The following is a 144,179-nucleotide window of genomic DNA, read 5'->3' as shown; positions in this document are numbered from 1 at the left end:
AGGGCCAGCCAACCAGAGCGTACAGGTCGCAGTGGTGGGTAGTATATGGGGCTTTGGTGACAAAACGGATGGCACTGTGATAAACTGAATCCAGTTTATTGAGTAGGGTATTGGAGGCTATTTTGTAAATGACATCGCCGAAGTCGAAGATCGGTAGGATGGTCAGTTTTACGAGGGTATGTTTGGCAGCATGAGTGAAGGATGTTTTGTTGTGAAATAGGAGGCCAATTCTAGATTTAACTTTGGATTGGAGATGTTTGATGTGAGTCTGGAAGGAGAGTTTACAGTCTAACCAGACAGCTAGGTATTTGTAGTTGACCACATATTCTAAGTCAGAACCGTCCAGAGTAGTAATGCTGGACGGGTGGGCAGGTGCGGGCAGCGATCGGTTGAAGAGCATGCATTTAGTTTTACTTGTATTTAAGAGCAGTTGGAGGCCACGGAAGGAGAGTTGTATGGCATTGAAACTCGTCTGGAGGGTTGTTAACACAGTGTCCAAAGAAGGGACAGAAGTATACAGAATGGTGTCGTCTCTGGTTGTGTGAGTCTCTGGTTGTCCCGTGTGGCTCAGTTGGTAGAGCATGGTGTTTGTTTGAAACGCCAGGGTTGTGGGTTTGATTCCCACGGGGGACCAGTACGGAGAAAACATTTTTATGAAATGTATGCATTCACTACTGTAAGTCGCTCTGGATAAGTGTCTGCTAAATGACTAAAATGTAATGTAAAAAAATGGTTGTCCACCAGAGGTCACTATGTCCTTTGTAGTCGTAGCTTGTTCAGTGACTCTGTTCCTTAGAATAGAGTGGTGAGAAGGAATTGTTCTTTGTCTTCGGTCGAGTTTCCTGGACTATTTTACATATATAGCTGCAGACTGTGAATGTGTAGTCTTTAGTTTTGTAGATTTCTTAACCATTTGTAACATATTCGGCTGGCGCTGCACATAGCTGGTCTAGAGAGTCTAACCATTCTAACTGCTCGGTCTTGTAGAGATTTTCTTCTCTGTTGAATGTTTCAGAGTTTCTAGCCATTCTGTACATTTCAGCTCACACTGCCGGTCTCATTGGCCTATAGAGTGGTAGCCATTTCAACGTGGGGACTCCCGTCCTTCTGTTTTCTGGACAAATGTTAATTTAGTCAGAAGTGGGTTTTATGCACTCTGGGAAAAGGGGGCGTTCCATGACGCTGACGTAATGTCTGTGCTGACTGACTGGTTAAGACCATATGAAAAACAATTCTCTCATTTATAAGGCTAACATCACATTTCATCTTCTCACAAATAGTTAATCATATAAGTCCCACTGTGGAGAGAGAGCAAGGGGGGGGATCTGGGATCCTCACCCAACAGGGCAAGTCGTGACAAGGGCTTGTAAGTAAGCATTTGTGGTGGCTAATTTCTGCATTACCAAATGAGGAGAGTTACAAACTTCACACACCAGTCAGAGTTATACTTAAAACTACATCTTTAATAATTAAGATGCTTTTGCAAAAGCTCTTTGACTTTCAATGATGCACTATCTCTAATGAATCATTGAAAAAAAAAGTACACAAAGTACAAAAAAGTACAAAGATCTTTTATAGCCAAGATACACCCCTCTCAACGTACATGACGAACCACAGATACATAGAATGGGTCACAAGGTAAAGTTTTGTATGAAAGATATCTATAAAACATATCAGACAGCAACTGCTGTATCAACAGTGTTCATTGTATAGACCAGTGTCTGGTCCTCCTACTCCAAACTGGAACCGTCTCTCCCTGGTACGGTATAGAACAAAACCATTAGCTCATGTCCTCTGGAATGCTCTTTAGGCGTTATTATCAAAAGACATCATAAATCTCCTCTGTCAGTGCTATCTCATAGAGGCCCATCCTCAGTAAAACACACACACATACACACACACATATGTAGACAATGTTCCATTTTGTCCTCTTGCCTTTCTGATATTCTGCATAGCACCAGAGACATGTAAAAGACAAGCCTGACCTCTCCCCTCTCTGGGCCCCAAGTGACTGAGCCCCAGCTGAGGGAAAAGTGCAACTGAAAGACACCAGAGTCCAAAGGGATACATTCTAATGACAATTATCTCACATAAGCATATTATGCAAATAAAACATCTTAATTATCTATGTTACCCAACTAATTCTGATTCATCCGCCACACATTTCACTGTAAGGACTACACCTGTTGTAGTCAGTGCATTTTATTTACACGTCTGTAACACACCTGGACAAGAGGAACACCTATGTGAGAATGCTATTCATTGACTACAGTTCAGTATTCAACAATATTCTTCCTTCCAATCTCGACACCAAGCTCAGAGCCCTGGGTCTGAACATCACCCTCTGCAACTGGATCCTGGACCTCCTGACGGGCAGACCACAGGCTGTGAGGATTGGCAACAACACCTCCTCCACACAGGGGTGTGTCCTCAGCCCTCCCAGGGGTGTGTCCTCAGCCCTCTGCTGTACTCCCTGTTCACCCACGACTGCGTGTCTTTGAACGACAACAACTACAAAATCAAGGTTGCTGACGTCACCACGGTTGTAGGTCTGATAACCAACAACAACGAGTCAGCCTATAGGGAGGAGTGGTCATTGGGTTTTTGGTCACCTCCCTGACCAAGGTCCTTCTTGCCCGGTTGCTCAGTTTGCTTGGATGGCCAGCGCTAGGCAGAGTCTGGGTAGTTCCATATTTTTTCAATTTCCCAATGATGGAGACCACTGTGCTCTTGGAAACTTTCAACACTCTAAAAATGGTTTTATGCCCTTCCCCAGATATGTGCTTCATCACAATTATATCTGGGAGATCTTCAGACTTCATGATATAGTTTCTGCTCTGACATGCATTGTCAACTGTGGGACCTTGTATAGACCGGTATTTATTTCTAAATCATGTCCAAACATTTGAATTGGCCACAGGATGACTCCAATCAAGTTGTTGTGACATTGCAAGGATGATCAAAGGAAATTGGATGCACCTGAGCTCAATTTGGAATGTCATTGCAAAGGGGTGTGAACACTTATGTCAAATAGATTTCTGTATTGCACTTTCAATACATTTACAAAAATGTCTAAAAACATGTTTTCACTTTGTCATTATGGGGTATTGTGTGTAGAAAAAAATTAATGTAATTAATTTTGTATTCAGGCTGTAACACAATAAAATGTGGAATACGTCAAGGGATATGAATACGTTCTGAAGGCACTGTACAACATAAGTCTCATGGCAAAACTATCACTATTTGGTTTATTACATAATGATGATTTTCTCTGAATAAAAATATTTAAAATCATGAAATGAAATGTGTTTCTAAAGTCTTCTCTTTCTGTCAAACGTTAGTTTTTGTAGTGAGCTTGTGATATCATATTAATGAAATAAACAAATACAAATATTACGTTTCAAAGATAACTAACCTACAGTAGCAAGGACGTTGGTGTAGAACAAATGTCCGATACACATTTTGATTTGATTGTTTTCTGTGCTATACAACACTTAGCAGAAGTATTTATCCAAAATAACTTACAGTACAGTATACCCATGGTATATAGAATGTGGTGAGGATTTCAAGAAGACGACTGTAGAATGAATAATTGCTGAATTTGAGCGGTAGTGGAAATGTGGTCATAATGTGTGCTCAAGGGGTAGTCCTACAGATTCCCATCTTTCAATGAGAAGTTCATTCGAATTAGATCAGTAAGGGGTCTTGTAACTGTTGCCAAGTAATGACATAACACATACAGTATTACTAAGAATGTGAGAGTAGTGTGACTCCCCTACCTGGTCTCGAACCCAGGTCACCAGCACCAATGATGAACACCCTAATCATTGTCCCAATAAGGGATACCCTTAAGACATGTGCTTAATGGGCCAGTATAGTTACGCCCTGTCCAGAAGCAAACCTTAAGGGACAGATCACAATTTACTGGGGGGAATGGTGGTCCAAAATAGGGAAGGGTTTTCAAACTTTGTTTTGCTTTTGGGGGGGTTGTTTGATTTTTTTATTGGGCACAGGGGAGATTAGTGAATTTCTTTCTCCCCTGGTTTACATTTGCTCTTTTGCAGGTTTTACTATGTAATTTCTTCCATCCTAGCCAAATTCCTCATCTGCTTACATGCGCCAGACCTATATTGGAGGTGTTTTGGTACTTCCCTTATGCACTACACTTTTCTGTGTGCTCATTTTTTACTTTTGTTTCATTCTGTTGAGATATCTTCATTGGCTAAATTGAAATCTGATCTATCTTTTTAATTGTGGGCTCCATATTTGGTTTAAGATAGGTTATAAGTAGGTCTGTTGTAAAATAAATAACATTAACCTATTTCTGTAATTTGCTGGGTATGGTAGGCATATGGTATTACCCTAATAAAGTTTAGAAACGTTTGTGAAGGTTTGATATGGCTATTATTAAACTTTAGCTACTGAAAGCCTATGATATGAAGGTAGTGTGCACCGGCGCTCCAACTGACTCAGACAGTTGAACTTGAGGTGAGGAAGAATGTTTCAGGCCTACCAGAGTTACTCCTATAATCTAACAATATAAATCGGCATCAAAATCCAAGTCTGGTGCTACCTGAGCCTGATGAACCATACATTAAAAACATTTTATGAGCCCAAGCCCAGAAAGACCAAACGATTATGCCGTTATCCAATATGCCTATGATATAGGCTACCGCACATTACGCACAACAGAAAAACATAAAAAAACTCATAGATGTAGCTATGTTAAAAAATAAGGTAACCCCCGAAAGCCAGACAGAGATGTGTAAATTAGCTGTGCATTCGGTCCTTATAATACTGTAGCAAATGCTGCAGCAAATGTAAGTGCCACAATGGAAATAAGTCCCTGACTTTATTGTCCAATCCCAGTCACTTTTGCAATTATTTGTGTATATATGTATTTTTTTTATTAACTGACAAATAAAATCAATCAATCAATCCAAACAGTGCAGAAACAATTTGATGAATGGAAAGAGACATCTGTTACAAAACATTAAAAAGTTCAATGGCATTCAGAGATTGTCAAGCCAAGCCTTCGATACTGGGTAAGCCTACAAGGTATGGAGAGGTGTGTTTTCTGTTTGTTCGAGATTGACATAGCCTATTTATCGTTGTGTTGAAAACGCAAACCATGATGGTATGTTTTGTTTGTTGGTTGTGTGGTTCATTGGCACAGAAACCTGGTGGTGGACAATTTGTTGCATATATTTTATATAATTATAGATATGGCATCAAAATCTGATTCCCGTAGCTGATCATTGTCTGCAACCGGCTCTGATCGTGAAGTAATAAAACAGGCAGAGAGAGTGAGCTCCTCTGTGGTGGTCAGCGAACCGTCAACCTTCTGGCCCGCAGCCCTGCGTGGCATCGACTGTGCCACAAAAGCAAAGGGTCACTACAGTTATTGTTATTTGTGGTCATGAACCTTATTTTGCGTTAATTCTATGAGGGAGGAGGGTGTTCAATTTATTTTACAGTACAAGGGGAGGGTCATGTGAAAATATGTTTTATGTTGGGGACCAGAGTAATGACACCTTGAGTTGGAACAGATGTGTGATATAACCATTGAACATTAATATCTTATATTCTGAGAACATGGCAACCATGTTCTTTATATGTTTGATGGGACGTTGGTGGAATATTGTCCGAACCCTCACAAAACTGGATACAGGAATGTTCTTGCGTTCCAATGAAATATTGGATATTCTGAGAACATGGCAACCACATTCTGGGTAAATTGTGTTTGACATTAGGGAATGTTCTCATAAATTTAACACCAAAACATGCTAAAAAGGTTCTCTGGAGGTTTTTGCAAACATACATAGAATGTTCCCCTAACTAACGGAGAACTGGACAGTCAAAAAACTAGGGAATATTACAGGTGACATTACAAAAACGTTCTCTCTCCCAAGAATTGTTAGCTGGGTTGAGTTGTCAACTAATGTGAATTGAATGTGAAATCAACAAAATATTTAACCATGTCATTTTGATTAAAGTTACAAACATTCCCCAAATTCCTTTACATTAATGATTTTTTTGAAAATGCAATCCCTTTTCCACGTTGATTCAATATCATCACATTGAATGTTTTGTTTTTTAAAGGACATGGAAACAACATTGATTCAACCAGTTTGTGCCCAGTGGAATGTGATCCCGTAGGTAATTGAACCCATAACATTGGCGTTGCCAGCATCATGCTCTTAACAAGTGACCCACAGAGGACTGATCCAATATATCTGTCACGTCCTGACCCTTGTAAGAGATCATTTGCCATAGTAGAGCGGTCAGGGCGTGACAGGTGGTTGGGTTGGGTGGTTTTGGGTTTTCTGTTTATAGGTGGGGTTTTTCTAGTATTCTATTTCTATGTTTTGATTTCCAGGTTTTGGCCGGGTATGGTTTCCAATCGGAGGCAGGTGTCTTTCGTTGTCTCTGATTGGAAGCCATACTTAGGCAGCCTGTTTTCCTTTGGAGTTTGTGGGTAGTTGTTTTCTGTTTTGTATACGTACCTGACGGAACTGTTGGCTGTCGTTTTGTTATTTTGTTGAAGTTTTATCATAAATAAAAGAAATATGAGCACTTTACACGCTGCGCCTTGGTCCCCTTTCAACGACCCCTGTGACAATATCTTGCTTGTTTGAAAATGAATACAATTTTCAGCATTAAAGCTACAATCCTTGATTCTTAAAAAAATATTACCAAACAGCAGCCCTCCCACTTGACTTATGTCTGTCTGCCTTATTAGTGTTACGAAAATATGTAATGTTTTATCATCTCACGCCACTCCATTGTCAGTGCTCAGTGAGGAGGGTATCCATAGAATATTGCACTGCAAATAGCCAAATGGAGAGATGAGCCAAATGGAAAAAAGCCTCTGATGCATCTGTTATGAGATTTTCCATTTCTGTTTTTTGTCTTTCTCCCATTGCCTTGAGGCGTGTCAGAAGATGAATTGACACTAAGTACCATCTCAAACATATTAGAGTCCATAGATTATAGCCATTATAGGTAAAGCTCCTGGCTAAAAGATTAGTCGTCTAATTAGAACTTTGCTCATCTTTGGTTGTACATTATTTGTGATGGATTGCCTCTGATGCTTGAGTAGCAAGCGGAATGCCACTTTAATAGTGTTTTCCATCTTCCAATCTGTTTACTCTCATTGCCATAATGGTTGCTGAAATGCTCAAATGGCTCTTGCCACACGTTATGAATGATGTCCTCCTGCTAAATATTTGTTTTGCACCCAAATGAGAATGGTATAGGCGACGGAACATTGAAGAAAGAAGTCAAGCTCACATGCTGACATTGACACCCTCAACTTTGAGGACATCTTCCATCACTCACTTCGAGTTTTTCCCCCCAAAGATTGATTCCATGCTTCCCATCTCTCACTGCTAAAATAAGCCTAGACAGATGCATGACAAATGTTTCGATATCTATCGGAGGCCCATGACCTAGCCTTGTTTTTTGTCTGTGGATCCGCTGCCGATCCATCAGTGCGTTTAATCCCAACTGTCCCCACTGTCTGCTAAATGTCACATAAGTTTCCAGACAGCCTGGCTGTCACAGTGGAGTGTGTGGTTGTGTGTGTGTGTGTGTGTGTGCGTGTGCGACTGCGTGCGTGTCTGCCTTTCTGTGTGCGTGTCTGCCTTTTAGCGTGTGTGAGTGTGCATGTGTGTTTGTGTCTGTGTGTCAGAGTAAGGAGGGAGCCTTATCCAGAGCAGGGTAAATCCAATCGGTTACCTGGCGAGGCTCAGAGCAGCTCGATCGATGACATTTTCCGTTGTTGCTGATGAACTTCCCTCTCTGAAAAGGTGTATCAATCAGACCTGTCGTCAACCAGGGCTCTGTCTTGCATTTAAAATACATATCCAGCATATGGGACCAGACAGTGTCTTTTCCAATCCTGGTCCTATGAAGTAGGGACGTACAGAATGTTCAGGGTTTTGTTCCAGCCTAGTACCAACACACATTATAGGTCACTTAATGTACATAATCAAGTGCTTGATGATTAGTTGATGTGTGTCAGTACTGGACTGGAACAAAATATGGTGCATCCACAGGGTTGAAGAACACTACACTCTTAGAAAAAAAGGTGCTCTCTAGAACTGAAAAGGGTTCATCAGTTGTCCCAATAAGATAACCCTTTGAAGCACCCTTTTGCTTCCAGGTAGAACTCTTTTGGGTTCTACCTGGAACCAAAAAGGGTTCTCCTATAGACGGTTTGGTTGCTTAGCAACAAAATCAACGCGTGCGTAACTATGGGGCAAAACAGACGGGGTTGGCTTAGATCAGGGTTTCCCAAACTCAGTCCTGCCCCCCGGGTGCACATTTTGGTTTTTGCCCTAGCACTACACAGCTGATTCAAATAATCAAAGCTTGATGATGAGTTGGTTACTTGAATCAGCTGTGTAGTGCTAGGGCAAAAACCAAAACGTGCACACAGGGGGGCCCCAGGACCGAGTTTGGGAAACCCTGGCTTAGATTGTTGACAAAATGTAAACTATATTTTGTCTCCAAATGTTTATTGAAAACATAAATACATTTGCACAATGACCACTTGTCTCTCATACATCGTTACAGTTGTTGGTTAGCTAGCAAGCCATTTTTTGCCATAGTAGCATAGACATGACATGAGTCAAATCACCTCAAAACATGACATGGTATCAATAACAAGATACAACAAGCTGACGAGCCACCTACAATGAGCCACCTACGAATCCCCACATGGCAGCTTCTTGTCATTTTTGCTAGCCAGTGTTGGGGAGTAGTGAACTACATGTACCGTAAAACTTAACTGAGCAAGGGCACACATTTCAGCAAATAAATGCTTGATACAAATAAACAGTGTGTGTAAATTAATTGTTTGAGGTTACCATGAATTACCATGAATTGTTTGAGGTTTAATGTTTGATTTGTTACATTAAATAATTCAGTAATGAATCAAAAAAATGATGGCAATCATCCGTTTTTATTGGCAGTAAGAAACTGCTAGCTATTGGCTGCTAACAGCTTGAGAACTGATAGCTAACTGACATGCACAAAAATGGTCAACAACTTCGGGAGTAGAGACTAAAGGTCTTCACGGATCCACCTGAACCTGAATACACGAGACCCGATCTGGGATCCGAACGTGTCTGGATCCAGAATTCTAAATAATGTCATGGGTCTAGGTCGGTTCTGATAAGATTGTCACGGTTTTGGGTATGTCTAATTTTAACTGACTTGTCCGTAAGGGCCTGTAGACATCTGAATGTGACTGCTGCTATAGAGAGATAGAAATGTTATCATTTATGCTGCTGCTCTTGCTTTTCATGAGAGTAGAGAGTGCTTGTTGTTGTTGGCCAATCAGAAGTCATCAAAGCGGCAATAGGCTACAGTCATAGAGCCTCTGTTTGTGGCAAAAGTTATAAGCTATGTAATCAATGGAAGATGGAATCAAAATGGCAGAATTCAAAGTTAAAGGAGAAGGATTGGCTACAACGACCAAGAGCCACCAGGTAGGCGGCTACATAATATTCTGAATGGAGTTGCTGTTATTTGTAACTGTAGGATAAGATGCCTACACACTCCAAAAAGCAAGTTCTGCAGCCTCTAGTTTTGTCTAATCTTGATTATTGTCCAGTCGTGTGCTCCAGTGCTGCAAGGAAAGACCTAGTTAAGCTGCAGCTGGGCCAGAACAGAGCGGCACATTTTGCTCTTAATTGTAATCAGAGGGCTGATATAAATACTATGAATGCCAGTCTCTCTTGGCTAAGAGTTGAGGAGAGACTGACTGCATCACTTCTTTTTATAAGAAACAATGATGTGTTGAAAATCCCAAATTGTTTGCATAGTCAACTTACACACAGCTCTGACACACACACATATCCACCAGACATGCCACCAGGGGTCTTTTCACAGTCCCCAAATCCAGAACAAATTCGAGAAAGCTTACAGTATTATATAGAGCCCGTATTGCATGGAACTTCATTCCATCTCGTATTGCTCAAATAAACAGCAAACCTGGTTTCAAAAAACAGATAAAGCAACACCTCATGGCACAACGCCTCTCCCCTATTTGACCTAGATAGTTTGTGTGTATGCATTGATATGTAGGCTACATGTGCCTTTTTAAAAATGTATGTAGTTCTTTCCTTGAGCTGTTCTTGTCTATTGATGTTCTGTATTATGTCATTCTGTATTATGTTTCATGTTTTGTGTGGACCGCAGGAAGAGTAGCTGCTGCTTTTGCAACAGCTAATGGGGATCCTAATAAAATACCAAAATACCACTGCAGCCTCAATTAGCCTAGCTAGCTAACGTTAGCTAGCTTAACTAGTTTCTCCCAGTTTGATGCAGTCAAGACAGGTACTACGTAATCATATTTATTCCTAGGTACGACAGCTATTAGTCTACTATAGCGCGAGTCGCCTTGGTTGATTTCTGTCTCTCATCTCTCCCTCCCTCCTCCCTGCTCCCCTTCCTGTGTCACTCACAGTACGGCCACTTCCCCACTTGCTAGAGTGGCACCTCTCACTCCCTCCTCTAACTCGAACTTTATCAGCTCCGGTTAATATAGTAGCTTAAAATATTACTTTTCTGGATGCCTACACCTCCGATGTTACTACAGTAGGTGGCAGCATAGGCCTCTCCAACCCAGCTCCTCTTTTTAAATGTTCAATTTCTATTTTTTTTAGGTAACTCTTGCAAAAAAAAACACATCTGCTGACAATCTCTTTAAGTGTTGGAGAACCATCTGCTTTTTTCCTCCATCATGGAGACGGTGCACATTCCATGTGATAAGTTGGATTTTGTTGGTCTTTACTTGTATAGAATCAAAGTTTACCTTATTTGTTCCATCTATCATTGAAGAACCAAGTAAAACATTTTAGGAGACAGGACATATGATGGCGGTTGTCACGGTTGTCGTCGGTGAAGGAGGACCAAAACGCAGCAGGTATGTGCAGGCTCATCTTGACTTTTATTAACTATCAAAATGAACACCCAAAATAACAAACAGAATTACGATCGACAAAAAACAGTCTGGTAAGGCACAAGGCTAAACACAGAACAATCTCCCACAAAATACAAGACAAACACACACAACTAATATAGGACTTCCAATCAAAGGCAACACCAAACAGCTGCCTTCAATTGGAAGTCCAACCCCAATTAACTCAACATAGAACCACACACACTAGACTAAACATAGAAATACATGAAAACCAAACAGTGCCCAAAAACCCCGGAATACTTATTCAAACACCCTTTTAACAAACACACCACCCTGAACCACATAAAACAAATACCCTCTGCCACGTCCTGACCAAACTACAATACTAATTAACCCTTATACTGGCCAGGACGTGACAGTACCCCCCCACCCTTAAAGGTGCTAACCCCGGAAGCACCTTAAAAACAAAAAACAAAAAAAACAACAACCCCAAACAACAAAATTAATTTCCCCTCTACTAAAAGGGAGGGAAGGGAGGGTGGCTGCCATCAACGACGGCACTGTGCTACACCCCCCCTCCCCAACCCACCTATATCAGGAGGTGGCTTCGGTTCTGGCCGTTCCGGGCAGTCGGGCCACTCTGGCAGCTCGGGGCAGTGTGGCCAGTCTGGCAGCTCGGGGCAGTCTGGCAGCTCGGGGCAGTCTGGCAGCTCGGGGCAGTCTGGCAGCTCGGGGCAGTCGGGACAGTCTGGGCAGTTCGGGACAGTCTGGGCAGTTCGGGACAGTCTGGGCAGTTCGGGACAGTCTGGGCAGTTCGGGACAGTCTGGCAGTTCGGGACAGTCTGGCAGTTCGGGACAGTCTGGCCACTCCGGCAGTTCAGGGCAGTCTGGCCACTCCGGCAGTTCAGGGCAGTCTGGCCACTCCGGCAGTTCAGGGCAGTCTGGCCACTCCGGCAGTTCAGGGCAGTCTGGCCACTCTGGCAGTTCAGGGCAGTCTGGTCACTCCGGCAGTTCAGGGCAGTCTGGCCACTCCGGCAGTTCAGCGCAGTCTGGCCACTCCGGCAGTTCAGCGCAGTCTGGCCACTCCGGCAGTTCAGCGCAGTCTGGCCACTCCGGCGACTGTTGACTGGCGGGCAGCCCTGACGACTGTTGACTGGCGGGCAGCTCCGACGACTGTTGACTGGCGGGCAGCTCCGACGACTGTTGACTGGCGGGCAGCTCCGACGACTGTTGACTGGCGGGCAGCACTGACGACTGTTGACTGGCGGGCAGATCTGGTGACTGTTGACTGGCGGGCAGCTCTGGTGACTGTTGACTGGCGGGCTGACGCACTATAATCCTGGTGCGTGGTGCTGGTACCGGATATGCCAGCTTGGGAACACGCACCTCTAGGCTAGTGCGTGGAGCGGGAACAGGACATATAGGACCATGGAGGCTTACTGGCGGTCTCGAGCTTAAACCTGGCATCGCCCTTTCTGGCTGAATGCCTACTACCCCCTGGTAACTGCGGGGCGCTGGTATCGCGCGTACTGGCCTAAAAACACTTGGCCTCGCCATAACACCCATTACCCCGAAGCATAAGACCTGTCCATTAACTGGCCTCCGAGAAACAGTCCGGGGATTTGGCCTGGGGCTCCAAACTTGCCCCGCCAAACTACCCATATGCCCCCCCAAAAAATGTCTTGGGGTTGCCTCTCGGGTTTAATCGCCAGTCGTGTTCCTCGGTAGCATTCCCGGTCTTTGCTCCATTTCCTCCATGTATCCAATCCAAATTCCCTCTGCTCCTTCCTCTGCTGCTTGGTCCTTTGGTGGTGGGAGATTCTGTCACGGTTGTCGTCAGTGAAGGAGGACCAAAACGCAGCAGGTATGTGCAGGCTCATCTTGACTTTTATTAACTATCAAAATGAACACCCAAAATAACAAACAGAATTACGATCGACAAAAAACAGTCTGGTAAGGCACAAGGCTAAACACAGAACAATCTCCCACAAAATACAAGACAAACACACCCAACTAATATAGGACTTTCAATCAAAGGCAACACCAAACAGCTGCCTTCAATTGGAAGTCCAACCCCAATTAACTCAACATAGAACCACACACACTAGACTAAACATAGAAATACATGAAAACCAAACAGGGCCCAAAACCCCGGAATACTTATTCAAACACCCTTTTAACAAACACACCACCCTGAACCACATAAAACAAATACCCTCTGCCACGTCCTGACCAAACTACAATACTAATTAACCCTTATACTGGCCAGGACGTGACAGCGGTGGGCATTCCATAGAATGGGAGGATCATAGTATAAATACATAGTTATTGTATACATTACATACACTACCGTTCAAAAGTTTGAAGTCACTGAGAAATGTCCTTGTTTTTGAAAGATAAGCAAAAAATGTTTGTCCATTAAAATAACATCAAATTGATCAGAAATACAGTGTAGCCATCTTTAATGTTCTAAATGACTGTTGTAGCTGGAACCATCAGATTTTTCATGGAATATCTACATAGGCGCACAGAGGCCCATTATCAGCAACCATCACTCTTGTGTTCCAATGGCATGTTGTGTTAGCTTTTTAAAATTATAAACTTGGATTAGCTAAATGATCATTAGAAAACCCTTTTGCAACTATGTTAGCACAGCTGAAAACTGGTGTACTGATTAAAGAAGCAATAAAGCTAGAAGCAATAAAGCTGGCCTTCTTTAGACTAGTTGAGTATCTGGAGCATCAGCATTTGTGGGTTTGATTACAGGCTCAAAATGGCCAGAAACAAAGAACTTTCTTCTGAAACTTGTCAGTCTATTCTTGTTCTGAGAAATGAAGGCTATTTCATGCGAGAAATTGCCAAGAAACTGAAGATTTCATACAACGCTGAAACTTGTCAATCTATTCTTGTTCTGAGAAATGAAGGCTATTTCATGCGAGAAATTGCCAAGAAACTGAAGATTTCATACAACGCTGAAACTTGTCAATCTATTCTTGTTCTGAGAAATGAAGGCTATTTCATGCGAGAAATTGCCAAGAAACTGAAGATCTCATACAACGCTGTGTACTACTCCCTTCAAAGAACAGCACAAACTGGCTCTAATCAGAATAGAAAGAGGAGTGGGAGGCCCCGGTGCACAACTGAGCAAGAGGAGAAGTACATTAGCGTGTCTAGTTTGAGAAACAGACGCCTCACAAGTCCTCAACTGGCAGCTTCATTAAATAGTACCCGCAAACCACCAGTCTCAACGTCAACAGTGAAGAGGTGACTCCGTGATGCTGGCCTTCTAGGCAGAGTTGAAAAGAAAAGGCCATATCTCAGACTGGCCAATAAAAAGAAAAGATTAAGTTGGGCAAAAGAACACAGATACTGGACAGAGGAACTCTGCCTAGAAGGCCAGCATCCCGGAGTCGCCTCTTCACTGTTGACGTTGCAACCCACTCCTCTTTCTATTCTGGTTAGAGCCAGTTTGCGCTGTTCTGTGAAGGGAGTAGTACACAGCATTGCACGAGATCTTCAGTTTCTTGGCAATTTCTCGCATGGAATAGCCTTCCTTTCTCAGAACAAGAATAGACTGACGAGTTCAGAAGAAAAATATATTCATGCATATCTGGCCCAGGTGTGAAAGCCACAGGTCAATTTCAGAACGGGTCCAACAGATTCCCAGAAATCGGCCGATCACCCTCTAGTGGAGAAAGTAAGAACAGTCAAAGAGGAGAATAATTATTCTGTCAATGACGTTTTTTTTCTTCTCCAAAATAGACATACTAAGACAAAAGAAGCGTGACACGGTGTGTAAATGATAACACATTCTAGCAGGAAATGAATAAATGTATTTAAATGCTGTAAATGAAGGCTGGAATTAAACAATTAACTATGCAAATGAGTGTGCATGAAGGAAATAGACACATGGCTCAAATAGAAACCTGTTTCTAATAAGCATCTCTTGTTTTCAGTGATTTCAGCAAATAAATGCCCAGGCTATTAATTGAAGTTTTACAGTTGTTCAACTACTAATTAATCTAAATTCAGTGTTTTCAGTAGTTAATTACTTTGTTTGCCATGTAGTGGTGTAGCTAACAACTGGAATTACACAATACTCTTTTTTTTTCAAAAAGAAAATCAAAAATGGGTGAAGTAGGCAATCATTTTTTTTCTTTTTCGGCATAAGACCTGCCTAATTCTCACTTGAAACATTGTTTTTGTGTTTAATAGGCTAAATTACAGATTCTATTAACGTGTATGACACCAAATTGATCTGTTATTTCAATTTGTTGTCCATGGCATTTCAGATGATCATTTTTCACTAAGTAGTTTGGCTGTAGTGAAGTATTTTTTTCAAAGTAACTTTAGTTCAGTAAACTATACTTTTCTTTAGGGTAGCCTTAGTGTAGCTGAACTTCTTTCAGTGTGAAGTAATTGGTAGCTTGGTAAGCTTTATTTTCTGAGTAGGTTCCCTAACACTGTTGCTGGCTATCTGACTGTTCAGAATCATAACACCACACTGTCTTCTGCCAAATCGATGATTGCACATCATTTTCATGACGTCGTCAGCCAACCAGTCCATGGGGACAGCTAAAGAACCCTTTAGGAACACTTTTTTCTTAGAGTGTAGGTGGAGAGGTTTTTGGTGATGTCTGTAAGTTGGTGACGCCACATGCACGTATTGTCCTCATAATACCCTAAAGCGAGCACCCGTAGCAAATGTGTTGCCATTATTCTTTTGCATAGAACAAAAGTGAGGAAAGAAGGGTTAATGATGCTTGATGATTTTCAGTGTAGCGGACACACTGCAACGTGTTCACGTTATTTCTTATAAACAGATGACTTATTGACGTTGTACAATCAGTTAATGCATGTATTAATCACAATAACTTGTGAGAGCAGCAAATGTATGTGCTGGTCAAAACATGTTAGCTGCCATTTCACCTCAAAGAGAGAAAAGAAAGGAAGATCGAAGGATAGGATCGGATGGAGAGTCAGTCTGTGTGAAGGAAGAGATCAAGCGTCGGAGAAGTTATGAGATGGGTGTCTGATGCCTTTTCAGACGTGCTGTTTTGGCCGCTGCGCCAGTCAATCACAATTATAATGGCAATGGGAGACGAGAGCAGCGGCGCAGAAGGAGCAGGAGTGATAATTACAATGCAAGGGACAAGATAATGGGAACGCGCCTTGCTCTCCCAACCATTTCCTGTATTAACTGCTGACTGACATCCGACAACTGGCAATCACAGGTAATATTTGTGAAATCCAAAATGAATGAATTTGACGGTGGTGGTGCTGTGTGTGTGTGTGTGTGTGTGTGTGTGTGTGTGTGTGTGTGTGTGTGTGTGTGTGTGTGTGTGTGTGATAGAGAGAGAGAGAGGGTGTTGGTTCATTTATGTGTGTGTTTGCGTGTATCGGCACACATGTGATTGTGAGTGCATGTGTGAGAACATGTGTCCGCACAAGCTGATGTGAGCATGTGCATTATGTACAGTGCATTCAGAAAGTATACAGACCCCTTGACTTTTCCACATTTTGTTATGTTACATTCTTATTCTAAAATTGGTTAAATAAAACATTTTCCTCATCAATCTACATAATACCCCATCATGACAAAGCGAAAACAAGTTTTTAGAAATTGTTGTAAATGTATAAAAAAGAAATTCAAAAAGGTATTTACATAAGTATTCAGAGGCTTTGATATGAGACTGGAAATTGAGCTCAGGCGCATCGTGTTTCCATTGATCATCCTTCAGATGTTTCTACAACTTGATTATAGTCCACCTGTGGTAAATTCAATATATTGGACCTGATTTAGAAAGGCACACACCTGTCTATATGAAGTCCCACAGTTGACAGTGCATGTTAGAGCAAAAACTAAGCCATGAGGTTGAAGGAATTGTCCGTAGAGCTCTGAAACAGGATTGTGTCGAAGCACAAATCTGGGGAAGGGTAGCAAAAAAAAAAAGTGCAAAATTGAAGCTCCTTAATAAGAACACAGTGGCCTCCATCATTCTTAAGTGGAATAAGTTTGGAACCACCAAGACTCTTCCTAGCGCTCGTCACCCGGCAAAACTGACAAATCAAGGGAGAAGGGCCTTGGTCAGGGAGGTGACCAAGAACCTGATGGTCACTCTGACAGAGGTCCAGCATTTCTCTATGGTGATGGGAGAACCTTCCAGAAGGACAACCATTTCTGCAGCACTCCACCAATCAGGCCTTTATGGTAGAGTGGCCAGACAGAATCCACTCCTCAGTTAATGGTCCGACAGCCCTCTTGGAGTTTGCCAAAGGGAACATAAAGAACTCTTAGATTATGAGAAACAAGATTCTCTGGTCTGATGAAAACAAGATTGAACTCTTTGGCCTGAATGCCAAGCGTCAAATCTTTAGGAAACCTGGCACCATTCCTACGGTGAAGCATAGTGGTGGCAGCATCATGCTGTGGGGATGTAAACAAGTTTGTTCACAAAATTTGAGAGTAATAAGCATTTTGTGTGTATGGAACATTTCTGGGATCTTTTATTTCAGCTCATGAAACATGGGACCAACACTTTACATGTTGTGTTTATATTTTTGTTCAGTATAGTAGACATTAAACATCTATAACCAAACTGGCTAATACTCTGTTGTTGATCGATGGTAGCTATAGCATGCCAGATGCTAATCTGAGTGCTACTACTAGCAGCAGTAAATCCAAATAATGGCTAACACAAACATTGGCCACCATGATATCCTGCAAGTTATATCACCCAATAAAGATCATGCAGTTTCGCAAAAATAAAGACATACCAAACAATTACATTTATCCTATTGGTTTTTATTTGCCCATTCATTTCTGCAAAACTTGCATTATTCTGTTGGAGTTGTTGTAGCTAGATCTGTATGAGTGGGCCAGTTCGTTTTGCATGGCCCGGTGCACTTATATAGCTGGCTATCTTAATTTTTTATCATCAACGAGCAACATAACATGACCAAACTCCAGGCCCCGTCACTGAAGCCGTCCACCGTGGCACAGTAACACCGGTGGTGTCAGTTGACTTGGAGCCTACAGAACTGGTTTTAGCTTCAGCTTCATGGCAAATCCACTCTTCCACTGTTGGAGAGCCATCGTAATCATTTGGGACAAAGTGAGGCCCGCATATGACTGAAGTGCCAGGGGCTCCCCAGACCCAGTCTGCCTGAAGCCAGTACAACTTTTTTCACATCTTTACCAAACATGCATGCCGGTAAACAGTGCATTGCCACCACCACCAAGCGGTTCCTCTCTTGGCGTCAAAGCTGCAATGTATTGTTGGTATAGGAGTTTTTGATGAATGTAATTCCAATTGCGAAAATACAAATGTATATTTATTTGTTTAATACACTTTTGCATACAGACTGTTTAGATGTAATATCAGCAATCTACGTTGTTAGAGTTGTGGAAATATAAAGTGCAACCTGTCCTTTAATAAAAATAAAAAACATAATCCCCAGCATCCCTCTCAAGTGTAGCAAGCTGCAGGCATTTATCTGTGTAGACTAATGAAAATGTGTCGTTATTGGGCTTAATGAAAATTAAGTTGTTTATGAAGTGCTTGATTACGAGGGTTTAATGTTTAATGTACATACTTGAGATGAGCAATGGGGTACACACATAATCGTACACACCGCAGATGCCCAAACAGCACTCAAGCAATATTATGCATATTGATTTTGATTAGAACAAAACATATACCCCGATGATAAATAGATACAGTATATACACTACCGTTCAAAAGATTGGGGTCACTTAGAAATGTCCTTTTTGTCCATTAAAATAACATCAAATTGATCAGAAATACAGTGTAGACATTGTTAATGTTGTAAATGACTATTGTAGCTGGAAAAGAAATATCTACATAGGCGTACAGAAGCCCATTATCAGCAACCATCACTCCAGTGTTCCAATGGCACGTTGTGTTAGCTAATCCAAGTTTATCATTTCAAAAGGCTAATTAATCATTAGAAAACTGTTTTGCAATTATCTTAGCATGGCTGAAAACTTTTGTCCTGATTAAAGAAGCAATAAAACTGGCCTTCTTTAGACTAGTTGAGTATTTGGAGCGTCAGAATTTGTGGGTGTGATTACAGGCTCAAAATGGCCAGAAACAAATAACTTTCTTCTGAAACTCATCAGTCTATTCTTGTTCTGAGAAATGAAGGCTATTCCATGCCAAAAAATGCCAAGAAACTGAAGATCTCCTACAACACTGTGTACTACTCCCTTCACAGAGCAGCGCAAACTGGCTCTAACCAGAATAGAAAGAGAAGTGGGAGGCACCGGTGCACAACTGACACTGGACAGAGGAACTCTGCCTAGAAGGCCAGCATCCCAGAGTCGCCTCTTCACTGTTGACGTTGAGACTGGTGGTTTGCAGGTACTATTTAATGAAGCTGCCAGATGAGGACTTGCGAGGCATCTGTTTCTCAAACTGGATACGCTAATGTTGTGCACCGGGGCCTCCCACTCCTCTTTCTATTCTGGTTAGAGCCAGTTTGTGCTGTTCTGTGAAGGGAGACTCTTCTCTGCTGTAATGTTAAGATTTCAATTCACTGGAACTAAGAGCCTAGCCCGGACCATTACAAACAGCCCCAGACCATTATTCCTCCTCCACCAAACTTTACAGTTGGCACAGAGTCCAATGGCGGCGAGCTTTAGATCACTCCAGCTGACACTTTGCATTGTGCATGGTGATCTTTGGCTTGTGTGCAGCTGCTTGGCCATGGAACCCCATTTCATGAAGCTTCGGACGAACGGTTCTTGTGCTGACGTTGCTTCCAGAGGCCGTTTGGAACTTGATAGTGAGTGTTGCAACCAAGGACAGACAATTTTTACCCACTACGTGCTTCAGCACTTGGTGGTCCAGTTCTGTGAGCTTGTGTAGCCTACCACTTTGCAGCTGAGCCGTTGTTGCTCCTAGACGTTTCCACTTTACAATAACAGCACTTACAGTTGACCAAGGCAAATCAAATCAAATCTTATTTGTCACATGCGCCGAATACAACCGGTGTAGACCTTACAGTGAAATGCTTACTTACAATTCCTTAACCAACAATGCCGTTTTAAGAAAATACCTAAAAAAGAGTCAATGTCAATGTGCGGGGCACTGGTGTTGAGGTAATTGAGGTAATATGATCATGTAGGTAGAGTTATTAAAGTGACTATGCATAGACAATTACAGAGAGTTGCAGCATAGATAATTAAGACGTAATTAAAGAGGAGCAGTAATATAACAATAGCGAGACTATGTGTGGGGGCACCGGTTAGTTGAGGTAATTGAGGTAATATGTACAAGTAGGTAGAGTTATTAAAGTGACTATGCATAGACAATTACAGAGAGTTGCAGCAGCGTAGAGGGGGGGGCAATGCAAATAGTCTGGGTAGCCATTTGATTAGCTGTTCAGGAGTCTTATGGCTTGGGGCTAGAAGTTGTTTAGAAGCCTATTGGACCTAGAATTGGCGCTCAGGTACCGCTTGCCGTGCGGTAGCAGAGATAACAGTCTATGACTAGGGCGGATGGAGTCTTAGACAATTTTTAGGACCTTCCTCTGACACCGACTGGTATAGCGGTCCTGGATGACAGGAAGCTTGGCCCCGGTGATGTACTGGGCCGTACGCACTACCCTCTGTAGCGCCATGCGGTCGGAAGCCAAGCAGTTGCCAAACCAGGCAGTGATGTAACCCATCAGGATGCTCTCGATGGTGCAGCTGTAAAACTTTTTGAGGATCTGAGGACCCATGCCAAATCTTTTCAGTCTCCTGAGGGGGAATAGGTTTTGTCGTGCCCTCTTCCCGACTGCCTTGGTGTGCTTGAACTATATTAGTTTGTTGGTGATGTGGACGCCAAGGTCTTGAAGCTCTCAACCTGCTCTCACTACAGCCCCGTCGATGAGAATGGGGGCGTGCTCGGTCCTTCGTTTCCTGTAGTCCACAATCATCTTGTTTGTCTTGATCACTTTGAGGGAGAGGTTGTTGTCCTTGCACCACACGGTCAGGTCTCTGACCTCCTCCCTATAGGCTGTCTCATCATTGTCGGTGATCAGGCCTACCACTGTTGTGTCATCAGCAAACTTAATGATGGTGTTGGAGTCGTGCCTCGCCGTGCAGTCATGACTGAACAGGGAGTACAGGATGGGGCTGAGCACACACCCCTGAGGGACCCCTGTGTTGAGGATGTGTTGTTACCTACCCTTACCACCGTCAGGAAGTCCAGGTTCCAGTTGCAGAGGGTGGTGTTCAGTCCCAGGGTCCTTAGTTTAGTGATGAGCTTCAACGGCACTATGGTGTTGAATGCTAAGCTGTAGTCAATGAATAGCATTCCCACATAGGTGTTCCTTTTCTCCAGGTGTGAAAGGACAGTGTGGAGTGCAATAGAGATTGCATCATCTGTGGATCTGTTGGTGTGGTATGCAAATTGGAGTGGGTCTAGGGTTTCGGGGTTAATGATTTTGATGTGAGCCATGATCAGCCTTTCAATGCATTTCATGGCTACAGACTTGAGTGCTACCTGTCGGTAGTCATTTAGGCAGGTTACCTTAGTATTCTTGGGCACAGGGACTATGGTGGTCTGCTTGAAACATGTTGGTATTACAGACTCGGACAGTGAGAGGTTGAAAATGTCAGTTAAGACACTTGCAAGTTGGTCAGCGCATGCTCGGAGTACACGTCCTGGTAATCCGTCTGGCCCTGCTGCCTTGTGAATGTTGACCTGTTTGACGGTCTTACTTACATCGGCTGCGGAGAGCGTGATCCTACAGTCGTCCAGAACAGCTGATGCTCTCATTCATGTTTCAGTGTTACTTGCCTCAAAGCAAGCATAGAAGTTATTTAGCTCGTCTGGTAGGCTCGTGTCACTGGGCACCACTTGTCTGTGCTTCCCTTTGTAGTCTGTAATAGTTTGCAAGCCCTGCCACATCTGACAAGCGTCGGTGCCGGTGTAGTATGATTCGATCTTAGTCCTGTATTGACACTTTGCCTGTTTAATGGTTCGTTGGAGGGCATAACAGGATTTCTTATAAGCTTCTGGGTTGGAGTCCCGCTCCTTGAAAGCGGCTCTACCCTTTAGCTCAGTGCGAATGTTGCCTGTAATCCATGGCTTCTGGTTGGGGTATGTACGTACAGTCACTGTGAGGATGACATCCTCAATGCACTTATTTATAAAGCCAGTGACTGATGTGGTGTACTCCTCAATGCCCTCGGAAGAATCCTGGAACATATTCCAGTCTGTGCTAGCAAAGCAGTGCTGTAGTTTAGCATCTGCTTCATCAGACTACTTTTTTATAGACCGAGTCACTGGTGCTTCCTGCTTTAATTTTAGCTTGTAAGCAGGAATCAGGATGATAGAATTATGGTCAGATTTGCCAAATGGTGGGCAAGAGAGAGCTTTGTACGCATCTCTGTGTGTGGAGTACAGGTGGTCTAGATTTTCCTCTGGTTGCACAGTTTCCCTAAAGTCCCCCGCCAAAAGGAGCGCCACATCTGGATGAGTGTTTTCCTTTTTGCTTATGGTGGTACACAGCTCATTGAGTGTGGTTTTAGTGCCAGCATCGGTCTGTGGTGGTATGTAGACAGCTACAAAAAATAAAGATGAAACCTCTCTAGGTAGATAGTGTGGTCTACAGCTTATCATGAGATACTCTACCTCAGGCGAGCAAAACCTCGCGACTTCCTTAGATATCGTGCATCAGCTGTTGTTCACATACATGCATAGTCCCCCGCCTTACCAGAGCCTGCCGTTATGTCCTGCCAATGGAGTGTATGTTCTTTATGTCGTTGTTCAGCAACGACTCGGTGAAATATAAGATATTGCAGCTTTTAATGTCCCGTTGGTAGGATATACGTGCTTTCAGCTAGTCCCATTTCTTTTCCAGCCATTGAACATTAGCTAGCAGGACGGAAGGCAAGGGCAGATTAGTCACTCATCGTCTGATCCTCGCAAAAATTCTCGCAGTTCTAGCTGGGCAGAAATTTGACGAACTGACTTGTTGGAAAGGTGTCATTCTATGACGGTACCACTTTGAAATCACTGAGCTCTTCAGTGAAGCCATTCTACTACCAATCTTTGTCTATGGAGAATTTCTATACACCTGTCAACAACGTGTGTGGCTGAAATATCCGAATCCACTCATTTGAAGGGGTTGTCAACATACTTTTGAAAATATAGTGTATACTGTGCCTTGCAAAAGTATCCAGACCCCTTGGACTTCTTCACATTTTATTGTGTTATAAAGTGAAATTAAAATGGATTAAATAGATTTTTTGGGCCAATAATGTACACAAAATAACCTGTCAGTGGAAGTAAAATTTGATAAAAAATGTATAACTAAAATAGACGTTGCATAAGTATGCAGCCACTTTGTTTTGGCCAGCCTAAATTAGTTCAGGAGTAAAATGTGGCTTAACAAATCACATAAGTTACATGGACTCACTTTGTGTGAAATAATAGGGGTTAACCCTTTCTTTGTCCCCCATACAGTGAGGAAAAAAAGTATTTGATCCCCTGCTGATTTTGTACGTTTGCCCACTGACAAAGAAATGATCAGTCTATAATTTTAATGGTAGGTTTATTTGAACAGTGAGACAGAATAGCAACAAAAAAATCCAGAAAACGCATGTAAAAAATGTTACAAAATGATTTGCATTTTAATGAGGGAAATAAGTATTTGACCCCCTCTCAATCAGAAAGATTTCTGGCTCCCAGGTGTCTTTTATACAGGTAACGAGCTGAGATTAGGAGCACACTCTTAAAGGGAGTGCTCCAAATCTCAGCTTGTTACCTGTATAAAAGACACCTGTCCACAGAAGCAATCAATCAATCAGATTCCAAACTCTCCACCATGGCCAAGACCAAAGAGCTCTCCAAGGATGTCAGGGACAAGATTGTAGACCTACACAAGGCTGGAATGGGCTACAAGACCATCGCCAAGCAGCTTGGTGAGAAGGTGACAACAGTTGGTGTGATTATTCGCAAATGGAAGAAACACAAAAGAACTGTCAATCTCCCTCGGCCTGGGGCTCCATGCAAGATCTCACCTCGTGGAGTTGCAATGATCATGAGAACGGTGAGGAATCAGCCCAGAACTACACGGGAGGATCTTGTCAATTATCTCAAGGCAGCTGGGACCATAGTCACCAAAAAAACAATTGGTAACACACTATGCCGTGAAGGACTGAAATCCTGCAGCGCCCGCAAGGTCCCCCTGCTCAAGAAAGCACATATACATGCCCGTCTGAAGTTTGCCAATGAACATCTGAATGATTCAGAGGACAACTGGTGAGTGTTGTGGTCAGATGAGACCAAAATGGAGCTATTTGGCATCAACTCAACTCTACGTGTTTGGAGGAGGAGGAATGCTGCCTATGACCCCAAGAACACCATCCCCACCGTCAAACATGGAGGTGGAAACATTATGCTTTGGGGGTGTTTTTCTGCTAAGGGTCAGGACAACTTCACCGCATCAAAGGGATGATGGACGGGGCCATGTACCATCAAATCTTGGGTGAGAACCTCCTTCCCTCAGCCAGGGCATTGAAAATGGGTCGTGGATGGGTATTCCAGCATGACAATGACCCAAAACACACGGCCAAGGCAACAAAGGAGTGGCTCAAGAAGAAGCACATTAAGGTCCTGGAGTGGCCTAGCCAGTCTCCAGACCTTAATCCCATAGAAAGTCTGTGGAGGGAGCTGAAGGTTCGAGTTGCCAAACGTCAGCCTCGAAACCTTAATGACTTGGAGAAGATCTGCAAAGAGGAGTGGGACAAAAACCCTTCTGAGATGTGTGCAAACCTGGTGGCCAACTACAAGAAACGTCTGACCTCTGTGATTGCCAACAAGGGTTTTGCCACCAAGTACTAAGTCATGTTTTGCAGAGGGGTCAAATACTTATTTCCGTCATTAAAATGCAAATCAATTTATAACATTTTTGACATGCGTTTTTCTGGATTTTGTTGTTGTTATTCTGTCTCTCACTGTTCAAATAAACCTACCATTAAAATTATAGACTGATAATTTCTTTGTCAGTGGGCATACGTATAAAATAAGCAGGGGATCAAATACTTTTTTCCCTCACTGTACATACACTACTGTTCAAAAGTTTGGGGTCACTTAGAAATGTCCATGTTTTTGAAAGAAAAGCACATTTTTGTCCATTAAAATAACATCAAATTGATCAGAAATACAGTGTGTTTGTATTTATTATGGATCCCCATTAGCTGCCAAGGCAGCAGCTACTCCACTTTCAGCCAGGAGAGATTGACATGCATATTATTAATATTAGCTCTCCGTGCCGCCCTGTTCTGAGCCAATTGCAATTTTCCTAAGTCCATTTTTTGTGGCACCTGACCACACGACTGAACAGTAGTCAAGGTGCGACAAAACTAGGGCCTGTAGGACCTGCCTTGTTGATAGTGTTGTTAAGAAGGCAGAGCATCGAATTATTATAGACAGACTTCTCCCCATCTTAGCTACTATTGCATCAATATGTTTTGACCATGACAGTTTACAATCTAGGGTTACTCCAAGTAGTTTAGTCATCTCTACTTGCACAATTTCTATAAGGGCACAAGGCGAGACCCAAATGCACACAGGAGGCAGATGGTTGAGCTCCGATATTTATTATACCAAAAGTGCTAGGCAAAAGGCAGGTCGGGGTTCAGGCAAGAGTTCATAAACCAGGTCAGAGTCCAAACAGTACAAGGGGATAGGCAGGCTCGAGGTCAGACCAGGTAGAGTGCTCAGGCAGGCGGATTCGGTGTCAGGACAGGCAAGAGTCAAAACCAGGTCTAGGAAAAAAAAGAGACTGGGAAAAATAGGAGCAAGTAGAAACACTAGTTGACTTGGCAAAACAAGATGAACTGGCACAGAGAGACAGGAAACACAGGGATAAATACACCGGGGACTAATGGGGAAAACAGGAGACACCTGGAGGGGGGTGGAGACGATCACAAAGAAACAGATCAGGGCGTGACTGTATCCCCCCCCCCCTCTAGGGATGCCTACATGGGCGCATACCTGGCTGGCCGGGATGTCGGCGGTGAAAGTTGGGTCCAGGATGTCTCTCGCGGGAACCCAGCACCACTCCTCCGGCCGTAACTCTCCCAGTCAACCAGATACTGGAAACCCCTGCCCCGTGGTCGAACACCCAGGATGCGTTTCACAGTGTATGCCAGATGGCTATCGTTTACATGGGGGGGGGGGGGAATGGGCCTGGAGACAGAAGACAAAGGGCTGTGAGACACGGGCTTAACCCTAGACACATGGAAAGTCGGGTGAATACGGATGGTACAGGGTAGCACAAGACGGACAGCAGTGGAACTAAGGACCCTAGAGATGGAAAAGGGACCAATGAAACGGGGGAACAGTTTGCGGGACTCCACCCAAAATGGCAGGTCCCAAGTGGAAAGCCATACCCTCTGCCCAATGTGGTAGCGAGGAGCTGGAGTCCAGTGGCGGTCCGCTTGTCGACGATACTTGGAGTTGGTCTTGAGAAGTGCTGACCGAGCTCTTCTCCAGGTACATTGACAGCGGCGGACAAACATCTGGGCCGAGGGTACGTTGACCTCCTGCTCTTGTTCTGGGAAGAGTGGAGGTTGATACCCCATAGAGCACTCAAAAGGGGAGAGTCCCGTGGCTGAACAGGGAAGGGTGTTCCGGGCATGCTCCACCCAGACCCGTTGTCGGCTCCAGGTGGTGGGGTTGGTTGAGACCATGCATCTTAGGGTAGTTTCTAGGTCCTGGTTAGCTCGCTCCGACTGGCCGTTGGATTGGGGATGGAACCCGGAGGACAGGCTGGCCAATAACCCAATAAGGGTGTAGAACGCCTTCTAGAACTGAGACGAGAACGGAAGACCCCGGTCGGAGACCATGTCCACCGGGAGTCCATGCTGACGTGCTGGACCATAAGCTGGGCCGTCTCCTTGGCAGAGGGTAGTTTGGGGAGAGGGATGAAATAGGCGGCCTTGGAGAACCGGTCCACTACCATCAGAATGACAGTGTTGCCATCAGACGCAGGTAGCCCAGTGACAAAGTCCAGAGAGATATGGGTCCAGGGATGATGAGGGACAGGTAGTGGTTGAAGGAGGCCAGAAGGAGCTTGCCATGGAGTCTTGTTCTGAGCACACACTGTACACGTGGCGACGAAGGCAGAGATGTCAGAAACCATTGTGGGCCACCAGAAATGTTGTCGGAGGAAGGCTAGGGTACGACGGGAACCTGGATGACAGGTCAGCCTGGAGGAATGAGCCTATTCCAGGACGTGGGGACTGGACTGAGTTAGGGACAACAACAAAAAAAACGGTTAGCCGGGTCCTCTTCAGGTTCAGGCTGGAAACGTTGTGCCTTGCGGACCAATGTTTCAATACCCCAATCCACTGAAGCCGCAAGACATGAGGTAGGGAGAATGGTTTCGGAGACCAAGGGTGTGGCAGAGGAACTGTATAGGCGGGAGAAGGCATCAGGCTTCACATTTTTGGACCCTGGGCGGTAGAAAATGGTGAAGTTGAATCTTGTAAACAATAAAGTCCACAGGGCCTGCCTGGAGTTAAGGCGCTTGGCTGTACGGAGATATTACAAATGTTTATGGTCGGTCCAAACCAAGAATGGCTGTTCTGCTCCTTCCAGCCAGTGCCTCCACTCTTCCAGCGCCATCTTGACCGCCAGGAGTTCTAGGTTGCCTATGTTGTAGTTCCTCTCTGCAGTATTGCAGAGCTTCTGGTCCTTGGCAGATCACTGGGACAGCATGGCCCCCACTCCAACATCAGAAGCATCAACCTTACCACAAATTGACGGGACGGATCTGGATGGACGAGGATAGGTGCTGTGGTGAACCGATGCTTCAGGTCCACGAAGGCTCTGTCGGCCGCTGGAGACCATGTGAACGGTACCTTCGGAGAAGTGAGTGCAGAGATGGGGGCCGACAGGGTGCTGTAGCCCCTTACTTCTGCCATGAATTCTTCCACACAGCTGTTGCCCAGGAGAGCGCCCTTCCGGACATTAGCGTGATTAAATACTCTATCTTCGATCAGTCCGACGGGAACGAAGAGGGCTGGAGTTCGAAAATGAGGGAGCACTGGGAAAGGAACGCCCGGCAGGTACCAGGATTGCCTGCATAAAGCTTCGGAGGAGGTAAGCGGGGTTCTCGAGGAGCCGGGGAAGGGTGAACAAATCCACTAGTAGTAGAAAGGTTACTGGGTGGTTGGGAGGTCTCAGAGGTGGCGGGCTGCCTATGAGCTAACTCACTAATTTGCTCAATTATAGCTTTGAACCCTTAGTCGTGGTGTTCCGTCAGGGAACGACGCCCTTCCAAAAGGTCCAGCAGTAGCTCCTCATGCCTCCCAATGGTGGCTCCCCACAGGGAGACAGCGTGACGGAGCTGGTCCCAGTCTGCTGGGTCTGTCATGGCCAGTTCGTACTATAAGGGCACAAGGTGAGACCCAAATGCAGACACAGGAGGCTCCTGCATTTCTCCTTGCTCCTATACAACCAGCGTTTCTCCTTGCTCCTATTTTTCCTAGTCTCTGTTTTTTCCTGGCCCTCCTGGTTTTGACCCTTGCCTGTCCTGACGCCGAATCCGCCTGCCTGACCACTCTGCCTGTTCTGACCTTGAGCTTGCCTATCCCCTTGTACTGTTTGGAGTCGGACCTGTTCACTGAACCCCTGTCTGTCGTGACCTCGAGCCTGCCTATCCCCTGGTACTGTTTGGACTCTGACCTGGTTTATGAACTCTCGTCTGTCCCCGACCTGCCTTTTGCCTACCCTTTCTGGTATAATAAATATCGGCGCTCAACCTTCAAGGCAGAGTTCCTCTGTCCAGTGTCTGTGTTCTTTTGATATGGCAACTCTGGCTAGAAGGTCAGCATCCCAGAGTTGCCTCTTCACTGTTGACGTTGAGACTGGTGGTTTGAGGGTACTATTTAATGAAGCTGCCAGTTGAGGATTTGTGAGGTGTCTGTTTCTCAAACTAGACACTCTTGCTCAGTCCTCCCACTCCTCTTTCTATTCTGGTTAGGGCCAGTTTGCGCTGCTCTGTGAAGGGAATAGTACACAATTTCTTGGCATTTTCTTGGCAATTTCTTGGTATTTTCTCGCATGGAATAGCCTTCATTTCTCAGAACAAGAACAGACTGATGAGTTTCAGAAGAAAGGTCTTTGTGTATGGCCGTTTTGAGCCTGTAATCGAATCCACAAATGCTGATGCTCCAGATACTCAACTAGTCTAAAGAAGGCCAGTTTAATCAGAACAACGGTTTTCAGCTGTGCTAACATAATTGCAAAAGGGTTTTCTAATGATTAATTCACCTTTTAAAATAATAAACTTGGATTAGCGAACACAACATGCCATTGGAACACAGGAGTGATGGTTGCTGATAATGGGCTTCTACACGCCTATGTAGATATTCCATTAAAAATCAGCCTTTTCCAGCTACAATAGTCATTTACAACATTAACAATGTCTACACTGTATATCTGATCAATTTGATGTTATTTTAATGGACAAAAAAATGTGACCCCAAACATGTGACCCCAAACTTTTGAACGGTCAAGTATTGAATTTCAAGCACAGATTTAACTACAAAGACCAGGGAGCTTTTCGAAAGCCTCATAAAGAAGGGCAGTGATTGGTTGATGGGTAACAATAACAAATCAGACATTGAATATCTCTTTAAGCATGGTCAAGTTAATAATGATGATGTGGAGTGAATATAAAACCACCCAGACACATCAAAGATTCAGCCGTCCTTCTGAACCATTGGGGATTTTAAAACAGCTAACAGTTCAATGTCTGTGATGGTAGAAAATTGAGGATGGATCAACAACATTGTAGTTACTCCACAATAATGACTTAAATGACAGAGTGAAAAGAAGAATACAAACAAAAAAAACTTGCATCTTGGATGCAACAAGACACTAAACTAATACTTCAAAAAAAATACAGTAAAGGAATATACTTTTTGGCCTAAATGCAAAGCCTTGTGTTTGGGACAAATCCAACACAACACGTCACTGCCGCTCACTGAGTGACTGTCTCTTTATTTTCAAGCATGGTGGTGGCCGCATCATGGTATGGGTATGCTTGACATTGGCAAATTCTGTGGTTTTCAGGATGAAAAGAAACGGGATGGAGCTAAGCACAGTCAAAATCCTAGAGGAGAACCTGCTTCAGTGTGCTTTACACCAGCGACTGTGAGAGGAATTCACCTTTCAGCAGGACAATAACCTACAATACAAGGCCAAATCTACGCTGGAGTTGCTTACCAAGAAGACAGTGAATGTTCCTGAGTGGCCAAGTTAGTTGTGACTTAAATTAGCTTGAAAATCTATGGCAAGAGCTTGAAGAATTTTGAAAAGATAAATGGGCAAATATTGCACAATCCAGGTGTGCAAAACTCTTACAGACCCAAGAAGACACACAGCTATAATCGATGCCAAAGGTGTTTCTAACATGTATTGACTCAGGGAGCTGAGTATACTTATATTTTAGTTATTTAATTTCTATTAATAAAAAATAAAAATACATTTTTGCAAAATGTTCACCAAAAAAAAAATCACAATTAAATCCATTTTAATCCCACTTTATGGCTAGTATATTAGACATTTTTAAAGACTATCACAATGTCTGAAAGACACTGTTTGGAAAGATTAGTGTGATGTAAGCCTGATCAATTGACTAAGAAACAAGTCATGGCTACTCGTAATCAAATGTAAAATAATCACAAAAGTTATTCATTCTTGTTGTTACCATTCCAGAGGAGAATACAGTAACCTACATTTTGGAGGGAAACAGTAGAATACTCACAACCGTCCCGTTAAGAAGTCTCCTTGCCTTTCTACTGCTCACAACACATCACTCAACAGTCATCTAGCGAAAAAATGAAGGAAGCTGCTAAAAGCTGTTTACACGCAAGCAGGCAGTGTGTGGGGGGATTACGCCAGTCCCTAGCATACAAGCTCACTGCCATGGTCTTTTTATACAAGTGTCAAAGATAAGGTTACATTCTTTGCACGCGTATCAAATGTCACCGCTGGAAAAAGTTGAGCCCACTCGAGGATGATTGAAGGGTGGATTATTAGAGTGACGATTCTGCATGTTCCAGAAGATAACCTCCTTTTGTTGTGCTGTTGCTGCAAATTATGCAAATTAATGCTGAATGAAGGAGGACGCAGAAGGAGAGCTGTGTGTCATTGCGCTTTTCCCTCATACTCACTTGCTCATGCTTAAAACAAACACACACACACACGACTCACATGCATGCACATGCACGTCTCACATGTGTGTGCACATGGACACACAGATACACAGACACACACAAACACACTCACAGACCACACACAAAGCACAAAGCAAAGTTACTTGAGGGGGAAGACTGGAAAAGTTCATCCCTGGTTATTAAGTCTTTAAAGCTTGCAGCCTTCAGAGCCATTTGCAAAAACTTGTACTTTATTTTTTCTTTATATGTTACTTTTCCTTCATGTACCCCTGTGTTTCACCTAGTGACAGAGTGACAGAGTGGCTGCAAGTGGCAGCAGCCGGGGAATGGTTTCCTAGGAGATGGCGAAAGCAGCACTTGTGGATGTACTAGTGGTTCAATGCATTATGCCCCATTTCTAAACCGAAGTGTCAGCCACCGACTTCTCAGCTCGGCTCTATGTCGACTGCATGATGACAGTGTAACACACTGTAATGATTTAAATGGCATTCTAGCATGGTAAGGTAAAGAGTTTGATGTAAAATTTTGACTTGTGCGTTGCAAAGTGGTAATCATCCAGCACTTGTTACCACAAGATCCCCAATTAATGAGTAATGATGACTCTATAGGGAAATTAATGCACACGTAAGCTAGTCTGAGATATCATCAGACTCCTTTTGTGGTAGACTGCAGTTCAACGGAAAATATCATCAGATCTCATTGAATCCCATCTAACTCACCAGTCAACAATATTGTGTGGTGGAAGTCTGAACGAAGCTATATTTTCCTGAAGAGTTGTGAAATTCTCAAAGAGAATCCTAGTGGTCAGGTGATTTTGATATGGATGTGATATTTACTGTAACTGTTAGGTCAGTGTCACGTCTACTCCCGCTCCTCCCCTCCGCCGTTTGACGTCGCCGGTATAATAACCACCGGTCCTGGGATCCATCATTACGCACACCTGGCATCCATCATTATGCACACCTGCAGATCATTAGGATACTCACCTGGACTCCATTACCTTCCTGATTACCTCCGCTTTATTTGTCACTCCCTTAGGTTCCTTCCTCAATTGGTTTTGTTCCTGTGTTCATGCCTTATCGCCACTGTTATGCTGTCTCATTTCATTTTTGTTGTTTTATTAAACGTTTCACCTGCTTCTCGACTCACAGTGTCTCCATTACAGAATACCAACTCAAACTATTTGAATATCTTTGACGGTCGACGAACAGGGTTACCTTCTACGTCAACACCATGACCAGCTGGCACAACTTCGCAGATTGCAACATCTCGAACACACCCAGGAGGCGTTGCCTTCAACCAGCGGAGAATACTCTACAACCAGTCGAGCCAGCACAACAGCCCATTCAGCAACCCGCTCAGGTCAGCGATACCCGTTTATCCCTCCCGGATAAATATGACGGTACTCCATCCAAATGCCATGGCTTCCTACTTCAGTGGTCCCTCTACTTTACACACCAACAACCTCACCTTGGACGCACTCATTGCGATGGCCATCCTTCCCGATAACCTAGTTTGGGAGCGCCGGTACTCTCATCGCTTTTCTCCTTCCCTCAGTGAACACTCGGAATCAGAGCCTGAAACGTAGAGGTAGGGGGTCACGCCTCCCCGTGGCGGAGCGTCACAGAAGGATACAGCTGGGGCTCTGTCTGTACTGTGGACAAAGAGGGCACAAGCTCCAGAGATGTCTGAATCCGGGATCCACAAGAGCCAAGGGATGGTCGTGATCTTTCACTCCCTGGGACAGGAGTGAGTATTCCATCTTCATCACTGTCTGCTAGGCTCTTTTTGGTTTCCATCACACTAGCTGACTGTCTCTCATGCACTGTGGATTCCGGTGCCGCGGGGATCTTTATTGACCAGACCCTTGCCTCCTCCCTTAACATCATCTCATACCCACTCTCCTCTCCTTTTCCGGTTCAAGCCCTTGATAGTCAGCACTTAGGATCCGAAAGCATCACCCACATCACTCAACCACTCACCCTCACCGTGTAGTCCATTCATCAGTAGAACATCCCCTTCTTCATTACCAGTCCACAAGATCATCCTCAGCCTCCCTTGGCTTCAACGCCATAACCCTACCATCTCATGGTCAAGGATGAGAATTACAGATTGGTCACCCGAAAGCCAGAGGACCTGCTTCCCTGTCCCCTGTGGTTCCACGTCGGTTGAGAGTCCTGTGGTTGCCCTTCAGCCCAACATCCCGGAGGTATACCAGGATCTCCGGTAGGTATTCTCCAAGACTCGCGCCACCTGTCATCCTCCTCATCGCCCCTGGGACTGTGCAATTGACCTGCTTGCAGGTTCAGCGCCTCTGTGCAGATTCATCTACCCTCTGTCGGTGGCTGAGAAACAGGCCATGTACAGTGGGGGGAAAAAAGTATTTGATCCTCTGCTGATTTTGTACGTTTGCCCACTTACAAAGAAATGATCAGTCTATAATTTTAATAGTCGGTTTATTTAAACAGTGAGAGACAGAATAACAACAAAAAAATCCAGAAAAACGCAAGTCAAAAATGTTATAAAATGATTTGCATTTTAACCTGTATAGGATAGGGGGCAGTATTTTCATGGCCGGATAAAAAACGTACCCGATTTAATCTGGTTATTACTCCTGCCCAGAAACTAGAATATGCATATAATTATTTGATTTGGATAGAAAACACCCTAAAGTTTCTAAAACTGTTTGAATGGTGTCTGTGAGTATAACAGAACTCATATGGCAGGCCAAAACCTGAGAAGATTCGATATGGGAAGTGCCCTGTCTGACCATTTCTTGTCCTTCTATAGCCTCTTTATCAAAAATAGAGGATCTCTGCTGTAACGTGACATTTTCTAAGGCTCCCATAGGCTCTCAGAAGGCGCCAGAACGGGGAATGATGACTCTGCATTCCCTGGGCGAAAAACGGTAGAGGTTTTGGAAAGTGGTCATTCTGAGAACAATGACACTGGCGCGCGTGCATGTGAAGACTCCATTTTCTATTTTCAGTGTTTGAACGAAAACGAGGTCTCCCGGTTGGAATATTATCGCTATTTTACAAGAAAAATCGCATAAAAATTGATTTTAAACAGCGTTTGACATGCTTCGAAGTACGGTAATCGAATATTTTGAAATTTTTTGTCACGATACGCGCCGGCGCGTCACCCTTCGGATAGTGTCTTGAACGCAAGAACAACACGCAGCTATTTGGATATAACTATGGATTATTTGGAACCAAAACAACATTGGGTGTTGAAGGAGAAGTCCTGGGAGTGCATTCTGACGAAGAACAGCAAAGGTAATCCAATTTTTTTGGTGAGTGCCAAACTTGGTGGGTGTCAAAATAGCTAGCCATGATGGCCGGGCTATCTACTCAGAATATTGCAAAATGTGCTTTCACCGAAAAGCTATTTTAAAATCAGACACCGCGATTGCATAAAGGAGTTCTGTACCTATAATTCTTAAAATAATTGTTATGTTTTTTGTGAACGTTTATCGTGAGTAATTTAGTAAATTCACCGGAAGTTTTCGGTGGGTATGCTAGTTCTGAATGTCACATGCTAATGTAAAAAGCTGGTTTTGGATATAAATATGAACTTGATTGAACAAAACATGCATGTATTGTATAACATAATGTCCTAGGAATGTCATCTGATGAAGATCATCAAAGGTTAGTGCTGCATTTAGCTGTGGTTTTGGTTTTTGTGACATTATATGCTAGCTTGAAAAATGGGTGTGTGATTATTTCTGGCTGGGTACTCTCCTGACATAATCTAATGTTTTGCTTTCGTTGTAAAGCCTTTTTGAAATCGGACAATGTGGTTAGATTAACGAGAGTCTTGTCTTTAACCTGTCTGGGCTAGGGGGCAGTATTGAGAATTTTGGAAAAAATATGTTCCCATTTTTAACTGCCTCCTACACCAACTCAGAAGCTAGAATATGCATATTATTGTTCAGGTTTGGATAGAAAACACTCTGAATTTTCTAAAACTGTTTGAATGGTGTCTGTGAGTATAACAGAACTCCTATGGCAGGCAAAAACCTGACAAGGTTTCAAGCAGGAAGTACCCTGTCTGACAAGGAGTCGTGCGTCTTACATCTTTTTATTGAAAAGTAAGGATCTTAGCTGTAACGTGACAATTCCCAGGGCTCCGATAGGCTCTCAGAGCCCGGGAAATAACTGAAGGTTTACGAGGGAGTCTCAGGCTGAAACACATTATCACCTTTTGTAAGTGGCTGCTCCGAGGACCTTTGAATGAGGCGCGTGCATGAGTCGCTCCTGAGGAGAAATTTTATTCGGCTGTTTAGGCTCAATGCATACTCCCGGTCGGAATATTATCACTTATCTACGAGATAACTGGCATAAAAATTGGTTTTAAACAGCGGTTGACATGCTTCGAAGTACGGTAATGGAATATTTAGACATTTTTGACACGCCAATGCGCCATGCGCGGGACCCTGAAGAAGCATTCTGATAGTGTCTAGAACTCACGAACAAAACGTCGCTGTTTGGATATAACGATGGATTATTTGGGACCAAACCAACATTTGTTATTGAAGTAGAAGTCCTGGCAGTGTATTCTGATGAAGAACAAGCAAGGTAAGAACATTTTTCTTATAGGAAATGTGATTTTGGTGGAGGCTGACCTGGGTGGGTATCTAAATAGCTAGCCCTGTAATGCCGGGCTATGTACTTAGATTATTGCAAAATGTGCTTCATCCGAAAAGCTATTTTAAAATCGGACATATCGAGTGCATAGAGGAGTAATGTATCTATAATTCTTAAAATAATTGTTATGCTTTTTGTGAACGTTTATCGTGAGTAATTTAGCAAACTGTTAGTAAATTCCCCGGAAGTTTGCGGGGGTTATGCTTTTTCTGAACGTCACATGCTAATGCAAAAAGCTGTTTTTTGATATAAATATGAACTTGATTGAACAGACATGCATGTATTGTATAACACAATGTCCTAGGTGTGTCATCTGATGAAGATCATCAAAGGTTAGTGCTGCATTTAGCTGTGGTTTGGGTTTATGTGACATGATATGCTAGCTTGAAAAATGGGTGTCTGATTATTTCTGGCTGGGTACTCTGCTGACATAATCTAATGTTTTGCTTTCGTTGTAAAGCCTTTTTGAAATCGGACAGTGGGGTTAGATTAACGAGATTCTTGTCTTTACATAGCTGTAAAATAGTCATATGTTTGAGAAATTGAAGTAATAGTATTTCTAACGATTCAAAAATCGCGCCACTGGAATTTCAGTAGCTGTTACGTAGGTGGGACGAAATCGTCCCACATACCCGAGAGAGGTTAAAATGGTGTAAAATAGTCATATGTTTGAAAAATTGAAGTTTTTGGATTTCTGAGGTGTTTGTAATTCGCGCCACGCTCTATCATTGGATATTGGCGAGGCGTTCCGCTAGCGGCACATCTAGATGTAAGAGGTTTTAATGAGGGAAATAAGTATTTGACCCCTCTGCAAAACATGACTTTGTACTTGGTGGCAAAACCCTTGTTGGCAATCAGAGGTCAGACGTTTCTTGTTGTTAGCCACCAGGTTTGCACACATCTCAGGAGGGATTTTGTCCCACTCCTCTTTGCAGATCTTCTCCAAGTCATTAAGGTTTCGAGGCTGACGTTTGGCAACTCGTACCTTCAGCTCCCTCCACAGATTTTCTATGGGATTAAGGTCTGGAGACTGGCTAGGCCACTCCAGGACCTTAATGTGCTTCTTCTTGAGCCACTCCTTTGTTGCCTTGGCCGTGTTTGGGTCATTGTCATGCTGGAATACCCATCCACGACCCATTTTCAATGCCCTGGCTGAGGAAGGAGGTTCTCACCCAATATTTGAGCTCCATTTTGGTCTCATCTGACCACAACACTTTCACCCAGTTGTCCTCTGAGTCAGTCAGATGTTCATTGGCAACCTTCAAATGGGCATGTATATGTATTCTTGAGCAGGGGGACCTTGCAGGCGCTGCAGGATTTCAGTCCTTCACGGCTAGTGTTTTACCAATTGTTTTCTTGGTGACTATGGTCCCAGCTGCCTTGAGATCATTGACAAGATCCTCCTGTGTAGTTCTGGGCTGATTCCTCACCGTTCTCATGCTCATTGCAACTCCACGAGGTGAGATCTTGCGTGGAGCCCCAGGCCGAGGGATATTGACAGTTCTTTTGTGTTTCTTCCATTTGCGAATAATCGCACCAAATGTTGTCACCTTCTCACCAAGCCGCTTGGCGATGGTCTTGTAGCCCATTCCAGCCTTGTGTAGGTCTACAATCTTGTCCCTGACATCCTTGGAGAGCTCTTTGGTCTTGGCCATGGTGGAAGTTTGGAATCTGATTGATTGCTTCTGTGGACAGGTGTCTTTTATACAGGTAACAAGCTGCGGTTAGGAGCACTCCCTTTAAGAGTGTGCTCCTAATCTCAGCTCATTACCTGTATAAAAGACACCTGGGATCCAGAAATCTTTCTGATTGAGAGGGGGTCAAATACTTATTTCCCTCATTAAAATGCAAATCAATTTATAACATTTCTGACATGCGTTTTTCTGGATATTTTTGTTGTTATTCTGTCTCTCACTGTTCAAATAAACCTACCATTAAAATTAGACTGATCCTTTCTTTGTCAGTGGGCAAACGTACAAAATCAGCAGGGGATCAAATACTTTTTTCCCCCACTGTAGGATTACATCCAAGAGGCACTCCAACGGGGTTTCATCCGCACGTCCACGTCCCCTGTGTTGGCTGGTCTTTTCTTTGTGGCCAAGAAGGATGGAGGGTTATGTCCCTTCATTGACTACAGAGGACTCAACTAAATCACCACAAAATATCGGTACCCACTCCCATTGGTGCCATCGAACAGCTCCGCAAGGCCTGGTTCTTTACCAAACTGGACCTGCGGGGTTCGTACAGTCTCATCCGCATCCGGGAGGAGGATGAGTGGAATACAGCATTTAGCACAATGTCTGGTCACTACGAGTACTTGGTGATGCCAAGTGATGCGGCGGCGGGTAGCCTTGTGGTTAGAGCGTTGGGCCAGTAACCGAAAGGTTGCTAGATCGAATGCCCGAGCTGACAAGGTAAAAATCTGCCGTTCTGGCCCTGAACAAGGCAGTTAACCCACTGTTCCTAGGCCGTCATTGTAAATAAGAATTTGTTCTTAACTGACTTGCCTACTTAACTTCTAAGGGTTACGTGGGACGCTAGCGTCCCACCTGCGGGACACAGCCAGTGAAATATCAGGGCGGCAAATTCATAAACAACAAAATGTCATAATTCAACTTTCTCAAACATACAACTCTTTTACACCATTTTAAAGATACACCTCTCCTTGATGTAACCACATTGTCCAATTTCAAAAAGGCTTTACAGCGAAAGCAAAACATTAGATTATGTCAGGAGAGTACCCAGCCCAAAATAATCACACAGCCATTTTCAAAGCAAGCATATATGTCACAAAAACCCAAACCACAGCTAAATGCAGCACTAACCTTTGATGATCTTCATCAGATGACACTCCTAGGACATTATGTTATACAATACATGCATCTTTTGTTCAATCAAGTTCATATTTATATCAAAAAACAGCTTTTTACATTAGCATGTGATGTTCAGAACTAGCATACCCACCGAAAACCTCCGGTGAATTTACTAAATTACTCATGATAAACGTTGACAAAATACATAAATTATTTTAAGAATTATAGATACAGAACTCCTTTATGCAAACGCTATGTCAGATTTTAAAATAGCTTTTCGGCCAAAGCACATTTTGCAATATTCTGAGTACATAGCTTAGCCATCACGGCTAGCTAATTTGACACCCACCAAGTTTGGGGCAACCTAAACTCAGAATTACTATTAGAAAAATTGGATTACCTTTGCTGTTCTTCGTCAGAATGCACTCCCAGGACTTCTACTTCAACAACATAAAAATTGTTTTGGTTCCAAATAATCCATAGTTATATCCAAATACCTCCGTTTTGTTCGTGCGTTCAGGTCACTATCCGTAGGGTAACGCGCGAGCGCATTTCGTGACAATAAAATTCAAAATATTCCATTACCGTACTTAGAAGCATGTCAAACGCTGTTTAAAATACATTTTTATGCTATTTTTCTCGTAACATAGCGATAATATTCCAACCGGGCAACGTTGTATTCATTCAAAGAGTGAAAGAAAAAAAATGGTGAGGTCTCGTGAACGCGCACTGTCCCCAGGCAGTCCACTTACAAACTCTGCTGCTGTACTTTGCCCAGAGACAGGAGACGCGTCATTCCGCTTTCTAAAGGCTTTAGAGAGCCAATGGAGGCCTTAGAAAGTGTCACGTAACAGCACAGATGCTGTAATTTTGATAGAGATGCAACAGAAGGACCACAAATTGTCAGACAGGGCACTTCCTGCTTGGAATCTTCTCAGGGTTTTGCCTGCCATATGAGTTCTGTTATACTCAGACACCATTCAAACAGTTTTAGAAACTTTAGACTGTTTTCTATCCAAATATATATGCATATTCTAGTTTCTGGGCAAGAGTAGTAACCAGATTAAATCGGGTACGTTTTTTATCCAGCCGTGAAAATACTGCCCCCATCCCAAACAGGTTAAAATAAATAAAAAATGCCATTTGGCTTAGCCACTGCTCCATCAGTGTTCCAGGCGTTCATTAACGAGGTGTTCAGGGACATGCTCGGATGCCAGGTGGTCGTGTATGTTGATGACATCCTGATCTACTCCGCTACCCTGGAGGATTACACCACTCACATTCGCGCAGTCCTGGAACGCCTCCTGACTAACCACCTGTTCGTCAAGGCTGAGAAGTGCCAATTTCACCAGAGGGCTGTTACCTTAGGTTACCAAATCTGGCCGCAGGGTGTAAGGATGGATGACAAAAAGGTAGATGCAGTCAGGTCATGGCCAGTCCCAACCACCATAAAGGGGTTTCAACGGTTTTTGGGGTTTGCCAAATTCTACCTTCACTTCATCAGGAACTTCAGCTCTGTCTCCGCTCCTCTCACCTCTCTCCTAAAGGCAGGGCACCGTAGGTTGGTATGGAGCCCAAAAGCCAAAGAGGCCTTCAATCTCCTTAAGGGACGTTTCACCTCTGCCCCATCACTCAAACATCCAGATCCCACAACATACTTTGTGGTGGAGGTGTACGCTTCAGAGGTAGGCATGGGGGCAGTTTGTCTCAACGACAGGGTAATCCGCTGAAATTGTACCCCTTTGCTTTTTACTCTAAAACTGTCCCCTTCAGAGAGGAATTACGATGTCGGGGATCGTAAGCTCCTGGCGGTGAAGTTGGCATTAGAGTAGTGGAGACACTGGCGGAAGGGCGCCAAGGAGCCATTCGTCATTCTCACCAACCATCGGAACCTGGAGTACATACTGACAGCGAGGAGGCTAAATCCGCGCCAAGCGAGGTGGTCCCTTTTCTTCACAAGGTTTGACTTCACACTGACCTATTGCCCAGGTTCAAAGAACACCAAGGCCGATGTCCCGTCTCTAAGATTCGGGAGAAGGTCCCGTCCAGAATGCGCCTATAATCCCATCCTGCTGAGCTGTAGCTCCTGTGGTCTGGAACATAGATGCGGACATCTGCCAGGCTCTAGAGAGGGAGCCCACCCCCACTGTCCTCCCGAGCGCATTTACGTTCCCACAGGGATAAGGGACCGGCTGCTGACCTGGTTGCACACAGCTGTCGTCGCTGGACATCCAGGTATTTCTCGCACTACCCAATCCATCTCTGGGAAATACTGGTGGCCCACCTTAGCGCAGGATGTCACTCGCTACGTCAACTCCTGTTCCGTATGTGCCCAAACCAAATCCCCCCCAGAATGCTCCAGCAGGGAAGCTCCTCCCCATTCCCGTGCTTCAGCGACCCTAGTCACATCTATCCATTGACTTTGTAACTGATCTCCCCTCCTCTGATAGTTTCACCACCATTTTGGTGGTTGTGATTGGATTTACAAAGTCATGTCGATTAATCCCTCTTTCTGATCTCCTTAACTCAAGGTTTTCAGGCGGCCCTGGCCCTGTGGACTCCGGGCCAGACTGATGCTCCTGCAGTGGATAAGTGGTTCCGGTGCACAGAAGAGGTGTGGAGCAACGCTCACGTGAGACTCCAGCACGCCATCCACTGGCAAAAGGAGCAGGCAGACCGCAACTGCAGTGCGACCCCCTGTGTTCCACCCGGGGATCGTATCTGGCTTTCTATCAGGAACCTCCCTCTCCGCCTGCCCTGCAAGAAACTGAGCCCCCGTTTGTGGAGCCATTCAAGGTTCTCCGGAGGGTCAACGAGGTGACGTAGGTTGCAGCTTCCTAGTCACTATCGTATCTCACCTTCTTTTCATGTCTCCCTTCTCAGGCCAGTGGTTCCTGGTCCCCTAGCTGATGCTGTCCCCCACAACAGCCCCCCTCCCCCCAGATATCGAGGGGAGTCCGGCATATGCTGTCAGATCCTTACTGGACTCTCGGCATTGTGGGGGTCAGCTCCAGTACCTGGTGGCCTGGGAGGGGTATGGCCCAGAGGAGCGGTGTTGGGTTCCGGTGGAGGATATTCTGGATCCCAACATCATCCGTAATTTCCACCTTCGAGGACCGGCCCACTCCTCGTCCTTGGGGTTGACCCTTTGGTTGGTGTTGTCATGCGGCGGGAGCCGCACATCAGAGGGGGGTTACCTTCAAGTCTACTCCCCTCCGGCGTTCGATGTTGCCAGTATACTAACCACCGGTCCTGGGACTCATCATTACGCACACCTGCAGGGTCATTAGGATACTCACCTGTACTCCATTACCATCCTGATTACCTCCCCTTTACCTGTCACTCCCTTCGGTTCCTTCCTCAGTTGGTATTGTCCATGCCTTATTGCCACTATTATACTGTCTCGTTTCAGGTTTGTTGTTTTATGAAATGTTTCACCTCCACCTGCTTCTCTTTTACAATCAGATATGCTAGAGGAAGCAAGCAAATAGAAATTCAAGCCTTGACTACAAGGACAGGGTAGATGGTAAACACAATTAAACCTGAAGCCACACCAAATAAGATAGAACCTTGGAATAGCACAACACAGAATGTACTTTAAGGGCAACCTGTGGTAGGAATATAATCCGTGCAATATCCAGCTAATCTGACACTTTGCATCTAGAAATATATTTGAAATGTGTTCCTCTCTTTCTCTTTCAGATGAATGGTGGATAAGGGTGGGGCAGTCAATGTCCCTTCTATTGGGACTCAAAGATACAGAGCTATGTAGGTTAAAGCGTGAATTATCAGAGTGCTGGGCTGCGCAATGTCAACAGAGCTCAGTCGTGAACATTTTTGCAAGTGGTTTTTCAAAAGACTGTCTACCAGGGTCAAAGTGCTAATACGCAAACACTGTCTGACCTCTTTGAGAGAAAAGGGGGGGAAATGATTAACAGTCGAGAGAGAATCAAACATTGCTCCACCAGACCCAGCGAGAAAAAGTTAAAGGAAAGAGTCAGCCATTTTGAGTGTTATATTGTTTTTGGGCATCTCTGAGCAACGTTCTATCGATTCCCGGGTTTAAAGTTGTGTATCTGAGCTATTGTTGTTCAAGCTGGCAGAAATTCATCCATATGACGCAGCATTGCGATAAAGCCACTCTTCCTACACTAGAAGTTAATAGGAATACAACTTTTAGCACGCAAAATTGTCTATCATACATGTCAGATTTGAATACTGGCCGATATCTAAGTCAGAGTTTGCCTTCTCTAGAATGAGCTATTGATCATATTTTTGCAATATTTCTACCTCAAGAAATGTGTATTTTAACTTCTTTGGGATAGGGGGCAGTATTTTCACGGCCGATAAAAAACGTACCCGATTTAACCTGTTGGGGGTAGGGGGCAGTATTTACACGGCCGGATAAAAAACGTACCGATTTAATCTGGTTATTACTACTGCCCAGAAACTAGAATATGCATATAATTATTGGCTTTGGATAGAAAACACTCTAAAGTTTCTAAAACTGTTTGAATGGTGTCTGTGAGTATAACAGAACTCATATGGCAGGCCAAAACCTGAGAAGATTCCATACAGGAAGTGCCCTGTCTGACAATTTGTTGTCCTTCTGTTGGATCTCTATCAACATTACAGTATCTGTGCTGTAACGTGACACTTTCTAAGGCTTCTATTGGCTCTCTAAAGCCGCCAGAAAGTGAAATGGGGTGTCTGCTGTCTCTGGGCAAAGTACAGCAGCTCTGTTTGTGAGTCTTCAGCCTGGGGACAGTGAGTCTGGAGATGCGAGGTCACGAGACTTCTCAATTTTTTTCTTTCAGCCTTTGAATGAATACAACGTTGCCCCGTTGGAATATTATCACTATTTTACGAGAAAAATAGCATAAAAATTTATTTTAAACAGTGTTTGACATGCTTCTAAGTACGGTAATGGAATATTTCCATTTTTTTTGTCACGAAATGCGCTTGCACCCTTCGGAGAGTGCCCTGAACGCATGAACAAACGGTGGTATTTGGATATAACTATGGATTATTTGGAACCAAAACAACATTTGTTGTTGAAGTAGAAGTCCTGGGAGTGCATTCTGACGAAGAACAGCCAAGGTAATCCAATTTTTCTAATAGTAATTCTGAGTTTAGTGAGCCCCAAACTTTTTGGGTGTCAAATTAGCTAGCCTGTGATGGCCGAGCTATGTACTCAGAATATTGCAAAATGTGCTTTCGCCGAAAAGCTATTTTAAAATCGGACATAGCGATTGCATAAAGGAGTTCTGTATCTATAATTCTTAAAATAATTATGTTTTTTGTGAACGTTTATCGTGAGTAATTTAGTAAATTCACCGGAAGTTTTCAGTGGGTATGCTAGTTCTGAACATCACATGCTAATGTAAAAAGCTGTTTTTTGATACAAATATGAACTTGATTAAACAAAAGATGCATGTATTGTATAACATAATGTCCTAGGAGTGTCATCTGATGAAGATCATCAAAGGTTAGTGCTGCATTTAGCTGTGGTTTGGGTTTATGTGACATATATGCTTGCTTGGAAAATGGCTGTGTGATTATTTGTGTCTATGTACTCTCCTAACATAATCTAAATGTTTTGCTTTCGCTGTAAAGCCTTTTTGAAATCGGACAATGTGGTTAGATTAACGAGAATCTTATCTTTAAAATGGTGTAAAATAGTTGATTGTTTGAGAAAATTGAATTGTGGTATTTTAGTTGGTTTTGTATTTCGCGCCGTGCGATGCCATTGGCTGTCGGCTAGGGGTTCCGCAGGCGGAACGTCTGTCCTCAACAGGTTAACCTCTTGGCGTTCCCCTAGGATAGGGGGCGCTACAGCGATTTTTGAAAAAAAATCGTGCCCATTTTAAACGGCCTCCTACTCAAACTCAGAAGCTAGGATATGCATATAATTAATACTTTTGGATAGAAAACACCCTAAAGTTTCTAAAACTGTTTCAATGGTGTCTGTGAGTATAACAGAACTCATATGGCAGTCAAAACCCCGAGACAGATCAAAACAGGAAGTGGAATTCTGAATTGCGAACTCAACTTCATCACGTTGCCTATTAATCACACCGTGAGCTATGGTTCATTGAGCACTTCCTATTGCTTCCACTAGATGTCCCCAGTCTTTACAAAGTGATTTGAGTCTCCTACTGTGAAAACTGACACAATGACACGCTGTGGAACGTGGTCACACTGAGAGGGCCATCACCATTATGATGCCGGCGCCCCTGGTTACCTTCCCCTTTCGAAACGTTTTGAAACACAATGCAATCGTCCCCCTCGAATCTTATTGGAGATCTCGTTGAAAAAGGCCCTACAGATTTATGTTATACAACGTTTGACATGTTTGAACGAACCTAAATAAGAAAAAAATTTGTTTTGTTGAAAGAGTAGCCCCGCGCACGTCGGAACTTTTGGTTCAGCCTTCAGAACGCGCTAACAACAACAAGCTAATGGAACATAAAGGATGAACTTTTTCGAACGAAAATACATTTGTTGTGGACCTGGGATTCCTGGAAGTGCCTCAGGATGAAGATAATCAAAGGTAAGGGATTATTGACAATAGTATACAAGACTAGATTTGATATGTATTGTTCTGAGTATCGCATCCCCTTTTATCGCAAAGTGTGATTACCCAGTAAAGTTATTTTTAAATCTGGCATTACAGGTGCTTTCAAGAGATATTCATCTATAAATCTTAGAATGACAATATTACATTTTAAAAATGTTTTCGAATAGTAATTTAGTAAATTGTAGCACTGTTTCACCGGATGCATTTGGAAAAATAGTTAGTCAACGTTACGTGCCGATGTAAAATGCTGTTTTTATATATAAATATGAACTTTATCGAACAAAAGAATGCATGCATTGTGTAACATGATGTCATAGGTGTGTCATCTGATGAAGTTTGTAAAAGGTTAGTGCTGCATTTAGCTGTTTTTTGGTTATTTGTGATGCATGTGGATGGTCGGAAAATGGCTATGTGGCTACTTTTACAATATACTCCTCTAACATAATCTGTTTTGCTTTTGCTGTAAAGCATTTTTGAAATCGGACAACGTGGTTCGATTCAGGAGAGGTGTATCTATAAAACAATATAATTTGGAAAAAAAATGGAGAAAAAAAAAATTATTACATTTTGTTATGCTAATGGCGATAGGATTTTTTGCTGGATGTCGCACAGGGGTTAACAGAGGGTCCAACAAATGTATCCTATTTGTCTGCCTCTTCAGTCCAGGGTGCATTGCATGGCCGTTGCGCATGTCAGAGTCCACTCTGCGAGGCACATTGATCTGCAGGTTAAACATGCTGAGATTGAAGACTCCTAAATTGATAGTTCAGTTTGTTTAGGCGATTGTAAAGCTAAATAGGTACTTAACATGCTGATATTGAATTTGGTATTATGGTGTGAAGCTATGGGCTTGCTAGCCAGCCAGTCTATAGAGGGAGCATTACATTGTGGGTTTTGTAGTCGATTTAAACTGCAACCAATTTCCACGCCTTTCACGTTGTTACCAACCGTACTATAAAGACAAAATTAAACATTGGTTCACAAATAATAACTAACACTGTAAATTATAGGAATTTGTGGTTTTGGGTGGAACATTCCTTTAAAAGCAAGATTTGCTTGATTTGTCTTCTCTGTTGCTTCCTTCCTTTCTCTCTCTAATCTGCGTATTTTCCCTAAAGGTCCGCTAGCGTCTGAGCTTTGAACTTCTTTTGCCCTGCAAAATGTCAATTAACCTGCCAATGGAAATCGGGGTGGCCTGACCGGAGGTTTGCCATCACCTTCAGGAAATTTCACTGCAAGGCATTAGTGTTTTACTGCGACTAATCTGAAAGTGGACCTGGCAGCTTGGCTTTATGGGAAAAGCCAACATGTTGCCACCATGATTGTAATTTTCTTCTCTCTCCCTCGGAGAGACTTTTACTTGCCAATGTGTCTGTGTCACATATTCATTACATTGGTCTCGTTTCATGCAGCAAGTGGGAGAGGTACTTGTGTCTTCTCTGCCAGATAGCCTTAGGATAGAAGGGACATGTGAAATCCCACTGGCCCCTAGTGTTGAACTACACCAAGGACTTTGTCTTGACATGCCCTAACATAATACAGGGAGCTTCCGCTTTATTGAGACTTGAAAGTGATTTCCTATGGTAAAATAAATACTGATCTTATTCCATATCGTAATATGGTACGATATCAGCCAACTCAAATTTCAGAGGGCAAGTAACAAGATAAAGATCTGACCCAAATCAGATATAAACAACAAATAAAACAAACATGTATCAGAATCTACAGCATCTCATCATACAACCTGGGGAAGGTTGCTTGCGAGAGCTTCTTCTTCTTTAGCCTAGCCTCCAGTCTACTCTCTCTGGGTACTTCATTAAGCCACCCTGTCAAATCTCAACATTTGGCAAATACCCAGAACGAACTACACCCCTACCGCTTTACTTCCCCAGCCAGCTCGTATTTAGGTTTCCACACAACTCTCAGGCTCCCAGTTTTTTAAATCTTCCAAAGCAATCAGATTTCACACTTTCAACTGACCCAAATTAGTGGCTTCTTCCTATCATCTACTAGCCCAAGTTAGAGACTTTTTCTTATAATTCGGTTCCTACAACTTGTCAGGATGAAGGTGAACAGAGGCCTGGGGGCTTGAGTGTGCATGTGTGTCTCCACACAAGTTCATATGAGGGAGTGTGGTCTAACCAGGGGAGAACGACTTCCCCCTCGCATTGAGGATTTCAAGTTGAAAGCTGTCTGCGCTACTGCAGGTATTGTTTCCAGAAAACAGGATCCCCCATTATAGTGAATGGGGAAATGGCCATCTTCGTGTTCAATATTCTTGGATAACAAAAACATTTCCCCAACACAATCATGGTACCAATAATTGCTTTTATTTCACCAGATGAATGTCATTGAACCGATACTTTAAAATCACACACAGGCAAAGTTATCCCGATAATTAAGTTGCTAATGGCAACTTGAGATACTCCATGAGAGTGGGCAGCACTCTGCTAGCCTGCAACTTCACTTTGTAGAATATAGCTCAAACTGCGCATGCAATGTTTCCAAAAACTCCTACATGTACCAAGATGGCAACACGCTGAAATGACACTTCCTGAACATCGAATGCACCACTGAGCATTCTCATAGGAAATAACGGGTTGACGTCATCGATGGCTTCGTCCATCTTTTTTTACAGTCTATGGGTCTAACAGATTAAGGAAAAGACAAAAAAAACGGAGAGAAATACAGAAAGGGAGGGAATGGAAAGGATATAGACAGAAACGGATATGGTTCAGAAAGAGAGTTCTGGAGGGGAAGAGAAATTGAGACACAGAAAGAGGAGGAATAACACCAGGAGAAACAACAAGGTTGGAAAGGAAAGTTAAAAAAAATAGAGGAGAGATTATCTAGAGGAGGAGGATGTGATGGAAGGATGAGGACAAGAGGGAGAAGGAGGCAGAGTGAGGGAAGGGGTAAATTTAGCAAGGGGAAAGAGATTGAGGGAGGTTGACAGAGTAAAAAATCACATGGAGATGGAGTGTAGCGAGAGAGAGAGAGGGGAAAAGAGAGAGAAAAGTGAGAGAGAGGGGGAAATGAAAAAGCAGAAGCCTGCCTCTGACAGCGTGCTCAGCCTGGCTGATGGCTCCTAATGAAGTAAGTCAGCTGCAGAGGAGGAGCCGCCTGACAGGCAGCGAGTCAGAAGAGGAAACACACACATACACAACTCTCTGAGTCAGCCAAGACTTAAACACCCAAACTCTGTCTTTGACAGACAACCCATGCAATCAGGAGGAGACTTCTACCCAAATGGCAGGAAAGATAGAGATGGACACCTTACTTCCTTTTAGTTTTCTATGTTACGTCATCAATAGGGGTTTCGTGATCATCTAGGTGAGTTTACTCACCCTTGGAGTTAAAGAAAATAGTAACCCCTCAATTAATCACAAGCCTGACACCTAATCAATGAATTGTGGCGTCTAGTACACTGGTCTACCTCGATTGCAACCATACCGTTGACAGACTTGATATAATTGATGACAACGAATCACTAGTCTCATAGGAACTTTACAAATGCATGATCACATCTCTATCACTCTTTCATTATTTCCTTCCCCTCTTCTCCTTCTCAAATGAAAAGTAGTCAGCTGGCAGGTCAGTTTGTTTTCAGTCAAAACACGGTCGACTGCCTCACAACGCCAACCTGAAAATAGGAAGAAATATTGGAGAAGACGTGAGCCGTGCAGTTTCCATTCAGCCTGGTTCTCTCCTAGACGCGAATGGAGACAGTCCTGAGATCAATACACTATTTGTGCATAGAAATTGTGCAGGGAGGGTAGGCCAATTAGCTATGATTAGCAAAATGGGCTGCGGTCGAGACATCGCAATTACTACAACAAATAACAAACTATAAATACATTTCTAGGCTGATTGCATGCAGGGATTATTGAGATTAGGGGTCCTTATCTTGTAGATGAAATGTATTTTTGTGAGAAATATCTTTAACCTGCTTATTATGGATTCTGTTATAATTTTGGAGACAGGCAACTGTTTAAGAGATGTGCAAGGGCGTTAGTTGCTGCCCTCTAGGGGACGAGGAGGTGAATAAAGTAGTTTCTTCTTCTAAATCAAATCCAATTTTATTTGTCACATACACGTGTTTAGCAGATGTTATTGCGGGTGTAGCGAAATGCTTGTGTTTCTAGCTCCAACAGTGTGGTAATACCTAACAAGTAATATCTAACAATACACATAATCTAAAGTAATGGAATGAAATTAAGAATATATAAATATTTGGATGAGCAATGTCAGAGCAGCATAGACTAAGATACAGTAGAATAGGATACAATACAGTATATATGTATGAGATGAGAAATGCAAAATATGTAAACATTATTAAAGTGACTAGTGTTCCATTATTAAAGTGGCCAGTGATTTCAAGTATATGTACACTACTGTTCAAAAGTTTGGGGGCACTTAGAAATGTCCTTGTTTTTGAAAGAAAAGCAAATTTTTTGTCCATTAAAATAACATCAAATTCATCGGAAATACAGTGTAGACATTGTTAATGTTGTAAATGACTATTGTAGCTGGAAACGGCTGATTGTTAATGGAATAGCTACATAGGCGTACAAAGACCTATTATCAGCAACCATCACTCCTGTGTTCCAATGGCACGTTGTGTCAGCTAATCTAAGTTTATCATTTTAAAAGGCTAATTGATCATTAGAAAATCCTTTTGCAATTATGTTAGCACAGCTGAAAACTTTTGTTCTGATTAAAGAAGCAATAAAACTGGCCTTCTTTAGACTAGTTGCGTATCTAAACTGCCCCAGAATCACATTAAGGCAATCGCGGCTTAGCATGGGTTTATCTAGCTTGGCTAGAAAGCAGTTCAAATGCTTTCACTATTCGTTTCCAGGTGTTCAATATTCCAGGGGCCTTTTTTAAAATGTATTTTATTTCACCTTTATTTAACCAGGTAGGCAAGTTGAGAACAAGTTGTCATTTACAATTGCGACCTGGCCAAGATAAAGCAAGCAGTTTGACACATACAAAAACACAGAGTTACACATGGAGTAAAACAAACATACAGTCAATAATATAGTAGAAAAATAAGTCTATATACAAAGTGAGCAAATGAGGTGAGATAAGGGAGGTAAAGGCAAAAAGGCCATGGTGGCGAAGTAAATACAATATAGCAAGTAAAACACTGGAATGGTAGATTTGCAGTGGAAGAAAGTGCAAAGTAGAAATATAAATAATGGGGTGCAAAGGAGCAAAATAAATAAATACAGTAGGGGAAGAGGTAGTTGTTTGGTCTAAATTATAGATGGGCTATGTACAGGTGCAGTAATCTGTGAGCTTTTCTGACAGCTGGTGCTTAGCTAGTGAGGGAGATAAGTGTTTCCAGTTTTAGAGATTTTTGTAGTTTGTTCCAATCATTGGCAGCAGAGAACTGGAAGGAGAGGCGGCCGAAGGAGGAATTGGCTTTGGGGGTGACCAGAGAGATATACCTGCTGGAGCGCGTGCTACAGGTGGGTGCTGCTATGCTGGCCAGCGAGCTGAGGTAAGGGGGATCTTTACCTAGCAGGGTCTTGTAGATGACCTGGAGCCAGTGGGTTTGGCGACGAGTATGAAGCGAGGGCCAGCCAACGAGAGCGTACAGGTCGCAGTGGTGGGTAGTATATGGAGCTTTGGTGACAAAACAGACGGCACTGTGATAGACTGCATCCAATTTATTGAGTAGGGTATTGGAGGCTATTTTGTAAATGACATCACCGAAGTCGAGGATTGGTAGGATGGTCAGTTTTACGAGGGTATGTTTGGCAGCATGAGTGAAGGATGCTTTGTTGCGAAATAGGAAGCCAATTCTAGATTTAACTTTGGATTGGAGATGTTTGATGTGAGTCTGGAAGGAGAGCTTACAGTCTAACCAGACACCTAGGTATTTGTAGTTGTCCACATATTCTAAGTCCGAACTGTCCAGAGTAGTGATGCTGGACGGACGGGCAGGTGCAGGCAGCGATCGGTTGAAGAGCATGCATTTAGTTTTACTTGTATTTAAGAGCAGTTGGAGGCCACGGAAGGAGAGTTGTATGACATTGAAGCTCGTCTGGAGGTTAGTTAACACAGTGTCCAAAGAAGGGCCAGAAGTATACAGAATGTTGTTGTCTGTGTAGAGGTGGATCACCAGCAGCAAGAGCGACATCATTGATGTATACAGAGAAAAGAGTCGGCCCAAGAATTGAACCCTGAGGCACCCCCATAGAGACTGCCAGAGGCCCGGACAACAGGCCCTCCGATTTGACACACTGAACTCTATCGGAGAAGTAGTTGGTGAACCAGGCGAGGCAATCTTTTGAGAAACCAAGGCTATTGAGTCTGCCGATGAGGATGAGGTGATTGATATAGTCGAAAGCCTTGGCCAGGTCAATGAATACGGCAGCACAGTATTGTTTCTTATTGATGGCGGTTACAATATCATTTAGGACCTTGAGCGTGGCTGAGGTGCACCCATGACCAGCTCTGAAACCAGATTGCATAGCGGAGAAGGTGCGGTGGGATTCGAAATGGTCGGTAATCTTTTTGTTGACTTGGCTTTCGAAGACTTTAGAAAGGCAGGGTAGGATAGATATAGGTCTGTAGCAGTTTGGGTCAAGAGTGTCCCCCCCTTTGAAGAGGGGGATGACCGCAGCTGCTTTACAATCTTTGGGAATCTCAGATGACACGAAAGAGAGGTTGAACAGGCTAGTAATAGGGGTTGAAACAATTTCGGCAGATCATTTTAGAAAGAAAGGGTCCAGATTGTCTAGCCCGGCTGATTTGTAGGGGTCCAGATTTTGCAGCTCTTTCAGAACATCAACTGACTGGATTTGGGAGAAGAAGAAATGGGGAAGGCTTGGGCGAGTTGCTGTGGGGGGTGCAGTGCTGTTGACCGGAGTAGGGGTAGCCAGGTGGAAACCTTCGCCAGCTGTAGAAAAATGCTTATTGAAATTCTCAATTATAGTGGATTTATCGGTGGTGACAGAGTTTCCTATCCTCAGTGCAGTGGGCAGCTGGGAGGAGGTGCTCCTTTTCTCCAAGGACTTTACAGTGTCCCAGAACTTCTTTGAGTTTGTGTTGCAGGAAGCAAATTTCTGCTTGAAAAAGCTAGCCTTGGCTTTTCTAACTGCCTGTGTATATTGGTTTCTAACTTCCCTGAAAAGTTGCATATCACGGGGGCTGTTCGATGTTAGTGCTAATGCCTTTGAGGGGAAAAGGTGATGCTTATCTGTGACAGAGCATCAGGAGCTGCGCAGTTCCTGTGACATCTCGGCCTCTGCCGCCTTTTAGTTAGTAAATAAGACAGACTGGGAATATGCCACACAGTGTCGGCTGTCTCTATGCAATGTTGTTGGTCAAAAAGGGTTTTATTTTTAAGGTTATGTGTTGGGAACCTAGGGCAGGATTCAATCAGTAATGCAGAAGTAGCGTGGAAGATCCACGTTATAGCTCAATTGAAATTGAAAAGCAATGTTCCCATGTTCACAGAGAATGCATTCACTGTAAATGCTGCATGTCTGCTCAATCGGAAATTACCTTAGACCATAATATACGCTGTACTGTATGTATTTTTTATGTGAGAGCCCAAAAATAAGGGTATTTTTCATCAAGAAACTATAACACAGTGGTGTATAGCACAGGACATTGTGAAGTACAGTATCAGATAGTTTGTTGGTGTCCATTACCAAAATGGACACCAAACATCTTGAATTTAAAAGATTAATATTCACCAATTTCCGCCAATAATGTCAGTCTTGTCTGATTTTAATCCTATTGATGTCTGTAAGCAGGAAGTTGCCCTGGGAAACTTTGTGTACGATGATGTCATCTTGCTGGGTCTACCTTGATGATAATGATGTCATCTTACTGGACCTACCTTTAAGCAGGAAACTTAAAAATATCTGAAGTGAGACACTATTCAGTCAACTCTCTTTGGGGATGCCAAACGTCAAGTTAGTGCAAGCCTGGGGGTCGAGGGAGCTGTAATACCTGCTAAACGAGTGGTGGCCCGCTTGCTCTCCAGACCACGTCCCGTCTCGGTAGCACACCGTCTGGGGAGTCCATCTCTTCCCATAAATGAACAAAGCCTTGAGTGAGCTCTTCATCAGTGTGGACCTTCCTTTGTCAAGTGTTTAGTCAGTTAATTACTTGAGGGACTAGTCCATCTGGTGACCAATAAGCATATCATTTGCCTGCCTGTTTCCCTGCAGGGGTTTGGGGCCAACACAGTGACTTTTAGATAGGGTAATTGGTGAGCATGACACTAGCACCTGTGTTGGAACATGCAACATCTTCCAAGAGAATCATGAGTACTATGAAAAACCAACCTTTATGTAGGACTCTAGAAATATGGGTATTGATCAAATGATCTAGTTGCTTTGTAGTCAACTGTCAAGGTCATGCCAAAAACCACAAAGCTGGTTGAATAGTGTATGCAATTGAGTTATAGACAAAACAACCCTTAATTCCTTTACATGTTTGATGATCCCTCACCCATCTGAAAGAGTTGGATGGAATTAGTAATATGGTACAGGAGGTTAAAATGTTACAGTAGGGTCAGCCAAACAAAGTATCTCAGTACATGGATCTTTAATCCTGACACGATTCCTCCAAGTAGTGCTTAGTTGTGAATCATGAACCTAATAACAATGGCTTGATGGGCAGGTTTCATTGGAAAACGTGCAGCTGCAGTTAAGTTTAGATAAATTCTGACTGCTGAACTCAGAAAACACTGTCAGCCCCAGTAAGACCACAAGATGGTGCAATGTCAGTAGAAGTCGAGAGTGCACACTGGCAAAATTTGCTGTATTGTACATGTCACCACGACTGTCTAAACAAAGTTGTGTGTATTAATCCTTTTTCATCTCTCATGGGCCCTGTGATGTATAACACGTGCTAAAACAGTTTTTATCCACAAATAATAGCACAAGTATGTAGGAGAGACAGCACAATGGTTGTGTTAACATTTATGTGTGGACAAACTCTATTGTATCACAAAAATAGCAGTTGTATCACAACCATTGTGTCAAATGTGTTGCACATCAGTTGTACAACTTGAGTGTGTGCTTGGCCATGGTGTGGGGCTACATCACTATACATCCAATGGTGTGACAAACAATGTGAGATGCACATTGAAATCCCTATCACTTTAGGGTTCTGTCTGATGAAAAATAGTTGATACAGTGCAATAATTTCTCCACAAATATAATGTAGCTACAATATTTTGCACACTGTAAAGTTAATTGAAGAACATGTCATTTAGAACTGTACAGGAATGTATTGTGTTGTTGTGGGCCTTGCTTCAGACAACGGTGACCATATATTTAACTTCAGTTAAATTTAAAATCCATGACTTAAATATGTAGAACTATAAGATTTTTTTTAAAGTTCAGTTGTGAGGGAACTCCATAAATTCTGCGTCAGTTCAGTTGTGAGGGATCTCCAGTTCAGTCGTTTTGTATTTTTAAAGACCTTGGCTATGTCCCAGTTATCTCTCCTTCCTCCCCCAGTGTGCACTAGTTCACTTCCCTTTTCTGAATTGAAAGGAAATGACTAGTATAATACATTTTGGGGAACTCCCACAAGGCCATGCATACACTAATCCAATGCTTTTAGATGTGTGGACTAATGAAGGAGTGCACACTTCAGAGCCTTATACTACGAATGTAGTTTGAGGAGTTAGCGAGGTAACTTTGATAAACTCTGTGTAATTCACAACATCCATACTACCGCAAATTGGAGCCCGGAACAGTCAGAGTCCAAATCAAAGTATGCGAAACGGAGCATGGAGGGCAGGTCTCATGCACGATTCAACTGAAATATTTCAAGGATTGTTGAATCGAAATGCATTCCAGGTGACTACCTCATGAAGCTGGTTGACAGAATGCGCAAAGCTGTCATCAAGGCAAAGGGTGTCTACTTTGAAGAATCTCAAATATAAAATATGTTGATTTGTTTAAACACTTTTTGGGTTACTACGTGATTCCATATGTGTTACTTCATAGTGTTGATGTCTTCACTACTATTCTACAATGTAGAAAATAGTAAAAATAAAGAAAAACCTTTGAATGAGTAGGTGTGTCTGTCACGGGTGTCGTAAGGATTAGACCAAAACGCAACGGGAATGTGTATACTAATCTTTTATTTCGGCAGAAAGAAGGAAAACCGAAACAAAACCCACGTATACAAAAAAAACAACGACGATAACAGTCTTGTCAGGCACACAGCTAAACAAGAAACAACTACCCACAAAATCCCATAACAAAACACCCCTCTTAAATAGGACCTTCAATTAGAAGCAACTAGGAGCAGCTGCTGCTTCCAATTGATGGTCAACCCAACAAACACCACATAGAAATAGACATACTAGAACATAACCCAACAAACCCCGAAACACTAAACAAACACACCCCTGCCACGTCCTGACCAAACTGCAATAACAAATAACCCCTTATACTGGTCAGGACGTGACAGTACCCCCCCCCCCCCCCCCAAAGGTGCAGACCCCGGATGCACCTTAAACAAAAACACAAAAATAAACCCAAACTAAAGGGAGGGAGGGTGGCCACCGTCACCGACGGTTCTTGTGCTACCACCCCCCCCCCCCCAACCTCCTATGGAGGAGGTGGCTCAGGCTCCGGCCTTACTCCCCAACCTAACCTGTCCACCCCCGCTAAATATTTATTACATTTTACCCCTCCCGGGTCTCTGGGCTATGGCGCATCGCTGAAGACCTCGGGCTGAAGGGCGACTCTGGGAGCTCCGGACTGGAGGGCGACTCTGGCTGCGCCGATTCCGGACTGTAGGGCGACTCTCTCGGTTCCGGACTGTGGGCCGTCTCTCTCGGTTCCGGACTTTGGGCCCTCTCTGCTCGCTCCGGACTGTGGGCCGTCTCTCTACGAGGCACTGTCGCCGGACACTCTGGGCGAGGCACTGTCGCCGGACACTCTGGGCGAGGCACTGTCGCCGGACACTCTGGGCGAGGCACTGTCGCCGGACACTCTGGGCGAGGCACTGTCGCCGGACACTCTGGGCGAGGCACTGTCGCCGGACACTCTGGGCGAGGCACTGTCGCCGGACACTCTGGGCGAGGCACTGTCGCCGGACACTCTGGGCGAGGCACTGTCGCCGGACACTCTGGACGAGGCACTGTCACCGGACACTCTGGACGAGGCACTGTCGCCGGAAGCTCTGGACGAAGACTGCGCACTGAAGGCCTAATGCGTGGGGCTGGCTTAGGAAGCGCCAGACTAGGGACACGCACCACAGGGCTAGTGCGAGGAGCAGGAGCAGGACGAGCTGGACTGGGCTGACGCACTGGAGGCGTCAGCCCAGGGCTAGTGCGGGAACAGGATACACTGGGCCGTGGAGGCGCACTGGCGGTCTCGAGTGCAAGACTGGCACCACCCGTACTGGCTGGGTGCCCGCTTCCCCCGGCAAATGCGGGACGCTGGCACCGAGCACACCGGCTTGTGGATGCTCGGCCTTGACGCCGTGCGCATCACCCCATAGCACAGGGCCTGACCAGTACCACGCTGCCTCCGGTAAGCACGGGGAGTTGGCTTAGGGCTCAACCCTGGCCCAGCCAAACTACCCATGTGCCTCCCCAAAAAAAAAATTGGGGGCTGCCTCTCAGGCTCCCTTAACTCCTCCAGAGCCCTGGATATGCTCATCCTCATCTCCGCCCATGCCCATCCTTCTTCATCGTGCTCCTTACCCCGATGCTTGGTCCTTTGTTGGTGGTGGGTAGTTCTGTCACGGGTGTCGTAAGGATTAGACCAAAACGCAACGGGAATGTGTATACTCATCTTCTTTTATTCGGCAGAAAGAAGGAAAACCGAAACAAAACCCACGTATACAAAAAAAAACAACGACGATAACAGTCTTGTCAGGCACACAGCTAAACAAGAAACAACTACCCACAAAATCCCATAAAAAACACCCCTCTTAAATAGGACCTTCAATTAGAAGCAACTAGGAGCAGCTGTTTCCAACTGAAGGTCAACCCAACAAACACCACATAGAAATAGACATACTAGAACATAGCCCAACAAACCCCGAAACACTCTAAACAAACACACCCCTGCCACGTCCGGACCAAACTACAATAACAAATAACCCCTTATACTGGTCAGGACATGACAGTGTCCAAACGTTTGACTGGTACTGTATATTAATAGCCTATGGAAGTCCAGAGAGGACATACAGTTGAAGTCGGAAGTTCACACACACTTAGGTTGGAATCATTAAAACTCGTTTTTCAACCACTCCACAAATTTCTTGTTAACAAACTATAGTTTCGGTTAGGACATTACTTTGTGCATGACACAAGTAATTTTTCCAACAATTGTTTGCAGACAGATTATTTCACTTATAATTCACTGTATCACAATTCCAGTGGGTCAGAAGTTAACATGCACTAAGTTGACTGTGCCTTTAAACAGCTTGGAAAATTCCAGAAAATGATGTCATGGCTTTAGAAGCTTTTGATAGGCTTATTGACATCATTTGAGTCAATTGAAGGTGTACCTGTGGATGTATTTCAAGGCCTACCTTCAAACTCAGTGCCTCTTTGCTTGACATCATGGGACAATCAAAAGAAATCAGCCAAACTTCAGAAAAAACCTTGTAGACCTGCAATTTCTGAATGCCTGAAGGTACCACATTCATCTGTACAAACAATAGTACGCATGTATAAACACCATGGGACCATGCAGCCGTCATACCTCTCAGTAAGGAGACGTGTTCTGTCTACTAGAGATGAACGTACTTTGGTGCGAAAAGTGCACATCAATCCCAGAGCAACAGCAAAGGACCTTGTGAAGATGCTGGAGGAAACAGGTACAAACGTATCTATATCCACAGTAAAATTAGTCCTATATCGACATAACCGAAAGGCCACTCAGCAAGGAAGAAGCCACTGCTCCAAAACCATCATAAAAAAGCCAGACTACGGTTTGCAACTGCATATGGGGACAAAGATCGTACTTTTTGGAGAAATGTCCTCAGGTCTGATGAAACAAAAATAGAACTGTTTGGCCATAATGACCATCGTTATGTTTGCTTGCAAGCCGAAGAACACCATCCCAACCATGAAGCACAAGGGTGGCAGAATCATGTTGTGGGGGTGCTTTGCTGCAGGTGAGACTGGTGCATTTCACAAAATAGATGGCATCATGAGGGAGGAAAATTATGTGGATATATTGAAGCAAAATCTCAAGACTGTCACGGTTGTCGTAAGGAGAAGCGGACCAAAGTGCAGAGTGTGTGTCGTTCAACATTTTATTTTCAGCGTGAAACTATGCGATATATAAACAATAAACTGAACTAACAACAAACGCAGAGGTGAAACATACACTACTCAAAGACAATCTCCCACAAACCCAGGTAGGAAAAAAACCCTACTTAATTATGATCTCCAATTAGAGACAACGAGGACCAGCTGCCTCTAATTGGAGATCATCCCAAACAAACCTAACATAGAAATACAAAACATAGAAAAACACCCCCTGTCACGCCCTGACCTACTCTACCATAGAAAATAACATCTTACTATGGTCAGGACGTGACAAAGACATCAGTCAGGAAGTTAAAGCTTGGTCGCAATTGGGTCTTCCAAATGGACATTGACCCCAAGCATACTTCCAAACTTGTGGCAAAATGGCCTAAGGACCGCAAAGCCCTGAACTCAGTCCTATAGAAAATTTGTGGGCAGAACTGAAAAAGAGTGTGTGAGCAAGGAGGCCTACAAATCTGACTCAGTTACACCAGCTCTGTCAAGAGGAATGGGCCAAAATTCACCCAACTTATTGTGGGAAGCTTGTGGAAGGCTACCCGAAACGTTTGACCCAAGTTAAACAATTTAACGGCAAGCCTACCAAATACAAATTGAGTGCATGTAAACTTCTGACCCACTGGGAATGTGATGAAAGAAATAAAAGCTGAAATAAATCACTCTACTATTATTCTGACATTTCACATTCTTAAAATAAAGTGGTGATCCTAACTGACCTAAAACAGGGAATTTCTACTTGGATTAAATGTCAGGAATTGTGAAAAACTGAGTTTAAATGTATTTGGCTAAGGTGTATGTAAACTTCCGACTTCAACTGTATGAATAAAACAAAGAATTCTCATTATGTCGAGATCACAACTCATGTATCTCATGATCACTACATAACAAAAGCTGTTCCATCGAGATCACAAGATAATAGTCTTGTGATCGCGACATAACAAAAGTTGTTTTAATCGCAATGCACTCGTGGGGCATTTAATCACTGAACGATGCTTGACAGGCAGTTCTGTCTCCCAGGCTGCCACAACCTGCAAGGAATGACGCAGCTAACTTGGTTAGTCTTCTGAGATAGCTTGCTATGCTGGTTGTTAGCTTGCATAACTTCATGTTTTGTGGATATTTACATTTACAATGGGTGAGGTCCATTCCTGACAGGCTGATCAGATTCAATTTCAGCCTCAGAGGCTGATAAGTCAAGATGCTGCCTTGTAGGCTGTTTCATATGTACGGCTCCTTGAAGACAGCCTACAAGGCAGGATCCGGACTTATCAGCCTCTGAGGCTGCTTCTGAATCTGATCAGCCTGTCAGGAATGGAGCTCATCCACTCTGTAAATGTAAAACATTAAGCATCCCTTACAATTATACACATCAGTTTTGCAAGCTAACAACCAGCATAGATAACAACAGAACTAACTAGCTAGCTAGCTCGCTCACAAGACTAGCCAAGTTAGGGGTGTTGTTTCTTGCAGGCGGTTGGCTGTGGTTTTGGGGGTGGAAGACAGCCTGGGAGACAGGGCTGCCTGTCAGACATCATTCAGGCCTTAAATGCCCCACGAGGGCTTATATCCCCCCCAAAAGCTCTTAGCTCAAGGTAAGGGACATTTAGCTTGCTAAGATTCTAATTTATAAACTGATAATGAGCTCCAAATACAAATGAAAGCCTGATGTTAGCATATAATGTACCATCCTTTAGTGTAGCAATCAATAAAGTATGCGCTGATCCACAGTGGGCTCTGCCGCCTCAGCCGTACCATCAATACGTGCACTCTTATAGAGTTTATTCTGTGATCTTGACAAAAAAATATATATTATATAGTGATCATGAAATAAATAAGTTGTGATCTCGACATAAGGAAATTATTTATTTTATTCATACAGTGTATTTGGGAAGTATTCAGTTCCCTTCCCTTTTCCCACATTTTGTTACGTTACAGACTTATTCTAAAATTGAATAAATATAAACAAATCCTCATCAATCTACACACAATACCCCATAATGACGAAGCGCAAACAGTTTTTTTTTTTTTTTTGCAAATGTATAAAAAAAAAACTTAAATACGTTATTTACATAAGTATTCAGACCCTTTGCTATGATACTCGAAATTGAGCTCAGGTGCATCCGGTTTCCATTGATCATCCTTGAGATGTTTCTATAACTTGATTGGAGTCCACCTGTGGTAAATTCAATTGATTGGACATGATTTGGAAAGGCACACACCTGTCTATTTAAGGTCCCACAGTTAACAGTGCATGTCAGAGCAAAAACCAAGCCATGAGGTCAAAGGAATTGTCTGTAGAGCTCCGAGACAGGATTGTGTCGCGGCACAGATCTGGGGAAGGGTACCAAACATTTCTGCAGCATTGAAGGTCCCCAAGAACACAGTGGCCTCCAACCTTCTTAAATGGAAGAAGTTTGGAACCACCAAGACTCTTCCTAGAGCTGGCTGCCTGGCCAAATTCCACAATCGGGGGAGAAGGGCCTTGGTCAGGGAGGTGACCAAGAACCCAATGGTCACTCTGACAGAGCTCCAGAGTTCCTCTGTGGAGATGGGAGAACCTTCCAGAAGGACAACCATCTCTACAGCACCCCAACAAATCAGGCCTTTATGGTAGAGTGGCCAGACCGAAGCCACTCCTCAAGCCCGCTTGGAGTTTGCCAAAAGGCACCTGAAGACCATGAAAACCTAGATTCTCTCGTCTGATGAAACCAAGATTGAACTCTTTGGCCTGAATGCCAAGCTTCACGTCTGGAGGAAACATGGCACTATCCCTACGGTGAAGCATAGTGGTGGGAGCATCATGCTGTGGGGATGTTTTTCAGCGGCAGGGACTGGGAGAGTAGTCAGGATCGAGGGAAAGATATTCTGAGCAAAGTACAGAGATCCTTGATGAAAACCTGCTCCAGAGCACTCAGGACCTCAGACTGAGGGCAAAGGTTCACCTTCCAACAGAACAACGACCCTAAGCACACAGTCAAGACCATGCAGGAGTGACTTCGGGACAAGTTCTGGCCCAGCCAGAACAGGGACTTGAACTCGATCGAACATCTCTGAAGAGACCTGAAAATAGCTGTGCAGTGACACTCCCCACCCAACCTGACAGAGCTTAAGAGGCTCTGCAGAGAATGGGAGAATCTTCCCAAATACAGGTGGACCAAGCTTGTAGCGTCATACCCAAGACTTGAGTCTGTAAATCGCTGCCAAAGGTGCTTCAACAAAGTACTGAGGAAAGGGTCTGAATACTTATGTAAATGTAATATTTCAACAACAAAAAATTAAACATCTACAAAAATGTATAAAAGACGTGTACTTTGAAGGGGATGGGGAACTATTTAATCAATTTTAGAACAAGGCTGTAACGTAACAAAATGTGGAAAAAGTCAAGGGGTCTGAATACTTTTCAAATGTACCATGTCCTCTCTGGACTTCCGTAATAGCCTGCTGAATTTGCAAGGTAACATTTCTTTCATTTTGATTTCAGCACAAATTAAAATGTGGCACTGACTTGCCCATTGATTGATGCTTCATTATCTCAATGAAAAGTTTGATGTTCAAATAGCCACGTGCGACATGCATGCGCATTTACAAGCCTGCTGGAGTTAGTGGAAGGCAGACGAGCCATATGCACCGTCGTAGAACAGATGAAGCCTGAGCTGGAATGGGAAGCTAACTGAAGCTGGCTAGCTTTAGAAAACCCTGAATAGATCTAACTTTCTTCGTAGTATACCCCTCTGGAGAAAGGAGACATTATTGGTACACACCCGTTGTATATATGTTGTCCACATCCGGAGGCGTACCATAATCTCCTCCATGCAGTAGAGGGCAGCAGCGCTTCAGGTTTCCAAGCCTCCATGGCTAAACCTTTTGTGCTCCATATATCACAACTCAGCTTCATGTTTACTCTTACAATACAATGTATAACTTCATATAGGGTGTTCAATTGTATTTACCCTAATCTCTCATGGACAGACATATACATAAAATACAGTAGTTTACATAAGATTTTGTTTGGCAGAGATTACATTTACCAAGTTCTCTTTTCATTTACATTAATGATGTCATGAGAAAAACTTAAAATTGTGAGAATTTCATGGTTTAAAATAAAATGTGTAGACAATGCTATGGTTAAATAAAATGGTTTATTAAACAATTTTTAATCAATAAAAATGAAATCAAATGTTATAAAAGCAGTTTTGTACAAATAATGGCTACTATTTAAACTCCTCTCGACATAGAAAAATAGAAAAGGCACTGTGCAGTGAAGTCTGCCGAGCAATATATAAAACATACTTGACAACAGAAATAATAATAAACATAACTTTTTACAGCATCACTAGCCAATGTGATCATCTCTGGGGGTCAAGCTAGAACAATACCTGTGGAAAAGGAGGCCTTTTCTACCTCATTAAGACACTCTTAAAATCCATTACTCAATCCATTTTTGAGGTTTAGGCATAAGATTAGTTAAACCAACAGACCTCAGTCAAATTCATATGTCAAATACTTACCAGTTTGAGATGGGCTTGATTTAGCTTGGAGTTTGGACTTTTGGAACAAATTCTATTGGTTCCATTGTATGGGGAAAACGAAATGAAGCACACCTAAAGTATTTGACACATGTATTTGACCCAGGAGTAGAAGACAAATATATAGAAGCATGGTTTGACCTAACATACCTTTAACATACTACCCAGTATGGACAGGAGCAACATTAAAAAGAGCAGACAAAGAAGCTTATATCTGGAAAGGAGTGTGAGACACAATGTACTGCGATCCAAACTAGGGATAGAAAACGTATAAAACACAGCAGCGAATGTTTATGAAAATTAGCGATTCTTATTGGACAAGTCTGGTTAGTCCCTCCCCACTTCGGCCATTTGCTTCCTAGTGAATACACAGTTAAAAAAGGCAGATAACATACTGTGCCAATGCCAATGAATTGAGACACTTCTCTCCTAACAATCACTACTCGCATTCAACCTCGGACTAGAACAGATTCACCCAACACCCGGTGCCTCTGTGGCCACATGAGGAGACCCTTGGGATCCATTTTAAAATAGTGCTCCTACGAACCGTGACTATTGGACTTTATTGGGGTTAAAACATCTCCCCCCCCAAAAAAAGTTAACATTTACACTTAATTTACACTAGCTCTAATGCAAGAGTGGCAATGTTTTTTGATGACGTCATTAATTAATCAAACAGACCTGAGCCACGCATCAGCCCGGCACGGAATAATGCGACCAACAGTTTAAACAATCTGTGGTAGCCTAACACCATCACTATCAGCAATAGCCTAGCGATAAGTGACACATCAAAAGGTGTCAGTAGGCCCCCAATCATAACCAAAAACACAACCATTAAAATGTACAACTATTACTTCCCATTGCAAACATTTTATCACGTTAAGCACACAAAATAACCAGTGATCTAAAGTTTAAATGCAACAATGTTTCACATGCATATTTTCAAAGTGATAGCGAACAACACGCGAGCTGCAAAAAAAAGTGACACTTACCAAACTATGAAAATGTGAAACTTAACTTCTTGTTAAAAAGTTAATCATGAAGGGTGATGTTAACAAATCAGAAAAAACATCCTCCTCGATAACACTTGGGGCTGCAGCCACTGCACACGGCAACAAAAGCTAGGTAGACCGTGGGAAAACTAGGCTACTGCTCATACTATCAGGAGTGAAGTGTCTAGCCCTTTGAGAAAGCGGAAGTTTGAAACAATACTGTAAAAACGGTCCTACCCAGTCAAAATGTAATTAGTTGATTTCCCTGTCACTGTTGAATGGCAGATGTCTCGTTTCTGAGGGCCTAACCATGGCTGGCTTAACTAGCAAAATAATTATCCTCTGAGACCACCAAAGAAAAATCCAGATTTAGTATTTCTTTCTCTTCATTGTTAAACGTTCCCTTTCCAACACAAACTGAAGAGATGAAATCAGAATATCATTTAAATGATAGAAAATATAATTTATAATAATTTTTAAAATACAAAATAATACATTATTTTATAAATCTTTAGGAATCCTTAGGCCTTCTCTTCCCCAACTGGCTCTTACGAAAACAATGGATGAGTGTACACTAGGGCTGTGACGGTCATGGAATTTTCGATGACGGCAATTGGCCAGCCAAATAACCGCAGTCTCTGTAATAACATTAGAACAGAAAACAAAAACATATATTTTTAGATGCACATTTTCTCTGCTCCTGACTGCATGTGCTGCCATATAAATAGAATGAATAGAACAGGTGTCCCCATTCAAGTCAATTATCGCATAATGGGTGGACTGGGAGTGTGTGTCCATAGCAGAGAAGGAAGATGAAGTGAGAAATCTCACTTTCACATTTGTTTTAAATGGAAGTCAATGAACTAAGTAGACCAGACCCAGATGCTATTGCATTGGTGTCTACGGGAGAACCACCCCCTTAAGTAGACAGGAACTGATCAAAAAAAATCTATGGTAAATGGCCTGAGTGAACCATCTTCATTCATCCACAATCTTTGCCCATAGGAGCAAAGTAGGAAGTAAAAATATATGTATTATATATTATCTTCAACCTTGAGTACCTATCAATATGTGTTGTGATTTGTTGATTCAACTCAACTGACATTACAAAAAATAGATTTCATTGCATGAGTCACATTTGAATGAACAATCTACATAACCATTGAAAATATTGCATCACAATACCAGGCAGCCATTGAGTGTACCCATGAGTTTACAAGTCAAATTTCCAGGATTAGAGGTTCCAAGCCTGGTCTATTCATTCTATTTCTATGTGTGCTGCTCCATTGTGGCCCCCCGTTGCATAGGCACCACCTTGCTTGTTTCAGCAAGGAGCAACCAAGTTTCATCACGTTGTTAAGAGTCCATATTACCACAGAAAGGGACTCAACTGCACGAATGCCCAGCCGTCCCGTCTTCAGTCATCTGTTCGTTTACAAATGTATATATATTTTTTACAGTTATGACAGTTATTTTATTTTCATGACAGTCTTAATCCATAACCGTTGGTCACATGTTAAATGGTAATTGTGCCAGCCCCAGTGTCCACAAACTGAAACCTTATTCCAAGAATGAATCAACACTGAAGACTAAAACTAAAAACCTGCTCAAGGCTTATTTACCTCACCCTGCATTGTTACATAGGCAGAAGTAGCACAGTAACTGTATATAACACTGAAATTAGCATAATTCCAGAAAGAAATACAAGTATTCCATTGATTATCTGCGTAAATTGTAAATGGGTTAGAGACGGGTTATTGTCACGGGTATTTTATTTGATATTCTCTTAAAGGGAAAAAGTGGCTTCGTGGGAGACATTCTGTGATTCAACTCAGTGGATGCCCTTGGAAGTAAGTTCGAGGAGGTTGACCAATAACCATCCTAGGTTTAGATCCTCTTTCAGTAGTTTTTTGGGCTTTCTTCTGTGCATATCCACAATTACCGCTGCTGTTATCTAGTGGCCACAATCACAATGGTACAAAGATTTTTCTGCAGAAAGACTGTTCTGCAGGGGTGGCGCAAGACTCCTGTGACTACTGCTGAACTGAAAAGTACTCTTCAGACTAGTTGTTACTGCCTTTGGGAGTTACCAATCTCTTTGGCATTCCAGATTCATGTCTGACTTCTGATATGAGACCTGTACAAATAAGCATCCCCGTAAGGTTTCAAAACATGTAGGAGGAGATGATTGTTTTAACTGTGGCTTTCGTACCAGGCCCTTCAACAGGACTTTCTATCATAGAAACCCATGTTCATCAAGTCCTTTGGGTGTTACAGGATTCCATTTTGCATTATGTTTACTGGTGGAGTAACCTGCAAAAGAACAGAGACATAGATTAGAACACACGAAGAAAACAGTATCCTCCACTGTAATAGACTTTAATGAAAGTTCTGGTCCTTTTGGTAACATTTATTGATGACAAACAAATCTATAGCAGGAACATGCTTTTACTTTGGTCATAATAAACAAATGGTGAAGTGGGTATGACCACAAACAACTTGGGCTCCAAGTGTTTTCACGCCCTGTGGCAAATTATCTACAGACAACTCCATTTACCTGATTCAGGCCGGCTCTTGGGGGGGTCTGCAGGTTGGGCCTCAGGGATGGGGAGCCACCCATCTCCCAGGTCGCTCTCACCAGACGACGCGTGTTGTTCCCCACCTTTAGTGTCCGTGTATAGGGTGGACCTCTGGTGGTACTTGGCCCGGTATGTGTCCGTCATACAGTTGTCCACAGAGAAGTATGTGGTGGGGAGGACCATGGGGAGAACCATCCCACGTGCGATCGGGGAGTCTAGGTCATCCATGTCGTCCCCTGGCCTTGGGCTGGGGAACCTCTCCTCTCCACTCTCACTGGCCGACAGATCGTTCCGGTCCTGGTCCGACGAGCCTGACTTGGAGCTTGCATCAGACGAGAGCTTGTGCTCGGGGGGCGTCTCGATCCACCTGTGGAGGGTGGTATGGGAGAGGGACGGGATCGGACCATTTTTGCTCTCATTCCGGGTACTCGTCCGGGAGGGCTCTTGGAGATGGTGAGCGCGGAAGCCCGACTGGTCTGTTGATCGGTGGGCGTAAGTCTTTGGGGGGAGAGGCGGGGCTAGGTTATGGTAATGGAGTTGGGGGGAGGGTTCTCTGGGGACCAGTGGCCTGGTCTCTTCCTGTTCGGAGAAGGGCCCGGTGAGGTTGTCGGAGCTGTTCCACTCGGAGCTGCTGGTCTTGGCCAGGTATGGGGGAAAGGGGCTGTCCAGGCTGGGGCTGCCATCGACGTTATCCTCCTGCTTGTCATCCATACCGTCCCTCCTCTCCAGAATTCCAGGCGTATATCGGAAGGCTCGTCTTCTGTTGCAGGGAGAAAAAGAAAAAAAACATACATCAATGAAACAGTCTATCCAGAATAAGATTGCATACTTTATCACTAGCATCAGTACTGGTACTTCAAAATGGGTGAATAGCAGAGACCAATCTTTGGAATCTTAACTCTATATTCAGTTTACAGATCAAATAACCAAAGAAACAACCCTTTCACTCAACTGTAAGTAGTAAAATAACCATGCTTAACCTTTGTAATCTTGGACTCAATTTGAGGAGATGTGCATCTTGCAGGTCTGGAGACTTTGTTGGGTGTTCACCTGGAAGATAAGAAGAAATTCATTTGATTTTATAGATTGCTACTAATTTGCTACAGCTACACAAACAAGACTGCCCTTTTCCGAATCAAGTGCTCAAAACAACTTTTCAAAATACATTTAACCCTTAACCTCACTGACACACAACCCCAAAAAATTATGTTACTCTGCTCTGATCCCATGTTTGAATAGACTCACAGTATTTTCCTGCCTGTCTCTAGCACAGACATGTTATCTAACTTGGTTGTGGGCCTAGCCCGGTGCTGGCGGAGGACGCATCAAAGTAGAGAGGCAGTCTGGTAGAGTGCCTTCGGGACCCATGTACCACTGTCTGATCCGGCATGAGCGAGGCCAAGGCCCCTCAGAGGATGCTAAAGTCCAAAGCCCAGGCCAATCTGCTAGCCTTTAGGCTAATGATGCTAATCCTTGCTAATACAAAGTGAGGACTTCAACCCAGTGGGGAGAGGGGGACGGGGGAGAGGGTCGTACCCTGAATCGAGGGGGGTGGGGGTGTGACAGGCAGAGGGTGCCCAGCATCTGGACTTTCTGCACCTTGCAGATTTAGGCCACAGTGGCAGAGCCTGACCCAGTGCAGTGAGCTATGTCAACAAAGCAAGTGACAAGCAGATTAAATAGGGAGCCATCAGTGTTAGTGGGACAGTTGCAGAGAAGGGCATGACCACGATTAAAAGAAACTACGGCAAGAAAGTCGGGCCATGTCATGTTTACCTTTCATGTCATTGCAAAGAGACGTGTGTCAATACAACCTCTAAGACCCTTGGGCTCTCACAGGAAGTGTGGCTAAAAGTTTATGGTTGAAAATGTGCATCATTTTTATAAGGCTTAGGCTGTCTGTGATGTGTAAGCATTCTCGGCTTTCACCCTCTCACCTTTTCCTTTTTTTGTGCTCTCCGCAGGAGCATTGCTGGCTAAAACCCTTCAGCTGGCATGCATTTATTACGCTGGGATCTGACTTTTTTTCCTCTCTCAACGCTGCGTGCTTTTATGTCTCTAAGTCCGTGTCGCGATTCTCAATTTGATGCTATTCATTTGCAATTTTGGCAAGCAACCATAACAATATCAATATGAAAACAAAGTGGGTTGCAGTTTACAGCCCTCCACTACATTGCTTCTTACTGTAGCAAATCCTTTCTCTTCTTTACAGTCGTGTCGGCTGTTGTCGAGAGAACCAGAGGGACTGGGGAGCATAGCTGTTGTATAACAAAGAGCAAGGCAGCTGCGGCTCTCCGGTTAGAGAAATGCCTCTAACCAGATCCCAAAATGGTTCAGACATCGGCAATCCGATTACCATCAAATCAATGGTTGAATAATCTCTTAAGTGGTTAACGGCAGAGTTGGGGTCACTCTGATAGTTGTAAAACTATAGGCATTAGGAGACCAACAACTTAATTGATGTATACCTCTGTAATACGGTGCATTAACAAAGTCATGTGGCATTGTTCCATCTCTTCGCACTTAGGGGCACAACAAGTTCAACAGTATAGTTCAGAAACTGTGTGGCTAACAGTGGCATTAAGTTGCTCATGCTGCCATAAGAAACAACATGGATAAGCTTGTGTCCCTATGAATCAAAACCGCTAATATGGTTTCTGCAGTAAGAACAATACATATTTCCGCACAACGAGATAGCATATTTTGAATATGGTTCTTTGGTTCAACACTAAAAATAAATGTGTTTTACTGGATGAATCCAAAAGAGCACACACTTTGAAACCCAGTTATGCCAGGTGTACACTACTTTCAAAATCCTAACGTCGCTGAGCCGCTCACATTTAACGACCGTCTTTCCTGTAGTTTTTTTTGTCTTGCCAACGTCGTGGTGCCCACACTAAACGATCTGGCACAAATGGGTGTCACACACTCCAAGATTCTTCACTTGGGCGTGAGGATTCTCCATACTATGCTCTCTTGCAAAAACAATGTGATGATGTCATTAGATTGTTAATGTAGCTAGAATGAGCTCTGGCTCAAAAGCAGCCTCATAAATGTTTTCAGTCAGACATTCATGCTTGCCATATAGAGTTTAAATATCTAGCCAACATTTTGAACTGAATAACATTGCTTGTGAACGCATACTAGTACTAGTCGTCGCTTCTGCTCGAGAGTAGGCAACGACATTGTCTCCGATCTTAAAAACCTGTTTGGGACAGCCAAATCGGGGCCAAAACCATGTAGTGTACACCCGGCTTTGCTGTCTTTGATAGAATATGGCCTCTGGTGTTTGTGTACATAATATTTAGTGTTCCAGTGGTGATTTTTATACGAAGATACTGTTTCTGTGGACGAAAGTCACTGATGCCACTGATCCCATTTCAGTGAATGGGACTATCCTGAGCAGTCAAAAGGACAGCTGTCAATCAAATCAACATCTTACTAATCACATTCTTTCAAAACGCTATGATCATAGCTCAGCATCTATATAGGAGCTTCAGGTTACTTACCAAATATCTCACGTGGTGTCACAAACTCCAACCTCTCCCCGTTATGAAACATTTTAAAAACAGAATTTAAGAGCTTTTTGAACGTCTTAAATAGCTGTGTTGAAGCAACTAAATGAAACAACTTCAGACGTTTCAATTTCAAGATTGCCGAGTCAAGATTTGTAGAGCGCAGGGTTTTCTGCTGATCTGCAGTCCTTCAAATTCATTGACATCAATCATACTTGCATTCACACTACCTATTCAGTTTTCGTGCGAATCAATTATGGGAGGAGAAAGAGAGAACCATGGCAAAAAATGTAGAGCTTTTGACAAGTTTAAATTCGATCTGATGGTACATCTGAGTAATCAGAGGACCCAAAAGCTGTCGAGAGTATTTATTGACATCTAAAGATAGTTTCTTTTCCAGCTTGAAACTGGATAAGACACTGATCAGAGGGATGCAACTCAAGCTGGTGTGGATGGCAGGGATCCAAAGATTTCAGATCTCACAAGCGAATGACCTTTCACGTTGCTCAAATTCACACTTTTAAATTAATCGATCAGTCTGTACATTAATCGATCAGTTCTCTGGGGTGTTAATTCCACATTTACTTAGGCAGACAGTTTGTTAAAATGCTGACAATTTAACCAATTATTCATTTTAAAGTCATTACGAATTTCATAAATACAATAATTGCAATTGTTATTAACCCCAATGCCTGTTCATATTGTTGAATATTGAAAATATTGACACTTTTTTAAATTAAATCGTCTCATCACTCAACATAATCCACCCACTCGGTATGGCTCGGTGCTGATAGGACCCCAGTCTGAGAACATCAAGCCGAAAGGTGCAATATAAATTTGGACTCTATCCCAGGGCATTAACACGAAGTTTAACACATCAGTCACAGGCTTGTTAAGTGGTGTCAATGGGCTTTCTAAGCCTGGGAGCATGGGAGCATTACAACCCAGCTCCCAACTCGCTGAGTCATAGGTTTCGTCCCAAATGCCACCTATTCCCTAAATATTCCACTACTTTTGAACGGGCCCCATATAGAGCTCTGGTCAAAAGTAGTGCACTGTATAGGGAACAGGGTGTTATTTTGGATGCGGGATAGACCAAAGTACAGTAACACAACACAGGACTGAGAAAGAAATCCTTCTCGGAAACTGCTTTATGTTAATCATTTCCATGAATTTAATCTATTTACTATCTTCATTAAAATGTGAGTATTAAAAATTGAGAGATTTGGTAGCTTACATGACTGGATAATTGTTTGAAATTAATATGCAGAAGAGTCCTATTAAGCTTTTGAGAACATGGAAATGCTTTGGTTGTGCTTGGTTACCCATTTGGAGCCAAAGGCACTCTTTCCATCTAAACAGGCTGAGGCAGCAGAGCCAAGGCGTGCTCTCAAAAGCAGCGGGCATGCACACACAAAGGCATGCCTTAAGTCTTAGACACACTAATACACGCCACCACAAATGCTTGAACACAACGACGTTAACTTCATTCAGAGAGGTTGGGTTAAACGCGGAAGACACATTTCAGTTGAAGGCATTCAGTTGTACAACTGACTAGTTATCCCCCTTTAATATTTTTAATTGTTTGTTTACTCAAACTATTCCGTCTTTCACAGACAAATTAACACCTACATAGCAATAAATAGAGACAGTTTGTGTCTTGGTGACAGAGGTTGGTGCATGTAGGTGTTCATTTGGGGTAGTTTGACACTGCACAATATGGCTTTCATTGTGAATGAAACAGGTCGATATTCTGAGGAAGGAGAAGGGAGGGCATATTCAGTAAGTGTTAGCAATGTTGTGCTAACATGCTAGCAAAACAAGAAATTAGCACGGCAGAGTGTGTGTCTATGCCTCCAGACAAGCGTCTGGGGAACCACGGGAGCCAATCGGAGTAAATCAAGCGAGGGCATGATTTACTGCTTGGATACAGCCGTTTGAAGCGGCTGGACTTTCCACCCATCTCCCAGCAGCCTTGACCTTTTCGAAGCCCTCACATTTTAGCACCCTGTGGTTTGTCTGGCATCTTTGTAACAAAAACAATGTAACGCTGTCATTTAGGTGGGCAAAGTCTGGACGGCTGTTCCAGAAGAGATCTAGACACAACATCCATATTCTCTACTTTTATGACTGTTGTTTGTAGACATAACAGTATATCCAGACAAAACAAAGGTTTGTCGTTTATAAAATGGTGTTTACTATTTACGTCTGTACTGAATCCTGGCCAGCTTTGATCTTAAAAAGTATTGTAGCCTCTAATGGACCTCTGGAATCTGCAGCGCAGCCCGGGCTCACAGCTGAACTCCTGCCAAATTGAATTCAAAAACATTTGCTGGAGCTTGTCAATACAATTTGCAAATGGCGGGGAGTAGAGGCAACAGCCCTGGCTCAAATAGGGTGACTCAAATATCGAACACTCAGGTTATCAACAAGTCAGCCTTCCTAAAAAGTTAGCATGTAAATAGTTGGAAAATTGGAAAGATCTGACATTTTGTTACAGATTATATATCACCGGAAGCCAAGAACACAGCAATCAAAGTGTTGCCAGAACAATTTCAATAAATTGATTCTCTTGTAGGCCTACTGTGTGTGCAATAAGCTAATACAATTGTGAAGGAATTAAAATACTATTTAATTGATCCCCGCTGTTTTAAATGAAACTGCTAAAAATGACAGACCCAGAAGAAGAAAAAAACCTAAGGGGATCAGAAATCGCAGCGGTGATAAATACATCAAGGCTTCAAAAGTGTTTGTTTCCTTGCCAGGGAGTGTTTCCACATGGATTGCTCTGCTCTGCACACACAGATGCTCACAGGCCAGACATAAAACACAACCCTTTTCCGCTTCGATTAGTCAGCTCACCAGACTTACGTAAAACCAACCCACCGTCCCGCTGTTCTAAACACTGATGTTTGAGACCTCGCATTCACCCCATTTGTTGTTATTGAGAAGAAAGGACAAAATAAAAGGAGGGGAGGGGAAAAAAAGTGTGGTGCCACAGAAAATGGCATTTTATTTATGTGTGTGTGAATGCCACTTTCTGACAGGCCGGGTCATGGCATTTTCTGCCCGGCTTGGCACAGCTGGGAGGCCCCCGTGAGCTCGCTCATCATTCCTGCTCTGTGAGGACAAACTCCACGGTCAATTCTGAGAATCGGTGACGGGTGTTTAAAAGGGCTGCCGTAGATTGGAGCATTACAAAACAAATCTATTTTTCTCTCTTGGAATGGATGGTTCAGACAGTCGGAACGTGATGAAAAACAGATACAGTATGTGAGGGGTGGCCGAGCGGTGAGCTCCCCTGCTGCTATTCATATCAACTAATCTCCCTCTATCTTGTCTGGGGGCTAAAATAGCTAGTTGTAAACCTGACTTGTATTTATTTGTTTGTTGTACTAAAAGCTTGTTGCCTTCAATCAGACACAGGAGTTATTGATTAGTTTGTAAGATTTGTTTCACTTCTCTTTGAAACTGGGTGCCTAGGTGGTAAGTGTTAAAAGTGTTCCAAATTAAGGGTTAAGTGTTAAAATACCGGATACATTGATATTCACCCTTCTCCTTGCCACTTTTCAGGCTCATACATGCATTGTTCAGGGCAGAACACACCATATTACTCTCTGTGCACTGCAAAGCACACATTAACTTTGCTCTGGAAAAGGACCGGTCCAGTAAATGACAAACCAATCCCACGTGTACTTCCATAACAAATCGCCATCATTGGGCTCTAACCTTAGCACAACTGATGGGACCATAAATCAAGGAAATTACAGAGTGGTGTTTCTTAATATCTCTAGACTTTATACTGCACAATAAACGTCTCGGGGGCAAAAAAATTAAACTTCCGAAGCACATATCATTCTCTGATAATGACCGCACCAGAGTCTATTTTCTCTCCATATCAGACACATTGGGTTAAGCGACTGAGAGAAAAGTATATTTCCTACCTATTTTTTCCCCATCGTCTACACAATAATACATTTAGTCTTGATGAGATATCATCCAGGTAGCCAAAATATTGACTCAAAATTAGCACAGCTGCCTCATTTCATATTTTTTGTGTGTTTATGCTTTGGGCAAAGGACAATACGATAAGGTGGGGTGTAAAGTGAGGATTCTGCCAGATTCTTTGGCTTTTCTGAGAACTTACAAACAAGCAAAACAAATAAGGAGTGAGGCCCGAAAGGTAACTGGCACAAAACATCATGGGAGGCAGGACAACTAACGGCTAATTTCCACAAAGGATTAACCCCAATGTTTAACACAATTTCCTTAGTATAACATCAGTGCGTATACACCAGTGTAACATCGGTGTCAGTCAAAAAGCAGCATAAGTTACTTACCACCATGGAGTGGGATGAAGTTGCCCCTAGATAATGATATTGGGAGTGTGTTGCATTTTCTCCACTAATGGTTATGGTTTGGATTGGGGGAGGTGAAGATTATTCTAGACCTGTACCTAGGGGAAACTTTACCCTGTAGTACTTACCATAGGAGAAGGAGGAGTGCAAGATGTTGTCACCTCTCCGGTGAGAGAAAGGGTCCCTGAAATACACAAATTGAGTAGGGTCAAACACTGACGCCACATGACAAAGGCCTTTCTATGCATGTCCCTTTGTACGGTGTCTCTCCGCATTCAGGTTTTTCCCCCAACTGACCTTTTAAAAGAGATTAAGTTGGATCTAAACTGCTAGCGTAAACACGGAAATCCACACTACTTTGTTCTGTATATGATTTATTGTGGAGTAATACGATACTAATCCACCAAAAACAGCTTTTTTCTTTTGGGAAATGTATGGCTCACATCCATTTCTCTTCTCGGTTGGTGCATTGATGAATTCGGGACACTGAGAAAAGTCAATACTTATTGTGCCCCAACAGCAATGGAGCACTGAATCGTAGGATGCCAATACAATAGCTACAGTGTTTAGATACAGTTCCACTATCGCCTCTTAAAATCAACTACCAATGATGTTCAGAGATCTAAAGAGATGATCTATATTAAAGCCTTTGTGAGATTTAACTTACAGATTTGTACATGGATTTCTATATAGTCATTATCAAATCAAAGTTTATTGGTGGTGTACACAGACTTGCATTTGTTATAGCAAGTGCAACAAAATGCTTATGTTCCTAGCTCCAACAGTGCAATAGAATGTCTAATTTAATACTAGTCATTAAGACCCATATAGTCTTAATATTGACTTATCAAAAAACAGAACATTATTCACTCCAACATATTGAGCAATATATTTATATTGTATATTAATGTTTGTTATATACATCGGGATGAATTAACATATTTAACTATGTTGTTATAATGAAAACACCACTGTCAGGAGACATTGGCTTGCACTGGTTAGACCTGTTTCGGCCATCGACTGGCTGTCCCTCTTGGGAGGAGAGCAGTAGTCAGCTAGTTGGGATCATCGCCAAACAAGACACCCTGCCGAGACGACAAACGATGACCCTAGTACAATAACGTTGGCAGATTCTGCTCCATATGCACTTATGTAAAAAATGTCTTGCTCTATTTTTAGAATGAGTTGTTTGCACCGGTTAATTATTCCGAAATGGCAGTGATTTTGACTCAGTCGAACCATAACACGAGTGACAAAGAGATTATAGCTGGAGGAAGGCAGAGACAGCGTTTGACTTGGAACTGTTTGAGTGAGTGAATACAAGGTGTGTCTATCAACAAACTAGTACTGAATGAAGTTGGATATATATGATATGATCTTAGAGAAACAACAACATGAGACAGAAAATAACACTTCTGTTTACCTTGTCAGGTGTACCTCAGGTATGGGCCTCAGCTCTTTGGACATAAAGTTCTCCACCACGGGTGAGTCCATGTTGGCCGAGCCGTTGCTAAGCCGGTCGCTGCTCTCGTATCCTGACTCTGTGCGCTGGATCTTCCAGTTGTCGCTGCGCACCTTTAGTGTGTTCGCCATCACAGTGGTGCCCTTTGACCTGTCCTTGCCCTCTGACTCCACCGAACTGCGGCTGCCGCCCGTTTCAGGACGCTGCTCATCCTCATAGATGGTCATCAGGCTCTTGGGCTTGTGCTCTTCACGCCCACCCCATGTGAAGTCCCGGTCCCTGTCTTTTTCGTTGGGTGGTGGCGTCCTCTCCTGGCTGGAAGGTCTCCGGTGGGGGCTGTGCTGCCGGCGCTCGTGACCCCCTCCACCACCACCGCTTATCACACTATCCACGTTTAGCACCTCACGCATGGGCTTCCATGGCCGACTGGGCCTGCTGCTACTACTGCTGCTGCTGGAGCTATCATTACGGCTGCCCTCCCGGCTGCTGTCTGTGTCATAGCCGTTGGAGAGCTGCTCCAGTCTCCGGCTGTAATGGCCGCCACCGAAACCCCTACTGCTGGAAGGAGCTGGTTGTACTTGGACCCTGGAGTGGGAGCGAGGAGGCCCCTCGTGTGAGGAGGACCTGCCGCCAAAGTGGGGCGTCCTCTCTGTCTTGGTAGGTCCTTTGCCCTGGCTGGCATACAGGTGCGTATCCAGGTACTGCTTGAAGCCATTCTCCGGTGGGGAGGCGGAGCGTGAGTACCTCTCTGGGATTGGATCTGAATGAAAGGATTTTATGAGAATTTGTTCAAGTGGTTTAGGAGGATATGTGCATTGTGTGGGTACATGTTTTGTAAGGACATTGTCCTAGAGGTACGTCTGCTACTTAAAAGGATGTGGAAAAGCTTTTTCTACAGATTTTGCTGTACATATATGAAGGAAAAAACAATCAAGATAATTTACCCTAGAGCTTAAGCTGCTGTCCTTTCTTGTAGGCTAGAATGAGGTAGAAAGCATCTAGCAAAACCTATTTGGAGCTTCATTGCAAGAAGTTATTATTCTATATGACATTAAATTATCTTATGTTTTTCTTACAAAATGGGAAAAAATAAACACATTGGACGACATTACACCAAGGCTTGACTGAAAAGATGAGGCAAACAAAACCCTATCAATTAATCTGAGGCCACAGTAGGGTGGGAGGAGAGAAGTGGGTGGTTTAATGGTCCAAATAACCTTTTCTGGTTGAGGTCGCTAGGAAAGTCACTTTTTTTGCAGGGCTAATTCTGATTCCAACATTGCACTCAAGCTGGCGTAGTATCCAAACTGCCGCCTGTAATGCCAAATGCCAGTAGATTGTGACATGTTGCCAAGTGCAGCAACTGACTTTCAATGGCATTCCAACCCAAGACACAGGGTTTGCTAAGGAAGACAGCAGGGGCGTAGTGTGGGATGTGAACAATGGGGTCGTGGTGAAGTTTACTGTAGGGACATACAGTACCAGTCAAAAGTTTGGACACACTTACTCATTCAATGGGTTTTCTTTATTTTTACTATTTTCTACATTGTAGAATAATAGTGAAGACATCAAAAAAACAAAACACTTTTTTTTAAGTGTTAAACAAATCCAAATCTATTTTATATTTCACATTCTTCAAAGAAAACACGCTTTGCATTCTCTCAACCAGCTTCATGAGGTAGTCACCTGGAATGCATTTCAATTAACAGGAGTGCCTTGTAAAAAGTACATTTTTGGAATTTCTTTCCGAAATTTTTCAGAGTTCAAGTAACAGATACAACATCAACTGTTCAGAGGAGACTGCCTGAATCCGGCCTTCATGATGGAATTGCTGAAAACAAACCACTACTAAAGAACACCAACAAGAAGAAGAGACTTGCTTGGGTAAAGAAACATGAGCAATGGACATTAGACTGTTGGAAATCTGTCTGATGAGTCCAAACTTTTGATTTTTGGTTTCAACCGCCGTGTCTTTGTGAGACGTAGATTAGATGAACGGATGATCTCCGCATGTATGGTTCCCACCGTGAAGCATGGAGGTGGTGGGATGGTGCTTTGCTGGTGATACTGTCAGCGATTTATTTAGAATTCAAGGCACACTTAACTAGCATGGCTACCACAGCATTCTGCAGCGATACGCCATCCCACCTGGCTTGCGCTTAGTGGGACTATCATCTGTTTTTCAACAGGACAATGACCCAACACACCTGCAGGCTGTGTAAGGGCTATTTGACCAAGAAGGAGAGTGATGGTTTAGTAAGATGGCGCCAAAGAGGATGGCTGACATTTTACATGCCCGTAACCAATTGTGCTATTTTGTTCGTTTTTTGCATTGTTTGTAACTTTCTTTTTTTTACTTATTTTGTATACAATGTTGCTGCTACTGTCTCTTATGATCGAAAATAACTTCTGAACTGGGATTACTCACCACGAACAGGAAGAAACTTTTTCCTTTAACGAGTCTGATGAGAAAGATATACTGCTCTCCCGCGAACAGGTCCAGATTAATTTGCGTGAACAAAAGACGGAGGAAAAGAGGACGAAGATCAGGCTGCCTTTTGAGAATCTGTAGGCGAGCGAGTAAACTCCCACTGCCATCAATTCTACTTGCTAACATGCAATAAATAAAATTGATGATCTAAGATTATCCTACCAACGGGACATTAAAAATCGTAATATCTTAGGTTTCACCGAGTCATGGATGAGCAACGACATGGATAACATAGAGCTGGAGGGATTTTCAATGCACCGGCAGAACAGAGAAGCTACGTCTGGCAAGACGAGGGGTGGGGGTGTGTGTCTTTTTGTCAATAACAGCTGGTGCGTGATGTCTAAAATTAAAGAAGTCTCGAGGTATTGCTCGCCTGAGGTAGAGTATCTTATGATAAGCTGTAGACCACACTATCTACCAAGAGAGTTCTCATCTATATTAAGACCACACTCAACTAACTCTGTAAGGCCATAAGCAAACAAGAAAATGCTCACCCAAAAGCGGCACTCCTAGTGGCCGGGGACTTTAATGCAGGCAAACTTAAATCAGTTTAGCTACATTTTAACCAGCATGTCACGTGCAACCAGAGGAGAAAAAAAACTAGACCACCTTTACTCCACACAAAAAGATGCATAAGAAGCTCTGCCCCGCCCTCCATTTGGAAAATCTGACAATAATTCTATTCTCCGGATTCCTGCTTACAAGCAAAAACTAAAGCAGGAAGTACCAGTGACTCGCTCAATACAAAAGTGGTCAGATGACGCGGATGCTACAGGACTGTTTTGCTAGCACAGACTGGAATATGTTCCGGGATTCATCCAATGGCATTGAGCAGTATTCCACCTCAGTCATTGGCTTCATCAATGAGTGCATCAACAAATTCATCCCCACAGTGACCGTACGTACATATCCCAACCAGAAGCCATGGATTACAGGCAACATCTGCATTGAGCTAAAGGCTAACGCTTCAAGGAGCGGGACACTAATCCAGACGCCTATAAGAAATCCCGCTATGCCCTCAGACGAACCATCAAACAAGGAAAGCGTCAGTACAGGATTAAGATTGACCTCTTGACGCTTGTCGGATGTGGCAGGGCTTGAAAACTATTATGGACTACAAAGGGAAACACAGACGCGAGCTGCTCAGTGACGCGAGCCTACCAGACGAGCTAAATGCCTTTTATGCTCACTTCGAGGCAAGCAACACTGAAGCATGCACGAGAGCACCAGCTGTTCTGGATGACTGTGTGATAACACTATCGGTAGCCGAGGTGAGCAAGACCTTAAAACAGGTCAACATTCGCAAAGCCGTGGGCCAGATGGATTACCAGGACGTGTACTCAAAGCATACGCAGACCAACTTGCAAGTGTCTTCACTGACATTTTCAACCTCTCCCTGACTGAGTCTGTAATACTTACATGTTTCAAGCAGACCACCATAGTCCCTGTGCCCAAGGAAGCGAAGGTAACCAACCTGCCTAAATGATTACTGCCCCGTAGCATTCACGTCGGTAGCCATGAAGTGCTTTGAAAGGCTGGTCATGGCTCCCATCAACAGCATCCTACCAGATACCCTAGACCCACTTCAATTCGCATACCGCCCCAACAGATCCACAGATGACTCAATCTCAATCGCCCTCCACACTACCCTTTCCCACCTGGACAAAAGGAATACCAATGTGAGAATGCTGTTCATTGACTACAGCTCAGTGTTCAACACCATAGTGCCCACGAAGCTCATCACTAAGCTAAGGATCCTGGGACTAAATACCTACCTCTGCAACTGGATCTTGTACTTCCAGACGGGCCGCCCCCAGGTGGTAAGGGTAGGCAGCAACATGTCTGCCACGCTGATCCTCAACACGGGGGCCCCTCAGGGGTGTGTACTTAGTCCCCTCCTGTACTCCCTGTTCACCCACATCTGCGTGGCCAAACACAACTCCAACAAAATCATTACGTTTGCTGACGACACAACAGTGGTAGGCCTGATCACCGGGAACGATGAGACAGCCTATAGGGAGGTCAGAGAATTGGCAGTGTGGTGCAAGGACAACAACCTCTCCCTCAATGTGTGCAAGATAAAAGGAGCTGATCATGGACTACAGGAAAAGGCATGCTGAACAGGCCCTCGTTAACATCAACGAGGCTGTAGTGGAGCAGGTCAAGAGTTTCAAGTTCCTTGGTGTCCACATCACCAACAATCTATCATGGTCCAAACACACCAAGACAGTCATGAAGAGGGCACGACAACACCTTTTCTCCTGAAAAAGAGGGCACGACAACACCTTTTCCCCCTCAGGAGACTGAACAGATTTGGCATGGTTCCCCAGATCCTCAACAAGTTATACAGCTACACCATCCAGAGCATCCTGATCGGTTGCATCACCGCCTGGTATGGCAACTGCTCGGCATCTGACCGTAAGGCACTACAGAGGGTAGTGCGTAAGGCCCAGTACATCACTGGGGCCAAGCTTCCTGCAATCCAGGACCTATATAATAGGCGGTGTCAGAGGAAGGCCCATAAAATTATCAGAGACTCACCCAAGTCATAGAATGTTCTCTGCTACCGCACGGCAAGCGGTACCCCTCCATTTGTTTTGTACACTACTGCTACTCGCTGTTTAATATCTCTGCATAGTCACTTCACCCCTACCTACATGTACAAATTACCTCTAACCTGTACCCCCGCACACTGACTTGGTACTGGTACCCCCTGTATATAGCCTCGTTATTGTTATGTTATTGAGTTACTTTTGGTAATTTTTTACTTTAGTTTATTTGGGAAATATTTTCTTAACTCTTATTGAACTGCACTGTTGGTTAAGGGCTTGTAAGTAAGCATATCACGGTAAGGTCTACACTTGAAATATTCGGCGCATGTGACAAATAAAGTTTGATTTGATGGAGTGCTGCATCAGATGACCTGGCCTACACAATCACCTGACCTCAACCCAATTAAGATGGTTTGGGATGAGTTAGACCGCAGAGTGAAGGAAAAGCAGCCAACAAGTGCTCAGCATATTTGGAAACTCTGTCAAGACTGTTGGAAAACCACTCCAGGTGAAGCTGGTTGAGAGAATGCCAAGAGTGTGCAAAGCTGTCATCAAGGCAAAGGGTGGCTACTTTGAAGAATCTCAAATATAAAATATATTTTGATTTGTTTAAAACTGTTTGGGTTACTACATGATTCCATGTGTTATTTTATAGTTTTGACGTCTTTACTATTATTCTACAATGTAGAAAATAGTAAAAATAAATGAGTAGGTGTGTCCAAACTTTTTTGGACAAACCAGACTGGTACTGTACGTCTGTAGACAAGAGGAAGGTGTAAATAATGGACGCTGGGAGGCTGTATGTGTCTCTGTGGTGTAGCAGTAGGGGAAGTGACCTGACGTTGTGACGTCTGTGAAGATATTATTGATGAATGGTGTGTGTGTGTGTGTATTCCCTGCTGGCTGTCCATGACTCCTTGAACTGATGAGTCTGTGGCCTGGAGATGTGCATGATTGAGAGGACAAAGTGTTTGTATGCGTGTGTGGTTGTCTTTCAAGGACACCGAGTCATGCCCGCCACTTTCGAAAGATATGACCGCGGGGCACACGCACACACAAGCTCGCTTATTTCTATACTGGATGACACTTGTACCCTCGCTGTATCCACAACTAATAGAACATGAAGCTACTATACATACAGTACTACCTCTATCAAATTTCATTTCGCTTGGGAATATTTAAAAGAAAATCTGAATAGAAACAATTGACTAGCATTTTTTAATGGAAGAGGATGAAATATTTTTAAGCCCTAAAACCATTACAGGGCACAAAAAGTGTTTGTACCACAAAACAAGGTGTGCAGTATGCAATAGCCCGTGGTACAATTGGTGTAATCGTGGACCAGCTGGGTCCATGTAACACATTTTGGGCTACATATGTCAAATGAGAAAAAGAGACACTGTTAAAGCTTTACTTGTGAAAATATGCTCTTCTAATGATTCCAATGGCTCTGTTGGATGGAGCATTGTTCTTTCAACATCAGGGTTGTGGGTTTGATTCCCCCCACACATACACACACACACACACACACACACACACGTGTACTGGACTGGGTGTATGTTTTATAACTGGAATTCCGTTTGGATAAAAGTGTCTCCTAAATCACCATATTAATATTCATTAATAACGTGACAGGGTGTGTGATCTAGGATTGAGGCCTGCACTGAGTCTCAGGTGTTCAGAGAAAGTTATGTGAGGTTATATTCCACAGCGCCTTAGATGTAACCTCTCCTGAGAGACGGAGTCGCTACAGAGATGGATTCTGCTTACGGGGCGTGCGAGAGTTAAATCACCTCGAACATAAGTGTTCACATGGCGTGTGTGTGAGACTCATGTGTGATTTTGTGTGTGTGTCTGTGAGTGAATTTGTGTAAGAGTTTCTGTTAGCTGTGTGTGTGTGTGTGTGTGTGGACAGAGATGGTTTAACTATGCCTGTGATGAAAACACAGCACGTTTGTCTTTTTGGGTTGGAAGTTAAAAGTCAACACAGTTACACTATGCTAGATGAAAACTGGGTAATGTGTTCTGGTAACACTAACTCCTATATTTTATATTTCCTACATAGTGCACCACATTTTACCAAAAACCTGTGTTCATAAATAGTGCACTATATCGAGAATAGGGTGCCATTTATGATGAAGCCAATGTCTCCCATTGACATCAACACTTCCTATCTGACCCGAATGCTAACTTTCTTATGCTTCTCTTTTTCCAAGTATGTCCAGTCGCTTTGAGGTCAGCTTTTTAGTGGAGCGCTAGCCTGGGCACGAGCAGCACTAGAGATGGATTTATTCCACCTACATCAACTATAGTGTCACTTCCAGTCTCGCCATTCATCACGGGCATGACGCTAGCCTCTGTTAGCCTGGCGCATTCAATCATAAAGGGACGTGAGCCTGGTGCTAACAGGGCCGCTGTGGATTCATGGTGGATTTGGAGGCTAGTTCATTTTCAGTTCCTAGCACCTTGCCCCTAGTTTCTACCCCTTTGGTGTTCAGAGAAATTAAATAACAGGATAGGTGAGAGAAATATGACAGAGGGTTAGAGATTAAAATTGGGGGGGTGATGAGGGCAGGCTTGAACAGATGTCAGAGTTCTAATCCTTATCCTGACACAATGCTCCCAAACCACCCTGCCTGGTTGATTATGTAAGGGCAAGTACAGTGAAATGCTAGTTGTTTGTGTTGGTCAGGTGATTTGATGTTATGCATGTTGATAATGGTGGGTTGCGTGTGCATTGTGTACACCATTGTGTCAAGGGTTATCTTGTCTTTTCATTGGTCTGTCTGTGTGTGTCTGTGTATATATGCATGGTATGTGATGTATTGTTTCATATCTTTTATTTTCTTCTCTCTTTATGTGTGTGCGCATGTAAATCTGTGTGTGAGTGAGTGAGTGAGTGAGTGAGTGTGAGAGAGAGTGTGTGTGTGTGTGTAGTTCCACACCTCTGTAGTGGGCATCCTGTCTCCTCCTCTCTATCTTGTCCTGGTCTCTCCTGGAGGGATGCATCCCCCGGACTTCCCCTGCCTTCTGGGCCACTTCTCTGGAGATGTCCTTCAGACGGCTCTTAGGATCACTGGTGCCCAGTGTCACTGCAAGACGGGAAGAAAGAAACATTATGTAACACATTCCATTTCAGTCATTTTGAGAAACTGATAGTGACTTAAATTCCAATAGACAATACAAGGGGCAGAAACACAGCAAAAAGAATGTGTAGCAAGTCAAACACGCAAGTGGGAACTTTCTTTCTCCTTCTAAAGCCCAATACAAGAAGAGAGACAAAACTATAGTAACTTAGGCCACCCCAACTCCCTCTCCATCTTCCACACCCTCCATCCCTCCTCTACCCCACTATCCCGACTAGACCCCTGGACGCATTGAACAGTGTGGAGTGTGTAAAGGAGGGAGAGTGGGGGGAACTTTAGGGCCGACCCATGTGCTAATGTATACGGTGGGCTTGTCTGCTGGGTGAGGGGAAATGCAACGAGGTGGAACCCGTGGAGCTGCGGAAACCATTTCCCTCTCCTTCTGAGTCTTATCTCTCGCCATGTAGGAGAAAGTCAGAGACGACGGATAGAACTAGAACTATGCACTGCGGTCATTTCAAACCCACCCTCTGTAGCACAAAGAATGTGCTAGAACAAGTTCTCTGTGAATATGAGTCATGATCATTCCCAGCTCTCCAAGATATAGGCCTCCAATTTGAAATCAATGATAAGAGAATTTGCTCTTACGGCATGCACATTGCAGTCACTCCATTGCCTGAATTAAGTGTTGTGAGGACAATTCATCTCTTTTCCCACAAGGTACTTGACTGCTATTGTTGTCAGTCATTCAGAGTGGATTTGCTGTTCTCAAAAAGCCTGAGCTACTGGTAACATTTTCCATTGCTGGGGGATAGAAAACAGTCAAAACACATTGTACAGTTGAGCTGCTGGCTTTAAGCAGGGAGTAACAACAAAGGGGGACCAAAACAAGGGCAGATATTACGCCATGCTCCGCAATAACAAAGGAATGTGCAATAATAACTACGGCTAAATCGCAAATGGCACCCTATTTCCTATATTGTGCTCTACTTTTGACCAGAGCCTGTATGTAAAAATACCCATCCCTCCCTCTCTCTCTCCCACCCCCCAACCCCAAGTGTCGTACCTGGTCCTCGGCCCCCGCTAGTCTGGCCGCTGTCCCTGGTAAAGGTGGAACTATGGGTAGAGGGGTTCTGGCTCTTCTGTTTCAAGCCGCCAAGGCCCAGCAGGGCATTCAGGTTCTCCCTGGTCAGGTCCAGCTTCTTGGGGCCTGGAACTGTAGGCTCAGGCGCTGGGTGGTCAGAAAGGAGAAGAGAGTGAGAAAAATCAGGGTTGGGATCAATTTTATCAATCCCAAAAAGCAATTGTTAGGTATTATGTAATTCAATGCCATTAGCTTTTCAGTAAATTCCCCAAATATCCCCAATAATTACAAATAAATACAAAAAAGTGGAGCGCTACCCAGTTAACAAAATGTGTGATAACTGAAATTGATGACAATTAAAAAATAAAAATGGTCGCTCTTTCTTCTTAAGCTCGTCTGTAACACTGCGCTGCCTCTGAAGGCAACATGGCAATGTGACCACCTGGGGCGAGGCCAGCTCAGCGAGTTAGAGGGAGGATCATTAAGGGGGATAAACCCCACACCAAACATGTCCAAAAGGTTTTTAATCCCCACAAAGAAATGTTCAGCTGTTGTCATCAACAACTTCCTGCCATTGCCAACAGCAATGAGTATTATGGTTGAGGTTGACGTCAGAAATAAATAAATCATACGAAAAAAGAAGTAGGCACCCGAGTGGCGCAGTGGTCTAAGGCACTGCATCTCAGTGCTAGAGGTGTCACTATAGACACCCTGGTTCGAATCCAGGCTGTATCACAACCGGCCGTGATTGGGAGTCCCATAGGGCGGCGCACAATTGGCCCGGGTTTGGCCGGTGTAGGCCGTCATTGTAAATAAGAATTTGCTCTTAACTGACTTGCCTAGTTAAATAAAGGTTAACAATTTTTTAAATAAATAAAAATAAAAAAAGGCCTTCTGCTCATGAACTTTCGTCGTTGGGTTTCAAATCAAGTATTGATCAGTTGGAACACCGTTAGCTAATACACTTAAACATTAATCGAACTAGAATTGCTAAATTCTGACAGCTATCCCAAAATTCACAGCTTTTCCAGAAATCCCAGTGGAATATTCCTGTAATCAGGAGGCAATAAGCAGGACATTTTGCAACCCTAAATCCAACTGAAGTGATGGCACACAAACTTGTTTTAAAGTGCAGCATGTATTTGTAGAGTTATAGTCACTTCAGTTAATAGGTATTTTCTGGTCATCCACAGTCTAGACACTTGACATAAATGTCAAATGCATGGTGAGACTTCAAAAGACACCAAAATTGCATCCCGAACAGACCCATTTGACCCCATCACTTTTTTGTCCACACTGCAACGTGTACAGTAGCTCAACTTTTCTTTTTACGATTCTCACTCAAACTGAATGAGGTGGGGCTGACACTTAATAAAAAGCTATTCATGTGCGTCTGGCAGGGGGCTCACGGTTTGACCAAAATATTTAAAGGAAGTTCTGGTCAAAACTTTAAGAACCACTGCTCTGTGGCAGTGGCAGTCATTTGGTTAAGTGTGCATTTCAGCACACGCCGTCAAAATAAAAAAAAGTTAACCACCGTCACACCATTGGCAACACTTGCTGACATTACTTCCAAATGGCTGGTGCTGCAAAACTCTACTTTTAAGAGAACATATTGACTGCGAATTTACTGCACGACTTAAATATAGCACCCCCTTGTTAAGCATGAATTAAAAGAAACTATGAATTATAAACGTGGTATGTGGTTCCTTGGAATTGGCACAGGTGAAGCTGAGGAATGGTGGTTTAACCACTTTGGAAAGGGGGACAGTTTTAATCTGGTCTCCAAAAGACCTTGACCAAGAACACATTTTGGTGTCAAGTTGTCGCAAGTCAAAGATCATTAGATAGACTGCATCTGCATCGCAAAAGCACATCTTGGTTTGATGACAACATGAAAAATGATTTTGACTTGGCATTCTGGAAAAAAACTATTTCTGCATGATTTTGATTTGCAAATTGAAAGCAGTTATTCCCCTCAACGTGCTGGAAAGTTCCATGACTCTAGGGTTAGTTGTGTAGTTCTTCCCATAAAAGGAACGAAAAGAGAATGTCCCTTTGTCCGATGTCTTGTATACCTTGGACGTCTCCGTTGACGGGGGCCTTGTAGCGGGAGTGATCGCAGTTCTGGCGCGAGGCGTCGTCTACGGAGATGGCGCTGCCGTCTGGGTTGGAGTAAAATAGGAGGAGGGGCTGGAAGTGGCCTTTGATGCATTTGGTGGCCACGTCTTTCCACCGGGTCCCAATCTAGGATAGAGGAGGTGAGATATAGAGGTCAATAGTGTGTGTGTGTGTGCACACTTCTGGAAGGCTGTCTGTGTACCACACATACACACAAACTGGAATTTTCCCAATGTGACAAGAAGTCACCTTTGTCTTACTGGCAGCAACCAGTTTCCTCATCTCATTACCCTGAGAGGTCTTTACTACTTTTGAAGCTCCTGTATTTGATGAGCACCAGTTGCCAAAATCTACATTTAAAATTGAAGATCCCCAAACCCTAGCTCTGATCTGTGTACACCTTTCAGAAAACACTGCCTCGTTCAAAATGGTTGACACACTTCAAGCGGTTGGGCTCTAAGGAATACTCCGCTGCAAGTAATGTCGAATGCATTGTTAAAAATGAGACACATGGATAGCGCACAAATAAAACAAACAAATTGATTTTGACACAATGCTTTCTGTGACGTTCTTTGTACCGCTACCCCAAAACATGTAGTGACCATAGACCAGAAGAAGCGCAATTGGATCCAAGCTTGTCACTAACTGTTCAGAGATTAATTTTACTTTTCTAATTCCACACAAAACTCTGATTGGCCAAGGAGGCATTGTTGTACACTGCGAATGCACATTTTCCCTTTGTCCTGGATCTTAAGTGAAAAATATGCACTGAAGCGAAGTCTCACAATCACATTAGCTGAGCTAGGTGTGTGCCTCGCTAGAAAATGCCACAGAGGCAGACTGGAGGCTAACAGATGCTAGTGTGCTCCCTAATTAACCAAATGAACGAAGGGGGAGAGAGGAGCAGAAGGTAAGACACAGTGAAAGAGGAAGAGAGAGAACAAAGAGGGAAGAGAAAGAACAAGAAAGGAAAGCAAAATGAGGGGAAGAAAAAAGGATGGCGAAACAAAGGTTGGAAGAGGTCGCTTTGAGTTGACATTTTGATGGTGAACACTTATCCTTGCCTTGGACAAAACACAAAAAATATATATAAAGGAGAAACACTGAACCACTACTGCAACAATACATTAAATAAATAATGGAATGACAAGAATGATAGTCAACAAAACACAACCTGTAAAATATAAATATAGTGGAAGTTTTAAAAGCTATCCATAAACTGTAGGGCATGTCTGCTCGTCACTTGGTGTGAGGCAGTGAGAGAATGAGGAGCAATACAGCAGGTATATGGAGTGTTATTTAGCTGGCTAAAAGTGCTGTACTGTAGCCCTCCGTCCCAGTAGGGCTGAAGTGCACACACTGCATAAGCTGCTGATGGATTGACTCGGAGCCAGCCAGCCCCTGCACCGCAGCCCAGTCAAATGCACTGGACACACACACACCCACACACTGTGCCGTTCATTAGCACACTCACTTATGCACGCGCACACACAGTCATGCGCACGAAAAAGACCAATTCCAACCACGAGTCATTTCAATATATCCAAAAAGTCCACTAAACAGTGTATCTCAACTGTGGATGACTGATGATGCAATTAATTGCTTTAATAGTTACCATTGGGAAACCCTAGTACACTACTACTGTACAAGTGCTGCTGCTGTGTGTGCGCGTACACTTGAGTGTGTGTGTGTACTGGTGAACACGTGTGTGTACTTGTGAACGTGTGTGTCTCTCCCCCGCACAAAAATAATAATTAAAACTAACACCCTTGCCTTTCTTGAACTAACACTTATCCTTTCTTACTAGCTCTGACTTTGTTTATAGCTACTTTGAGGAAAAATGTACTAACTACGACTGTGATGTGTGGTTGTCTCACCTAGCTATCTTAAGATGAATGCACTATTTGTAAGTCACTCTGGACAAAAGTGTCTGCTAAACGACTAAAATGAAGGGGGAAAAAAGGTGTCCCACTGGGCACAGACGTCAGTTCAACGTCTAGTTTTGATTTACACTGAACAAAAATATACACGCAACATGTAAAGTGTTGGTCCCATGTTTCATGAACTAAAATAAAAAAAAACACAGAAATGTTCCATACGCACAAAAATATTATTTTTCAAAAATGTGCACAAATTTGTTTACATCCCTGATGGTGAGGATTTCCCCTTTGCCAAGATAATCCATCCACCTGACAGGTGTGGCATATCAAGAAGCTGATTAAACAGCATGATCATTACACAGGTGCACGTTGTGCTGGGGACAATTAAAGGCCACTTTAGTTTTGTGACACAACATAATGCCACAGATGTCTCAAGTTAAAGGAGCGTGCAATTGGCATTCTGACAGCAGGAATGTCGACCAGAGCTGTTGCCAGATAATTTAATGTTAATTTCTCTACCATAAGCCGCTTCCAACGTCGTTTTTGAGAATTTGGCAGTATGTCCAACCGGCCTCTCAAAACGCCGACAACAAGTATGTATGGGTGAGCAGTTTGCTGAAATCAACGTTGTGAACAGAGTGCTCCATGGTGGCGCCAGGGTTATGGGGCGGCAGGTAGCCTAGTGGTTAGAGCGTTGGACTAGTAACCGAAAGGTTGCAAGATCGAATCCCCGAGCTGACAAGGTGAAAATCTGTCGTTCTGCCCCTGAACAAGGCAGTTAAACCCAGCATGGTGGCGCCAGGGTTATGGGGCGGCAGGTAGCCTAGTGGTTAGAGCGTTAGACTAGTAACCGAAAGGTTGAAAGATCGAATCATTGAAAATAAGAATTTGTTCTTAACTGACTTGCCTAGTTAAATAAAGGTTAAAAAAAATAAATGGTATGGGCAGGCATAAGCTACAATTGCATAAGCGAACAATTGCATTTTATTGATGGCAATTTGAATGCACAAAAATACCGTGACGAGATCCTAAGGCCCATTGTGAGGACCATTTTTTTTAAGGTATCTGTGACCAACAGATGCATATTGGCGTCGGCTAATGGGATCCTAATAAATACATGTAAAAAAAAAAATCTGTATTCCCAGTCATGTGAAATCCATAGATTAGGGACTAATCAATTTATTTCAATTGACTGATTTCCTCATATGAACTGTAACTCAGTAAAAATCAATGAAATTGGTGCATGTTGGGTTTATATTTTTGTTCAGTATACATTTGGTTGAGTTTGGTGGAAAAAAAGACGAAATACCCTTACGTTGATTACTTTTTGCAACACCAATTAGTTTTCCATGTTGATTCAACATCATCGCCTTGATTTTTGGGGGGGTTTTTGCCCAGTGGGCGTGTGTGTGAGCGAGCCTCCTTGCGTTCATGCGCGTATGTGCGCGTGCTTGCTTGTGTACGTGTCTGTGTGGGTGGTGGTGGTGGTAGTGATTATAGCAGACTTTTCAACCCCGGGGGTGGTGAAGGGCGGTTGATGGGGCCCTTAGACGATAAAGACTGTGGCGATGGAGATAAGAGATGGAGCGGGGCGCTCCTTGCTCTCTCTTAAAACTGCCTGCTTTTATCGGTTCAGACAAGTACATTTATGCACTGCGCTTTGAGTTGATGCCTGGGGACAGTTTAGCTCCCTGTGGACTGCAGGTAGCCGATAGTATCTAAATCATTTTATGGAAACCGTTCCATTGATATCAGATTGTGGTTATAGTTTTATTTAAATAGTCAAAGAACTATTCAAGCCAGTTACCAACCTAACATTACTTTAGTTAGTCTTGTTATAAAACGTATGTGCGCACTAGTGCATGTGTGGTCTGAGCTTCATATCTCACCACAGCAAAAGACTCAGAGGCTATGAGGGCATTAGGTGTGGTATGTGTGTGTTTCTTACTTGCTTGGTGAGTGTGTATTTTGGTGTTCAAGACGCATCAACGTGCTCTCACCTCTTTGACGGTGGCATCGTCGAAGAAGACCCATTTGGCAGATTTGGTGTGGAAGGCGAAGGCACAGTAGTGGCGGCTGGAGTAACAGATCATCCCAACCAAGAGCAACTCTCCCTTTTTGGCGTGCTCGTCTGTCACCCGATAGAAGAGCTGCGGACACATACGCACATTTCAATTACTTTATTTGGATCAAATTAGATAGAAATTACCAAAATACACAAAAACAATCCCATGCTGCCCACGAGTAACCTTGCCTGATGACTTACGTTAGCTGCCGATCTAATGCCTAGGCTTTAGCTCAATGGACTAACACAGTCTTGCATTATGCAGCAGAACCGGGTTCGAACATTCTTAGTCACATATACAGCCCTTTGGCCAAAACTATCATGTTTGTCATCCACACGTTAGCATTTGGACAGTATAATTGCCCTTCAACTTGGACGGGTCTTTTTTGCATTGTACATTTCCACAAATCGAGCAGTTTCCATCAAGCTAGTTCAGGCAATTATCATTGTAACCACAGCCTCCCACCAGTTTGAATAGACCGCTGGATGAAGAGTTTGTGAAATAACCCGTTTTTCCCCACCGTATTTCCTGAATGGCCAGTTCTCTTTGGCTATGGGAGACAATGGATTCCTAGGAAGGGGGGGGAGGTTTTCTCCGACACCCAGTACAGTCACATGAATAGTGCGAGTATGAATCAAGACCTTTGTGGTACTTGGTGGGGATTCTACTAGACTAATCCAGTTCTGGAATGCACTCAAAACAAGGACAGGGGCAAAGAGGAATCTGTGGCTGTAGTCTAAGGGGGCTGTTGTGTAATACGTTGGGCCTGTTCTGTGAGAGTTTAGCTTAGGTTTGACACAGGTTTCACAGAAGCGCATTCTGTGCCTGTAGTCTTCAAGGGAGATGGAGTTGCGCAATATGTTGGGCCTGGTCTATAAGAGTTTGTTCTAAGTTTGTAGTAGGTTTAACCGAAGCTCATTCCGTTTCTGAAAAGAAAAAACATCTTGAAGGAACAGGAACAGTGTCAGCCAGAGTAGAGTGTTACAAATGAAACCTCCTGCATGCCCACGCCAAGGACACGCTGTACTCCAACACAATCCCAACTCACACATGTACAGAAAACACACGCCACATCTTCCACACACACAACCTTTCTCTGACTCGATCTCTCTCACACACACACTGTGCCTTTCCATCGTGGCACGGAGGAAGCGTTGACACGAGCTGGCCTGTGCAGCAGAGGCTTTTTGATCGGCGACGTGGGCCAACTGGGCATCGCACCGCGCACTGCTTACGCAACGCTCCGACATACAGAGGGATAAAGACCCACTTTATTTCCCACATATGCTCCACGGCACCAAAATAAACAGACCCCAACAGGATCAGGGCAAGGAATGGCAGCTGTGGAGGCTCCGACAAACAAACATACACACAAAAACACAAGACAGAAAGCAAATTGAGTAAAACCAGAATGCAGTGATTCCAAACATATTCTAAACAAAGTCACAACAGTATTGTTTTTCCTATTCTAGTGTTCACATAATTTTGGAGCGGAGGCAGACATTTTGTTTTGATGCAATCAGTGCCTTGGCCAATTTAATCAGACTACTTGAGTAATCTGTTTTAGTACGGGCTGACAGTCTTTTGATTATTGTGATTCTTGGAATAAGACGTTTTTTAATCGCGTGTGAAGGTTTTTGGCCATCTCAAACTTTCTTCACAGGTATTTGGCTTGTCCCCTCTTGTCCTCCATCAGAGATCCAACTTTGGATCTCCATCGTTTTGTGAGAAATTACACTGGTCACGCAAAACATTTATAAAAGTATTTATAAAGTATAAATAGCCCACACTTTAGATGAGACCATATAAAAAGAAGTAACTAATGGTTAGTAAATGGTTTATAATGACCTATATTAACACTAGAACCACCAACACGGTCAATCTGACCATTTTACATTCTGTAATTTTAATAAATTAATTTCAATAAAAACCTTGAACCAACCTGTCCCTGACTTTTCCTAAATGTGTGTTACACACTCTAGCAGTACTTTCAGAAAGATATCATAGAAGACTAAAACGTTTTGAACATTTCATCCTCAAAGCGGTCAAAATGACCATATGCATATTTAACAGTACAATAGCCGGACCTCGAGGAGTACCAATAGCCACCAGTCTAATAAATCACTAAGCCTATGAAGAAAATATCTGAAAATATCAGTAGCCTAAACACCTGTATAAGCGCCAAGCGTGTTTGTGAAAAGAGAAAATCAGCACAAACAATGGAATTATAATGAATATACAGTTGAAGTCGGAAGTTCAAATTCACTTAGGTTGGAGTCATTAAAACTTGTTTTTCAACCACTCCATAAATTTCTTGATAACAAACTATAGTTTTGGCATGTCGGTTAAGACATCTACTTTGTGCATGACACAAGTAATTTTTCCAACAATTGTTTACAGACAGATTATTTCACTGCATCACAATTCCAGTGGGTCAGAAGTTAACATACACTAAGTTTACTGTGCCTTTAAACAGCTTGGAAAATTCCAGAAAATGATGTCATGGCTTTAGAAGTTTTTGATAGGCTAATTGACATCATTTGAGTCAATTGGAGGTGCACCTATGGATGTATTTCAAGTCCTACCTTCAAACTCAGTGCCTCTGGGAAAATCAAAAGAAATCAGCCAAGACCTCAGAAAAAATTTTGTAGACCTCCACATGTCTGGTTCATCCTTGGGAGCAATTTCCAAATGCCTGAAAGTACCACGTTCATCTGCACAAAAACATTGTACGCAAGTATAAACACCATGGGACCACACAGCCATCATACCGCTCAGGAAGGAGAAGTGTTCTGTCTCCTAGAGATGAACGTACTTTGGTGCGAAAAGTGCAAATCAATCCCAGAACAACAGCAAAGGACCTTGTGAAGATGCTGAAGGAAACAGGTACAAAAGTATCTATATGCACAGTAAAACGAGTTCTATATCGACATAACCTGAAAGGCCGCTCAGCAAGGAAGAAGCCACTGCTCCAAAACCGCCATAAAAAAAACAGACTATGGTTTGCAACTGCATATGGGGACAAAGATCGTACTTTTTGGAGAAATGTCCTCTGGTTTGATGAAACAAAAATAAAACTGTTTGGCCATAATGACCATCGTTATGTTTGGAGGAAAAAGGGGTAGGCTTGCAAGCCGAAGAACACCATCCCAATCGTGAAGCACGGGGGTGGCAGCATCATGTTGTGGGGGTCCTTTGCTGCAGGAGGGACTGGTGCACTTCACAAAATAGATGGCATCATGAGGCAGGAAAATGATGTGGATATATTGAAGCAACATCTCAAGACATCAGTCAGGAAGTTAAAGCTTGGTCGCAAAATGGCTTAAGGACAACAAAGTCAAGGTATTGCAGTGGCCATCACAAAGCCCTGGCCTCAATCCTATAGAAAATTTGTGGGCAGAACTGAAAAAGAGTGGGCGATCAAGGAGGCCTACAAACCTGACTCAGTTACACCAGCTCTGTCAGGAGGAATGGGCCAAAATTCACCCAACTTATTGTGAGAAGCTTGTGGAAGGCTACCCAAAACATTTGACCCAAGTTAAACAATTTAAAGGCAATACCAACAAATACTAATTGAGTCCATGTAAACTTCTGATCCACTGGGAATGTGATGAAAGAAATAAAAGCTGAAATAAATCACTACTATTATTCTGACATTTCACATTCATAAAATAAAGTGGTGATCCTAACTGACCTAAGACAGGGAATTTCTACTAGGATTAAATGTCAGGAATTGTGAAAAACTGAGTTTAAATGTATTTGGCTAAGGTGTATGTAAACTTCCGACTTCAACTGTAAGTGTTGATATGACAGGGGTCAAAAATAGTCTATTGTCAGTTATTGGACAAATTATTTGTGGCCTCACTCGTGCTTACAGTATAGTGTGCGTCTTCACGCAACCATTGGATCTCATTTAGCTGTAATCCCTTGTCCTACAGTACCTTGCAAAAGTATTCATGCCCCTTAGCGTTTTTCCTATTTTGTTGCATTACAACCTGTAATTGAAATAGATTTTTATTTGGATTTCATGTAATGGACATACACAAAATAGTCCAAATTGGTGAAGTGAAATCAAAAAAATGTATTGTTTCAAAAAATTCTAAAAAAGAAAAAGTGGACAAGTTGTGCTTTTGTATTCATGCCCTTTGCTATGAAGTCCCTATATAAGATCTGGTGCAAACAATTACCTTCAGAAGTCACATAATTAGTTAAATAAAGTCTGCCTGTGTGCAATCTAGGTGTCACATGATCTCAGTACACACACACACACACACACACACACACACACACACACACACACCTGTTCTGAAAGGCACCAGAGTATGCAACACCACTAACCAAAAGGCACCACCAAGCAAGCAGCACCATGAAGACCAAGGAGCTCTCCAAACAGGTCAGGGACAAAGTTGTGGAGAAGTACAGTTCAGGGTTGGGTCATAAAAATATATCCGAAACGTTGAACATCCCACGGTGTACCATTAAACCCATTATTAAAAAATGTAAAGAGAACCTTACCTAAATTACCTAGAACCTGAAGTATCAGCTATTATGCTGCAAGGATTCTCTTAGAATGGTGATCTATGTATTCCAGAATTACACTGTACGGTCCGGTCCGTGTGGGGAACTCAACTTCTTGGTTTAAACTGAGCATTTTATTTTATTTTATTTATTATGTCTTTATTGTTCTTTTTTTCTGTTTATGTTTGTTTAAAATGTATGTATTGAGAGATGCAATGGGGGGGATGGGGTGAGAGAAGCGGGGAGAGGGAAACGGTGGGTGTGTGTGTACGTGCGTGCATACATACGGATATGTGTAAGCGAGTGCTGTTTTTTTTTTTTGCCTTGTCTTTGTTGTTGTTGTATCTCTTAATATGGGTGAAAATTGTGAAACTCCAATAAAAAAATACTGTTAAAAAAAAATGTAAAGAATATGGCACCACAACAAATCTGCCAAGAGAGGGCCGACCACCAAAACTAACAGACCAGGCAAGGAGGGCATTAATCAGAGAGGCAACAAAGAGACCAAAGATAACCCCTGAAGGAGCTGCAAAGCTCCACAGCGGAGATTGGAGTATCTGTCTATAGGACCACTTTAAGCCGTACACTCCACAGAGCTGGGCTTTATGGAAGAGTGTCCAGAAAAAAAAACATTGCTTAACAAAAAAAAAATAAGCAAACACGTTTGGTGTTCGCCAGAAGGCATGTCGGAGACTCCCCAAACATATGGAAGAAGGTACTCGGGTCAGATGGGACAAAAATTGAGCTTTTTGGCCATCAAGGAAAATGCTAATTCTGCCGCAAACCCAACACCTCTCATCATCCCAAGAACACTATCCCCACAGTAAAGCATGGTGGTGGCAGCATCATGCTGTGGGGATGTTTTTCCATCGGCAGGGACTGGGACTGGGAAACTGGTCAGAATTGAAGGAATGATGGATGGCGCTAAATACAGGGAAATTCTTAAGGGAAACCGGTTTCAGGCTTCCAGAGATTTGAGACTGGGATGGAGGTTCACCTTCCAGCAGGACAATGACCCCAAGCATACTGCTAAAGCAACACCCGAGTGGTTTAAGGGAAACATTTAAATGTCTTGTAATGGCCTAGTCAAAGCCCAGACCTCAATCCAATTGAGAATCTGTGGTACGACTTAAAGATTGATGTACACCAGCAGAACCCATTCAACTTGAAGGAGCTGGAGCAGTTTTGCCTTGAAGAATGGGCAAAAATCCCAGTGGCTAGATGTGCCAAGTTTATAGAGACATACCCCAAGAGACTTCCAGCTGCAAAAGGTGGCTCTACAAAGTATTGACTTTGGGTGGGTGAATAGTTATGCACGCTCATGTTCTGTTTTTTTGTCTTATTTCTTGTTTCACAATAAAAAATATTTTACATCTTCAAAGTGGTAGGCATGTTGTGCAAATTAAAATGATACAAACCCCCCCCCCCCCCCCCCCCCCCCCCAAATCCAACAAAATAGGAAAAATGCCAAGGGGGGTGAATACTTTCACAAGCCATTGTAACAGTCAGGACAAATCTTCATCGCTTTCACTTGATTGCAACACTTCCCACAAATAAGTCGCTTGCAGGAGCTGCAGCTGAAACAGGTGTTGTGGGTTCTGTTTTGAGTGCATCTGCCCACCTTGCAGTTTCTCCTCCCTGGGAGCTGTGCGCAATTTGGCTCGGGCAATGGCTCCCGTTGAATCCTTGCTGCTACCTTGGCCCGAAATGTCGCTCATGTAGCCCATGTGCCAGACTGATGATGAAGTCTTTCCTACTCATGGTGTTCATGCACAGCTTGAACAACACGTGTGATGATAGCAGCTAAGTCAAGCATGTGGTAGAACACCGCAACAGGCCAGCGGCGAGTTCCTTCTTTCACCTAGCCCAGCTGTGCCATCTTATCCGGAACATAATCCGGAACTCACTCACCTGCTGCCCGATATAGATCCTTTCTCAGATATGGAAAGCTATTCAGCATGAATCAGAATAATAATCATCAGAATGTCATGAACCATTTCATCACTGCCATCAGAGTCGTTTTCATTCAGATCTTGTAGCAACGCTAACGCAGCATGTGCCTCCATTCATCTTGGTCTTACCATTGTAAATGAGGCACACTCTCACTGTGTAGCCTACTCCAAGTAGAAGTAGAGTAAACTGATAAAACTGCTTGGATTCCAGTGGATTGATATAGGGTACACCGTTTTCAGATTATAATTACAATACATCAATACAATAGAATGGCCCGCCTTGTTCCTCATTCCCAATTGGTGATTAGGCCTACACAATTATGCATAGTTGTTTCTCCTCGCTCATCAACTCACCCATTTTCCCCAATCATACTATACTTCATTTATTTAATCTGCTGTTATATGTGTGAAATTAGTTTCGGTATAGGTTAGGTTCAGTTGAGGCAATAATCGGCATGATTATCAACTGAGCACGGCACATTCACCTATCGGAGAAGGAGCGGGAACCGGCCGATGGAAAACCATTCCAATGGTTGAAATTACATTCCTGAAATTACATTCCTTCCTAAAACTGGTTATAACTCCAGATAAAACTACACCTTATGGAATAGCAGGGACCGTGAAGACACACACACACACACACATAATAACATACGCACTATACACACACACGTACACATGGATTGTGTTGTAGATATGTGGTATTAGAGTAGTGGCCTAAGGGCACACACTTAATGTGTTGTAAAATCTGTTATGAAATGTAGTGTAAATGTTTTTAATTGTATAACTGCCTTAATTTTGCTGGACCAATGCTGCATTTTTTAATAGGGATCAATAATAAATACAAATAAAGTGTGTTATATAGACTTATTTAGCAAAAGACAAGGACGAGGGGGACATTAATTTAAAAATGGCAGAGTATTTAAACATTTAAATTTGTTTTGAGTCATTCTGATGCTCTCTGCCTTGCTAGTTTTAATGTACACTGAGTATATCAAACATTAGGAACACCTTCCTAATATTGAGTTGCACCGCCCCCCTTTTCCCTCAGAACAGCCTCAATTCGTCAGGGGCATGGACTCTACAAGGTGTCAAAGCGTTCCACAGGAATGCTGGCCCATGTTGACTCCAATGCTTTCCACAGTTGTGTCAAGTTGGCTGGATGTCCTTTGGGTGGTGGACCATTCTTGATACTGTTGAGCGTGAAAAACCCAGCTGTGTTGCAGTTCTTGACACAAACTGGTGCGCCTGGCACCTACTACCATGCCCTGTTCAAAGGTACTTTCCACATCGGAATGGCACACATCCACAATCGATGTCTCAATTGTCCCAATCCATGTCTCAATTGTCTCCTCCCCTTCATCTACCCTGATTGAAGTGGATTTAACAAGTGACATCAATAAGGGATCATAGCTTTCACCTGGATTCACCTGGTCAGTCTGTCATGGAAAGAGCAGGTGTTGTTAATGTTTTGTATACTCAGTGTACACAATCACAAAGAAATCCATTCATATTCCGTTTAGGAAGGTCATGAAAAACATGACACAAAGCAATTTATTTAAAAATAACAGAATAGCATGCTTTGAGTTTTATTATCTTTGCTTAGAAGCCAAGGCTATGGCTGCGCCATGCCAATCTGTGGCTGTGCCTTGCCAACGAAATCAACTTGTTCATTTAGCAGACATCCCAGGCCCTGCCCTACCATAGTCAACAAACATATTTTTACAGTAAAAACATGGAATATATATATATATAACAATGGAATATAGCAGAAGAAAATAAAGGACTGTTTTCCAAATGGCTATTGCTATTTGTCACCAGTAGCCTACTCACATGAGGAATACACAGAGCCACGGTTATTCCTGGAATAAAGTTATATTTTGAAACAGAGACCATCCGCGGAATTTGTAGAGCTGTTTGGCATGAATAGGTTCATTAGAAACCTTGGAATCTGCTCTTTCTGATAGGGTATAGCAATCATAATGTCTGGCCTGCATGGACTCTATAGGATGATATGGAAGAAGTGCTATTTGCTACTCTCAAGTGCAGGTCATCAGTCTCTTCATTCTCGATTTGACAATTGATAATATTGTCACCCATCAGACTATTGTCAATTTAATCTTGTCTTTAGGCAAAATGTAGTATTTTGTGTGTGAAATTATTTCAAATGTAGTTAGATGTAGAGTGGAAGGGCCAGCTTGGTAGGCAAGACTATCGCTTCTGGATCAATCAATACATTTTCTGACTGATTACATTTGAACATAATAAATGCATTCAATTGGCAAGTTATTATGGATTATTTATACAATTGAAATATCATCGTCAGAAAGACCATCATGGCCATTCTAGTAGTTATGGAATTCCGGTACTCTGAGTGTTAAATTGAGTAATGAATGGAGTAATGAATAAAAAAACGATTTACTAATCCCTTATAAATGCTTTGTTACGTGGAGTTGTTATAAAGCACCACCCAACTTTACATACACTGAGAGTCCAAAACATTAAGGACACCTGCTCTTTCCATGACATAGACTGACAAGGTGAATCCAGGTGAAAGCTATGATCATTTACTGATGCCACCTGTTAAATCCACTTCAATCAGTGTAGATGAAGGGGAGGAGACAGGTTAAAGAAGGATGTTTAAGCCTTGAGACAACTGAAGTGCCTTTGAACGGGGTATGGTAGTAGGTGTACTTTCATTGAACGAAACAAGAGTAGACCGACTGACATAGCGCTACCCTACTGAACTGAGCTTCGTAGTAATGTGCTTTTTGCCCCTGCTGGCTTGCTGTCCTTACCCCGGAAAGGTTGAGGTGTGGCCCCAGCGAGCGAATGACGTCCTCTGTGAGGTCCGACTGGTCCGAATCCCACACGAAACCGATGGTGACTATCTCTGGAGAGTTCATGAGGACGCGGCGGATCTTGATCCTCTGGCCACAGTTACTCTGATGACAGAGAGAGGGAAGAGACTTAACCAGGGGAGCAGAGCTAACTAACCAGCTTAACTAACTAAACTAAGCAAAGTAACTAGCCAACTAACTCAGTAACAAGAACCATAAATACAATTTCACAGTTGATCTTAGTTCTGTTGTCTTGCTAATGATTTTCCCCTTCTTAGTAGTTGTTTAGTATGATGGAGATGGAGGTGCATCCTGACTTGAGTTTTCCATTGACATGCATGACTTTCTTAATGCTTGATGGGGCAGCCACTTACCGGACAGTTACGGGAATCCCCGATGGTACTGGCTGCTTGCAGCAGCTCTCCAAATGACTCATCCCGCCTCTGATACACCTGTTGACTGAGAATGAAAGAGAGTGTGAGACAAGGAAAGAAAGGTAGAGAGAGACAAAGCTAGAAAGTACAAAAGTCACTCAGTAACCCTATGAGGAACATAGAGAAATGTGGTCTGTGTGACGTCAGTTTGAAAACAATAAGCATGGCTTACCAGAGGGCAGTGGTGGAGACATAATGCACTAGCTCAGTGAAGGGCAGGGGGTCGGAGGATGCCCCACAGCTACGACAGACAGACTGCAGAGGAGAGGGGAAGAGGAACACAATACAGACACATGGCCGTTAGCTAGGCGCCGCTTAGCCACTGCAAAGCACTAATTATCAAGTCAGCGTGTCATTTCGCGTGGGGTAGTCGTTTGGGGATGGTTATGGGGAAAATACTACTGTGGGCTGTTTGTGAAAACTGTGATGGGAGAGAGTGGAGTGTTTGTCAGAGTTTAGAGGAAAAGTGATGGGTGGGTTGTGGTTTGTGTTCGGTCTTCAGACTTAATCTATTGCCCCCTTAACTTCAGGCCTTTAGGTCCAAAGCATTGCTGGTTTTCAGCTTCAGTGTGAAGTTTCCATTAGTTACAGATCAATTAATAAACTACCAAGAAGAAAACAAAACCTGCAGTGCACGTGACCTCAAGGGTCAGATATCAGTTCCTCTGATCTATCATGTATTGTAGACCATGTTGTTTTTTACCCATCAAAGCAACCTTCCAGCTAGAGAGCTACTGGGTGTACAGGCTTTTGTTCCAACCCTACTGTAAAACACCTGATTCCACTAATCAAGGTCCTGTTGAGCAGCTGATTAACGGAGTCAGGTGTGTTAAAGCAGGGCTGGAAAAAATGTCTGCAAACCTACTTGCTCTCAGGGAGGAGAGTTGGCCACCACTGTATCACCATCAGAGTGGTCTGAAACATTGATGACAGGACAGCTCTGGGGTTTAGGGACATGGCATCAGAGATGAACATCATACCGGCTGGGCAGGGAGGGTGTGTGTGTAGGGGGAAATCCTTGGAGATCCTATGTGACATTGTTCGTCTTGTACTGCTACCGCTCACAGAGATCTGAGGAAAACCACCCTCTGCATTCCAGAGGAGTAGCCCCACTCTGGAGATGTGACGGATTGGGTAGCTCCCATCTCAGACAATGATCCATGTGCCTGCTGCTGCACCCCTGATGGATCTTTTTATTTTACCTTTATTTAAATAGGCAAGTCAGTTAAGAACAAATTCTTATTTACAATCACAGCCCACCAGGGAACAATGGGTTAACTGCCTTGTTCAGGGGCAGAATGACAGATTTTTACCTTGTCAGCTCGGGGATTCGATCCCGCAACCTTTCGGTTACTCGCTTACTCTAACCGCTAGGCTACCTGCCGCCCACAAATGGATGGAGTGTGTGCGTAATCCACGTGTCTGCAACTGGATATGGACCTGTGTGTGTGGGGGGGGTGCTGCCAGATGCTAGTGGTTTTCTCTAACCTGTTCATAGAGTGTCATGGCAAACTTCTGGTGTGTGATGCAGGACTTGGAGGTGCAGGCATCTGTCTCCTCAGGCACAATATGCAGGTGGATCCTCTCCAGAATATTCTCCTGTGGGAATATAGTATGCCGATAAGAAATGAGAATACACAGAGTACACCAAACATTAGGAACACCTACCTAGTATTGAGTTGCACCCCCTCCCCTCTGCACTCAGAACAACCTCAATTAGTCGGGGCATGGATTCTAACTCGAAAGCGTTCAACAAGGATGCTGGCCCATGTTGACTCCAATGCTTCCCACAGTTGTGTCAAGTTGGCTGGATATCTTTTTGGTGGTGGACCATCGTTGATACACACAGGAAATTGAGCGCAAAAAAACCAGCAGCGTTGTAGTTCGCCTGGTACCTAGAACCATACCTTGTTCAAAGGCACTTAAATGATTTATCTTGCCTAATCATCCTCTGAATGGCACACATACACAATCCATGTCTCAATTGTCTCAAGGCTTAAAAATCCTTCTTCAACCTGTCTCCTGCCCTTCATCTACACTGATTGAAGTGGATATAACAAGTGACATTAATAAGGGATCATAGCTTCAACCTGGTCAGTCTATGTTCTTAATGTTTTGTATACTCCGTGTATAGGGAATAGTAATCTCGGTTAAAACAGAACTAAAATATTGCGTAATTTGGTCAGATGCTTGAGTAGGTTATGGGGTAAGCGTGTTAGAAATGAAGATTTCTGGTTTGCGAAGTCCCCCACCCTCGCAAAAGGAAACTCTTAGCCGAAGCCAACCCTTATGATAATTTCACTTGTGTTTATCATTCGTGTGGGTACACCAGTTTTAGCACCGCCCTCGCCCAATCCTTATACATCTAAATAAAAACAATGCTGCTTGTCATCTTACGTATCCCATAGGACAGTGGTTCTCAATTCTGGCCCAGTGGGCCCAAGGGGGTGCTAATTTGGGCTTTTTGCCTGAGCACTACACACCCGATTAAAATAATCAAAGCTTGAATCAGCTGAGTAGTGCTAAGGCAAAAACAAAATATGGGAGAACCACTGTCATAGGATGGGACAGTACCAATTAGGTTTACGGAGATCTTTCCACGAGAGATTGAGACAATAGTTGTCAACAAATCACAATATATTCCATTAGCAAAGTTTGCTCGATCTTATCCATGGGAACATTCTAATTTCCAAATTGAAACTAGTAATCATCCCCCTCGATTACAATATTACGAATCACCAGCTTATTCTTTATCCCCAGCATGTATTACCCTCAACTCACCCTCAGCTATCAGCTTCTCTCCCCAATGTACCAGTACAGACAAGAAATACTTTCCCCCCTGATACATCAGTATGAGCCTGTATTGTTTTGTGACATTTAACAGCTAGGGAGTTATGCTGTTATGCTGTGCCTCACTACTGTAGTTAAGGAACCAGTCCGTGTGCAAGCACTTGAAACTCGCTCCTGTTGCTATGGAATCCCCATAGGTTTATGAAACATTCAGGCTGCTTTTAGACCTCCATAACCACACAGCCATTTATTCTGACACTGGCTAATTCGGCTCATAAATAAATCCAAGTCGTACTGCTAAAGCATTCTTTACAGAGCCTTGACTCGGTCTTTACTTTACGCATGTAAACCCAAGATTCCCATGGGAAAATCTAGATAAAGAGAGAGTCCCCGTATAACCTTGCCAAATCTTAACATACACACAGTAAAACGTTCATGCAACTTCACGCCCACGGATAAATAAACACAGAATGAAGTCAGTTGTTACAATGTTAGAATGGTTAAGATGACATGTCTGAGAAAGGACTAATAAAAGGGGGGGGGGGGAGGTTGTACACAGTATGCAGAAGCTCCTTTAACCATTCTACCTGATATCACGTCACCTCAGGTGTTCAAACATTTTTATTCTAGCTATGTAATTGAAACAGCATTGTTGCCACACTGAAAAAGGGGCATTGTTTACAGAACAAGAATTCAAACATTGAGTTTTTTGTTTTGTTTGGCGCCTGACCTTTCAACCACCACTTTGGATTTCATTGGATCGTGGTTCTTTGAAAATCATTGCTTATTCATAACAGACTCGGGTAGGGAATCTGAGGTCAATTTGACGTAAATGGCTCGTGTGACTGGTTCCCTGTGTTGCCGGGAAGCTCGGAGAGTGGGCATATTGGTTTATCGGTTTGGCTGGCCGCTCGTTTTCTCATCACCTCCTGTTCTTGAGAGAAAGAGACTTAATTTTCTCTGCTGTTTATCCTCCACTGTATAATGAGCTCTCCTGAATGAATGTCCTCCCCACTCAAGACCTGCTGCGCTAAACAGGAAATGATTATATGTCTGTGCTGACTCGGTTTAGAGCAATTACGCTACAGTGACAAACCTGATGCAGGCAGACAGAGAACATAATGTACTGTAGTGTAGCCTCACCTAAGCACTATAGCTAAAGGGCTAAAGAGGAACTAATTCATTAGCTAAGATGAAGTCTAAAACTAGCTGTAATGTACAGTAAAATTCCTAAAATCCTGGATGTTTCTTAGTTGGTGTTGAAGCGTCTGAACATCGTGCTCTCAGATGGTAATGACCTTTTCTCTGTTGGGTCTAGAATAAGTGTTAAAAAGAACAGGGTAACAAAGCATTACTATTACATAGTGGTGTAAACTACTTAAGTTAAAATACTACTTAAGTTGTTTTTTGGGTATCTGTACTTTACTATTTATATTTTTGACAACTTTACTTCACTACAATCCTGAAGAAAATTATGTACTTTTTACTCCATACATTTTCCCTGACACCCAAAAGTACTTGTTCCATTTTAAATGCTTAGCAGGGCAGGAAAATGTTCCAATTCACACACTTAGAGAACATCCCTGGTCCTCCCTACTGCCTCTGATCTGATGGACTCACTAAACACACTGGCTTCGTTTGTAAATGAGGTCTGAGTTTTGTTGTATGTCCCGGTTATCCTAATTTTTATCTTTTTAAGAATAATAATGATGCCGTCTGGTTTTCTTAATATAAAGGAATTTGAAAAGATTTATACTTTTGATTTTTAAGTATATTTTAGCAATTACATTTACTTTTGATACTTAAGTATATTTAACACCAAATACTTTTATACTTTTACTCAAGTAATATTTTACTGGGTGACTTTTACATTTACTTGAGTCATTTTCTATTAAGGTATCTTTACTTTTACTCAAGTATGGCAATTGGGTACTTTGTCCACCACTGTTATTACAGTAGGATAAATGTTTGGAAGTTAGCAAACTAAACACAAAATGTACTGAATAGCTATGGTCAAAGTGGCTCAGTCAGAGAGTTCAAAGACCACTTTAAACCACTCAGAGTGATGTTGCATAATACAGTGAGGAAACAGTTAAGGCCCAAAGATTGTGTTTGGGCTTACGTAACCCACCACCATGATATATTAGAGGCTGTGTCGAGGGGATTGATGGGAGAAGGGATATACCTCTTTCAGACGATGACCTCGCTTAAATGTTTGTTACAGCCCCCCCCCCTCAAGTGTCCCCAACACACTCACACAAACAAACATACACACACATTCCAATCTAGTCGCCTCTGCTCAAAGGCCCCCTGGATACCAGGGATCTGCCAGAAAGTCTGGTCAGTCACCAAAGGAACTTACGAAGCACTCGGCAGCATCGTCCATGAAGCCCAGCTGAAAGCGGTGCTCATCCTTAAAAGTCTCGGCCAGGGCGTGACGCAGGTTGTCTGAGGGCAGGGCGCGCTCCCGACTGTGCTGGAACTGGGAGAAGATGCCCTGCGGAACAGGAAAGGGGGATACCTAGTCAGTTGTACAACTGAATGCCTTCAACTGAAATGCGTCTTCCGCATTTAACCCAACCCCTCTGAATCAGAGAGGTGCGGGGGGGGCTGCCTTAATCGAAAGAAGTTAATTCATTAAATTCTGCAAAGGAAAACATTTACAAATAATTATTTATAGCAGTTCTCAAGGGACAACTAACTACTCCCTCAAAGCTCAATACCCCCAGTCTGAATGTGTGTTATCAACAAAATGCCAAATCAAATTATTGGTAATGCTATCAAACTAGCGGTAACGTGTCAGCACTGATAAAGTCCTACAAATATATATCTTTTTTTACATTTGGGATTGCTTGCAAGAACTAAGACTTGACGAAGGGCGCATACCTTCAACGCACAGAAGATGCATGAGTCTCCGAGACAGAAGTGTCCAGGAAGTTGCCTCAGACTGCGTCTGAAGATGTCCAAATGCCACAGTACCTGAACAGGGGATTGAAGAAAACATATTATTGTGAAAGTATTGTCATGTTCATGAAGATCCTCATATTACACACCGAACTTACATTATGACCCCAACTTTCCCAGCTAATCTTTCCTTTGATGAATGACAGGTTTTAAAAGGATTTATTTTAGAAAACACTTTCGGTTCTAAAGGTGACATTTGAAGGCTGGTTAATAATTTGAACAATAATAACAACTTCACGTTGCGACCTGACCTCAAACATTGTCGACTGTGGATTTAGGGCCAGTGATGTCCTTCCTTGGTAGATGGTGCTTAGAGGGGCTGGGTGGTTGTGTCAGGCCATGAGGACAACATGGCCTGGGGCGGCAGGTAGCCTAGTGGTTAGAGCGTTGGACTAGTAACCGAAAAGGTTTCAAAATCGAATCCGAGAGCTGACAAGGTAAAAATCTTTCGTTCTGCCCCTGAACAAGGCAGTTAACCCACTGTTCCTAGGCCGTCATTGAAAATAAGAATTTGTTCTTAACTGACTTGCCTAGTTAAATAAAAGGGGATTTAAAAAAAAAGAGGAGAGGGAAAGGAAAGAAAGGGGGGGGGGTTCTGTTCCTTGGAAACAAAGCCCTGGGTGGCGGACGTCTTCATCCAGCTCAGCCATGTCTCGCCCTCTGAGTCACGGCCTGGAACAGTCCGCCAAATGCCTTCCCACGAGGCAAAAACAACCTTTCAGTAACTTGCCGGGAAGTACTGAAGCATTTAGAGAGTGACTAAGCTATTGGCTTTGAGGTTGTAAAGTAATGTTGGTGGTGGTAAATATTTTTGGTCTGGAGGGAGATGCTGTCTATTCCTTTATTATGAATAAGCAAAGCTAACATGAGGAATGTAGCCTCCTGGAAATGAGATCATGTTTTGTTTTGGTTTACCACGTATTTCAAATCAAGGGATTGGGCATTGTTGCAATTTGCATTAATACACATGTCCCTTATCAGATATTAACAGTAGGTCTCTACTTCCATCCTATTGTTCTGGATATATAGTCATTGAAAAACAAAGCATTTATTGCAATTATCTAAAAGCATGCAGTAATCATCTACTATTCATTGTTTAGATATGACTCACCTGCACCGCACTGTTGAGAAAGCAGCTGTTTTGCCCCGGCTCGTTCAGCAGGCCTTTGGTGGGGGCTAGAGACAGCATGCTCCCTGGCTGGTAGGACTTGGCGAGATTGCCCCCCGGCTTCCTGAAGAACTTGACCCATGCCATTCGATAGAGGGTATGCCTTTTGACGTGAGTGGAGTCACTCGGTGAGGCAGACTGGGGCTTGGTGGTTGCGGTGGGATCCCTTGTCCCGTCGAGAGGAACCCCAGACAGTCTGAGGTTACGTTATTCCGTTAGCAGCAGTTACTGTCCTGCTACACATGGGCGACTACTCCCACCTCTCCGCAGCTTGAGAGGAAAGTGATTTTACCTTGTCCACAACTTGGAAAGGTCTTAAATGTCATAGAAACCAGGAGAAATGTTTCAGAAAGTCCCTAGCTAGGAAGTCTGGAATCCAGACAAAATTATTTTGCCACAGATGGCTAGTCCGATTGTTCTTATGCGTAGCTGTTTAACTCCTGAAGTAGGGGTGTTAGGCATTCTCCAGCCTGGATCATTCTCCAGCCTGGATCATTCTGCACTGGGGATTCAGTGCCTCTGGGGGCTCTCCACATTGCCAGGACGTTATAGGGCAGTCAAATGGAATTGATCAACCTTTCCAAGCTTCATCCATACCGAAGATTTATCCAGGCAGCGCTTGCCATTGTATGTCAATGGGGTCTGATCTGTAAAAGTGAAAAAGACTTTACACCACAAAATAATACATTTCACTGAAAACAAATGAACATCCAGGATTAACATTCTACGTATCGTAAATGGAAAAACATTTAGTCAGGACAAGAATTGATGGTTGGATCTTCCCAGTTAGTAAATGATTTTTTCGGGCAATAGTAAACATCAGGCTTCACCTATTTCAAGGTCAGTAGTTGACCTCACCCCCTTTATAACATATATCAACAAAGTTTATCCATTAACTTTTATGACTGTCCTCTGCACCCAATGTTTCTAAATAAAACATTTGAAAGATTAAATGTGTATAATCTATCCCCTCTTTCTAAACATATTTAATGGAGAATGGGAAACAAAGTAATTATTGATCATTTACAGATTGCGAAATATCACGTTGTTTAGGTCTTAGAGAAATCAGGTCACAAATTCGAAAGTCCACCAAACTAAGACATTACAGCCGACTGTGCATGTTACATGATTTAAAGCCTAAACCGTTCGTCATCTTGTCACTTTGAATAGTCGTGCCCCAGCTACCGAGTTGAAGGCTAAACAAGAAAGGGAGCTATGCCAAGTTACACAGTAATATCATCAGCCCAGTGAACAATGTAGTGCAAATTATCTACTTGCAGCACGCCTTCCTTCAGGCCCAACGGCTTGCCAATGGCCAGTCTTTCAGTCATGTAGTAGTTCTCATAGCCTTTCAACTTATGAGTGTTAGCCTTGGAGCGGACTTAGCATTAGGCTAACATGGCAGACAAGGCATGACCCGGCCCGGCCTGGCCTGCTGCTTGCAATAGCCTCTCGAAAACATAACCAGGACACCAGTGTGTTGTTAAACATTTGAGATTCCTGGAACCAGTGCAGCCCTAATGCTCCAGGTCATACCGACACATTGAACTTCGAACGCAACAATCGAGCCACGACAGAGAGAACAGAGATTTTTTTTCCAGAATGCTGCCAGTGTCATCTGTTCCCTTGGACATGCTAGTGTAGGGTTGTTTTAGTAAATTGAAGGTGCATACTTATGGTAAAGAGTTTGTTTATGAGCTTCATAAACCAAGTGTTTCTTTGTTGTTCATGTCGGTCTGTTTGTATCTTATCAAATGTTGGCTGAGGAACAAAGGACTCTATACCTAGTCTTTTGCACATAATAAAATGGGGGAACCCCTCTGTATTACTATTCATATTAGTGCTACCATATCGCAAAGAATGTGGTTAGGGGAAGTTATTAGATAATTTCCTGTGAGCATCCCACTTATCTAGAAGCTATAAATGTTAGAATGAGACACTGAGCAGCAGTTTCCACTGTCAACTCACATCCGATTCAGACTTCTGTTTTAAGTTAGGCACCTCTGAGTACATGATGATGCAAATATTTTATTCCATAGCTCAAAAGCTCCCATTTAGAACATTGAAGTGCAACCCATAACTTGACAATCAACAAATAGATCCACTGCATGAGTAATTTACTGTGCCTGGTTGAAATATCAAGTCATGCAGCCAGATACTGACCGGCTACAGGGCAGTTCTGGCAAATGCCACATGGGCTGGTCCATTTTTTGTCCGGTGGGCCTATCTAAATTGTATATATTTTTTGCAAGAATTGTAATTATTTGGCCAATACTGAGGACCGCAAAGAAAAAAAAGTTTGGGCTAGAGTTGGGGCATTGAGGGGGAAAAAAAAAATTGGGCCGTTGTAATAGTAAAGCCCAGGCCAATTTCTGGTCCCAGTCCATTCCTGCATGATGTATGCATTGCAATACATTTCAGGTATTGAATATATCCTGTTTTTACAATCTCTCTAGAGCACATGTCAAACTCATTGCTGAGTGTCTAGGTCTCATCTCCCCTCACCTGGTTGTCTAGGTCTTAATTGAAAGGAGGTGGCAGTACAGAGTTCTGGAGTGTACAAAATATTAGGAACCCTTGCTTTTTCCAGGACATATAGAAAGCTATGAACCCTTATTGGATGCCACCCGTTAAATCCACTTCAAATCAGTGTAGATGAAGGGGAGAAGACAGGTTACAGAAGGATTTTTAAGCCTTGAGAAAAGTGAGACATGGATTGTGTATGTGTGCCATTCCGAGGGTGAATGGGCAAGACAAAAAATTGAATTGCTAGGTTTTTCAAGCTGTTAATAATGTTTTGTACACAGTGTCTATTCACTATCAATAATCAATAGAGTGGAAGGTACACTGAGACTTGGTTCCCTCTGGTGGTGAACCTTTCCACATACAGTATGATGAATGGGCATCTGCTCCAATAGCATTAGCTATAATAAAAGGGGTAAAGTTGTAAGACTGGAGACCCCTCTATATGAGAAGATGGTGATTGTATGCAGAACTGAAATTGTTATAGCTAGGAAGTTGGGAACCGTGCTGTTGTCTTGACTAGGAGATAGCGAAGGTTTGTAGATTTTGTTTTTCAAAATATTATCTCCTTCAGTTTATAATTTTGTTGTTGTTTTCACAGCTTTTTCAGGCCGAGCTTAAACTCTTGAGAATATAGCAGAGCAGACTGTGGGACGGCACAAAGTCTCATCCAAAACCAGTCGAGCAATATTTCTTCTCTGGTATTCAAACTATTTTCAACATGTCCTGAAATGTGACCACACAGCTAAAGTAGAGTGTGTTTATGGTGGAACCAGAATTTGACCATTCATTCACAATAGTTTCTGATTGACTAAATTCTTTCAAAAAAAGTCTCTCTACTGAAAACAACAGGCTTAGGCCCTTTGGCTCTCATTTGCAACTACCCTCCATAGCAACAGAATTCCAAAGGAATCACTTAAGCCTGGCGTTGCTAAAGAGCTCGTGTCTTTGTGATTAGATGCAATGCTGGAGGGGCAAGTGGAAAACTGTACTCTACTTATCCTTCTAGAGTGACTCCATTCAACCATGCATGTTTGTCATGTCTGTCAATACCGGGACGAAAGCTTCCTGTAGACACCAATATATCACATCATCCATCCATTTAGAGCCCATGTTCTCAATGCACATTTTACCAAATGTTCTCAATGCACATTTGACCAAATGTGCCCATCCATTTAAGGAAAAACTAAATTATTACTCACCATGTCCAATATGCACGGGGAATGATTGATCAAGTCAGCTGTAAGGGGCCACGATAAATTTCCTTCATTTTTAATGCCGCCTTCTCACAAACATTACCCTGATGTATCCATCCCTCCAGGTCAAATCAAGGAGGTGGGCATCACAATTCAATCACACATTCGGCCCTGAAACAATACTCAAGACCAAGATAAATCCTTGATTTCCACCATTAGCGAAAGTGATTCCCTGGAATCTTACGTATAGCATAAACCTCAACATAAATTAACTGAATCTCTTCCATATTGTTGGCCCTTCAAGCCCAGCCAGTATGCATCCATAGATAATGACCATGAACTAAATAATCCCTTTAAAGAAAATGGCACGCAGTCAAGTGCTTGTAAAATAAGTCCATGTCATCATGACCACATGTTTAGAGGTCAACTACCAACTCTGACAAAAAAAATGAATTAATTAAGTTTTCAGTTCAGTGCATAAGACATACTCCCCTTCCGTAAGAAGTGCATCCACGGCAACAACAGTAAAGATGACTAATGTATGCTTACCTTATCACAGCACAAATAATACATTACTGTACTCTATCTGCCAATCCGCCAACCTCTCTTATCTTCTAGTATCTCAAAGTCTGAGGTAAATTGGCACTGGCGTGACAGACTGCAACTAGAGCACAATATGGAACCAACGTACATGTCTCAACAACCTTATAGAATGACAAAGGTCTCTCTCTATGCTACCGTTGCTCAACATCGAAGACAGTCCTGTGCTCAGCAGTGCCTTCAAACAATGCTATCACGTGCAGACATCTCTGGTTTCTAAAACCAAACTACTGATTTATCACCATTAACAATCATCACGTTATTACCAATGTTACCTAATTTTCTTAGTCATATCGAAAAGAAACTAATAAACATATCACATTGACCGTAGGTCACACAGAATACTATATGGCACACGTGATCAGGGCAGGTGACAGCGTTCCTAAAGGACATGACAATGCAACGCATGAGTGACAGACATTGTTGTGACCTGGATTGGCTGAATACCATCACATCAGGGAGACAGGCATGGTCCTTCATTCCAAACCGAACCTGCTAGGTGAGAACTGGGATAGAGATGCAAGGGTGGAATAATACAAAGTGACTGTGCAGGGTCAGGGTTACAGGTGGCTAAGGTAAAACTGCAGAACATGTCAATAGCCAATGTGCTTTTAAGGTAAAATATTATATTAATCAGACAAATGGATGTTGGTGCTTTAAATACCCTGTGATTTGAGTGTGAGTAGAGTGCAGTTGTGTTGAAATATCTCGGCTTCTTGCTTTCAGTCCTGTCTGGAGAAAGCCTGCTCTCCAATTTGCCACTCTTCTGCAACCGAGCTGAGTGATGTCATGGCATGGGTCCTTGCGTAACCCGAGAGACACACCCTTCCTTTAGAGTTCTGAGGCATGGGTGACATTTCCTCAAGCTGTGTTTATTATGAATTTGATCGGTTTAGACTAGAGGATGGAATTCCATGTCGCAAAGTCACAGTATACAGACGTGAAATCCACCAACTTATCACAAACATAGGCATCATCTGATCTCAGTTCAAAGGCACATTCACCTGAGTGGGCAGGCATTTCAAGGGGCCTACGAATCACTTTTCATTTCTATTTATTGAGTTCCTTTTCCATATCTTTGTTCAACAACATGTCAGTCATTTGTATCCCAGACACTCAGCAAAAGGAGGCCTTTCTGAAAGCGTGGCCATGCCCTCGACACTTATTACCGTATGGAATTATTCATGAGAAGAACAAAACAAAAATGACAAGCCACCCTTTCCAGGTGTGTTTTGTAAATCTGGTAAGGATAAACTACACTTTTGAGGAGTAGCCAAGCAAAGGCATTTCACTGGTCTAGATTTAGAGAATAGACCAAAGCACAGGAAGGAGTTATGAGACTTTCTTTGTAAAGAGAGAGGCTTGCTTAGATGGTGTCTTGCAAATTGAAAGAACAAAGTCATGATGTTTTCTTGACATAGTGAAAATGCTAAGGCTAGCACCTTTGAGCAATCAGCTAGAGTGTCTGTTGTAAATCAGCATCTTTGACAGGACAAGGCTGTCCGTTAGACTTGAACACAGCAAAACGTGACCTGGGCTACAGTGTGGGATATTGAAGTAATCTGATGGTGTTTCTTTTAGAGATGTGTTGATGGATGGCCTCATTAAGAGGAGTTTAACATTTATATGGTAATGACAAGATCCTTCGAATAGTCGATCTGTCGTTGTTTGACATGTGTCAGGTGAATGATCACAACAAAACACTGCCGTTAAAGAAGCGGCCGCTGGAAGAAAACGTGTTGTCATTTACCTCATTTTACAGATACGCAAAAGGCAAAGCTTGAATGCCTTGGTTGGCCTACTTTCTCTACTGAACGCTTGATGTTGGACAGTGGTGCAGTGTGCCTTTGCTCAATGCAGATCCATACATCATCCCATTTAGCTGGCGCATTACACACCTGTGTGACGGCTAAAGTGTGTCCCTCCCCGCAACCCGCCAACTCAACCTTGATGGATGACTTTCCCAAAAGGAGACAACATTCAGTGTGGAATAAGGCTGGGAATTGCCAGGGACCTTGGTGTCGACACGATATGTCTTGCAATTCGATACTGTGATTTTATTGGTTGTCCTTAGCTTATGCCTGCCCATACTACACTGCTCAAAAAAATTAAGGGAACACTAAAATAACACATCCTAGATCTGAATGAATGAAATAATCTTATTAAATACTTTTTTCTTTACATAGTTGAATGTGCTGACAACAAAATCACACAAAAATAATCAATGGAAATCCATTTTATCAACCCATGGAGGTCTGGATTTGGAGTCACACTCAAAATTAAAGTGGAAAACCACACTACAGGCTGATCCAACTTTGATGTAATGTCCTTAAAACAAGTCAAAATGAGGCTCAGTAGTGTGTGTGGCCTCCACGTGCCTGTATGACCTCCCTACAACGCCTGGGCATGTTCCTGATGAGGTGGCGGATGGTCTCCTGAGGGATTTCCTCCCAGACCTGGACTAAAGCATCCGCCAACTCCTGGACAGTCTGTGGTGCAACGTGGCATTGGTGGATGGAGCGAGACACGATGTCCCAGATGTGCTCAATTGGATTCAGGTCTGGGGAACGGGCGGGCCAGTCCATAGCATCAATGCCTTCCTCTTGCAGGAACTGCTGACACACTCCAGCCACATGAGGTCTAGCATTGTCTTGCATTAGGAAGAACCCAGGGCCAACCGCACCAGCATATGGTCTCACAAGAGGTCTGACGATCTCATCTCGGTACCTAATGCCAGTCAGGCTACCTCTGGCGAGCACATGGAGGGCTGTGCGGCCCCCCAAAGAAATGCCACCCCACACCATGACTGACCCACTGCCAAACCGGTCATGCTGGAGGAAGTTGCAGGCAGCAGAACGTTCTCCACGGCGTCTCCAGACTCTGTCACATCTGTCACATGTGCTCTGTGTGAACCTGCTTTCATCTGTGAAGAGCACAGGGCGCCAGTGGCGAATTTGCCAATCTTGGTGTTCTCTGGCAAATGCCAAAAGTCCTGCACGGTGTTGGGCTGTAAGCACAACCCCCACCTGTGGACGTTGGGCCCTCATACCACCCTCATGGAGTCTGTTTCTGACCGTTTGAGCAGACACATACACATTTGTGGCCTGCTGGAGGTCATTTTGCAGGGCTCTGGCAGTGCTCCTCCTGCCCCTCCTTGCACAAAGGCGCAGGTAGTGGTCCTGCTCCTGGGTTGTTGCCCTCCTACGGCCTCCTCCACGTCTCCTGATGTACTGGCCTGTCTCCTGGTAACGCCTCCATGCTCCGGACACTACGCTGACAGACACAGCAAACCTTCTTGCCACAGCTCGCATTGATGTGCTATCCTGGATGAGCTGCACTACCTGAGCCACTTGTGTGGGTTGTAGACTCCGTCTCATGCTACCACTAGAGTGAAAGCACCAAAACATCAGCCAGGAAGCATAGGAACTGAGAAGTGGTCTGTGGTCACCACCTGCAGAACCACTCCTTTATTGGGGGTGTCTTGCTAATTGCCTATAATTTCCACCTATTGTCTATTCCATTTGCACAACAGCATGTGAAATGTATTGTCAATCAGTGTTGCTTCCTAAGTGGACAGTTTGATTTCACAGAAGTGTGATTGACTTTGAGTTACATTGTGTTGTTTAAGTGTTCCCTTTATTTTTTTGAGCAGTGTATAATCCCACCATGGGGCACAACGTTGACATCAGCAAACTGCTCACCCGGTAGGGTTGAAACCACAATTCATCCTTGAAAAGCATACTTCTTCAGCGTGCCAGCACTTCTCCAGCGTGCCAGCACTTCTCCAGCGTGCCAGTGGCCATCGAAGGTGAGCAATTGGCCACTGAAGTCGGTTACGACGCTGAACTGCAGTCAGGTTCGGAGATGGTTTCTGATAGTTTGTGCAGAAATTATTTGGTTGTGTAAACGCACAGTTTCATCTGCTGTCCGGATGGCTGGTCTCATATGATCCCGCAGGTGAAGAAGCTGGATGTGGAGGTCCTGGGCTGGCGTGGTTAAACGTGGTCTGCGGTTGGGAGACCGATTGGACGTACTGCCAACTTCTTTAAAACGATGTTGAAGGCGGCTTATGTTAGAGAAATTAACATTCAATTATCTGGCAACAGCTCTGGTGGACATTCCTGCAGTCAGCATGCCAATTGCAATGCTCTCTAAAAATGGGAAACATCTGTGGCATTGTGTTGTGACAAAACTGCACATTTTAGAGTGGCCTTTTATTTCCCCCAGCACAAGGTGCACCTGTGTAATGATCATGCTGTTTAATCAGCTTCATAATATGCCACACCTGTCAGGTGGATGGAATATCTTGGCAAAGGAGAAATGCTCACTAATGTTTACAAATTTGTGCGAATTTCTGGGATATTTTATTTCAGCACATGAAACATGGGACCAACACTTTACATGTTGCGTTTATATACTTGTTTTAGTATACATAGGTAATATTACAAACAAATGTAATATACAATACAGAACATTGATTATATTCAAAAGTGCAACAGCAAACATATTTATATATGTGATTAAAACATAACCATTGTATTTAAAAGTGCAACTACAAATTGTTATCCATTCCTGCATTCAGCTAACAGATAATAATAATAATAAATAAATAAATAAATAAATAAGTGTTTAACATGATTTTTGAATGACTACCTCATCTCTGTACCACACACATACAGATAATTGTAATGTCCATCAGTCGAGCAGTGAATTTCAAACGCAGATTCAACCACAAAGACCAGGGAGGTGTTCCAATGCCTCACAAAGGACACCTATTGGTAAAAAAAACAGGCATTGAATATCCCTTTGAGCATGGTGAAGTTATTAGTTACATTTTGAATGGTGTATCAATACACCCAGTCACTACAATGATACAGGCGTCCTTCCTAACTCAGTTGCCAGAGAGGAAGGAAACCGCTCAGGGATTTTGCCATGAGGCCAATGGTGACTTTAAAAAAGTTATAGAGTTTAACAGCTGTGATGGGAGAAAACTGAGGATGTATCAACAACATTGTAGCTACTCCACAATACTAACCTAAATGACAGAGTGAAAAGAAGGAAGCCTGTACGGAACATAAAATGTTTTCCCAAACATGCATCTTATTTGCAATAATGCACTAAAGTAATACTTCAAAAAAGTGGCAAAGAAATGAAATTAAAAGTAATTTTACTTAACATATGAGTAGGCTACACCACAACATTCGTATATACTGTATCTATACTTTAAATACTTTATACATACATTATTGCTGCAATGAACATTTGAACTTTTAATCACATTTGTTGTAGTTTGTAAAAGGACATTAGCTTCAGTATTACAGCTGTCAGTTGTTAGACCACCTAATGCATAGGATTACTGTAGGTAGCTAAGTGAGTAATTGCAGTGTACCTCTATGTAACACAGTCCTTACGACTCCTACACCCGTTTGCTTAATTACACACCTGAAAGTAATTGTGGCTAAACAGTTATGTATGTATGTATGTATGTATGTATGTATGTATGTATGTATGATTTAAAATCAAAATGGTTTTAAAGAGTGTTCTTTGGTTGCCATATCACAGATAAGCGTTTATTTATTTGCTATAGTTTGCAATTTTTAAATCCTGTGAAACTCATTCAGTGGTTGTAGAAACATATCTATTGGTCTACCCTGTTTAAATCATACACCAATATTCAATTTAGAAAAGATGACTGCTTGAAAGAGACATTTTAAATGTAATTATCCTTAAAAGTATAAATACAATTCAGATGACAAAAAAACATGATCACCTAGTCATGTATGTTTATGACATACAATGCAACAACTTTATTGCTCTGTTATGCAAATCTATAACATGATATTAACAGTGCCAGCATTAATTTAGTCTTTTAGGGATATTAAGTTAGCTGTTATTGCAGAAAGTATGGGCACCTACTGCTAAAGCTCCCACTTCAAACTGTAATCCATACAATTTTTTTATGGGTGAGTAACATGGATCTGAATTTGGTAAAATCCATCTCCTCTTTGGCAATTCAGTAAGCAGTGTTACATTTCATCTTTAGCTCTGCCTGTTGACCAGCTTGGGCTGCCACCTGTTGCCTGTCGTCAAATACAAATCGTCACCAGTGACCACAACCACAAAGTCATAAACCCTGCCTATTTCTTCTATTTCTCTTCTTAAAAATGTGATTTCAAACCTAATCCTAAATGTAACCACACTGCTAACCTTATACCTAACCCAAACCTTAAATTAAGATCAAAAAGCACATTTTGGTTTTCATGCATTTTTACGATATATATGGTAACTAGTGGAAAACGTCGATTACGGCTGGTAGCTAGTAGACGTAGTGATGTTTCTCCCACCCCTGCCCCGATGCACTTTTGGATTAATTTATGTGTTAGTAAAGACTCGTGTTTTAGGTTGCTCGGCCCAGGTGCAAAATAAGTCCTTCTCTACTGCTATTACTCCAGACTTTCAACAGTACTCACAGAACATTGTGCTGCTAGTTTTGTCCCTACTTAGCCACTTGAATTCACGAAGCCACCGTTTTTTGTCTGAGGATCGGTAGCAGCAGCAGCATCATCTTCTGGTTGATAATTTTCATCATTTGTTTTTTTATTGTAAAAAAATACGTAAATTCCACCACATTTCATTGTTTTTGTTCTTGCTAGTTAGCTTGCTAGCTAATGCCATTACTTAGCTGACAGTTCTGAGGGAAGGTTTGTGCGAAAAGCGGTTAGTTGTGGGCATGGCGTGTGACTTGTGTAATTAGCTACATTTAAAAGACTTGTAGCATTATGATCTGTAAACAATATATCATCCTGTTTTGTTAGAGCAGTGAAGAGAAGACTGTTGCGGGAAAATATTGTTACGCATTGTGTTTTATTGGCAAATGTTTTAGTTGCATGGTGTTCCCAAAATGAAAGTACTTATTGCACAGGATAAAAAAAACATTTGGAATGTGCGAGAGGCCTGCCCACGTATGTTCTGGCTCTGCCTCGGGCCCAATCCATCAGTTTCTGGGACCAATCAGAACGATTAGAATGTGTTTGCGTTATAGAAATCGTCGGGGAGGTACTCAGATCCAGACTCGCTGCAGAGAAGAAACTAATTAGACCAAGTTCGATTTTGTGATCAACACAACGTATTCAAAAACTACACTAAAAATAACCTAAGACAGCTTTTCTTTTTTATTTAAAACATTTCCATAACGGGATATTCGGTAATTCCTGCACTGAACAGAAGGTGTGCTGTTTTCAAATCACACTAATCCGAAGGTTAGCAATGCTAACAAATTCATGTAAAATCTCAGAGAATACTAACTAAATGTTATACAGTCTGACCTAAACTATACAAATAACTAAACAAATGCTACTCACAGGTTGCACGCAAAACAAATATTAAAACAGCAGAAGGGTATTCTCTGCTGTTACCAAGCAAAGCTTGATTTTGGAAGAAGCTAACCACTTAGCTAGATAGCTAACTAGCTACTGAATTAGCAAACCAAATGCACAACTGCAGAGCATTTAGCACATTTTAGACAGTTAACTTAAATAGTTATAAGATATCTAGCCGACAAACATTTAGTTGTGAATTCCATACTGTAACTAGATCACCTGGCTCGTGCTGCACCACAGTGAGTGACTCACAAGGCTCTGGTCTCTCATCGTTGTGTGCTTGCAAACAAACACCACGTGACTGGGAACTACTGGTTAGCTTCATAATGGCAAATTATGTGACAGGTGTAAGGCAGAACGTAATCTTCTTTATCTCCTAAAGTATTGCACAAGTTGACCCCAGCTATTTACTTAAAAAGTAGCTACAGGGCTCCCGAGTGACGCAGCGGTCTAAGGCACTGCATTGCAGTGCTAGAGATGTCACTACAGACCCTGGTTCGATCCCAGGCTGTATCACAAATGGCCGTGATCGGGAGACCCATAGGGCAGCGCACAACTGACCCTGCGTCGTCCGGGTTAGGGGAGTGTTTGGCCGGAGGGCTTTCCTTGGCTCATCGCGCTCTAGTGACTCCTTGTGGCGGGCCGGGCGCCTGCAGGCTGACCTTGGTCGTCAGGTGAACAGTGTTTCCTCTGACACATTGGTCAGAGGAAACCTTCTAATTGCAGTCGCTGTACTCATAATATACAGGAGAACGATCGCCTTATGGCGAGGATAGCCGTGCTGCAAGCCCAGCTTCAAGCCCAGCTTCAGACGTAATCGTTAGGCAAGGGTAATTTAAGTGTAGGAAAGGATGAAACAGTGTCTGTGCCAACAATAAGTACAGATAGTAGTATAAATCCCCTCGCACAGTCCCCGCAGCCGGACAATTTTCTCATGGCTTCTGGAAGGAAATGCTATAGGAATGCTCAACCGGTATCGCTCATTCAGCCGACAGAAACTTTCAACCAGTTCTCCCCATTTAGCAATGGGTCGGAGTCAGAGGCCGAGCCTTCTCTGGTCTCTCCTCTTCCTGCTACGGGGTCTGAGACGCCGAAGGCTCCCACCATTAGCTCTGACAAATTGAAAACCCTAGTCATTGGTGACTCCATTACCCCGCAGTATTAGACTTAAAACAAATCATCCAGCGATCCTAAACTGTTAACCAGGGGGCAGGGCTACCGATGTTAAGGCTAATCTGAAGATGGTGCTGGCTAAGGCTAAAACTGGCGAGTGTAGAGAGTATAGGGATATTGTTATCCACAGTTGTACCAACGATGTTAGGATGAAACAGTCAGAGGTCACCAAGCACAACATAGCTTCAACGTGTAAATCAGCTACAAAGATGTGTTGGCATCGAGTAATTGTCTCTGGCCCCCTCCCAGTTAGGGTGAGTGATGAGCTCTACAGCAGAGTCTCCCAACTCAATCGCTGGTTGAAAACTGTTTTCTGCCCCTCCCAAAAGATGGCCAATTATCTACAAATTCTCTTTCTCAGCAGGCCAGGACCAAGCCTGGCCTGCTGAGGAGTGACGGACTCCATCCTAGCTGGAGGGGTGCTCTCATCTTATCTACGAACATAGAAAGGGCTCTTAACTCCCATAGATCCACAATGAGATAGCCAGCCAGCCTGCCATCTTAGTGGAGTCTGCCACTAGCACAGTCAGTGTAGTCAGCTCAGCTATCCCCATTGAGACCGTGTATGTGCCTCGATCTAGGTTGGGCAAAACTAAACATGGCGGTGTTCGCCTTTGCAATCACACTGGAATAAAGACCTCCTCCATTCCTGCCATTATTGAAAGAGATTGTGATATCTCACTTCTCAAAATAGGGCTACTTAATGTTAGATCCCTCACTTCAAAGGCAGTTATAGTCAATTAACTAATCACTGATCATAATCTTGATGTGATTGGCCTGACTGAAACATAGCTTAAGCCTGATGAATTTACGGTGTTAAATGAGGCCTCACCTCCTGGTTACAGTAGTGACCATATCCCCCACGCATCCCGCAAAGGCGGAGATGATGCTAACATTTACGATAGCAAATTTCAATTTACAAAACAAAACGACTGCGGTTTCATCTTTTTAGCTTCTAGTCATGAAATCTATGCAGCCTACTCAATCACTTTTTATAGCTACTGTTTACAGGCCTCCTGGGCAGGATACAGCGTTCCTCACCGAGTTCCTTGAATTCCTATCGGATCTTGTAGTCATGGCAGATAATATTCACATTTTTGGTGACTTTAATATTCACATGGAAAAGTCCACAGACCTACTCCAAAAGGCTTTCGGAGCCACTCCGTGGGTTTTGTCCAACATGTCTCCGGACCTACTCACTGCCACAGTCATACTCTGGACCTAGTTTTGTCCAGTGGCATACATTTTGTGGATTTTAATGTTTTTCCTCATAATCCTGGACTATCGGACCACCATTTTATTACGTTTGCAATCACAACAAGTAATCTGCTCAGACCCCAACCAAGGATCATCAAAAGCCGTGCTATAAATTCTCGGACAACCCAAAGATTCCTAGATGCCCTTCCAGACTCCCTCCACCTACCCAAGGACGTCAGAATACAAAAATCAGTTAACCACCAAACTGAGGAACTCAATTTAACCTTGCGTAATACCCTATATGCAGTTGCACCCCTAAAACATTTGTCACAAGAAACTAGCTCCCTGGTATACAGAAAATACCCGAGCCCCGAAGCAAGCTTCCAGAAAATTGGAACGGAAATGGCGCTACACCAAACTGGAAGTCTTCCGACTAGCTTGGAAAGACAGTATCGTGCCGTATCGAAGAGCCCTCACTGCTGCTCGATCATCCTACTTTTCCAACTTGAGGAAAATAAGAACAATCCTAAATTTATTTTTTATACTGTCGCAAAGCTAACAAAAAAAAGCAGCATTCCCCAAGAGAGGATGGCTTTCGCTTCAGCAGTGATAAATTTATGAACTTCTTTGATGAAAAGATCATGATCATTAGAAAGCAAATTACAGACTCCTCTTTAAATCTGTGTATTTCTCCAAAGCTCAGTTGTCCTGAGTCTGCACAACACTGCCAGGACCTAGGAAGACACTTACGGTTTTTAATACTATATCTCTTGACACATTAATGAAAATAGTCATGGCCTCTAAACCTTCAAGCTGCATACTGGACCCTATTCCAACTAAACTACTGAAAGAGCTGCTTCCTGTGCTTGGCCTTCCTATATTGAACATAATAAACAGCTCCGCATCCACCAGATGTGTACCAAACTCACAAAATGGGCAGTAATAAAGCCTCTCTTGAAAAAGCGTAGCCACCATGCTTCTACACCTGTATTGCTTGCTGTTTGGGGTTTTAGGCTGGATTTCTGTACAGCACTTTCTGACATCATCTGATGTAAGAAGGGCTTTATAAATACATTTTAATGATTGATTGATTGATTGATTGATTGGTGTGGCTGGCTTCCAGATTAAGCAGACGGGTGTAAAGAAGAGCGTTTTGGCGGGTCATGTCTAGGAGGACGCGTGACTCAACCGTCGCCTCCTGAACCCGTTGAAGCGATGAGACAAGATTGAAATTGGGGAGAAAAAGGTGGTAAAATACAAAGATATATATTTTTTAAATAGCTACAAATATTAAAAGTATAAAAAATAAAAATATTCAAATAAAATCGTTTTGACGGTATTGAAAAAAATCCTTGTGCGGTGTTCTCCAAATACCCCAGTATGCGGTAAACAACCCAAGCCTACAGACAATTGCTTTGGTTTTTCTAAGGTTGACAAGAGAGATTTCTCCCATGTGTGGCTGACAGTTGCACATTGTCATAACGGTTTGTTTGTGTTGTCTTCATCAATGGAAAGATGGATTGATATTCCCAAATGGAGTGACATAGTGCTTTCATGCTAAATGTAGACCTAAGTAAGAGACTTGTCTCAGCAACTTGACACCGATCAGTCAAGCTGACCTCTGTGCTGACCATTTCCAACGTGCACTCAATACTTCACTAAATAATTAATTTAAAGCTGCCACCAGACGTAACTGTGGTGCTAAAAAGCAGCGAGGTGAGAAAGTGAAGAGAAAACCGACATTTATTGACATTGTCCCTCACACTCAGTCAGCATCTGCCTCATTTTGCTTCATACACAAATATTGGCTTCCATTGGTTTCAGTTGAAAACGCTTGTGTATATCACAATCCCTAGATGTTGCTGATGAAACAAATAAAATCCTCAAATATTTTAGACCATGTAATAATGAAAGCTGACTACTAGGAAACCTTGCTCAGCTATGGGGAAATAAAACAATTTTCTGTTGAAAATCATGAAATAACAGAACGAAACAAAAAATGTGTGAATTCACTGAGGACTGGAGACGGGGGAAACAATGCAAGCGGACGTTTCTCGAGCGGCCTTCCTGCCAAAAGCTCGCTGCGTTCTAGCACACGGTCGCCACTTTGAACCCTGTGAAACTGAACAGGTCACCTACACCTCGCTGAGTCACTCAATGAACGACCCCCTTCTGTCACAGCGACAATGGAAAAGGGAGAGAACAAAAGTACATGTTCCCAAAACCGGACCCTGCATTTTTTTCAAGGCTCTGATTGAAATATAACATCCTCCCTTGGACTGTTCAGACTACTTCCTAAATGTCTCACTGCTTCCCATGACTTGCCAATAAATGTCAGCGCCAGCGCTGGCCAAAAACTTTCTTTCCCTTTTTAAAACAGATGAATGAGTTTATTCTGTTCCAGCAGCTAAATGAAATGCTGCACACGGAGGTCAGGTGGTTTAAGTGCACTCTGGCACAGCCCTTGTTTAATGCCACAGTCTAAGATTTCAGTCATTTATAAGCAAAATATGTATAGCTTCAAAACATGTTTTAAAAAGTAATGTTTCTCTCATGGAATGGCAATTTTTAGCACTACAGTGAAAAAGTGAATGGATTTTCAGTTTAGTTGGTAGTCCTACATCCTACAGAGTGAGGCTTTAATGAATGGATGATGCAGCTGCTGACATATGCCAACAAATGGGACAGAAGTTATCATCCATGCCAGGTACCCTTCAATCAAACCTCCAATAGTGCTGATTATCTATGGGAACTAGCTGGTGAACTGCACTCCATTGAGGGTTAGCACTTTCTCTTGTCCGATTGGTACTTGCTTTGACTATCCCAGTGAAGCACATCAAAAATATCACACCCACAAACTTCCATAGACAACAACAGTGACCTGACATAGTCCTCTGAAACAACTCTGGGAAATGCATTATGTAACATGGGCCATGCTGCTACAAACATTAGCTGTTTTTTCAGCATGCCATTATTCTTCTAATCTACCTTACTGGTTCCAATGAAAATATCCCACAGTAAAGTTTGGTATGATGAAAATACATTGTGGGCTAAAAACTGCATAGCATTATCTAGCGGTGTACAATAAAGGTAATTATGTCACAGCAGGATAATACAAATGTTGATGTGTTATATTGAGGAGTGTGTATGTGTGATGTAAAATAGAGAATGAGTAATCCATAATTTCTGAATGAAGTCTTCTTTCCAATATATTCATTGTGATGGAAAGACATTTGCTACCTTGTTCTGAAACAAAGTATCTTTCCTATCAATTAAACTGAAATTGGAGCATTGTAAAATGTGAAAATCCAACCCTGCCACCCTCTAGGCTTTTTTTTGTCCCACAATAGATAAGTAGGCTAATCGTAACACCTTCCAATTGAGTTGTATTCTTAATGTGAACACCACCCTTTCTCACATCTAAATAATTCAAACAATCAGACAAACCCACAATGTATATTAAGTACAATTTAATATACTCAATTCTAAACCATTAGTTTCTGATAAGATGATTTTCATTAGGTTTGTAATACCTGTGAGGAATATAAAGAGACAGCTATCTAATAATGACAAAAATCACACAATCAAGGGAATATTCTTGAGGTGTCTGATGTTTGATGACAGGATGAGGTGTTCATTTGCTAGCAAGGCTTTCGGGGGAAAAGAAGGTGTCGTAGAACAATGCATATCACTGAAACTCACTGGGGACTCGGGAGTTGAGTACAAATTGTACTCACTGGTCATACAAAAGATACAGTATTTCAAAAGCACGGTGTTATGTGGTAAAATGACTAATTGACTGTCTGCTTATCACTCAGATGTTTGCTGAATGTTCTGTAAAAGTGAATCATGTTATAATCATGTTAAAACAACTTTGTTATTGTCAGTGTTGAGAAACTAGTGCTGGTCATCATGACAAATATAAAAAGGTATGCTAAAGTAACTGTCTTGTGTTTCCAGATTTCTATATGAACTATAATTAATGAATTCTATGAGTGAAATAGTTATCCTTCCAAAACAATTGTCATTAAGAAGGCCTATGTTGTTTCTGGATTGGAATAGTGTGAGCGTTTACCCAACTACAGAATGGTATGGGCGTATACCGGTCATTAAAAATATGAATGTAAGTAGACCGCTTATCCTTCTCAGGAGTATGACATCATACTCTATGAGGAAATAGCAACCATTTTTGAAAGTCTGTTTGAGATGCAAGTGTTTTTTTCTCCAATTTATGCTTTGGCCACATACGAGTATAGGACGAGTCAACAACATTATTTAGGTATGAGTTATCATAATATGAACTTTGAAAAGTGAGATTTTCACTGGACACTTACTTTAATTTGGTACAGTCAAATCAGTTTGGAAGTAGGAAAGTCTTCTCCAATTAATTCCGGATTATTACAAGCACATTTCTCTATCAGATAATGGCACAAATCTACAATTAAATGGTTGATACCTAACAGTGTTTCGTAAATCCAGTCCTTGAGTGCCCCCAACAAATGCAATAGTTTCAACAAAAGGAAACTATTGAATTTGACAGGTTACTTAGTCAATGTTGCTGGATTCTGCATTAAAAATAATCATGCAGATCTACACTCAAGCATTTCCATTCATTTGCAAAAGCTGCATCAGGCTATGTCAGTTCAAGTAGGCTTGCAGTGTTACCCCAACTCCAGTCCTCGGGTACCTATCACCAGCACACCTGATTCAACTAATTATCAAGCCCTCAATTGAATCAGGTGAGTTTATCTAGGCTACAACAACAAAAATGTGTGCTGTTGGTGGGTACTCAGACTGGAGTTGGGAAACACTGCGGGCCTACTTGAACTGACAGTCTGATGCACTTGTGCAAATTAATGGTAATGCTTGAGCGTAGATCTGCATGATTATTTTTAATAACCTGTCACATTTATTAGTTTCATTTTGTTTCAATTACAACAGTATTTTGGCCTATTTGTAGCGGATTTTAAAACGTAACACGATTGACCAGGCTCACAAAATATCGCATAGCCTATGAGGGACTTGAGTTTTGGAGGCTCAATTTCAATAACCTAAGGACATTTTGCGGAATTGTTGTCAGTGTCAACCGGCTTGGTGACAAACTAGACTAGTCTTTGTTCATATGTTATGTTGCTACAATGTCCCAAGCGCAATAATGAAATATTGTTGTCAAGCCGGGCACTTTCACAATATTTAGGATAGGTTCTTATAGAAATAAAATGTAGGCTTTTATTTTACGCAGTTATAGAAGCACTACTGATACCGAACTAATACATTGTTGACGTTTTTGTTTTGATAACGTCGGAAGTTAATCAGCGATATCATACGTTTCAGATGAGTTTACCTGTAATGCAGGTACATTTCCGCATCATGCGCGTTGTGCCAGTCAAAACAACTAGGAACTCTGAAATCCGACCTCAAGGCCGTTGACGTCATGATTTGACATCGTTTTTTCCGGGTTCCCAGTTGTTTTGAAAACACAATTGATGCAGGAAAATGGCCAGGGAAAAGTTTGAAGAACAACCCAACCTAAACCAAAAGAACACCCCAACACTCACCTTTTTTAAAGAATGACCAATATCTTCTGCAGTAGGTATATCCAAGGTAGGAAATCGGCAGGATCTTCCAAATGTATTTTTTGTTAATTCTTGAACTGGGAACGGCTGGAGTTTCAGTGAAACCAGAGTGGAATTTGACGTAGCCTAGTGTCCCAATTCCAACAGTCGTTGCGCGTGGTTACAATTCTTAGATGTCGCGTTATAAATTAAACCAAATAACTAAAAGAATAGCATGTGTAACAATTTAGCTGTAATCGTCTTTACGGTTACGGACTCTTTCTTCAATCAGAATTCCAGTTTTTGTCACTAGCCCTCCCATTCACTTGCAGTATGCCGGTTTTAAGAGTCGTGTGTGTTTCTGTTGCAGTTTGAGCAATGGTCGGCTTCCGCACCTGAAATATTGGATTAGTGATGTTTTCAGAGCTGCGAGGTCAAACCCTGCCACTGGAGCACTGTATTTACTGCAACCGGCTGTACTCTACTGAGACACGTTTGCATAGGAAGCAATTCCAACTGCCTGCGAGCGAAGGGAGGAGTTTCACGGTACTTTTCACCGTCAATCAAGCAGGTAATACCCAGTAGGCAAAACTGGTTCAGAATATGTTAGTTTAACGTCTTTTTAATACGTCTTGTTCTGGTCGCAAACTGGTTGAAAATAAATAAAAAATGTTATGTGACTTTTTTTCTGACTACCAGCTGGTCATAATTTTTACCACTATATTATGTGCTATATTATGCCCTGACCATAGTTAAATTCATAGTTAAGACCTCATCATGACCTGGTAATGACCACCACCTGACTACAGTTTATTACGTACTGTAAAAAGTATTGCAGAGGACAAAGTTTGATATTGAAAACATTGATAATTACATTTCTATTTGTTACCATAGGCATCAATTCAAGTGTAAATCTGCAACATATTCTTACATTTAGATATAGATAAAGCAATGGCAAAAACAAATCTACATCACCATTTTTTGCACATCTGCATACAGTAATTGTTTCAAAATTCACCCACCAACATTACATGCGTAGAGAGACTGGGACAGTATGTGTGTGTATATATAATCAAAATGTATCTGTCACATGCGCTGAATACAATATGTGTAGACCTTACCGTGAAATGCTTACTTACAAGCCCTTAACCAACAATGCAGTTTTAAGAAAATAGAGTTAAGAAAATATTTACTAAATAAAGTGAAGTAATAACACAATAAAATAACAATAACGAGGCTATATAAAGCCAATTGTTTTGTTGTACTGATTAGAATGGTGTGATTGAGTAGATCCTCATCAAGGACCTCTGAGCACAGAAGGCGATCTGGAGCATAGTGGCCCTCTTGAAGAGTGGTGTCATGGGTCAGATCTGCAGTGAAGCGAATCAGCGCATTACAACTTCATCAATTTCAGATTGTAAAATAACTAGAAAATGATATTCCTGACAACTTTGGACTTAGCTGGCTAAAAATATTTCCATGGTACTAGTTAAAGAAGTTTGTGGCAGTTATAGCTTAGAGATGTCTTCAAAAAAAGAGCAACTTGCTCATATACATATTTTGTATTCTTCTCCACCATGGCGGTCAGAGGCCCGCAACACATCAACCAATCAATGACACTTACAGTAAGCAATAAAATAAATAAACAATTGGCATAATGTGGGCATGAAGGACATGACAGAACAGTAACGCACAGTCAAATATTTGTAACAGATTCTACAAAAAAAATCTCACTGTCCATGTCAAAGGTCGCAACCCCCCACATTAACTTACCAACTGCAATGGAATGTTTGGTCCTCTGTGCCTTTATATTGAAGTGAGACATTAATTAATTGATCATCAATCTGAAACATTTTAAGAAAGAGGATATAAAAATGTGCCTAGTTGGATAATGATCATTTTTATGTTTAAAGAGAAAATATAGATACAATAAAATATTCTATTTTTCACAAGTTGTCTTTCATATCATTGCTGCAACAAACATTGTTAGAAAGGGGTGTAATTGTCAAATCTCTTCCTGTTTTCTGTAACTGTGCACATGTGTTGAGTTTTAGTGAGCGACAGGGAGAATGAGTAAGAGAGAAATGGGAGAAAATGTACATGACTCACCAAGGGAGGTGTCTGTTGAATCAGGACAGAAGGGTGAAAAAAAAAATTAAAATAGGATTTTATTTGCTTTACAAACGTATATTAGAATAGGAATAGAATAGGTCACTAATAACTGAGTGGGTGGCCAAGGACTGCTGTAGAGGCCATGCATCAGGTCATTGACATGTTTTAGGAACTGTAAAGACGGAGATTGATCATGATTAGCCATTACCTAAAGTCTTCACTTAGTCTAGCAAGTACATTGACTATGTTGCCCCTCAGCAATCTGGCAGACAGACAGAGAGGGATAGAAAGACAGCCTATGTTTTGCTGTCTATTTACATGACTCTTTGTTCCATCCTTCCATCCACGATAGAAGATTCCTGCAACAAAAGCGAATCATGAATGGAAAAAGGCAGTTGAGAGGTGTAAAGTTAGAATGAGTGTTGAGGGGGAGCAAGGATAGTATCTTAAAATGTATCGTGTTGTCAAATACAAAACACACAAATATACAAGAGTCCCTGATGAATCAAGAAAATCTTCACATCCATATTGGGGTATACACACACACACACAAAATCAGTGTTTCCTATATGTGTATTTATCAACCATCTCTCTCTCACACACACACAATGTTGACATAACAATGTTTTCTAAAGTTATTGTGATCATCTCTCTTTCTTCCTACCTCTCCCACACACACACGCACGCACATTTACTGTCATTAACTAAACCTATATCAAAAAGCTAATTGCTACAACCAATGACTACAACAGGTAAATATAAATACGGTTGAAGTCGGAAGTTTACATACACCTTAGCCAAATACATTTAAACTCAGTTTTTCACCATTCCTGACATTTAATCAGGGTACAAATTCCCTGTCTTAGGTCAGTTAGGATAACCACTTTATTTTAACAATGTGAAATGTCAGAATAATAGGAGAGAGTGATTTATTTCAGCTTTTATTTCTTTCATCACATTTCCAGTGGGTCAGAAGTACACTCAATTAGTATTTGTTAGCATTGCCTTTAAATTGTTTAACTTTGGTCAAACGTTTTGGGTAGCATTCCACAAGCTTCCCACAATAAGTTGGGGGAATTTTGGCCCATTCCTCCTGACAGAGCTGGTGTAACTGAGTCAGGTTTGTAGGCCTCCTTGCTCGCACATGCTTTTTCAGTTCTGCCCACAAATTTTCTATAGGATTGAGGTCAGGGCTTTGTGATTGGCCACTCCAATACCTTGACTTTGTTGTCCTTAAGCCATTTTGCCACAACTTTGGAAGTATGCTTTGGGTCATTGTCCATTTGGAAGACCCATTTGCGACCAAGCTTTAACTTCCTGACTGATATCTTGAGATGTTGCTTCAATATATCCACATCATTTTCCTCCTTCATGATGCCATCTATTTTGTGAAGTGCACCAGTCCCTCCTGCAGCAAAGCACCCCCACAACATGATGCTGCCACCCCCATGCTTCACGGTTGGGATGGTGTTCTTCGGCTTGCAAGCCTCCCCCTTTTTCCTCCAAACATAACAATGGTCATTATGGCCAAACAGTTCTATTTTTGGTTCATCAGACCAGAGGACATTTCTCCAAAAAGTACAATCTTTGTCCCCATGTGCAGTTGCAAACTGTAGTCTGGCTTTTTTATGGCGGTTTTGGAGCAGTGGCTTCTTCCTTTCTGAGCAGCTTTTCAGGTTATGTCGATATATAGGACTCGTTTTACTGTGGATATAGATACTTTTGTACCTGTTTCCTCCAGCTTCTTCACAAGGTATTTTCTGCTGTTCTGGGATTGATTTGCACTTTTCGCACAAAAGTACATTCATCTCTAGGAGACAGAACGCGTCTCCTTCCTGAGCGGTATGACAGCTGTGTGGTCCCATGGTGTTTATACTTGCGTACTATTGTTTGTACAGATGAATGTGGTACCATCAGGCGTTTGGAAATTGCTCCCATAGATGAACCAGACTTGTGGGGGTCTACAATTTTTTTTCTTAGGCTTCGGCTGATTTATTTTCATTTTCCCATGATGTCAAGCAAAGAGGCACTGAGTTTGAAGGTAGTCCTTGAAATACAGTGGGGGAAAAAAAGTATTTGATCCCCTGCTGATTTTGTACGTTTGCCCACTTACAAAGAAATTATCAGTCTATAATTTTAATAGTAGGTTTATTTGAACAGTGAGAGACAGTATAACAACAAAAAAATCCTGAAAAATGCATGTCAAAAATGTTATAAAATGATTTGCATTTTAATGAGGGAAATAAGTATTTGACCCCTCTGCAAAACATGACTTAGTACTTGGTGGCAAAACCCTTGTTGGCAATCACAGAGGTCAGACGTTTCTGTAGTTGGCCACCAGGTTTGCACACATCTCAGGAGGGATTTTGTCCCACTCCTCTTTGCAGATCTTCTCCAAGTCATTAAGGTTTCAAGGCTGACGTTTGGCAACTTGAACCTTCAGCTCCCTCCACAGATTTTCTATGGGATTAAGGTCTGGAGACTGGCTAGGCCACTCCAGGACCTTAATGTGCTTCTTCTTGAGTCACTCCTTTGTTGCCTTGGCCGTGTGTTTTGGGTCATTGTCATGCTGGAATACCCATCCACAACCCATTTTCAATGCCCTGGCTGAGGGAAGGAGGTTCTCACCCAAGATTTGACAGTACATGGCCCCGTCCACCGTCCCTTTGATGCGGTGAAGTTGTTCTGTCCCCTTAGCAGAAAAACACCCCCAAAGCATGTTTCCACCTCCATGTTTGACGGTGGAGATTGTGTTCTTGGAGACATAGGCAGCATTCCTCCTCCTCCAAACACGGCGAGTTGAGTTGATGTCAAAGAGCTCCATTTTGGTCTCATCTGACCACAACACTTTCACCAGTTGTCCTCTGAATCATTCAGATGTTCATTGGCAAACTTCAGCCGGGCATGTAAATGTGTTCTTGAGCAGGGGGACCTTGCGGGCGCTGCAGGATTTCAGTCCTTCACGGCGTAGTGTATTACCAATTGTTTTCTTGGTGACTATGGTCCCAGCTGCCTTGAGATCATTGACAAGATCCTCCCGTGTAGTTCTGGGCTGATTCCTCACCGTTCTCATGATCATTGCAACTCCACAAGGTGAGATCTTGCATGGAGCCCCAGGCCGAGGGATATTGACAGTTCTTATGTGTTTCTTCCATTTGCGAATAATCGCACCAAATGTTGTCACCTTCTCACCAAGCTGCTTGGCGATGGTCTTGTAGCCCATTCCAGCCTTATGTAGGTCTACAATCTTGTCCCTGACATCCTTGGAGAACTCTTTGGTCTTGGCTATGGTGGAGAGTTTGGAATCTGATTGATTGATTGCTTGCTTCTGTGGACAGGTGTCTTTTTTACAGGTATCAAGCTGCGGTTAGGAGCACTCCCTTTAAGAGTGTGCTCCTAATCTCAGCTCGTTACCTGTATAAAAGACACCTGGGAGCCAGAAATCTTTCTGATTGAGAGGGGGTCAAATACTTATTTCCCTCATTTAAAATGAAATCAATTTATAACTTTTCCGGCATGCATTTTTCAGGATTTTGTTGTTGTTATTCTGTCTCTCACTGTTCAAATAAACCTACCATTAAAATTATAGACTGATCCTTTCTTTGTCAGTGGGCAAATGTACAAAATCAGCAGGGGATCAAATACTTTTTTCCCCCACTGTACATCCATAGGTACACTTCCAATTGACTCAAACGTTGTCAATTAGCCTATCAGAAGCTTCTAAAGGCATGACATCATTTTCTGGAATTTTCAACTTAGTGTATGTAAACTTCTGACCGACTGGAATTGTGATACAGTGAATTATAAGTGAAATAATCTGTCTGTAAACAATTGTTGGAAAAATTACTTGTGTTATGCACAAAGTAGATGTCCTAACCGACTTGCCAAATTAACAAGAAATTTGTGGAGTTGTTGAAAAACTAGTTTTAATGACTCCAACCTAAGTGTATGTAAACTTCCGACTTCAACTGTATATATATGTTTTTCCTTTCGTGAATTAACTCACACTTTTTTCCCCCTTACTAGCTCTGACTTTGTTGATAGCTACTTTATTGAGGAAAAATGTGACTGTGATATGGTGTTGTCCCACCTAGCTATCGTAAGATGAACCTTAAGTCACTCTGGATAAAAGTGTCTGCTAAATGACTAAAATGTAGTGCCGAGTCTCAAACGGAATAGGCCTGAGCACACCGTGTTCATTGGGTACCGTATGCCTTGAGACCCTTACCCACTTTGGTGCGCTCTGCCAGCTGTTGTTTGCCAACTGTGCTAAACTGAGTCATGCAAAGCCTGCTGGAAAAAAAACACTCACATTTTAATCATTATAATGGTTCTAGTGTCTTATATCCACTGGGTGCATGGCCCACAAACACTATGCACATGTTTTATGTAGGTTGGTGTCTATTAATTGGTGTCATGAAAAATACGTCTTAATCTGGTTGTGATCTGGTTATAAGGTGTCTCGACCAGATTCTAACCAGAAAAATATGTCTTCATCACATTGTATTCCCACTGGGATATGCCTTTAATTATGTGGTTGCAAGTCGGTTACCATACTGGTTTCAGGTGTGGAAAAGAGTTATATGCATTTTTATATTATTTATACAGGTTGATAGCCTACTACTTATAAGCTACACACAGCCTACGGACGCCAGCAATGTGGCGACTACTAGGCCTACAACAATCAACAGCTTGATTTTTATGAAGAACTGAAATCAGTTGCACAACAATGTGATATAGGACTCCTGTTACCCAAACACCATCTGCCCAATCCTGTTATATAAAGAAAGCAATGGAATACAATTTTTTTTTAAATTTGTTGAGCGCAAATATTATGCATTCTATTATTGTATTATTTTCTTTAGTATAGGCTACTTTGCCACACTTCCGTATTTTACCAGTAGCTTTTAACAGTGCTTGTTCACACTATGCAGATGTGATCTGTCTGTCTGTGTGTCTCTCTCTCTATTTTGTGTGTGAGAGGGCATGTGTGCACGTCTGTTAGAAGTTCCTCTGTGTTGATGCCATTCTCATTTCCTTCATGGAAATAGAAAATGTAACTCATTAACCCATAGCGCTTGGAGAAAGAGGGGTTAAACAAGGTCACATCCATCCCAGAGACAAACCGTGAGGTCATTTAAAGCTCTTGTAATTAAAATCAAATACAACTTTTACAGTTCATTCTTTGAATTGTTGACCAAACACGAATACTGCATGATTGTCACTCAGAAACACAATTTGGATGTGGCTTTTTTATCTTGTGACACAGGAAAAATACATTTAGGCACTCTTTTTATAAACGGCCACAGACTTGCAAAGTTAATCTAACCACAGCTTTCCACCATCTGTTTCTTCTTAATTCCCAGATTCGGAAGCTCTTTGAATGGCTTCCATATACTGCTTAACAGTTTTTTTAGGGTGCAATTAATTTTTGTTGATAATCTTGAAGGTCCTGAAGAAGTGTTATCAGCTACCTGAATTTGGGACAGTTTAAAGAGATGAAATGTAATTTCTGCTGCTTTGGGCTCAGGTTCTATCGATCCACTTTAATGCAGTGAAGATCCCACTCTAGATACAATTGGTTGTACAATCCAATATGGACTAATTATTTTCAGACGGGCCAAAGGTCTCACAAGCTCATGCTTGATAGACATTGTCTTTCAAACCAAGATGTCCAATGGCAAAGAGTGGTCAAGGAAATTGGACGTGGCGATCGATTGATTTGATTTGACTGTGCGATTAAAGGGGGTCACAGCGTATCTGAGTGGAACAGGCTTTCCCCAGGAAATACCTGTGAGCCATAGATGAGACAATGTCTTTTCCCTCAGCCAACGTTTCCCTGGGGGACACACAGTGCTTCCTCTCAGACCAGGGAACAAGTTTAGCAGTGTGTTAATCATTTTAAGCGATGTGAGCTAAGAGCCCACGCCACTGAGCCCTTATCTACAATCACCAATTCAAAACCATGCAAATGACACTGGCTTTTTACAGCGTGGGAGTGGACGTTACTCCCTCACTGGGTGGGGGGAATTCTTCAAAGGGATGATCAGTATCAATGCTTTCATTTTATACAATACACCTGAAGAAGCCCATAGGAAAACAGAGTTAGAAATACAGTTTGTGCATTTCAACAACAAACACGGACGTGCATTCACACTAGAAACATGTTTGATTTGACAATAACTTGATACCAGTCCCTCAATAGGCTAGGAATGTTTCTGTGCTTACAGGAAAAGATGAACAAAAAGGTGTTTTTGGTATCAGTGGGGTGCATTGCATACATACTGAGCCTATTTCCTTTTGATGCTCTCTTCGCAACGTTGGACATTCTCACCTTGGGTGTAGGCTAGTCCTTGATTTGAAGTGATGTCACTGAATACCTATACATAAAGATGGCTCAGACTTCGGCTATTTTCTTTCAAAGTTTAGAAGCAACTTCCAAAAGTTGGTTTTTGACGTTGTGGACAGCTTGCATATCAGCGGTTGAATCCACAGATTTGTGACGCGTCAGCATCGCTCTGTAACACTGAGTCTGTCCAAATATTACTGTATAGTTGCAGCTCGTGCATGGACGGGTCATTGTCCGATTTATTCCTTTCCTTTCCAGCTCTGGGTCAATACCGATTCCTTTCCAGCTCTGGGTCATTGGCATTGCAGACAGTCAGGCATGTGCACAGATAGGGGTCTACTTGTGCAGAGCTCGTTTGCCCTCCCATGAACAGCACCGTTACTCTTATCCAGGTGGGATAGGGCAGTGTGCAGAGCCATGGCGATTGTGTCGTCTGTTGGGGCAGTATGCAAATTGTAGTGGGTCTAGGGTGTCAGGTAAGGGATAGGTAGAGATTGAATATGTCAGTAAACACTCAAGCCAGCTGGTCTGCACATGCTCTGAGGATGTGACTTGGAATGCCGTCTGGTCCGGGCAGCCTTGCGAGAGTTAACATGCTTGAATGTTTTACTCACGTGGGCCACAGAGATCGGGAGCACACAGTCGTCGTGAGCGGCTGGGGTCCACGTGTTGTTTTTCTTGAAGGAGAACAGGTGTTTTAGCTTGTCCGGGAGCGAGGCATCAGTGTTCGCGACATGGCTGGCTTTCCCTTTACAATCCATGATTATGTGGAGTCCCATGCGTCCTCATGTCTGAGCCATTGAATTGCGACTCCACTTTGTCCCTGTACTGATGTTTTGCCTCATTGATTGCCTTACGGAGGTCATAGCTGGTCTGTTTGTACATGTCCATATTCCCAGTCACCTTGCTGTGGTTAAATTCAGTTTTTGCGCAAATGCTGCCATCTATCCACAGTTTTTGGTTAGCATAAGTTCTAATCGTCACGGTAGGAACAACATCTTCTATGCACTTCCTGATAAACCCAGTCACCGAGTATGTGTATACATCGATACTATTCTCAGAGGTGACCCGGAACATTTCCCAGTCCACCTGATCAAAATAGTCTTGAAGCATAGATTCCGATTGGTCAGACCAACATTGAACAGTCCTAACCATTGTTGCTACATGCATAAGTTTCTGCCTATAGGCGGGGAGGAGCAGATGGAGGCGTGGCCTGATTTGCTGAAGCGAGGGCCTTGTAGCCATCCCGGAATGGTCAAGCGTGGTCTCTATGTGTAGCACAGTAGATGTGTTGATAGAATTTCAGGAGCATTAGATCTAGGACATATTTCGTAACAATGAGGATAGACATTAAACTGCCATGAAAGCAGCCAATTTTATTTGCCTTTACATACTGTTCAAGTTTGTTAAGCTCCGACTGAGTGAGTTTTTCTACCCACACACACAACCCACCCATGCAATGTATAGCTTTCCAAATTAGAGACCAAACAGTTATTGAATGCAAATCTAACAGCAAACCAAGCCACTGATAGTCAACACTACCCTGCTTTGGCTGGGTTGTGAAGAGCATTTTAATAGAAAATTAATTACTTAGACTTTGCCAGCTCTGCAAGGAGACACTGACTGTACAGTACATAGTAAATGGCCCACTGAGAATTTCTGCCTCTGCTTGCCCTGACTTCTCACCTTGAGAAAATCCCCCAGTGAACAGCTAGTGATTTGCTGAACACAGTGCCTTGCCCAGAGGCTCAAATGACAAACCCATCTCATCTGGCGCCCCACCAACCCAAGCCATTTTCCCACAATTCCCAACACTGTAGATAAAAGCAATTAGCTGCTTTCAATCATTTGGAGTTATCAGGAAAATGACATCTGACACCTCTCAGATCCAAATGCTATGTTTCATTCACTTAGTTTGGACTGTTGATGTTTCTCTCACAGCCAGCCATTTTGGTTAGCATGACCCAATGTGCCTAACAAACATATTGACCAACCCCCTTGGTGGAGAGAAATCAGCTCATGTTTATTTTTGGATTAGTTGGGCTGGTCACCATGCGGCTAAATGCTGTTTCACCCCAAATGCAGCCATTTGATGGACAGCTGGGATATTTTCAGAATCACTGTCTGGCTTTTCAATCCCGTACTTGTTTCTATTATTGGGTATGGGCAGACGTTGTTTGGAAATGGGGACAACCGCTAGCGTTAAAAAACAAGGCCACATTGTCTGGCTTGCTCTTTTCAGAACTGTTAAAACTTACATGAAAATAAGTAAAACAGGCTGTTGATGTTGTGGCATATAAACCAGATGTTGTGGCCTACTAAACCTATTGACTGGAGAATGCATTTTGCTTTTCAAATTATATTACTTGACTCTCCTATCTACTGTACGTGTGATTATAGGTACAAAGTATACATGTCCATGAGTTACTGTCAGGTTTTAGGAAAATAGCCATCACATTGAGGTGCACTCCTTCTCCAACCTCTGCCTAGTTAGCAAACACAGAAGTGCCCCTTTGTGGGATTGCCGGTACTCACAGAAAATGCAGATGCTGCAAATGAGACATGTACTGTACTAATGTGTTTACAGTACATCTGTGTGTGCAGGTGTGTCTGTATCAACCCGGTTAACCAGCTCTGTCCATTCACCAAGGAACCATCCGGAGACCATTGGCTGTTTGTAATCATGATTGCCACCGACAGGACTCCGAACATATTCTCCAAAATGCCCTTCTTATTCACAATGTACCCACCAATGTCCAAACCAAAGCATCAGAACATGTTGTTTCCTCTAAAACACTATGGGTAGTGCTATTATTGAATTACCACTAACTAGCAGCTACATACAATGTGAATACCCCTAGTTACATAAGAGAGAGATTAGAGATGGTTCATTGCCACAATGGAGGCCATGGGAGGTAATGCGGCTATTGACTGTGAAACTGCTAGGCCTATATTTATCCAGGAATTATAATCTTGTAATGATGATGGTTTTGAAACAAAACCACTTGTCAGCTTTCTCATAGAAAAGAAGAATAGATACATTTTTGGGGGGGATTGTGTGTTCTCTTGACTGGTTTTGTCCCTGGAACACATTGATCCATCAACTAACATCATTTGAATGTATGAATGTATCATATCATGCACAGGACAAGTAGTCCAAGTATGTTGAGGATCTTGAAGAGGCACTCAAACTTTTGTCTAATTTGAGCCAGTAGTTTTGAAAGGGCGGGCTCACGAGCCGAAACGAGTCCCGTTGTTTGTGTACTATGTCATCCATTTCGTGTGATATACAAATTTGTTGGGCTTAAGATCCCGTAGTGCATCTTTAATAAGCAAGAACAAGGTAGGCATAGATATTGCTTAACATAGTGGAATGTATATTAGTTCAACATGCATCACCATGAATTTGCATGTAGCATGTCAGCAGTATGAAATCAAAGAAATTAGTACAAAGAAACCGCTGGTGCAGGTAAAGTATCTTGATAACAAGTGTTAAGTCGTCAGGGACGACTGCGAACAGTGTAGCCATACAGTAGCCATATTCAATTACTTGAATCATTCATCTCCAACATCTTTATCTGCCTTTTTAGAAAAAGCACAGATTCACATTATTCGCCTGCTCTCTCACCGTTGAGTAGACTTGCACCGCTGCCGTTAGCTGTTAACTGCTGCAGGGAGGGGAGTAAAGGGGATGACGTAAGCAAAAAAAAATGGGCAATTGACCATGTTAACTTTGGCTCGCAGCCAAGGGGTGACTGTGATATATTTTGCTGCTGTGTTTGCTGTATCCGTGGCAGCCCGGGCTCCGGCACTAGTCGTGGAAGTGATGCTGTCTCCTCAGTACTGTCTGTTAAGGAAATAAATGGCCTCCGCCATCATGGATAAGAGACATTTATTTTTCTTTCCACTGAGACGTATTCAGAAATCGGGGGCGGTTTCTCCTTCCCATTCATGTTGCTTTGTATGGACAAAAGCTCCTGGAATTCCACAGGATTTTTTTTTATCTTCACATTTCTGCTCTTGAACCAGGAAAGGGCATTCGACTGTCCAAGGGGAAAGCTGTTGTCTTAATTCCAAGTCATACGTTTGTTTACCTAGAAAGCATGTCAGTCGCTAGTAAGTCCATCACTATTTCCAGGCCATTAACCAATGAGAGGTTAATATACAGTGGGGGTCTGAAATGATTGACACCCTTGATAAAGATGAGCAAAAATGACTGTATAAAATAAATAATTCAAATATTGAGCTATAATGTATGCTCAAAAAAATGTGTACGTTATATTATGTTATACTAATACAATTGCTCAGAGAAATACATTTTGTTAACAAGTAATAAAACCAAATCTCAGCCTTTTTCAAAAATATTTGGAGAACACATTGGGAGGGATCTTAGACCATTCCTCTATACAGAAATCATCTGGATCCTTGATTTCCTTCGTCTGTGCTAATGGACTGCCCTCTTCAATTCAAACCACACATTTTAAATGGAGACTAAGATTTTTTTGGGTCAATTAACCATTTCTTTGTGGATTTTGATGTGTGCTTGGGGTTAAGGTCTTGCCAAAGCCATTTTTTTGAATCCATATGTTTTGTTTTTCCTTACCGACCAAGCTTCCTCATCTTCCTACTTCCGCTCCTACCAGTTTTGGATTTTTTTCTCTCTTATTCCCCCTCCCTCCCTCATTTCCCCTATCTATCTTTGTGTTTATTTTGTTTGTAGTAAGATAATCATTAATGATGGGGGACTCAAGCTTTGATACGTGTCATCCTGTCGATCACTGTTTGACCCCATGACATCTCTCCCAAAAAAACGACTACTATGATTGGTCGAAAACGTATTGACAGTCAAATATAGGTCCACCTTTATGACATTTTGAGTCACACCACCCGTGAAGCCTATTCCCTCTCACCCTTTCACCCCACCTCATTAGTAACTCTATACCAACCCGTTGACCTCAGGATATTTTCTTCACTTGTATTTTTGAGCGTCACTCTGGGCTTAGCACCCGCTGCGAGGTAGACCACCTGCTGTGTCCATTTACTAGCACCGGGCCAAAGTCTACAGTACAGTAAATTTACAGTACACTATATTATCTACATATCTACAGTACTGTTAAGAATAATAATAACAATAATAATGTAGACTATATACTGAAGAAAGGACCTGTTTCCCAGACAGATTAGGCCTGTTCCTGGACCAAAAATCACTTAATGAAGATTCTCTTTTTGTTAAAGTACAACTTATGCTTTCTCTGGGTCTGGGAAACCAACCCATAGAGTATGAAAACACATGGTCACCACACAATCCCAATGGTTAGATATCAATTATTTAAGAACATGTGTGCAGGTCAAATATCACTGACTATTTATCCAATGTGCCAAATGCAACGTTATATGTTAGAGATCATTGTCTGTATAGTTAGGAAAGGGGTATAAAATATTTCCAGTCAAACCCTCCAAATATGTCCCTTGGTCCTCTGATGAAGCAAATTCTCAGACAGAAACAGGTGCCTATGAGAGCAAATGTAAAGCGTTCGCTTTCAAAACACCTCCCTCTAGCTGTGCTTGTGATACCTTGCAGTTTAGCCTATACAATATCCTACTAGCAGCCTGGAATCCACACTGATATTGCTGTGTTTCAGGCTAGCTCTGTCCATGAGACATTGAAATGCTAGAGGAAACCCTTTTGGAGATAAGTCTCACCCTTTTTGAGCCTGTCTGTGTGTCAGACTCTGCCTCAATATTGGCTTTTGTTGCTGTGTGTGCAGAAGGGTTCTCTGGGGACTGATGCACTTTTCCATGACACAAACTGTCTAGATGCAGTAGCAACAGCACCAAATGTTAGTAGCATCGCAAGACATTGAGAGTGCTATATACATTCAGATGGCAGGGTAACATGATATGAAACACTTTTGAAGTACTGCAACACCAAGAAAAACACAATTTTCATGTTTATGTAGTAGTTATGAAGTTATAAAAACCAACAAGAATTGTGATTGTTGTGTATGCTTGTCCTGCATTCTACAATCACGTGATTGAAAGGCAAAAGTGCTCTCGTCTTATCTGCAATGCCCCAATGAGAACATGTGTAATAGTCCCTAGATGTCTATCGGTCGGGTGTTTGTTAGATTTTACAGTACACCCAGAAATGTGGCGGTTCTGACAATGAAATAGTTATTTTTGAACTTCCATTGCCTTGCCAAGAGTTGCTGAATATCTTCTCAGCTACAGTACTCCTAGAGCACAGTGTGTACAGTGATTGGGAAGGCTGCGTCTTGGACCTTCTGGTGCTGCTGGTGCAGCAGACCAATACGTTCCTGGACGTCTTGGTCTGCCAACCAAAGCCCCTCGATTTACTCAGCCCACCTCCCACTGTGCTATCCCGTGCCAAATAATACACCCCTGGGGGAAACTGGTGGAGATTAAAGACTGAATGACCCCCCGCCCCAACCCCACCACCAGCCAATAATATTTCCATTCCGAGTTTTGATACTGTGCACAATCGAAGTTCAAAGAGAGTCCAGGCCGTTCTTGATAAACAGGCTGGATATAGCGTAACAGTCTTGGCAATGCTGACATGCTGGGATGCTGGGTGTACACCGAGCGCGAAGGAGACTGATGGAGAGAAAATCAATAAGACAGCTAAAGGCGGGGTTCATGTGTTCCAGTGCATTCCAAAGAGTGCAAAACAGAGGCTAGGAATGCATGCAGCCACTGGGACCAAGTCGTTATGGAGCAATAGGGAGTGGGTTTGCAGCGTCTGTCTAGTATTGAAATTCATAAAGCTTTATTGTCCATCCGATTTACATGATGGACCTTTTTGTCTTTGGCATGTGGCTCATAAAACACAACACGTTCCAAAGTTCTCTCTTTGTGGTAGCTGATGTGCATTGTTCCTTTGATCTTGAGAAATGAAGTAAGGCTGAAATAATTTCTGTTATTCATCCAAGTGTTCATCCAGTATTTATTTTCTGACTATATTCTCAGCTGTTCAGTAGATTTTATAGCCAAATGTAAGGAGAGAACAAGGACCAAAAACAGTCTCCGAAAGCTGGCGCTTGCTGAGGCCCCATTTTTCATATCCACCAGTGACAAGACAGTAAATTTACACCACATGGTCTCTGACCTACCATACACTGCTCTTGTGATGATGGGCAGCTAAAACAAAAGCTGTCTTTTACATATGGGTGTTATTTTCTTCCAGTACATCGCCATATCATGTGTGCTATACTTTCCTTGGTTTCATGGAGTGCTTGAAGCCATGCTTGATGGGCAATGGAGAAAAAAGTGAAAAATAATGACTCCACATGGTAATTATTATTCATGAAACTATGAAAGAATCTCACTTTGAATATGAATGAAGTTGCATGTGAAATTTTGTAGATAAGAAGGATTTTTTTTAAAGTACCTGGAAAAATATGTCACAGTGAATGTGTAATTTTTATCACGGAGTTTGAATCAGTGTTGGCATACATCCAGTGATAGCTATATGTACTAGAAACAACTTAAGCGAAAAAACGCAACTATGTAATATTTTGTATTTATGTAGTATACTTTCCCAAGTGCTCAACACGCTTTCCAACATATAAGTGGTGGGAAGACTCACCACACTTGTACGTCACTTCCAGTGTTGGGGAAAGTTACTTTTAAAAGTAACTCTTTGCAATCTTACTTCCCTTGAATGCTAGTTGTTACTGTGGAAAGTAACTTGTTACATTACTTTTGCATTACCAAAACCAGAAATCCCTCTGAAGATGCCTTGCGCGTGTTGCTCATTCTAATGCCCAATAGAGGGTGCACATTATCCTTTAAATGGCTTGCATAGCCTAATCTATAACTCAAGCTACACTAACTCAAGTAATGACAGATGCAATATCTTGGATTTTTACTTTACCTTCTATAACTGTGTTTTAATGTTTGATTTGCTTCATTAAATCATTCAGCAAGGACTTTAAGTTATGGCAATCATCTGTTTTTATCGCCAGTATAAACTGCTAACAGCTGGGAACTGCTAGATAACTTGCAAGCACGTCAGTAACTTTGGGAGTACAGACCCCCAACAAATCAACTACACTAGTGGCGAAAGTAAGAACTGCAGTTGAAGCATAGTATGCACAGTTCGTTTTTTAAAATCGCTTACGAACTAAAAGTTGTACTTCAAATCAAATTTTATTAGTCACATGCGCCGAATACAACAGGTGTTGACCTAACAGTGACATTCTTACTTATGAGCCCCTAACCAAAAAATATG

At 42.7% G+C, this 144,179-nt stretch overlaps 1 protein-coding gene and 2 long non-coding RNA genes across 4 annotated transcripts; 1 reads left to right on the top strand and 2 right to left on the bottom strand.

Annotated features, from left to right (window-relative positions):
* Positions 1-62,586: 62,586 nt before the first annotated feature.
* On the bottom strand, positions 62,587-127,845 carry LOC115194255 (inactive ubiquitin carboxyl-terminal hydrolase 53-like). 2 transcript variants are annotated; one of them, XM_029753784.1, is made up of 17 exons: positions 127,471-127,845; positions 107,788-108,491; positions 106,599-106,691; positions 106,075-106,209; positions 102,411-102,521; positions 101,095-101,177; positions 100,863-100,947; positions 100,447-100,593; positions 91,113-91,262; positions 87,190-87,358; positions 85,094-85,258; positions 83,887-84,033; positions 75,860-76,658; positions 74,565-74,620; positions 67,544-67,613; positions 66,542-67,323; positions 62,587-66,297 (listed from the first exon to the last, which is right to left on the bottom strand). In XM_029753784.1, the coding sequence occupies exons 2-17, from the start codon at positions 107,929-107,931 to the stop codon at positions 66,221-66,223; spliced, it is 3,213 nt and encodes a 1,070-aa protein (XP_029609644.1). In that variant the 5' UTR covers positions 107,932-108,491; positions 127,471-127,845; the 3' UTR covers positions 62,587-66,220. The 2 variants fall into 2 exon arrangements, with proteins under 2 accessions (XP_029609644.1, XP_029609645.1); XM_029753785.1 differs by lacking the exon at positions 127,471-127,845 and adding an exon at positions 109,119-109,340.
* Positions 126,967-128,152, top strand: LOC115194256 (uncharacterized). Its single transcript, XR_003878323.1, has 2 exons — positions 126,967-127,516; positions 127,838-128,152. It is a non-coding gene; the product is annotated as an uncharacterized LOC115194256 (long non-coding RNA).
* A 500-nt stretch (positions 128,153-128,652) lies between these two features.
* On the bottom strand, positions 128,653-136,389 carry LOC115194254 (uncharacterized). The gene is made up of 3 exons (XR_003878322.1): positions 135,914-136,389; positions 129,241-129,938; positions 128,653-128,837 (listed from the first exon to the last, which is right to left on the bottom strand). It is a non-coding gene; the product is annotated as an uncharacterized LOC115194254 (long non-coding RNA).
* Positions 136,390-144,179: the final 7,790 nt, after the last annotated feature.

Source organism: Salmo trutta, chromosome 5, assembly GCF_901001165.1.
Source record: "Salmo trutta chromosome 5, fSalTru1.1, whole genome shotgun sequence".
Lineage (NCBI taxonomy): Eukaryota > Metazoa > Chordata > Actinopteri > Salmoniformes > Salmonidae > Salmo > Salmo trutta.
This window is presented reverse-complemented; position numbering and strand designations above follow the sequence as displayed.

Excerpts from the sequence above, each read along its gene's own strand:
- LOC115194255 (XM_029753784.1), bottom strand. The coding sequence starts at position 107,931 with ATGGCATGGGTCAAGTTCTTCAGGAAGCCGGGGGGCAATCTCGCCAAG. Across the intron at positions 102,522-106,074 it reads ACGATGCTGCCGAGTGCTTC|GAGAATATTCTGGAGAGGAT; the intron begins GTAAGTTCCTTT and ends ATATTCCCACAG. Across the intron at positions 101,178-102,410 it reads CCATGACACTCTATGAACAG|TCTGTCTGTCGTAGCTGTGG; the intron begins GTTAGAGAAAAC and ends TCTCCTCTGCAG.